Raw genomic sequence first — 114,875 nt, forward strand, 5'->3', positions numbered from 1 at the left:
TGGTGGCCCAGGAGCAGCGGGGGATGTCGCAGGGGCCAGATGCCTCAACCAGCCCAGAACCCAAGTGCCCTCTTCCCGAGGTGTTTTCTGGGGAGAGGAACAAGTTTTTTGTTTTCCGACAGGCGTGTCGCCTGTTTTTTCGGATGCGTCCCCGTTCTTCCGGGCCGGAGGCTTAGAGGGTCGGGCTGATAATGTCCCTGCTGCGGGGTGCTGCCCAGACCTGGGCTTTTTCCATCCCCGAGGGTTCCTCCTGCCTGCAGTCCGTGGACTCCTTTTTCCAGGAACTCGGGGGTATCTTCGACGAACCGGACCGAACAGGGTTGGCGGTTTCGCGGTTGTTGGCGCTGCGGCAGGGGTCGTCTTGTGTGGAGGATTATTGCTCCAACTTCAGACGCTATGCGGGGGATACGACATGGAACGATAGCGCTCTGAAAGACGTTTTTCTGCAGGGCCTCTCGGACGCAGTTAAAGACCTGTTAATTTCCCATCCCATTCCCGGGTCCTTAAGAGAGGCTATGGAGCTAGCAGTGAAGGCAGATAGGAAGCTCAGGTCTAGGAAGCAGGACAGGCAGACCCGTAGAGTCAGGGAGGTCGGTTGCCCTGGTCCCTCTTCCTCCTTACCAGTCTCTGTGCCCGAGCCGATGGAAGTGGATCCGCTGGACCCCAAAGAGCGACGCCGGATCCGTTTGTTGCATCATCTCTGCCTCTACTGCGGGAAAGCTGGACATCGGGTGATAACCTGCCCACTGAGGTCTCAACGCTCGCAGCCGGAACCGGCGGAAAACTCCAAGTCCTAGGCGATTGTAGGGAGGATCGCCTAGGACTTCAGGTACTTCCTAAACTTTTGGTACCGTGTCATGCTAGATTCTGAGATTTTTCCCGATCAGGGCAGGCGTTTATTGATTCCGGAGCAGCTGCTAACTTGATAAGTCTGTGTTTTGTCCGTTCTCTGATGGCGGAATTTGTGGCGCTGAAGACGCCAATTCATTTTACCAGTATTGATGCTACCCCTCTCTCTACAGGCCTGGTACAATGGAGGACCCCAAGATTACAGTTCACGGTGGGGATCCTCCACTCGGAAGAACTGTCTTTCCTGGTTATGGAAAAAATGTCGGTTGATGTGGTGCTTGGTATGCCCTGGTTGGTACTGCACAATCCCCAATTTGATTGGTCCACCCGGGAATTGACTCATTGGGGATCATCCTGTCATAATCACCTGTCTACCATAGCTGTGTGCTACGCAGATACGGTGCTCATTCCGAAGTATTTGTCAGACTTTCAGGATGTATTCTCCAAAAAACTGTCTAAGGCTCTGCCTCCTCATAGGGAGTGGGACTGTGGTATTGATCTGATTCCCGACAGTTCCATCCCTAAGGGAGCCATTTTCAATTTGTCAGGCCGTGAGCATGAAGCCCTCAAGTCCTATGTCTCGGAGGCTCTGGCCAACCGACATATCCGGCCGTCCAGGTCCCCTGCCGGGGCAGGTTTCTTCTTTGTAGAGAAGAAGGACGGGACACTAAGGCCTTGTGTGGATTATCGGGCCTTGAATAAAATCACTGTGAAGAACCAGTGCTCCTTGCCCTAATTTCTGACTTGTTGAATCAGGTGGTAGGGGCCCACTGGTTCTCCAAACTGGACTTGCGGGGGCCTTACAATTTAATTCGCATTAGAGAGGGAGATGAATGGAAGACGGCGTTCAACACCCCGTTAGGACATTTTGAATGTCTGGTCATGCCTTTTGGACTTTGTAACGCCCCCGCTGTGTTTCAGGGTTTTATGAATGCGGTCTTCCACGACTTCCTGGGGGTATTTCTGGTCATCTATCTTGACGACATTCTGGTGTACTCGCCTGACTGGGACTCACATGTGCAGCACCTGAGGTTGGTCCTGACCCGTTTGCGTGAGTATCAACTTTTTGTCAAGTTAGAGAAATGTACATTTGGTTCTAAACAAGTATCCTTCCTTGGTTATGTAATCTCATCCACGGAAATTCAGATGGAGTCTGATAAAGTAGCAGCAATCTCCCAATGGGTCAGACCAGACAACCTCAAGGCTCTCCAGCGGTTCTTAGGTTTTGATAATTTTTACCGCAAATTCATTAAGAATTACTCAGTTATTGCTCAACCTCTGACCGACCTGACTAAGAAGGGGGCCGACTTGGGTAAGTGGTCGCCTGCAGCCATTGAGGCCTTTAGCCGTCTAAAAAGGGCATTCACGACTGCCCCGGTGCTAATACAGCCGGACGCACGACTACCCTTTTTTATTGAGGTAGATGCGTCTGAAGTGGGGACAGGAGCAGTATTGTCGCAGGAAGTCAGTGGGAGGTCTGGGTATAGCCCATGTGCGTTCTTTTCGCGGAAGTTCAATTCAGCAGAGCGCAACTACGACGTGGGTAACCGTGAATTATTGGCTATCAAATGGGCTCTGGAAGAGTGGCGACACCATATTGAGGGTGCTAGACACCCAATTACCGTATATACTGATCACAAGAATCTGGTTTATCTCGCCAATGCGAAAAGACTCACAGTTCGTCAAGCCAGGTGGGCGTTGTTCTTCGCCAGGTTTAATTTCGTCGTGACATATATCCCAGGAGAGAAGAACGTGAAGGCAGACGCCCTGTCACGGAGTTTCGGGGTACCGGATAGTGAGACCATGACTCCCGAGAATATCTTAGCCCCTGGCGTGGTGGTGGCAGCTGTAGAGTCTAACTTCGTCCCTCAACTACAGGATGCTCAGCAGGACGCTCCTTCGGGGGTGCCGGAGAGCAAATGGTTTGTGCCAGAGACCCTACGCCCTAGAGTCATGGATGAGTCTCACTCATCGGTTCTCGCCGGGCATCCAAGGTTCCAGGGGACCCTGGAGCTTTGTTCCAGACACTTCTGGTGGCCAGGCATGTCTCACGAGATCCGCAACTTTGTGAGGGGTTGCTCGGTCTGTGCTCGCAATAAGAGTCGGCGGCGTCCTCCGGAGGGTCCTCTGAGACCGCTACCGGTTCCTTCCAGTCCATGGTCACACTTATCAGTAGATTTCATCACTGACCTACCAGAATCCCAGACGTCCACCGCTATCTTAGTGGTGGTCGACCGGTTCTCAAAGATGGCACATTTTGTGGCGTTAAAAAAGCTACCCTCGGCAAAAGAATTCGCCACTATTTTTGTAAAGAAAATAATTCGCCTACATGGGGTTCCCCAAAATATTGTATCTGATCGCGGGGTTCAGTTTGTGTTGCAGTTTTGGCGTGCCTTCTGCAGAAACCTGGGAACGTCGCTTTCCTTCTCTTCAGCGTTCCACCCGCAGACTAATGGTCAGACTGAGCGGAAGGACCAAGATTTAGTGCAATATTTACGGTTGTTTGCTAGCGAAAAGGCTCATCAGTGGGCAGAGTTTGCACTAAACAACCGCCTTTGTTCTTTCACTGGGGTGTCTCCATTTTTTTGTGTATACGGTCAGCATCCTCGCTTCCTTACAGCAATCCCTACTCTGTCGGTCTGTCCTGCAGCTGATGTCGCCACAGATACGCTTCGGGGAGTATGGAAAGAGGTACAGAGAAACTTGGAGGCAGCGGGGGCCCGTATGCAGTTGCGTAGTGGGAAGAGTCTGTCGGTGTCTGAACCTTACAGGGTGGGACAGAAGGTATACCTGTCTTCTAAAAATCTCAGATTGCGGGTCCCGTCCTTGAAGCTGGCGCCACGTTACGTGGGGCCGTTTGCCATCACACGTGTGGTGAACCCACTCGCCTACGAGCTGGGGTTGCCAGCCACATGGAGGGTTCACAGGGTATTCCATAAGTCCCTATTGGGACCTTTTGTCCCTTCGGTGATGCCCACCTCCGGTCCCCCTCCGCCCACCCTGGTCCGGGATGAAGTGGAATACGAGGTCCAGGAGATACTGGATTCTCATCGGTGTCGAGAAACCCTACAATATTTGGTGGCCTGGAAGGGGTTTCGACCAGAAGGTCATTCCTGGGTGGCCGCACGTGATGTTCACGCTCCCGTGTTGGTACGGGGGTTCCACCGTCGTTTTCCAGATAAGCCTGGTCGAGTTTCCGGGGGCCCGGAGGTCCCCCGTCAGAGGGGGGTAATGTTACCATGCAGGGCGGCGCTGGGTCCCGCGGCCGGCGCGCCGCTCCGATGTCGGCTCCGGCGTCCCGGAGCTCTGCTGTCGGGGCTCTCCCGGCAGCGTGGAGCAGCCAGGGTGCAGCGGCGTGGGCGTGTCCACCCGTAGGGTGCCGCCCGCTCTCCTCCACCTTCCATATGCAACAGTGGGAGAGTCGGCCCCTCCCACTCTCCACCCCTGGGCGGAGGCTTTAAGTTAAAAGGCTGGCAGTGACCTGAGCTCACTGCCAGTTATTGGTTCTGTTAGCCTCTAGTCAGGTCTGTCTCAGTCTGCTCTAGTTGCTAGTCAGTGTCCTTTCAGTTTGCCTGTAAGCTCCATCTCCAGCCTTACTCTGCTTTGTAAGTTCTGTTGGTCTGTTCCACCTGCCTCTTCTGTCGGCACTCTGTCCCCCGTTAGTAGTTCCATCTAGGTAGTCGACAGGTCCCTAGCCAAAGCAGGGACCGCCGCCCAGTTGTCCGCCTGGGGTTAGCCAGGACGGAGGCAAGTAGGCAGGGACAGTGGGGTGTGGGAAGTTCAGGGCACACCACCTGGCGCTCGGGGGGCAGAGTGCCGTAACATAATTATTTTCTTTTTGAAAACCAGCTTTTCCAGCAGATCGCCGGTACCACCATAAGGTGCAATGTGGCACCTACATTTGCCATTTTCTTTATGAATTAATTTGAGGAACAATTATAAATTATTTATAAAGGTAATATCACATTCGCTTCAAGTGTGCAATAACTATAAACCAAAACACCCACTGGGCAGTGTTTACATCACACTACCAGCAAACTGTATAGTAAAAGAGGAAAACACAAACAAAGGAGGGAAACTTTCCCTATGGGGAACTAGAGGGTGACAACCCCTGCCTACTAGTGGATGACCCGTCCGGCTAAAGACGCATCCAACCCTCATGCCAGTGCCACTCACTAACCATGATAAATGACAAAGGAGAAAACAAAACCTTCAAAGAATAAATCTCAGCAATAAATATCTCTACGCTGTTGTCTGAAATGTCGCTACCCTTAAAGATAAGATTTTTTTTTACGTACATCCTGATCTCAGGAGTCTGTGGTGTGATTGTTTGTTTTTTTTGAGAAAGTGGACAAATACCTAAGACTTTGAGACAAAGGAGAGTAGATAAGAGCAGCACTCAGGGGTTGATTCCAGAAAAACTTTATTGCCCACAACGTTTCAACTCAGAAGAGTCTTTGTCAACTCTTCTGAGTTGAAACGTTGTGGGCAATAAAGTTTTTCTGGAATCAACCCCTGAGTGCTGCTCTTATCTACTCTCCTTTGTTATTTGGAATACGGTCCAGGATCCAGGACTTTTGAGAGCGAGCACCGTCTGGAGTGGAATATCTTCCCTGGAGATTCACAGGGTTTACGTGTGCTGTGATCCAATCATTATTTAAGACTTTGAGACAGTAGGGGTCTACCATTGCACGCAGCATTTAACTTTGTCACAAGGCACTGGTGGAGCCTTCACCGTGTATCTGAGCCGTGTCTAACCCGGGTTCCACTTCCAGATTGCGGTCAGTATGCCTCAAAAATCTGTATATTCAAATATTAGGATGGCATCAGCCCAGGTTCTGCCAGTGACTTTTACTGAACCATCATAATCAAATTATTTGTGTACACCCATAATACCAATTTAAGCCATTTCACATACAATATTCTGACTCAGCACCTGGAAACTAAAGTTCAAGTGTAGTTATCATGACATTAGGGCATATGGACATCATAGAGATGATTTCTTTACTCAGGACACCCTTGACGTACCAGCCTGGAAAGCCACTCTGTCTTAAAATGAATTTGAATGATCGGGATGTAATGTTCTGTTTTTGCCACTGCAGCAAAGATGTATGGCTAGGCACAGCGATAGGAGCTGATCATGTGGGATTAGAGAAAGCGGGCCCAGAGAATCTGACTCCTTTTTTAAAAGAGGATTGTCTTCATGTGATAAGCCCAATATCGCAATTATATACTTCACACTCCCAGGGCCCTCACCCATCCATTGGTTCCAACACCTCCTTACAGTCTGGCCAGAACGGCCCAGATGGCGGGCAATTCATTGATACGACCATCCAGCTTCTCACATTCCAGTAATGTGCCCCTCTCAAACTCTGTTAACAGGGTAAGATCTCTTTGATTGCGTTGTAGAGGCGTCTAGTGGTCAACAAGCTCTAGGCAAGAGGAAAAAGAGGTCACTACACACAAGTAGTATCTGAGAGCCTTTTATAGGCCAACAGGGGAAGCACTTTTAGGGCCTCAGATTGCAAGACCGTTCATCTAATCACACCACAACTCTAATAATTTCCATATCTGCCTAAGATGTAACTACATGCCGAGTTTTGAGCAGGAGGACAACTTCTTTTAGGTACTTGGTTTTTTTTTTACAATGAGTATATATATTTTGACAATAGGGAAATAGTCACTTTGCAGGATTGCCATCTTTCTTCCACCTAGATGGAGTTGGTAGTCAGACTTAGGAAGTCCATTTATTATGGCAACATAAACAATAACAAAGGTAACAATCTTCACACTGTTGTAGTCACAGTACACACGTGATTTAAATTACAGAAATCCTAGTCATCTGGCTGCTAAGGGCTAATTCCCATGGACGGATTTCTGCCGCATTCCCCACTGCGTAAATCTGCGGTGGAATAACGCAGCTAGTAGGTTCTATTGAGCCTAATGGCTCAGTCCTCACATGCCTGGATTCTGACGCGTTTTTTCACGGCAGGGGGGTCTCCATTAATATAGTATTAATGGAGACCACGGAAAAACGTGCGTTTTTCAGTGGTCGCCAGTGGGGACTTTTTTGTTTACCCAGCGGGATTCCTGCGGTGTAAAACCGTGGGTTTATCCCGCTCTGTCCGTGGGCAGGAGGCCTAACTCACATAGACTTTTAGATCCATCTCTCACAGTGGTCTAACACCACAACACGACACAGCATGGTCCAGCAATGTATCCAACTAGGGTGTCAGTCTAGGGGCTTCCTTCCCTGTCAGACTCGTGGCTGTACCACTACTTGGTCTGCACCAGACCTTAGGGTTGCAACCCTCTCAGCTCCTTCTGAGCAATCTGTCATTACTTATTATATTATTCATTATGTCATTGTGACAGTAACACTTTTGATTATTTTTTTTTATTGCATACGCAGTCTCTCTGGTGCACTGGGTTTCCCCTCACCACTGTACCATGCGCAGTGAGGTAGAGACTAAGTGAGACTCGTCCAAGCACGTTGGTGCTCCATTCATTTTCAATTAAACTGCCAGAGATAGCTAAATGGCAAGCGCTGGGGTATTTCCATCAGGACCCCTTGAAATGAATGCAGCACCAACTGCGCTTGCCTGGCCAGTACTCCGTTCATTCTGATGATGTCACTGCGGGGGTTAGAAGCAACCCCACAGTGACAAGCAGAAGGGGGCACTGGATCTCTGTTCTCCAATCAGCAAGTTATTGTATGTCCTATGGATAGAGGATAACTTGTGATTCTGGTACAACTCCTCTAATAGTGCTGAACACTGTTAACTACTTCACTATTCAGAGTGACAGCAAACATACTGTATATACTGCAATTGTTTTTTTGCTGTCTACTTACAAAAGTTAAAGGGACACTGTTACTACAAAACTGCACAATAAACTAAGTTAAGGTCTCGTTTCGAGAGGTGTTAAGGAGCTGAGGAATGTGTCCTTTATACTCACCAGCTCCCTGGTTCCTGTGGTGTCCTCCCATGAAGTCTGTGCGCTGTCTGACCACTTTTCAGACCACTGTGTGCACACTCTCCCATAGAACTCTATACATTCTATAGATATCTTTGCAATTGTATTCAATTGAACACAATCTTGGATCACCACAATCAAGAACAGATGGATATTACAAATTGTATGGGGGCATTTGTAGAAGGTATTTATGAAGGTGTATGCATATGGCACTTAAGGTGGCATCTATGACAGGGGCCTTATTGGGGATTCTGTGACAGACACTTTAGGGGCACTGTCTCCTCTTAACTGTGCACTCTGGAAAGGAAATAGTTAAAATAACATATTAGTGAGGATTAACAAACTCAACAACAGTTCTACCAGTCTGCAGGATTTGCAATATTTAGGGCAGTGTTTCCCAACCCCAGTCCTCAAGGCACCCCAACAGGTCATGTTTTCAAGATTTCCTGAGTATTAGGCTGGATTCACACGAACGTATATCGGCTCGGTTTTCACGCCGAGCTGATATACGTCGTCCTCATCTGCAGAGGGGGGACGATGGAAGAGCCAGAAGCAGGAACTGAGCTCCCGCCCGCTCTCTGCCTCCTCTCCACCCCTCTGCACTATTTGCAATGAGGAGAGGCGGGGCAGGGCGGGGCTAAAGTCCACGAATTAGCCCCACCCACGTCCCGCCTCTCCTCATTGCAAATAGTGCAGAGGGGTGGAGAGGAGGCAGAGAGGGGGCGGGAGCTCAGTTCCTGCTCCTGGCTCTTCCAGGCTCCCCCCCCCCTGCAGAGAGAGACAACGTATATCGGCTCGGCGTGAAAACCGAGCCGATATACGTTCGTGTGAATGCACCCTTATACAGCTGATGCTATTATTGTTGGTGCCTCAGACATTGCCCAGGTGTTTTTACTATAGGTTATCCTGAAAACATGACCTGTTGGGGTGCCTTGAGGGCTGCAGTTCAGAAACACTGGTTTAGGGTATAGTCACACAGGACGTAAATGCTTTGGAAACTCACCATACAGCAGCATTTACAATACCAGCTACGTAACATAGTATGTAAGGCCGAAAAAAGACATATGTCCATCCAGTTCAGCCTATTAACTCCCAATGTATTTATAATAATCATTATTTGTATAGCGCCAACTTATTCCGTAGCGCTGGATCCAGAGGAAGACAAAAAACTCCAATGAGGTAGAAGCCAATTTTCCCCATTTAAAAAAAATAAATAAAATCCTTCCTGAATCCAATCTGGCAATTTTGAATAATCCCTGGATCAACAACCCTTTTGAAGTTATTAATGATTATGGCCGCCTGCAGACAGCCAGGTCGGATTCGGCAGCGAGAATCCTCTCCGCGGGACCCGACCCGAGCGCCTGCACAGAGCAGCGCGTACTCACCCGCGCCCCGCAGCTCCGGATCTTTCATGTGTCGGCTGAGTATTGTATTTTTTCTTATTTTATGCCATTCCTAGCTGTTACGTTTTTTTACGTAAACTCAGACTAAGGTTGAATGTCCACGGGCAGATCAGATTTGCGTAATCCGTGCGGAAGACCCACAAATCAAGCTGCCCATAGGGAAGCATGGGTGTCCACACATGAATTAAAGAATGCTGATTTGTTTTGTGGACCTTTTGGTCCGCAAAAAAAAAAAAACGCAGCATGCTCCATGTCAGTGCGGATCCCACATAGACGGCTTTCATTGATCCGTGGTCTATCCACAATGAATTCCGCAGGAAAGCTTCCGCACATACTCACAGTGAAGAAAATAAAAGACCCAGACAGGCACGCAGAAGACCCGGACGAATAAACAGTGTCCTCAGCTGTGGGCAGGGTCGGACTCCTGCATGTGGAATCCGATGCGATTTGTGCGTTTAAGGCCTCATGTCCACGGGGAAAATCCACTGCAGATTTGTAACGCGGATTTGGGCTGCGGATGCACTGTAATTGTCTTTTATTTTTCATGCAGGAGATCAATTGAGCTATGTGCTCTATGAGCTCCCGCCCGCATGATCCGCACTAAAATGGAGCATGTCCATTTTTTTTCATGCTCCAGAAATTTTTTTATTCACTTTTAAACACCATCCGCGGGTATTTATCTACCCGCGGGTGGTCAAAGCATTCCTATGAGGTGCGGATACGCATGCGGCAAAAACACTCCGGATTTTAATTCTTACTTTCCCCATGGACTTGAGGCCTCATTTGCATATGTAAAAAAGCCGTAGCCATGCTCCTATCCATTGAAATGGTCAATTAATTTAATTAGTTCAATGTGTTCTTTTCCTGTGCAAATGCTCAGGAAAAGAGCACGCAAATTTTTTGCGAGAACGAAATGCTTATACAAAATATGCTTATGTGAACAAACCCATTGAAATCAATGGGTTCTATTTCCTGCGTGTTCGCATAACACAGGTGGATCAGTGTTTATGAGGGTTCCTAAGGCTGCCACTTCTGGGGCATGTGGATGCAGTAATGAAGGATCCTGTGAGGAAGAAGCCATGTTTCAGGCAGCACTCTGCATACTTCTTTTTTGCTTTATTGCAACTAATGAATAGTTCAATGTGTGAAATGGATTACTGCAAATAGGTACTGTTAAGCCTCTGCAGCAAAGCACATTTGCAGGGACGGCATTGGAACACTACTACTACTTGGTACTACAATGTTACGACACTTGAGCGTAAAGCGTCACACCGTCCTCGCCGCCTCCTGTAGATTCAGTTATAGCCACGTGCTTTACGTCACCGACTCCCTACTTTCAGCCAATCAGGACTCTTGTTCTGAGCGTTCGCCGCATCAGTCCGAGAGCTGCACGCTGATTGGTGGAATCACTGTAACTGTTTCCAGCGGGCTTGCGGCCGGGCTGTGTGCCGTTACTATGGCGACGCTGTACTTCCGCTCCTTGGTATCCGGCCGTTACCTCGCCAGTAGAGCAGCTGACAGCGCCAACTTCAAAGGTGGGTGGCCGTGCTGTCAGTGGTGCAGCGCTGGTGCTCGGTTCTGTCGGTATATTCCTATAGAACAAGTACTGTCATGGGGCGCTGGGCTTGTGAAGTAGCCGCCTGCTTAGTGCTGTACCCGCGGGTTTCACCCGGCTCACATGCAGGGGTGGGAAAGAGATGTGCCACAGACATAGGGCAGGTCATGCACCAAGTATTGCAGTGTAGTCTGTGATGTTGCAAACTAATGGAAGGCTATCCGGTCACGTTCATGCCTCCCTGCTGTCCAGGATCCCGCAGGATAGTCCCAGATTTAGGATGCTGTCCCAGGCGGCATGTCCTGCATACCCTTCTAATGGCGGATTATGGTCGGGGCGGCCAAACTGCCCCATTAATAATCCGATGCTGCAATAAGGCCGGCTTCACGGGAGCGTGTTTGTGTGGCTTTGAAGTGGCCGAATTCTTCAATAAGTGCTCGATACGGTCTCTTCCTGCAATCTCAATATAGCATGCTCTCCCTTTTTCGTGTGTGTGATGCAACATTCGCCCTTGTCAACAAACCCATTGAAATCAAGGGGTTCTATTATTTGCATATTGTGCACACAAAAAACTCATGCGCAAATACACCCATGTAAATCTGGCCAAAAAACGGCTAAATTCGCCTACGTCGCTCCTCCCACCCCGGGCCTCTGCATTCTGTTCCGCTGGTCCTCAGCAGGGCTCCAGGTAGATCACATGACGAACATGTCACATGATCGCTACAGCTAGTCCCTGGCCTCACTAACGCTGAGCCGTAGCGGTCGTGTGATGATGTTTGTCATGTGATCTTTCTACTCGGAAGCCCGCTAAGGACCAGCGCCATGGAATGCAGAGGCCTGGAGTGGGAGGAGCGACGCAGGCGAATGTAGACATTTTTTTTTCTTGGATACAAAAGGGCATTTAATAAATTAAATGGGCTTGAGGGGCATTATTGTTAAACGGGCATTGTGGGATACAGTGGGTGTGGCCTGTCATAGAAGCTTGCTGCGGCGTGCCACTATAGTTGTCTCTCTTTTCCATGTTCGAAAGTTGGGAAGTATGGTCAGATTTGACGTGACCGCATTGACTTCTATTAGCTTGCAATGTCTCAGGGCTCCTCTGCAATCTTGGACTGCACGGCCCTCAAATCTGCACCACCAGCCGGTTTACACTACAAGTTTCTTCTTCTGCAGCCCTTGAATGAGATTTCTGGAAATCTCATCCAATTGGCAGATTCCTGGTGCAAAATGCTGGAAGATCTGATCAGGAGTGCGATGATGATGATGATTAGAGATGAGCGAGCGTACTCGGAAAAGCACTACTCGCTCGAGTAATGTGCTTTATCCGAGTATCGCTGTGCTCGGGTCTGAAGATTCGGGTGCCACTGCAGCTGGCAGGTGAGTCGCAGCGGGGAGCAGGGGAGAGCGAGAGGGAGAGAAAGATCTCCCCTCCGTTCCTCCCCGCTCTCCCCTGCAGCTCCCCGCTCCGTGCCGGCACCCGAATCTTCAGGGATGAGCACAGCGATACTCGGATAAAGCAAATTACTCGAGCGAGTAGTGCTTTTCCGAGTACGCTCGCTCATCTCTAATGATGATGATGATCATCGGTTACAATGAATTCGCAGTGATTGCTGCTAATATCGTCATATCGGTTTTCTAAATGGTTATGAATTCAAAAAAATAATTGTCTCTGATTTTTGACAATTTGTCCAGGAAAGAAGAATAAAGGTGGCAACTCTGCAGACGACACCTGTAGCATATGGCGCTGTCCCCTCTTGTCTTCTCTGCTGCTGCTATATGTGCCTGATTTTTCACTGTATTTATGCATAACCATATTTTTTTCCCATATCACTGATTTTAGGGAGCGCTGCTAATTTGGGGCGAGTTGTTTATTTACAGTTGGTTTTGCTTACTGATTATATGCACTGAATGGCCATTTTATTTTCACCCCCCATCTAGTAGCACATTGGATCTCCTTTTGGTTTTCAGTACCACGGCAATTCATTGGGACATAGAATCTACTAGGTGTTGAAATCGCCCTGCGGGAATATTGTCCCATGTGGACCGGAAGCTTCTGGTAGCCACCGCAATATAGTTGGAGATACTGACATGCTCCGACCAGCTGACAGGAAGGGTTCATCAGTTTATGCTGCTTGTGCCAAATTATGACCCTCCCATCAGCATGGTGCCACAGAAATCTGGATTCATCTAACCAGACGATGTTTTCCACTACTCAGTGATACAATTTTGCCCACTTGAGTCTTGCTTTTCTGTTTCTCTTAGGCAGCAATGGCGCTGGAACTGATTACCTGCTCTTATAGACCTTGTGCATTCGGACATGTTAGTTGGAGCACCAGTGTTACATTTAATTATAATGTGCTTGACTGTTCGGCAAAACAATTCTTGACATCCTCCGCTGACCCCTTTTGTCAACGAGTTCTTCAAGTCCACCGGGTATCCTTTTGCTGGATGTTTTTCCTTGATCACACCATTCTTTGTATATTCTCCACATCATTGCATGTGAAACCCCCACAGCTTTAGAAATACTGAGCCCGGCTAGTCTAGCCCTGATGACCAGGCCTCATCAGAAGGCGCTTCGCTCACTCTAGTTTCCCATCCTAATGAGGATTTACGCTGAAATTAGTCCATGGCAAACTTTTTCCCTTGATTTTCTGCTTCCCCCCCGGGGTCACATGTCTAACTTCCATACAGGGAAGCTGCATTGTGAAAGGGCTGGAGTCGTGAATAAAGTGGCCATTCAGTGTACAGTCACGTTGAAAGCTTGTGATCTCTCAACTGCGCCTCATTTAAGAGCCCCTCGCACATCCTCATCATCCGCATGCAGCACTTGCCTATGTCAGAATAGTGTTATGAGGTTTGATGTCTTGTGCAGATGTCTTCAGACGAGGAGTGCAGTAGAAGTCCTGTCATTCCCAAAGATTCCGATCATGGCAGCTCAGTGTCTTCAGATTTCCAGGTAACGCATAAGAAAATAGTAATTTCTCAAATCGGCTTTCCAATTTCCTGGACCAAAACGCTCTGGACTAAACTTATACAATAAACGTTTCCTAAAATACAGTATTAACACCCAAGATTGTAAGTTATGTCATAGCGGTGCGGGGTTTGTATGGAGCAGGATCAACAGCCCAATCTGCTCTCTTTGACAGCTGCAATGAGTGTGAAATGCCCTGATTAGTATTCTGAGGTCCCAAACCTTTCCCCCACGATGAGAATGTGATGTGCAGTGTGGATGCCATGGCAGCTTAAGGCTTTCTGAAGGCCCCTAGGCAATCAGCCATGGCAGCCCTATCAAACTGTGGCATGGATTGATAGACTACCTGTCAGAATGCGGTACAATGCAACTTCAAATCACCTATGGGACTTTAAAAAAAAGTTAAAATTAGTTAAAAGTTGTTTTTTTTTTTATCAATTATTAGATAAAAATAAGAGGGCAAAAGTTAAAAAAAACCCAACCTTTTCACATATTTATAATTTAAAAAAAAAATCAAAACAAAAACATTTGGTGTTTCTGGGTCCATAAAGATCTACCAAAGTAACTTATTTCGCAGAGTGAACTTTGTCAGAAAAAAAAAAACACAACACTAGAATATTGTGCTTTTTGGTCATGTTGTCCAATAATTAATTAAATAAAAAGCTGTAACGTCGTATATACTCTAAAATGGTACCAATAGAGACTACAGGACGTCCCACAGAAAGAGCCCTCACAAAACTGTGACAATGGGAAAAAAAGCTGTGGCTGTCAGAAGATGGCGGTAAAAAATATATGTATTTTTCTAAATATACCGTATATACTCGAGTATTAGCTGACCCAATTATAAGCCAATAAGCCACAAAAAACTCGTAAAACTTATTGACTCGAGTATAAGCCGAGCTATACTCGAGTATATACTAGGTAAAGAAAAAATGCAATATTCACCTCCCAGCCGGCACCTGTGTTCCCGGCACAATTATCTCCACGGTGGTGCAGTAAGCTGCTTCAGACTTCTCCCCACTGTCATCTCCCTGCTCGGCTTTAAATTCCCCTGCTGTCAGCACTGTGTAAGTAAGCGCTGTGATTGGACCGAGCGCCAGCCAATCATACCCAGCCCTCGATAAACCAATCGTAGCCATTCAGTGATGTCATCCACTGAATGGCTGTGAATCATCGAGAATCGGCTGTGATTGGCTGGCGCTCGATCCAATCATAGCGCTTCCCTACACAGCGCTGACGGCGGGGGATTTCAAAGCTGAGCGGGGAGAATACTCAAACAGCTTGCCACACCGCCGGGGAGACCATCGCGCCAGGGACACAGACGCCGGCTGTGAGGTGAGTATTGCGGGTTTTTTGTTATTGTTTTTTTTTTTTACCTCACTCGCGTATAAGCCGAGGGGGGGCTTATTCAACATTAACAAATGTGTTGAAAAACTAGGCTTATACTCGAGTATATATGGTATGTTATTTTTTTTAAAGGAGTGCAGCAAAAAAAATCCTAAATATATTTGGTATCATCATAATCACATTGACCATTAGAATAAAGTTATCGTGTCATTTTTGTGTTAGTGTGTATGCTGTAAAAGCAAGCACCACCTATTGGGTACCTACCAGTAGATGGCGCTGTGGAGACATTTATTCTATCACTAATTTACATAGCCTTTTCTCAGGGAGAATTGCATGGCCTATAGAACCCCTACACTGTCCTGCTGCTATCCGTTAGGAGAAACCTTAGCACCTCCGGACTTTAGGGTTCCATAAAGTCCAACGGTATCGATACGCATGCCGAGGCTGCTAGAGAATGTTACAGAGGAAAGATGTATAACCTACAGTGACACCCGGGAGGGGGGACACCGAGACCTCTCATGTTAGCACTTCTCTTACCAATGAGTTATGTGCCTTCTGTTGGTCATATAAAGGGATGCTTTTTTCCTCTTTAATCCTCAAGGAGCAAGCGTAGTAAATGTACAGCACTTGGTCCTGGGATTTAATTGGGTTTTCCAGTTAAAAATACTATTGATCACCTATCATCAGGATAGGTCATCAACAGTTGATCGTCCGGGGTCCGCCGCTCGGGACCCCGACCAACCAGCTGTGTGGGCGCAAGCTGTCAGCACCACAATAACAGAGGTCGGAGCGGGAGCTTTTGCGCTGACCTCCCATGTAGAGAGCTGTGCCTGCAGTTACAAGCACCGGCCACTACATGGGAGGTCAGCGTGTAGACTTCCACTCCAACCTCTGTTATTGCGGCGCTGACAGCTTGTGCCTACACGGCTAATTGGTCAGGGTCCCGAGCAGCGGACCCCGGCCGTTCAACAATTGATGACCTGATGATAGGTCATTAATGGTATTTTTGACCGGAAAACCCCTTTAATCCCTGCTTATAGAATATGTACGGTGCAGGATTAAAGCCTTTGCTTCTGCAATCAAGAAGGAGCAGGTCAGATCCTCAACTGTCAGACACAGCCGAGAACCTAGGAGAGAAGGCAGAAGTGGTTTTTAACTGCTTCTGCCTTCTGCTTTCTCAATGAGTGTTATGTACTTGAAAGTGGAAGCATGGCTTCCACTATGTGACCCGGCGATCACGTGACTGCTGGGTGCACCTTGTTAACAGCAGAGCTGCTGGGTCCTAGCAGACCCTGGTCATCTCTGTTAGTGTCTGATGTCACTACAGGGGATGGTTTCCCCTATAACTGGGGCTCCTATGGGTACCCGAGCTACAGTGTCAAATTACAAAAATAAATACAATGTGAATGACCCCCAGAGGTCTTATATGACATCATGGGGGTCATAGATAGTATTTAAAAAAATTACGAAAATAAGAAGAAAAAAAAACGAAAAATTACAGAATAGAATAAAAAGATATGCAGAACAAAGAAATTGACCCGTCCCTGTATGCACCCTGTAATCCCAAACTAGACAAATGATATATCAAAACATCCAAAACAAAATGAGGAGCCCATTCCCATACTTTAACTCACAGAAAAGGGAGCCAAAAATGCACCATCTGATAAACTACAGGGCAGGCTCAATCACCATTAGACCCTAGTAGAATGCAGAGAGCCAGACTGCAATATGAGCAAGCTAAATGTTTATTGCAGACTAGTATAGAGCCACCCAGCTCAGCCAGCCTCCATTGGGGAGGGGTGACTGCTAACAAACACAGTCTGCACATGTGAACTGATACCAAGGATGTCAGCCATAGATAAGTGCGCCACACCATACAGGAATACAACCCCCACTGGTAAAACAGTGGATTGCCCTGTATCACCACAGTGCGCCAAACTGCCATGACATCCTGGGCTCGCCCAGCATCTATAGCAAACTGCATGGAAAATAAAACGCACTAATAAATGTGGTTGTTAGTTTCCATTCCTATACTTTATTTTAGCGTAAATATACTAGTTAAAAAAATACAACTATAAATAAAGAGTTTTTTTTTTTAGCTTTTTACCTAATTTGAAAAGTTAAAAAATATATGAAAAAAAAAAGCTATATATTTCCCAGGAAAAAAAAAGGCAGCAAAAATAATTTTGGTAGCTGAAGGAAAACAAATTGGGCAGTAAAACCACCACATGGGTAAAATCCCTAAAAAGTGTCTGGTCTTTGAGGGCTTAACATGAGCATGTAATCGGTATTAGTGTATCTTGACGTCACCACAACGCTTGACAGGGGGTTGATGCCCCCTGTTCCTGATAGGCTATTCTTACTCACCCTCACAGCAGGTCCTGGAAGTCAGCATGCGTGCTGCGGGCCCCGCTGTGACAGTAGGCGGCAGCGGCCCCCACCCAGCACTGCTTCACCGGCGGCGGTGTTGTTTGACCCCCGCCGCTAGGCTCTTCCTCAGTCTTCCTAGCCGCACTGTACCCGGCGGTGCTTGTGGCCTCCCGACAGCAGCGCTGCATCGGCGGTGGCTTCTGCGTTATGTGAGTGTTCCCGGTGGTACTGCACCCGGTGGCATCTGCGTAAGCGGCCTAACGGTAGCAGCACTACAGTGACAGTGGCCAGCGCTGCTCCGGCGGCTTCTCCCTGTCAGTCTTGCCGATGTGACTGTCCCCGGCGGCGGCAAGGGCCTCCCGGCTGCACCGCTGCACTGACTCTGCCCTCCCCTTACCGGGCCCCGTATGACTGTCCCCGGCGGCTGAAGTTTTCACATTATGGCCTTGTAGCGTGCGGCAAGGAGGAAGCACTGTGCCGCTGCTGCGTACATGTAACCTGGGAACAGCATTAGTGGATGCAGGTATTAGTGTATGTTCTATGCGTAGCATGTACTACACACTGTGCTGCTAGGACTTTGGATAACTAACCAACCAGGAGCTAGGGGTGTGACAGGGGCTTGCCTGCATCCAAGTGCTGTCAAACCCCTAGCTTAGTGGTGGCGTCAAGATACACTAATACCCATGTAATCTCCCCCGGCACCTGAACATAGCAGTGACCAACTGTGACATGAATGATTATTGTTCCCTGAATCACTGATATTTTTGAGGTCTTCAGGTGTGATGATTTTTGTAAACATACACTACCGTTCAAAAGTTTGGGGTCCCCCAAACAATTTTGTGTTTTCCATGAAAAGTCACACTTATTCACCACCATGCGTTGTGAAATGAATAGAAAATAGAGTCAAGACATTGACAAGGTTAGAAATAATGATTTGTATTTGAAATAACATTGTTTTTACATCAAACTTTGCTTTCGTCAAAGAATCCTCCTTTTGCAGCAATTACAGCATTGCACACCTTTGACATTCTAGCTGTTAATTTGTTGAGGTAAGCTTGAGAAATTGCACCCCACGCTTCTAGAAGCATCTCCCACAAGTTGGATTGGTTGGATGGGCACTTCTGGCGTACCATACGGTCAAGCTGCTCCCACAACAGCTCAATGGGGTTCAGATCTGGTGACTGCGCTGGCCACTCCATTACCGATAGAATACCAGCTGCCTGCTTCTGCTGTAAATAGTTCTTGCACAATTTGGAGGTGTGTTTAGGGTCATTGTCCTGTTGTAGGATGAAATTGGTTCCAATCAAGCGCTGTCCACTGGGTATGGCATGGCGTTGCAAAATGGAGTGATAGCCTTCCTTATTCTGAATCCCTTTTACCCTGTACAAATCTCCCACCTTACCAGCACCAAAGCAACCCCAGACCATCACATTACCTCCACCATGCTTAACAGATGGCGTCAGGCATTCTTCCAGCATCTTTTCATTTGTTCTGCATCTCACAAACGTTCTTCTTTGTGATCCAAACACCTCAAACTTGGATTAATCCGTCCACAACACTTTTTTCCAGTCTTCCTCTGTCCAATGTCTGTGTTCTTTTGCCCATCTTAATCTTTTTCTTTTATTGGCCAGTCTCAGATATGACTTTTTCTTTGCCACTCTGCCCTGAAGCCCAAAATCCCGCAGCCGCCTCTTCACTGTAGATGTTGACACTGGTGTTTTGCGGGTACTATTTAATGAAGATGCCAGTTGGGTACCTGTGAGGCGTCTGTTTCTCAAACTAGAGACTCTAATGTGCTTATCTTCTTGCTTAGTTGTGCAACGCGGCCTCCCACTTCTTTTTCTACTCTGGTTAGAGCCTGTTTGTGCTGTCCTCTGAAGGGAGTAGTACACACCGTTGTAGGAAATCTTCAATTTCTTAGCAATTTCTCGCATGGAATAGCCTTCATTTCTAAGAACAAGAATAGACTGTCGAGTTTCAGATGAAAGTTCTCTTTTTCTGGCCATTTTGAGCGTTTAATTGACCCCACAAATGTGATGCTCCGGAAACTCAATCTGCTCACAGGAAGGTCAGTTTTGTAGCTTCTGTAACGAGCTAGACTGTTTTCAGATGTGTGAACATGATTGCACAAGGGTTTTCTAATCATTAATTAGCCTTCTGAGCCAATGAGCAAACACATTGTACCATTAGAACACTGGAGTGATAGTTGCTGGAAATGGGCCTCTATTCACCTTTGTAAATTTTGCACAAAAAACCAGGCATTTGCAGCTAGAATAGTCATTTACCACATTAGCAATGTATAGAGTGCATTTGTTTAAAGTTAGGACTAGTTTAAAGTTATCTTCATTGAAAAGTACAGTGCTTTTCCTTCAAAAATAAGGACATTTCAATGTGACCCCAAACTTTTGAACGGTAGTGTATGTGTATATAAGATCCGGATCCTGTAGCAACTACTCCCCATAGGACATGCAAAGAAAACGCTTTTCCCTGCCCATGAGTGGAAATCAACAGCGTTTTTGGGTTTTTTTCCTTTCCTTCCCTTCCCCGCTCGCAGTGGGAAAATCACAGCATGTCCTATTCTAGTGCGAGGCTCGCACGGACGGCTTCCATTGCAGTCAACGGAAGCTGTCAGTCCTGCTGCGAGTCGTTGCAGATCCGCATCATTGCCAGCACGGTTCTCTGCACTGTGAATGTGCAGTGGCGCAGCAGCCGGCACATCCGCAGCGTAGAAAGAAGACGCCGGACAGGTAAGCCGGGGTCACCACCAGGGCACAGGGCCTGATTCCGCTGCAAGATTTCGTAGTTGAAATCAGACCCAGCCGTGGGCATGAGGCACGAGCGATTATCTATGCACTTTGCACATCCTAATCTTTTATTTTTAAATGGTCTTGTCACATTCTGGTTTGGTCAGACTTTTAACAATAGACATGAATTTTTTTTATTTTTTTTGTGCGTGTGTTTCTTTACACAATGTTTCATTTTGTAGCAAAATTGCCTGAAGATGCAGTACAAGGTGCTGGTTCCAATATTTGCAGTATTTACTTTCAGATAATATATCGTTTTGTGGATATAATAGTAGTTTTTTTATTTTAGAATTCAAGTTTTATTTATGTCAAAAGTGTGAAAATTGAGTGAAAGGGTTAAATGTTCCCCCTTTTTAGAGGTTTTGTCTTGAGGAACCCTCTCGTTTCCAGTGAGGTGTGTGTTGGCTGTACTTATGTTTCCTAGCCCCAGCCTCCATCGCTACAGCAGCTTGTTAGAAGCCACTTTAGCGCACTTGTCTGCTGTTTGCTTTCAATGTGAACTTGTTCTTGAAGGAAGGGAGAATCCTCTCTCCTGCAGAACCTCCTGTCCTAGAAATGACATCCATCTCCTGGTTTCATTACACGGTTAAGCAGCTCCTATTATTCCAACTCTTTTGTGACAGGATGAATATGACGAGCTTCTTCGCTATGCTGTGGTAACTCCTAAGTTTGGGCCTCATTTCCTCAGGGAGCATCAACTGACTGCTGAGCAAACCACAAGTGACAGGTCTTCAGGTCCCGGGGAAGCTGCGCAAGAACAAATTCCAGGTACTATCAAGCTGGCGGACCCACGCGTACCGCTACATAAATACACTGCTGGAGATATTGCGTGTCCATTCTTATACAAATAAATATGATAGACGGCAACAGAATCGGTCGTCTATTTACTTCAAAATAATAATCTATTATGACTTCTCAAAACTCACAGAGCCTGAAAAATTTTCGTAAAGTATTGCCTCTGTCGTTACTGTTCGGCCGCCTGCACACGAGCGGATTTGCATTGCAGAGTCTGGAGCCGGCGGCCGCCTCCGGATTCTGCAGCGAATACTGCCCATAACATGCTATTGGAAAATGCTTTTTCCTCTACACGAGCGGACATCAATTGCAATTTTTAGCTTGCGGAGGAAAATTCGCAGCCTGTTCTATTTTTGCGCGGATTCCGCGCAGACGGCTTCCATTGAAGTCATGACATTGCGGTAAGGTCGCGGATTCCGGTTCGTGGGAAAAGCAGGAGTTCAAAAAAAATATTTAAAAACTGTACTGTGCATGTCTGACAGCGAGCCGTGTGAACCATCCTCAGTACAGAGGAAGAAAAGAGAAAGTTGGTACGTGCGGACACCGCTATTGCCAGGGCCGGATTCCGTATGCGGAATCTGACCTGCCCGTTTGCAGGCGGCCTTCCTCTAGGCTAGCCCCGTGAGAAAAATGTGTGACAGACTGGACAGGTCAGATGGGCCAATGACCTGGGTATCTTGATGCTTCACCAATGGTAGCTGTTGGGGAAAAGAGAGTTTGGGCAAGCAGAATATCAATGTGCCTAAAAAGTCATTGGCAGATATTTAATGTCAGCCACTTATTCTTCTCTACCCATTGTAAAAAAAAAACACACTTTGTACGCTCACCTGAGTCTAGCGTGCATATTTAGGCTCTGTTCGCACAGGAAAATTCCGTGTCCGAAAGCACATCCATTCATTTCAGTGGAAGTCCGCACCGTAATCTATATGGTGTAGGTTTTTTAAAAAGTGACGTGCCATTTCTTGATGCAGAATCGGCATTGGGTTTTCTACACGGAGAATACATTGAATGAGGCTAATCCATGTGAGGATCTAGAACTGCTAATAATGCAAATTTGCAGCAGAAATCTGGGCTCAAAATGCACTTATTTGTGCTGTGGATTTCCACATTTCCTATGTGAGCAGGGCTTTAGACTGGAGAAATCGCTGTCGCCTAAAGAAATCTTCACCTGAGAGTTATCTCCTCTATGGCCAACTGTAGTATCAGTCATTTTAACCAATCCAATTTCCCTGCTGCCCGCACGCTCCCCAGCTATTATTTACTATGGGTGGCAAAACGCGTGGTGGATTCCTTGGAATTACCCAACAGAAACACATAAAAATGATGTCCTGATTATTTTATTAGCTATTTTAGTTATGAGTGTTTCACATAGGGAAGACCATTTGTGATATTTTTAAAAATCTATACGTATATTGATGTAACACAAATTTATATAATAAGACTCTTCATTTCTAATCTCTCTAATGTTAAATAGATATCATTAGAGAAATAAGGAATAAATAGAGTATTTTACATTACGCTACATTTTTACATTACTGCATAGTGTAATATACATATGGTGAACAGCCTCCGACATCAGAGCTGCGCTGTCCTGCATAGTGTTAGAAACGTGTCGCACTTCGCCCGACATCAGAGTTATGCAGGTTAATCTGAATGTCGGTCTGGATTAGAAAGGGTTAAGGTTCTGGAAAATTCCAAATATGACTCCAGGCTTACAAAAATTTCTGCACAGATATCTGGATATAAGCTGCAATATTGTATAAAATCAGACAAAATGCTGAGACTGCTTTCACTCAAAATAAGCGTGATAGCGTCTCACCTGGTGGAAAATTGGCACCAGCATGCAAATCGCCAGAGCAAGCCTTGTGCATTAAGATGCCTTGTATTTCAGAAGATGAGGGCGGCATTCTAAATGTGCCTGTATATTTGCCACTATCCTTGCACGTGGGCTTATTGGCAGCAATGATGCTACTTTTCAGTGGTGCTGTCATTAACACAGTTGGTGCAAAACTATCTGAAGCCTTAAACGGGTTCTTCGGGACTTTAACTGTTCTGCTGACAGGTCATCAATAGTTAATCAGTGGGGTTCACCTTTTAGGATCCCCGCTGATTGCTGAGCCCGCTAGAAGCAGATAGTGCTGTCGTTATTGCAGCAGGCCAGGTTGGCACATGTGTGAGAGTGGCTTAAGGCCTCCTTCCCACGAACGGATTTCCGCCGCGTAATTCGCGGCGAAAATCCGCTGCTTTGCCCGCAGCTATTAGGTTCTATTGAACCTAATAGCACAATGCTCACGATGCGTAATTCCACCGCGGAATTACGCACCGCGATTTCTCCCGTCCTCACCCGCAGCATGCTCTATTTTCTGCGGGTGAGGACGGGCTGTACGCACTGACGGCTTCCATTGCAGTCAATGGAAGCCGTCCATTCACGCTATCTCCCGCTGTAACCAGCGGGAGATAGCGTGAAAAAACGCTTTCCCGCCCACCGCCGAGCGTCATATGACGCCAAATGACGCGGTCCGGCCGCGTCACGTGACACGGCCGGCCGTGCACGTGACACGGCTGGTGACGCGAGGGCGGTGGGCGGTGACGGGCGGTGACGCGCGGCGGTGGGCGGGGAAGCGATTTCACGCTATCTCCCGCAGGTAAGTATAGGGGCTCTGGGGGGCGCCGTGACGGGCTTCGCAGCGGAATATTACGCTGCGGAGCCCGTCACGCTCGTGGGAAGGAGGCCTAAGAGAAGCATGGCGCTCCCACTGATTTCAAAGGGAATGAAGCTGGTGCTCCCATTTCCTACCATGACTGCTGATGATGACATCTGGCCTGCTGCACGACAGTGTGCTGGACAATCAGCTGATGGATGGGGCCTGGAGCGATGGACCTCATTCATCAACTGCTGATGACCTATCCAGAAGAAAGGTCATCAGTTCAAAAAGTCCGAAATACTCCTTTTTAATCTCTGTGTCTCATTTTCACAATCGATGGGATTTAGAGTTCTTGCTTTTCAAGCACGTACTAATGTGTATTTCATTTCTTTTTAGAGAGACGAAAATCTTCATTAGAAGACGATCGAAGAAGCTCCGAAACTCCAAGAGGGTGTTCTCCAACTAATGTTGAAGAACACCATCCCCTTTCACAAAATAATATAGGTATTAGCATTAGAAATCTACAAAAAGTTGAGGAAATGGGTTACAGACATGTGCAAAACAAACCCTGTTTAAGAGGTTGTCCAACTCTAAATGATGAATCATGAATAGCTTATTGGCAGGGTCTGTCGTCAGAGACTCCCACCAATGAGCTGTTCATAAGGCCTCTATGTCACTGTTCAGAGCTGGAAACACACAGCTCCATACACACTGCAGTGGCCTGACATGGCATTGCAGTCACAGTTCTCATTGAAGTGAATGTGAGCTGTGTCTGAAATCCCATGAAAATGCTATGGCTCTCAGAATGCAGTGGTGTAAGAACTTAAAGGATACAGAGATTTTTTTTAATTTTTAGAGTTAAACTCGATTCACAGACTTCAATAGGCTTTTTCAATCTGCATATCTTACAAAAGTAGTGCATACTATCTTTTTTTTTAAACTTAAAACCCTCTACTGATGACTAAATTGCCCTTTCCTCTGTTAAAACATATTACAAAGACATGCATCAACAAAATGGCTGAAGAGGATCTTAAATGACATTCCAAGGGCTCATTCACACAACCGTGATTTTGGCACATGTTACGTCCACGATGTTCAGCTGCTTGACACGCGGTGAATGGAGTCAATGAAAGTAAATAGACTTTCATTGATCCGTTCACATTAGCGTGAAAACACTGCATGTTGATACGAACTAGAAATAAATCGCAGCATGCTTGGTTTTTTTTTCTTTCTGCGTGCCACGCAGCGAGAACCCTATACTTTTGTATGGGCCGTGTATGCAACACTGTCCGTACACAATACGTGTAGTATGGGTGGCGATTCATACGAAACCCCTCTATGAAACAGAGTGGGGAATTAAAAAAATAATAATAATACAGTTACATTGCACTTGACTGTGAGCGAGAGGTACGAGGTCATGCGCGGTTCACTTGCTGCCATATTGTCGCTATTAATACTTTTTATTTTTATTCGTATTTGAAGAACCTACGTTCCAGACAACCTTTGCATCGGGTATGGAGGTGTTTTCTCCTGTTCATTCGGATGAACTGTCTCTCCGTGGCTCATCCTCTTCTGACTCTGCTAGATCCCAGACAGAACGGATCCAAGTCACACAGCTGCCTGTCCCTTCTGAGAACATGCAGCAAGTTGAAGACTTACTTGATCTATGGAGCGGTCACCTAAAGGTAGGCAGATGTGGGGGTACTTTAGGTTTGCACAGAATCATTACCTTCTATATTCTCCTAAATAAGCTAAAGAAAATACACGAATTGTCATTTTCTTCTCTGTAAATGTGTGAGACTAGCAATAACTGTCTGCCCCCCATCTCCTTTGAAGAGCTTGTGTGGTACAGTCCATACAGTTTCTTCAAATGGGAAATGTGGTGACTGAAAAATTGTGTGCGAAAAGGACAAGAGAACCTGTTGATTTCAATGGGTTAATTCTCACTTCCTTTTTTGCGTGCACAAAAAACAGGACCTGCTCTATTTTCCTGTCTATTTGCACACCAAAGGGCCCCATAGAAGTCTATGAGAGGTGTGTAAATGCGCATACAATACGCACGGGGATGCATGAAAAACTCATTAGGCTAAATAGCCTTTTAAATTGGACAGGGGGTTGCCTGTGCATATGAACTGACCCTGCGTACAGAAAAAGTACAGGAGTGTGCGCAGACACATGCAAATGAACCTCATTCACTGCAAATACTTTGCACTTATGCAAGCGTATTTGCGCATACGCTCGTCTGCAGCTGCCTTAATACTGAGGGACTAGTTACATAGTAAATGAAAAAAGTTTGACAGGAGTGGCCTTTTAAGATTGACGATTTTTCTCAGACTATTGCATTTGTTGTTTTTTCATAATAAAGTGACCACCCAGACCATGAGAAATAAACATGGCCGAACCACTGCACTGATTACGCCCGCCTGCACACTGTCTAGCGTTTTCTTCCTGTGGTGCGGATGTGCCGGCCAGCACACATGCGCAGTACAGATGACACCGCACCGTAGCTATGGCGATAAAAGCGGCTCCTGCGACCACTCTGCAATGATGATTGCAGAATGGGCGTGGGACGGAATGGAAGCAGTCCATGCATAATAAGCACAAAGTTGCAGCATGGTGCAATTTCTCCCCTGCGAGCTGAAAATTGCAATCGATTTCCACTTGTGGGCAGGAAATCTCGTATTGTCATAGCATGCTATGGGCTGTATTTGCTGCGAAATCTGGAGGCGGATGCCTGCTGCAGATTTCACAATGCAAATCCGCTAATGTGCAGGCAGCCTACCCGATGCACACTATGCATAGTATGCATCGGCAATCAAAGACACTACCATGTTTCCCCGAAAATAGGTGTCGCCCCCCCTTCCCCCCAGATTTTTCTTTTTTTTTTTTCTTTCTTCCCATTGCATAAAAAAAATTACGTGTACATTAACCAGCAGGCTCAGTCCAGGTCCCTCCCGCTGCTCTCCAGGGCTCCGACACAGTTCCTGCAGTCCTTGGTTGCCCAAACAAGATCTCTTCCTAGTTATGAGATTCATAAATCCTGCCACCATGAAGCGATGGCTGCGATTGGTTCATTGAGCGCTGCATTGATTGGCTGAGCAGTGCTTAAAGAACCAATCACAGCAATCACATTGTGGAGGCGGGACTTATGAATTGGCAGAGCCACGGCTTAGCCAATTCATAAATCCTGCCTCCATGAAGTAATAGCTGTGATTGGCTGAGCAGCACTAGAAGAACCAATCAATGCAGCGCTCAATGAACCAATCGCAGCCATCATGTCGTAGAGATTGGATTTATGAATCGTGTAAACCTGAAAGGCCAAGGACTGCAGTAATCGTTTGTCTGAGATCAGACTTCACCAATATGATCTTTACATGCCATTAGCAGGAGATCATAACTAGATGTCATATGCATGTATGACAGCCATTGTTGCAGAATGATGTCTTCTATATTTATATCGTATATTATTAAACCTCTTTTTGGGCATGCTTATCCAGTAGGGGTGGATACCATCCTGTTATCTGCTAGAAGAGCGTTGTTTGGATACTGGGTCACGCTGAAATCCATTAAGGCAACTACTTACCTTTTATGTCTTTCTTAGACAAATGTGTTGGCTGAACTGAGTAAGTGGAAACTAACAATAATCGAGAAGCACCAACTGGAGATGAAAAAGCAGAATGAAAAGCATGCAGAGCACATTACTCACTTGAGCACCCAGATAGACCGTCTGCAAACTCTGATACAGACCTATGAAACGTCCATACACAGGAAAGATGAGGTAATGCCTTCTATGGCGGCCTATTATTTCTTCTTTAATGTGCGATTTGTGTTCAGCTAAGTGACTGCACTGTTGGATTTCCATAATTCCCATTCACACGTGCTTCAGACTCCATACTGTAACCTTGCAGCCAGCCCCAAGTGCAAAATCCTACTTTTAGTACTGTATACCAGTATTGAAACAGAAAGCTAAAAGAACAATTCCTTTAAAGGAATTTTACTATAACTGCCTTTTATATATTCTATATCCATAGGATATGTGATAAGTCTGGTGGGGGTCTCACTGCTGACACCACCAATCCTGACAATGGGGAACCTCTGTCGCCCCTCTTCTCATCACTGCAGATTTGCTATAGCTACTTGCAGTGACGTGGAGATGGAAATATGGACGTGCTGATGCCACTCCATTTATGCCAATGGGGCTGATGGAAATAGCCAAGCGCTTGTACTTGACTATCTACAGCAGTCCCATTGAAAGTAGTGCAACCGCTATTCCATCCATTCACCTCCTCATTGTAGGGACTGCAGGGGGCACAGCACCCCTTATTCTTGAAATTGGTGAGGGAGGTCTCAGTGATGTCTCCCACCTATCTTATGGCTGGATGATAAAATTCAATTGCGGTACAACCACTTTATTAAGCAATAGTGATGGTAAGTAATAAACTAACTATGCTGCAACAATTCAATGTTTAAGGTAAAAATGGGTGTATGTAGTGGTAATCGTAGTATATAAAGTCCAGATTAACCCAAATATGACCAAGCGCCATACATGTACATCACCTAGACATGCTGTAATAAATGTAGATTGCAGGATTAAAGTTGTAAAGTGTGCTGTTTTCCCTTAAGTACCTAAGTAAAATAATAAAATACGAATAAAACCGCACTGCCCACACAAACGGTCCCTAAAGCCACCCAATGTAACCAAGACTATACAAAAATACAACTATTTGTTGCCAATAGCAACCAATCACAGCTTTTAATTTCCCATAGCACTGTTAAAAAGGGAAGTTGTGCTGTGATTGGTTGCTAAGAGCAATAAAGACAGGTTTGTTTTTGTTTTTTTAATTTTTTTTAAATTTTAGACTGTTCTCTTAAATCTGACGCCAGTATGTATTATCAATGCTCAAAACAAACTAGGGAACCCACAGAATGAAAAACTAGAAGAAAAAACCTTTGTTTTATTAGCAGTAATGTATACAAAAAGAAAAGAAAAAAAATTCTACACAAAGGTATTTAAAATAACCCTGTGTGTCACAAAAAGAGCACCGTAAACATTATTTTGGCACCCTAAGAAATAGATGTTAGGGCTGATGTACAACAGTTTGCACAAAATATTTATTAAAAGAAAAAAAAAAGCTGGATTTATTTAGGACCAAAACACTATGGTCACTATTAGGTTAAATGGGTGTTCCCACTGAAGACCTCTCCTTACCGCAGGACCCCCTGGGACTCCAGCAATATGGAGAATGGACGACACCGAGCTCCACATGTGGATGGAGCGACGTTGTGCGTGTTCAACTGCTTCTCCCATTCACTTTGGTGGGACAGCAGGAGCTTGATCTGTGGATCGGCGATAACTGCCTGTGGTGGGAAACCCCCTTGAAATGACGATCTGAAGACTGCATTTTCTAACTTTCGATACTTTTACATCTTTACCAGGAAAACGTAAAAAAAATTTAGTATCTAGTATAATTTAGTCAGGATCTATTTCAAAATGTACTCCTGCTGCCAAATCACCATGAGATTTCTATGTGATAGTATTGGGTACATTTCCGACTTTTCTGTTACCATTCCATAGTTCTATACACACGTATATACATATCTAATGTAAAGCAATCTGTATTGACATTATTAGGCAGACATCTTTTTACACGAGTGGAACGAGGGTGATGTGGAGCCCGGTGTCTCATTTATCTTTGTCTTGACATGGCAGTGGTGATTAATGTGTTCACAGTGTGATCTGTCTCTGGATGAGTACATTTGCAGTCGGTGTCTAGAACATTTCATGTTCTCGTAGACACGTGGGGATGACACTTCCTTTGTGTTCAATAAATATCTGAAAAATAAAAATATGCTTGTAGATACCACATGACTCATGAAATCCTGCTTGGCGCGATCCCCTTGGCAGATGCAGGACACCTGCAATTGTTCATGCAATCTTATTTCAAGAAATCATCTATACCTTTTGCTTGAAGAGATTAACTGCTTCTGCAAAAATCAGTTCCTGAAATGATGATTCCACAGCTTTTACAATAAAAAAATATTTTTTGCAACAGGAGATTGAACCTTATTTTCTCCTTCGTCATTTGAAGCGGTCTGAAATTTACCACACGTTTTCTGCATTTGTTATGGGCTATATATATATAATGTCCTCCCCATGGACTTTCAAATCAATAATATAGGTGAATATAAGAAACTTTGTAATACATCCTTATTAGGGAAAAAAACGCTTTTCTCAACTTTTGAGCCATTCCAGCCGCCTCCAATGCTGATTATTCATTCTGAAATATCCGCCTTAAGAGAAATCGGTTCACTGAGGAACCTGGTTACGTGCTGCCCATAGATGTCTATGGGGAGAGGGGAGCAGCAGCTTCTGCAGAGAGAGGTAGAAGGAAAGGCTAGCACAGCCTTCATCTGCAGTGTCTGTCAGGATGTTCTCTTTTTTTTTTTTTTTTTTTTTCCTCACCCCAGTGCTGGATTCACAACTACGCTACATCTGTGACAGCCTATGAGACTCACTCAAGGATAGTTTGTGAGTCATCTGTAGTATTTCTGCCCACAGTGACTCCTCAATAGGACCAATATCTTCCTCCCACTTACTACTTGTTGCCATAGGGTATCGCAGGTTTATCTGGTCCTGTAGACAGGAATATATCCAGGAAATCTTCCCCTTTGTACTAGTTGAACCTCCTATAATTTCTGCCGGCAGAAGTTTTCCAAATTCTAGATTATTGAGGCTCCTCTCTATCTGGAAGGCATGCCGAGGCTGCAGATATTTAAAGAATTGCATGTGCGGCAAGCCATAATCATCTCTCAACCGCTCAAAGGATTTTATATTGGCTCCTGACTCTATCTGAGACAGTCCCTATCTTTCCACCCTTGAAAGCCCTCTAACTCATTTAACTCCAGATTGTACCAAATAAGGGTATAAACGTGTAAAACCTTTTGATCCCCATTATTTCTCTAACCTTCCACCAAACCCTTTGCATGAGGGCTAAAGTTGGGAAATTCTGGTGACTACAGCAGAATTTAAAGCTCTCTAGGGCCTCAAATAGATGTGCATTATTAAAATAAATCCCATCCCGCGTATCTTCCGACTCCCATCCCTTGAAATGTTGTGTTTGTGACACAAAAAAAAATGACATGGGATTAGGCAGCGCGAGTCCTCCCTCTCCTTTAGGATTACACAGTGTCTCTAATTTAATTCTAGGTCCTTTATCTTTCCAAATCAAGCCTCTAAATAGGTGGTTAATAGAGATGAGCGAACGTACTCGGTAAGGCTGATTTCGCAATCGAGCACCGCGATTTTCGAGTACTTCACTACTCGGGTGAAAAGATTCGGGGGTCGCCGGGGGGCGGGGCGTGGTGGAGCGGGGGATAGCAGCGCGGAACAGGTGGGAGCTCTCTCTCTCTCCCACTCCCCTCTGCAACCCCCCGCTCACCCACAGCGCCCCCGAGTACTTTTCACCCGAGTAATGAAGTACTCGAAAATCGTGGTGCTCGATTGTGAAATCGGCCTTACCGAGTACGTTTGCTCATCTCTAGTGGTTAACCCTGTAAAAGAGACCCTGCGTGATCCAGTGAGGCAAGTTATGGAGCAGGTACCCCAGTTGCGGCATCCATATCATCTTAATTAGGTTCACTCTTCTTATAATTGTGGGAGTTTACACCAGACATCATGTTTTTTGTCTTAAATTTCACCAGTAGGGGGTCTAGGTTCAATTTGACTAATGACTAATTTGCATTGCATAAGGGTTCTACTTTCCTCTACGGCAATATTGGGGTCATCTATTGGCAGTATATCAGATTTGCTCCAGTTTATGGTGAGGCCAGGGAATGAACCATGTCTGATCAAAGATATTGCCACATCCAGAGAGTCGCCAGCACCGCCCAAAGCAGTAGCAGATCATCTGCATATAATGCCACTTTCTCCTCTACCTGTCCTCTTTTAAACCCCACCACCTCTGGACAAGAACTTTAGACGCTAGTGAGAGGCTCAGTTACTAGCGCAAATAGCACATATAGAAGTTTTATGAGTCTCATGTAGGTCTAACCAAATCCCATCCTGCTCAGTACTTCCCACACAAAGGGCCACTCCACACTATCAATCGCTTTAGCAGCGTCTAGCGAGCATATTCTTCTCCGTCCCATATTATTCACTGGCAATTGAAAATTAGGACATAATCTCCGTATATTAATCGCTGTGGAGCGGGCTAGGATAAATCCACTCTGATCAGGATAGATAAGTCACAACCACCTGTGAGGGTCTATTAGATAGAACTTTCACTAGAAGCTTTACATGTACATTTAACAATGAAATAGGCCTATAAGAATCTGGCAATAGTGGATCTTTCCCTGGTTTTGGAATAATTGATATTATTGCAAAGAGCCTTCTTATAATCCAAGGGTGGTACCACTTTTAGAGCCTCTGGTGGCAACACTGTTCATCTAATCCAGGGTTTCCCAAACTGTGCTCTGTCGAGCCCTTGGGGCTCTGCAAGCAATTGTCAAGGGCTCCGACGGAGGGTCTAGGTTCCTGTTATACTCACTGCTGTAGTGGTGTCCCAACAGGCTGTACTGAGGAAAGTAACGTCCAGGCACTGGAGTCGGCATAACATCGCGGATCACATGAGTCGGCTCCTGTCATGTGATCTGCGTTGCTATGCCAACCACAGGTCCTGGACATTCATTTGCTTCAAACAGCCTGTCTGGACAACTGCTGCAACGGTGAGTAGCTCTGGGACCAGGGGGCTCCTTCACACTGGTGTGGGCGATATGGGCCTTGTTTCATGGCCCAAAATATCGCCCTCGCCATCCATGTGAAACCCATGGATGTGAGGTGTTTCCGCATAGAAACAGCCTTGCCTCACTACGGGGCTGATAGAATTAACCAATATAGGGAACGCTGTTACTTCTGTGGCCACCAATATAGGGGACGCTATTACTACTGTGGCCACCAATGTAGGGGGCCGCTATAACGACGGGGGCCACCAATGTATGGGGCCGCTAAGACGACTGGGGCCACCAATGTAGAGGGCCGCTAAGACGACTGGGGCCACCAATGTAGGGAGCCGCTAAGACGACTGGGGCCGCTAAGACGACTGGGGCCACCAATGTAGGGGGCCGCTAAGACGACTGGGGCCACCAATGTAGGGGGCCGCTAAGACGACTGGGGCCACCAATGTAGGGGGCCGCTAAGACGACTGGGGCCGCTAAGACGACTGGGGCCACCAATGTAGGGGGCCGCTAAGACGACTGGGGCCACCAATGTAGGGGGCCGCTAAGACGACTGGGGCCACCAATGTAGGGGGCCGCTAAGACGACTGGGGCCACCAGTGTAGGGGGCCGCTAGGCCGACTGGGGCCACCAGTGTAGGGGGCCGCTAGGCCGACTGGGGCCACCAGTGTAGGGGGCCGCTAGGCCGACTGGGGCCCACCAGTGTAGGGGGCCGCTAGGCCGACTGGGGCCCACCAGTGTAGGGGGCCGCTAGGCCGACTGGGGCCCACCAGTGTAGGGGGCCGCTAGGCCGACTGGGGCCCACCAGTGTAGGGGGCCGCTATGACTACACGGGGCGGATTTACAGTAGCTGTAGCAGCAAAGTCGATGAGATTTTGAACGTCTCATCCACACTCTGTGAAAAAAAATCTGCACAAAACCCGTGCAGATATTGCCGTGTGGAGCAGGATTTAATTCCGCAGTATGTTAGTTTTAAATATAATGTATATCAATATCCCATCCATTTTTAAAAATAACAATTGAGGTAAAAATATGTTGTGAGTAGCCACGCCCATAACCCCTCCCCTGACCACGCCTTTTGGCTCCACAAGAAACTTTTGCTTCAAAAAGGGCTCCATGGCTGAAAAAGTTTGGGAACCACTGCTCCAATCGCATCATACCTCATGATTTGCATATCTGCCTGAGATGTAACCGCATGCAGAGTTTTCCAGCAAAACAACTTCTTCTAGGTGCTACATTTTTTTTCTGAACAACAGAAAACCTGACTGCTGGTGTGAACCCAGCTGAACCTAAAAGGTGTCCATGGTGACCATGTCCACCATGCTTCCTGTCCTGTTTAGAGCTTCTGTTATATCCCATCTGCTCACACTGGTTTCCAGCAGTATCTGCTGCCAGACGATATGATGGAGAATGTTAAACACAAATGTAGTTATTTAAGTAGACAAGCTGATAATTATACGTTGCACTATAATAACTGTGTGTGCATTATTATTGAAAAAGTGACATTATAAGTAAAATGTTGAGCATTTAAGATCCATGAACTATCCATCCCAGGTTTACACATCATTATGCTACATGCCACACATTGAAGCTAGCTGTGCACAGTGCTTAGTTTCCATGTAGATGCAATCTCGCATGTCACTTGATTACTTGGTAGAGCGATGGTTTCATGCGCTTTGATATGGCTCCGGACATGCACACTAAATGATCTTATTTGCTCTATGTGAAGATAAATGCATTTGTGTGCCACTCCCGCTGGCTGCGTGGGAACACTAGCTATGTGCGCCGCGGCAGGAGGACTACGGAGGTGATTGATTAGCTGAGTCATGTCCCTGCAGCCTGTAATTATCTCTCCGTATAGTCATTTCACTGTATTTTGGCTCTTTTGTGTTCCCAATCAGTCGCTAATTATAATTACTCAATAACTGCAGTGTAACGCATCTGCTGGCTTACTCTAAAATGACCAGGAACACCCTGAACTTCAAGCATTGTGCGCCGCCACGCCAAAGACTGAATGTGGTTATTGCAGGCTTGAATATTCATTGCTGTTTGTGGTCTTGGGGGCAGGGCGGGGATGGTTAATGCGGTCCTGGTCACTTTTATTAAAGGGGTTGTACCCGAATTTCAAGATAGGGAATAACTTGCTGATTAGTGGGGTTCTCACTGCTGAGAGCCCTGCCGATCTCAAGAAAGGGTGGGGGCCTATCCTCAATTTTCCTCACTTCACCCTCCACCGTGAGGAACAGAATGAATGAAGCACTGGTCGTGCTAGCACTCCATTCACTTTCAATGGGACTGCTGAGATACTCGAGCAGCACCCACTCAGGTATTTGTCTGCCCCATTGAAATAAATGGAGCTCTGACCACGCACGTATGGCCGGTGCTCCATTCACAGTGACTTAACTATGTGGGGGGAAGCGACCTTTCCCCCCGCTGTGACAGGGGAGCAGGACAAGAGTCCCATTCTTGGATAGGATATAACTTGAAATTGGGATACAACCCCTGTAACTTGAAGGCTAGATTTGTTTTTTATGTAATGAAACATTTTGCAGTTTACCAACCTTTCTGTATTTATTCCTTAGTCTTTTTAAGATCTGTTTGCTGTCCTTTAACCCCTTATTGACCGGCCTATTTTGAATCTCAACAGTTCTTGGGGATATGTGATGTACATGATTATCACATGTACATCACATGTGATAAACATGTACTTGCTGGAGTATGGAGCAGGCTCAGGAACAAAGTCAGCAGGTGAAGGCTCTATTACACACCTTTAACCACTTAGATGCCACAGTCAAGTGACTAAAGCATTTAAACATTAGACAGAGAGCGGGGATTTCTTGATCCACCCAATCGGACAAACGAACACCCCATGCACGCGCTTGTGTAATCCAATCACAGGATGTCGAGGGGTTATCATGGTAGCTTGGAACCTAACAATCGCCTACAGTCCTGCCATGTAAAGACATAGGCTAACATTACAGTTATGATCCATCACAGAAGTACTGCAATGTATTACACCAGCGATCAGGACATCAGAGGGGACTTGAATAAAATATATACAGTATGTAGTAAAGGCCTCAAGTGGCAATACCGTTTATGTAATCCCACCACAACTCTAATCCTTTGCATATCAGCCCGAGTTGTAACTGCATGCTGAGTCTTGCAGCAAAACAACAACTCCTTTTAGGTGCTTGTTTTTGGGATTTTTTTTTTTTTGACAGTGTACATACCATAAGAAAAAAAAAATTGTATGGATGTTGTTGCAAATCAGCGTCAAGAAGTGACATGTCAGTTTTTTTGGTTTTTTTTCTTCTGTGACACGCATTTCAGATCCACGGCGAAAAAATCCACATCGTGAAGACAGCGATGTGGATTTCCCCATTCAAATAAATGGGACATGCATTGTAAATTAATATTGGTACAGATTCTGCACCAAAATCCGTCATGTGGTGCCATTAAAAAAAAATACAACTCCTCCCCAGAAAACAAGCCCTCATACGACTATCAACAAAAAACTAAAAAAAAGTAATAGCTCTTGGAAGGAGGCCACAAAAAAGCACAGTGAAAAATGCCATTGGAGGAAATAGGTTAACAGTCAACATAATATCTGACTGGTATACTAATTATTACAGACATTCATTGTTCAAGCCAATAATAAATCTTTTTTGTCTAGATGATGACATACTAACATATGATTCATTTACTGTATATACCAATCTTATGTCTGAATAGAAGCTCTGACATCACTAAATATGATGATCTTACCCCTAGGTGATTTCTAACCTGACCCATGCACTAGAAAAGCAGAGAGAGAAGACTGAACTGATGCGAACGTTTTCCCACTGGCGACTTCAGCAAATAGAAGCCAGACAAGAGGTGAAGAGCAGCACCTGTGAATCATTCCCTGGGTTCCTTGTGAATCATTCTTATATTATTGTTATGCTTAAAACACTGTTACTAAGAAATGGCCTTTTCTTAGGGAAGGTTTAGTAGATATTTTATTGCCCATTTGTAGAGCATGCTTAATAAATAAAGGAACTAAATGTGTAAACTGATAGAACTTTTCCACATAACTTAAAAGGGTATTCCGGTTCCATCAAGTTACTCCCTATCCACGGGGTAGAGGATAACTAGCTGATCGGTGGAGGGCTGACCACTAGGACCCCACTCATCACAAGACTAGGGGCCCGGTCCGTCAGAGAATGAAAAAAAAAAAACCGCAGGTTGGGCAGGCACATTTGGCTCCATTCATTTCAGTGAGAGATCCAAAGATTCCCTAGTCAAGCACTCAGGAGTCTTCGTCATTCTCATTGAAGTGAATGGAGTACAGTGCGCCTGCCTGACCTGCGATTTCTGCACTGTCAGACCTGTGCTGCCTTCATTCGGGGACTGACCAGGCCCCCGCTCTCGTGATCAGTTAGGGTCTTAGCGGTCGGACCCCCACGATCAGCCAGTAAAGTATCCTGTGGATAGGGAATTACTTATTGAAAACTGAATGTCCATTTAAAGTGGCCATAGACATTTAAATAAGTGTCAGCAGGATCTTCCAACCATATCTAATGTGTATGGTGGTGTCCTGACTCTCCTCTGACTTCCAGATACTTCTATTTTCAAGGGAGATAAGCCACTGCCGGAGGTATCTGGCAGTGGTTCCCCTCCTTAGCCCAACTATGAATGGTAGGTCCGGAGGAATACCTTTCAGTCAAACGAGCATTTGGGCAGTAGCTAGTCGAAGTGTGGCATGATCCATATTTGTAAATAGAAGGTGTCACTTAGAACTGAACATATAATAGTTACATAATCTCTGAATTAGGGCTGGGCTATATGGCCTAAAATGAAAATCTTTTTTTTTTTTTTCCACCCAAAATTAATTTGATTTTAATCTTGACTTTTTTATTTATTTGCTAAACAAGCTAAGGGAATACCCAGATGTATTTTTGTTTTTTCTTTTCTTTTTTACATAAGGGAATTGCAGGCACTGCAATTCCTTAATATATACTGATGATCAGAATTGTCCCATACAATTCTGATTATCCGTACATTTTAAAGTGATCCTATAAGCACCTTTGGGGCCACTAAACCACAAGCATGCCATTTATACAGCTGGTTTTCACTTTCTAACGATACCTCTGGGACAAGTGGTTGTTGCAGCATTATCAAAAATCAGAGGTTATAATTTACTGGAGATAAGTCCAAGAAACTGCTTCAGTGGCATCGTCATGCACAATGAAGCAAGCTGTATTGTCGTCAGCATCATATGTGCCTGCATCCGATGCTGGTGGAGCAGAGTCCTGGACTTATCTCTGTAAGTTCTAACCTTCTTTTCTGCATAATGCTGCGAAGGCCGCTTGTCACAGGGGCATCTTTAGAAAGTTTAACCCAGCTGTATAATAGGAGGTTGGCACTGATGGTGCTGAGCCTGTGATGTAACCCTCAGGTGGAATTCCACAGCTTGGTGAAAAACACTGGAAACGCTCCGTTAGGGTGGCTTCACACAAGCGTGTTTTTGTGCCTGCATACGCGCACACAAAAAAGCGCTTTTATTAGAATCCATGCATTCCCTATGGTGTGTTCACATGTCAGTGTTTTACAGGTGCATGCGTGCACAATAGGGAATGACCGCATTGTCCTCAATTGAGCCGCGGCTGCTGCCGGCGGCTCCATTGAACACCATGATCTGCCGGCACCCCTGAATTATTTTTCAGGGAAGGGCTTTACTTCATCCCCGCGAGGAAAAAGAATTCCCTGCTGCACCTGCCACATCTGTGACAGATGCAGCAAAGGAATTCTTCATCCCTGCGGGGAATAAAGAATTCCCTACCACAGCTGTCACAGATGACAGCTGTGGTAGGGGATCCAGCTGCCAGCATCCTGTAATTGTTTTTCAGGGAAGGGCTTTGAATATAAGCCCTTCCCTGAAAAACATGAAAAAAAAGGTGATAAAAAGAAAAAACATACTCCCCTTTCTTCAGCTGCCGGGGCTCAGCCACATCCAGCTGGCTCTTCTCCTGCACTGCTCTGAGGAGTATTCAGCAGGTGGGGGGGTTAAAATCCCCACCTGCTGAATGGGCTGCCTCTGATTGGCTGAGCACTGTGACCAATTAGAGGCAACTCTCAGCTATTGAATGCCTCTAATTGGTCCCTCCGCTCAGCCAAGCCAATCAGAGGCAGCACTCACTCACCCATTTATGAATTCACGGCAGCGGCGGACAGGTAAGTATTTTTTCCTTTTTTCTTTTTTTTTTTTTTTTACACTAAAATTTTTGTTTTTCAGGGAAGAGCTTATATGGAAAACAATTCAGGGGTGCCGGCAGACCATTGCCTTCAATGGAGCCGCCCATCGTCCTTTACCACTTTGCTTCACCAGCCCTGCACTGATGAGCCTGGACACAGTGCTATAAACAAGTATAGCACTAATTGCTAATGTCCCAGCCGTTCAGCGACATGGCTCATCAGTGTACTACACTTATTCAGACTTCACCCAGCTACTATTTATCCTCCTACCATATCCTGATTCTAATGTTTATTTCATGATTCAGGAAAATAAAATTGAATCGGGCGGCCTTAAAGCGACAAATTAATTTATTAGCCCAGCTCTACTCTAAATGCCCAGAGAAGATGATTCCAAATTGTGCTTGCAATCCTAGGCTGAGAGTCCCACTATACTTGTCATTTGCAGCTTTTTAAGCTGATCACAGGTCAGATAAGCCACCATAAAGCTGCAGATGACTAGAGTTTAACCCTTTCCAATCCAATTTGTATCCCGATTTTCCTAGGGGGCTTACTCTTTTCTGCCGTTATACAATGGCTCTATATGCTGGCTAAAGCCAGTACTGCATGAGGTGACACGTTGGATAGGCTTCAACAGCAGAGAGGCTGGCAATATACAGTAAGAGAACCTCGACGGACGTCTTCCAACATCGGAGCTGTACAGCCTTAAATCATAATGTCTTTAGACGTCACACAGTGGATTGGAAAGGGTTAACTTTTCCCTGCCAACAGCTGCTGTAAGCATAATCTGCATTACTCCACACCAGAGAAATTACATGGTTTTTATACAGTCTGTCCTTTTTGTGTGTTTTTGGGCCATCGTTTTTGCCCTGTCTGAGGCATAGTAAGATTTTTTTTCTTTAATCTATAGACCCATCTTGCAGTGCCAGAAAACCAGGTCTAGATGTAGGGTTAAAGGTGTTTTGTGGGCTGTCAGTGAAGCTGGCCGGATGTAGTCATTACTGGTCAGAGGAGAAAGTGGCAGCACTGGCTTCACTCCCATTGAAATCAATGGGATCCCGGTGCTCCTGTTACACTTCCTGCTTCTCTTAATGGACAGGACCATTAGTTAAAAGAAGCCCAGACAACCATTTTTAGTGTTGCGCTACACAGCAAACACTTAAAGCACTCTGCACTCTCTCTCCATCCTCAGTAATTTTTAGTGTTTCTGTATTAAACAGCCCCTCTACTTAACCAAATTATCCCCAAGACTATGAGCATACGCCAAGCTGCTAGTTAAAAGCATTGTATGAGCGCAGTGTGAGTATCCCGTAAAGTCATGCAGTGTATCCCCTGGGTACACATACCTCAGTTTGAGAACCTCGGCTCCATACAATATGTAGGTTAAGTCTAAATTGTATAATGCTTGGGATTTGTTGCCTCATTCAATTAGATACTCTTTTAGGAATATGTATGCAGTCTGGCTGACCAACATTACAGAAGAATATTATTGAAGAACATGTGGAGAACGTGGCGCTCTGCTCTGGAGTCCAGTTGGAAGGACAAAGTGGAACAGGCATGCCGGGCCAGAGCGGAAGAAGTTTGCATTGAGCTGTCTAGTGATTATGAATCCAAAGTTGCGCAGGTATTTAAACCTTAAGCACTAATTCACGTACTGATAAACCTTACAAAATGCAAGTTTAGCGGCAGTCATGGAAAGTAATATGTATCCGTGACGTCCCCAGCCATGGTCAGTCAGATCTATTATTGATGTCTGTGGTCAAAACAGAGTTCCATGAGATCTCACTAATAGTATATGAACAGTGGACTTCAGCCTTCCCTTTACCAATGTTTGTAAAGATTAACACAAGTTTGTTAAAGAGGTTGTCCAGGATTTTTACTATTGATGGTCTGTCCCCAGGACAGTTCTGTAGTTGATCAGCAGGAGTCTGCCGCTCGAGATTCCTGCCGAACGACTGCCAGTCGGGCCATAGTTTTACATCATACCGCGATCTGACATGCAGTCTATCAAGCCCCCCATAGGCACGACTTGGTAGGCAATCTGGAATAGCAGCCCTGGGGGGCTTTCGGAAGGCCCCTGGTTGCCATGGCACCATGGCATTCCACAATCTTATCACCGGGCGACTGTTTGGGACCCCTGAACTCCGATCAGGGCATTTAAATGCTGCTGTCAGAATTGACCACAACATTTAATGGGCTAATGGCTGCAATCAGCGGGAGCGCTGATCGCAGCTGTAAGAAACAGCCGGCACCTGCATTGTATAGAGTGTGATCAACCCCGATTTCCCTCCATACAAACCCTGAACCTTCATGACGTAACTGTACATCATTCAGCGTTAAGGGGTTAATGTGAAGAGTTGCAGAACTGTCTCTCTCGCTGCAGTCCTTGTGAATCCTTTGGTCTCTCTCCCAGTTCATGACACCGCGGTCGTACAAGCAGTTTCAATCAACACTCAGTCACAGGATGACGCTGTTCACACGCGTCTGTCCCTCTGTACAGCACTGCTGTATTCCCTTACCATTCTGCTGTGCCATAGCTTCTCACTGCCACCACCCACAGGCCTTATAGACACACATCATCTTCCTTCCTTTCTCCAGGCCACCCCTGGACCACATGTCCACACTAGCCAATAACTGGCTTTCTTTGATAAAGGAGAGGTGAGTAGTTATGTAACAATGCTACCACTGGAGGTCACTATCAAGCAAAATATACATAGATTGATACAATGGTAATAGTAATAGCTAATTTAACCCTCTTTCAGCAGTGCAGGGACACCATTGAGGTGTTGGTTTAACATTACCGCACCCCAGTTCAACAAAACCAAATCAATCAGTACTCTGTGAGAGTTTTTTACCGCTTTGTTCCAGGCTGCTACGTGTATGGGTACACTCAGTAGGGCAGGATATGATTCTGGTCAGCAGCAATGTGCTGGTCTTGGCCAATTTAAATATATAGGGATATAACTGCATTTTGTTCATATTTACCCATGTTTTTAAAAGCAAAAGATCACGAGTATATTCTGTAAGTCACCGCATTTACCGATGTCTTCATGCCGTTTGTAGCTGAGAGGTGCACTGGAAGAAGCTAGAGCAGAAGTTTCAAGACTTCATGCAGAGAGGGGGCAGTTCGAGGGGTCTATGAAGAAGGCATTCATGCGTGGGGTCTGTGCATTAAATATGGAGGCCATGTCCATGTTTCAAGGGAGAGAAGTTCGAGCAGAGCATGGTAGGTAACTTAAAGACACAGTTAGGCAAGTCTCCCTCTTGCATATGATCGATCTCCTGTAAATGTGTGTTTGTGGAATGTAAATGACTATTTCTGTATAGGGAATGGTTTTATTTGCGTTAACAGTCATCTATAATGGCAGCCTAATGAGAGAAAATGCGTCTCTACAGGACAGGGAGCCAATCATATGTGAGACTGGTTGGCTTCTGTATGAGGCGGTCTATAGTGTTACATATGGGCAGTCCTGTAGAAAATCCATCTATATAGCTGCTGAATGCAGGTACATTTTGTAAAATTGTGGTGCGTGCTACAATCGGTGTGAAAGGGTGCTACAGGGGGGAATTGGATTTTTCTGCCGTAAAGTATGTTGTGAATATGCATAGTGACGTCCCTCTCACTGGAGTCCGGGAAAAATCGTCTGACTACAAGACTAATGGATACGTTTTAATCATATTCGGTCAAAACAAACCTTAATGGGAATCGGGAACCCCTCCTAACGTGTTAGAAGTGCCTTATGTTTGTGGCTCTGTATTGTATTGCAGAAGGTTCTGTTAAGCATGTGCATTGTCACTGCAGCAATTTCTTGTGCTATGTTCCTTTTCAACTCCTAGATAGTTTATAGCTTATCCCAGCAAACTTTCCATCTTCAGGAGACCCCACAAGAAAAAGTCCTGTAGGGTCAAATCCGTCGAATGAAGTTCCTTACAGATGGTTGGACCCCTAAATATGCTCTTGGCAAAGCTGCATTTGAGATGTGGCATGTGTCCCCCGTCCCCCCCCCCTGTTGAAAGTAGCTGGTGCTAATTTCCTGTCTGTAAAATTAATTTACATACGTGATAAATTTCCACATACACCAAACTGGTCAGAGACAGTATATTGCCTCAAATTTTATTTAGAACTAGTCACCGGTGAAGAACTTTATTACAACTTACTAACTTTTAATAAAGAACCTTAAAATTAAAAACTGGACAGACCAAACCATATATGACGAGAAATGGAGACTTGGGGTTTTGATTTAGATGAAGATCAAGTGTCCCCTAGCTCCAAGAAAAACCCGTTATTCTGTGGCCGTACCACCCGACTGGTTCCAAACATCCAACCACTTTATCAATGTTTATATGGTCTATGGGATGGTACCTTCCAACCGCTAATTAGGTACTGTCAACAGATCGGGAAGGCAAAGCCTTTCTGTACCTCTCTAAAAGCCCCCCTCGTCAAGGAACTTTGAGATGGACATTATTTTATTCAGAAAGTAAAGATAATGCGCTGTATGTACTTATTGGGAACAATTACACTTCCCTTGTGCTCTAATAATTTGTCCCCTATTCATAATCAGAAATGGGGGATCGGGTATATAGTGTTAGCCTTTTGAATTTCATTACAAACAAGTCATAGAATCCAGGGTGTCTTAGATATGCAGATAGACCCCCCTGGTTGATCGCTTATGTTTTGGTCTGTTCAGTTTGTAATTTTAAGGTTCTTTAATAAAGTTAGTAAGTTTTAATAAGTTTCTTCACCGGTGACTAACACTGATCACAGTGCTGCCAAAAAAGATGGGACCACTGATGCGTCACTGTTATGAGGGGTTCCTGATTTTCATTGAGTAACGTATGTTTTGACCAAATTTCTTTAAAATGCATTCATTAGTTGTCGCACATTTTTCCACGTCTAGAGCTAGCGAGACATCCTGTACTATTTGTACTAATAGGCATTTACTGCATGTAAGAGAATAGACTTACTGGCAGTAGAAGTGTGATACCAAGCTGAACACAAGGTGACACTGTAACACCGAATACTCATTTATTTCCTGCTGAAACAAGACCTCCTACATATCCAGTATGTTGGATGAGCATGCAGGTGTATAGTGGCAGGGGAATAGGTAGGGAACACCTGTCCGGGAATAATTATCAATATTTCTCTTAAACCCTTTCTCCTGTCTCCTGCAACTCTAATTGTAATAAATAATTGACTTTCTCCATCAGTTTTGTTATGTAGGGTATTGTGCTATGATGAAAATGCTAGTAATTGTATCTCCGCAGCAGATCAGCCCCCTAGGAGAGAAGACCCGGGCTGCAGTCCATCAGTAACCTTTCAGCAGATGCCAACCACTTCTGTTCCTATGAGCTCTTCGCAGCACGATCTCCCCTCATCCATCCACACTTCTGCCGAGCAAAATGTATGTATATTAGGGTGGTAGAAATCACAGGAATTTAGACTAGCGCTGTTGCCTGACTCTTCCCTTCATTTACTACATATCACCAACGATATGATTCTTGTTTGTTATTGGAAATGCCACTCCATAAAAAGTATATTGGGCACAATGGCTGCTCTTAGGCCGGTCTCACAATTGCAGATTCCGCGATCATCATCCATGCAGACGATGCGCAGTAATACGCGGGCATTGAAAGACTTGGAGCTTTGAATTTTCCTTCACATTTGTGGGTATGAATTGTGGATACCATGAGCAGCAGAAAACTGCAGCATGCTGTATTTTACTGGGGAATCTGCGACCATAAAGCCCATTGTGCTCTATGGTCACAGATATACCCGCAGCCCTTACTCGATTACATCGTGTATGGACTGTGGGTACCCGTGTCATCACTAAGCGACGGTGCGGGAAGTGCAAAAAAAAAGCTGTATTGCGCATGAGTGCCTGCGTGCCTCCATGGTCATATGCAATACAGTTACTTGCCATATGTAGGGTCACTAGCCCGGCTCACAGCATGCGGAATCCGACCCGGTCATGTAAGCCCGGCCTTAGGCTTAGTTAACAGCACGTTGAGCCTACATTAGTGGTATAGGTTAGAAGCATCTCCTGGCATAAAGCTCCAAAGGATGACTGTGATGCATCCCACTATATAGGCCTGTGATGAGATACATCGCTAATAGCCTGCCATTGTAAAAAAGAAAAAAAAAAGCCGTATACCACGCGGTCTTTATATCTTTTTTTTTACTTTATGCCTTTGCATGGAGTAGCATAGTTTGTTACACTATTTCATACCTCAGAGAAAAGCTATATATACTGGTCCTGATATAGAGGCTAGTAGGACATTTTCAGCAAATACTCCAGTAGCATACCCCAAATATTATGTGAATAAAGCTTTATAACAGCTTTCACTAGAGGTCATTTTTTTTTTTTACCTTTTATATTTTAGGCTACATTCACACGAGCGTGAAACTCATGCGAATACAAACTCTATTCTTTTGAATGGAGTCATACACATGAACGATGTTTTCCTTTTACAGTGATGCTGTGAGGGAAAAAAGACCGCTGCACTCCCTATTTTTTTCGTGTTTCATGGAACGCATTGCCAATTGATTTTAATGGGACTTTAAATATATTGCATGGCAATCGCATGCTGTGTAATGCGAGTTTTCCCATTGAAATCGGTGGGAAACACTTCTGTTCCTCTATTGCGGATGAAACCTGTGCAAGAGGTGATGCTAGACGTTTTTGCCTTAAAAATGCCTCACATCCGCAGGTAAAACACACGTTGACAAGCACGATATCGCGCTCGGCCATGTGAAATCAGCCTTACGGTTCTCTAAAAATTTGTATGTTGCTTCAGTCTTTTCAAATACCATGACCTCTGTATACATCTCTTTACTCCGCACAAATGTGTTGCATTAGGACTGTGTATGTCCAGCATTGTATTAACTCCTTCCACACCACATAATGTAAATATACATCATGCAGTCGTGATGGGTGTATGGAGCAGGCTTGAGAACAGTCTGCTCCCTAGCCAGCTGTTTTTGACTGAAGTTACCTGTGAGGTGAGGGGGTGTTTTATTCTCTATTGGGGTGATTTTGATGGGCTTTGCCTCATTTTGGTAACTTCCTATCCCTTCTTTGGGCCCAGCGAACACTCAGATTGCTTATGGTCATCGCAACTGTATCAAACTTCAGTGGAACAGTGTCTGCCTCCAGTGCCCGCACTACTCTTATCACTTCCCTTTCCAGCTTGCCCACCCTAGTCAGGTTACCTTCCCTTATGCCCTGGTTGCACGCTCTTTCAGTCGCCTCGCCAGTTTCTCAGGCTGGGAGGTCATTCTAGGCAGCCTGACAGTGCAGGGACAATGGTCTAACTGAGAATCATCCCTCCACATCAACATACTGGAACTCCGAGCCATCCCCTGTGCCTGACTTATTGTTTGCAGATTCCAACCGGTCATCCAATTCGTGTCCAAACTGACAACGCAACAGCCGTCGCACACATAAACCCCCAGGTCAGTACAGAATCCTTTCCTTACTCCAATCAGGCATGGAAATGGGATTGAGCCTCAACTCGTTAAAGGGTCAAGTCTCCGCCCTTTTGATCCATTTCCAGTGCCTCCCGGCTTCCATGTCCGCAGTGCATACTTTCCTTCAGGGAGAGCGCAGATGCTGTTCCCCCTGACCATCTTCCATCAGCACCTTGGGACCTCAATGCGGTCTTAGATACTTTACATTGTTCCACTTGCTAATGTGGAATATTTCCCTCTGCCTGCTTTCTTAGGATTGCTTACTGGTAGTCATTACTTCCATTCACCGCGTTTCTGAGACCACCACTCAAAAGAACATAAAATCCTGCTTTGGTCTTTAGCCGGTTACATTATAAGTTTAGGCTGCTCTCACACTACCATTGATTTCATTTCCGTTGTTTTGCTCCATCATAAAAGCCAAACAACTAAAACATGGAAGAGCCATTTGGTACATAACGGGTACAAACACCACCTCACAGTGGATCCCATTGACTATAATGGAGGACGCCAGGTTTCTGTCATGCCCTGCAGCATTTTACAGGACAAAATCCCGCAGCATGCTGTGCTGTCACTTGTGAGCTTTTGTGCCAGATCTCCATTAGAGCCTCCAACACAAAAGTGAACACAGCCTAATGGGTTGTTAAAGGCTGGTGCCAAGATTTGAATGTTGGATCAGGAACAGTAAAAGTCAAATGTTGTACTATGTGCAGCTAACAAGTAGCTGAAAGTCATGCATATACAAGCTAGTTTAAAATGTCATATTAGCTATAGTTTAACATTATTTATCTTTGCCTGCCTTTCTGTGTCACTTCCAGTCAATTCTTCTTTTGCCCTTTAGTTTCGACCGCACTTTGTTCCCTCAAGTGTTTCCGAGTCCAAAGATGATCTAAACACTCAGGTGGTAATATCAGCTACTACATCAGGATCAAGCATGTTATCAACACAGAAACTGGTAATTGCACGCATTGACTTATGTCTATATCTACTTTTTCACTTCAGTGACCAAAGCTGCTACCAGACAATCTTGATGTTAGGCCATCAGACTCTTCTCTTGCGTGCTTTACAGTGAGCTTGTCACCTCCTGTGAGCACCATGGTGTTTATAGGCTAGGTCTCGCTGAGTCCAGGGGTGTAACTTTTATACTTAGTGGGTTCTTGTGCTGTCACCCCAGTAAGTCTACACACAGTCAGACTCACTCCATCCAGCTGTGCAGGCGCAGTCCCATAGAGAGCAGTGGGGGGCGCACAAACTGACCATGTGCCGACTTTCCAGGGTGACCAAAAATTTCAACTCCAGACTCGGCACGACCTATCCTAAACTTTTATTTTTTTTTTTTTTTATATATCTATTTTTTAAAAGTCACAAAAATGTAATGAAAACTTTATAAATGTGGTATCACCATAATTGTACTGACCCTCAGAATAAAGTTAACATGTCATTTTTACTGCACCGTGAACACTGTAAAACAAGACCGAGTCAAAGATGGCATAGTTCCTTTTTTTTCCCCTTCAGTTTCATCCCACTTAGAAATTCTTTAGTTTTTCAGTGCATTAAATTGTACCTCAAATGATACCATAAATAAAAATCTAAGTTCTCATATGGCTCTGTTAACCCCTTAATGACGCGGCCCTTGTTCTTTTTCCATTTTCGTTTTTTCCTCCCCCCTTTAAAAAAATCGTAACTCCTTTATTTATCCATTAAAGTCGCTGTATGAGGGCTTGTTTTTTGCAGGACGAGTTGTATTTTTCAATGGTGCTATTTAAAGTACCATATAATGGTACTTTACCAATACTGAAAAACTTTAAAAATTCTAAGTGAAGTAAAATGAAAAAAAAAAACGACATTCCGCCATCTTTTAGTGCGTCTTGTTTCTACGGCGCACAAACGGCAACAAAAGCGACTTTGTTCTATGGGTCGGTACGATTGCTACAATACCAAACTTGTATATTTTTTTTTTTTTTACTATACTCCTCTTTTTTTTTTTTTTTTTTTTAAAGAATTTAATTTTTCTGCTGTCATTTTGTGCGCGCAATAACTTTTTTATTTTTCCGTGGGATGTTCTGTAGTTTCTGGTAGTACCAATTTGGAATATATATGACTTTTTTGATCGCTTTTTATTGCGTTTTTTCTGGGAGACGACGTTCACCGTGCGGGAAAAATAATGTGCTTCTTTGATATATCGGACTTTTACGGACGCGGCGATACCAAATACATATTTTTTATTTATTACTTAGATTTTTTAATAATAGATATGGCAAAAGGGGAGCGATTTAAACTTTTACAACTCTTTATTTTTTCAATTAAAAAAACTTTATTGATTTTTTTTTTTTTTTTTTTTTTTTTTTTACATTACTTTGAAGTCCCCCTGATCGCTCCTGCAGTATGACATAATGCTATAGCATTACGTCATACTGCTTTTTGACAGGCAGTCTATCAAGCCACCCCACGGGGATGGCTTGATAGGCAGTCTGTTACGGCAGCCCTGGGGCCTTTCATTAGGCCCCCGGCTGCCATGACACCTGCACGGCTTCCCCGATCTCACCTCGGGGGGCCGTGCGGGACACCCGAACATCGTTCGGGGGATTTAAATGCCGCTGTCAGAATTGACAGCGGCATTTAAATGGCTAATTGCCGTGCGCGGCCGCTCGCAGCTATTGCCCACGGCTGTCAGCTGTTATAAACAGCTGACGCCCGCACTGTATGAAGAGAGGTTGCCACGCAACCTCTCTTCATATATACCCCGCCGCTTCATGACGTACCGGTAAGTCATTGGTCATGAAGGGGTTAACAGAAAAGTAAAAAAAGAAAGTTTTATGAATTTTTTTTTTATTTTTTTTATTTTTTTTTTGGAAGTTGGGATGAAAAACCAAAAAGTGTCTGGTCTGGGTTAAGACATTCAAAAGCTATTGAAAGGGAAAATAAACTGTGGCACAGACCGTTTTCTTAGTCTAGTTAAAGGAGATTTCCAGCAGCTGCTTCCAACCCCGATGTATTCCAACGGTTGCTGCCTAGAAGACCCCTTTAAATTTTTGCCAGATCTGTAACTTGGTATTAAACATATTTTGCAGTAACACATCGACTCTGAGCCTTTGTTTGAACTGTACTAACCCTTTAAGCTCCTCAGAAACAAAGAAATGCTATTTCTCTATAATGAAGATTTCTACAGGTTTCTAGTATACTTTCTATATCCCTTTTCAAGATGTCTGACTTCAAAAGAAATTTAATTGTTTACTCCCAGGGGATAAAAGTCTCTCCTGGTCGTGTAATGGACTCGGCTTATTACATGACATGGCTTTCATAACTGTACTGTAAGAATGTGTCACCTATGTGATCATCACATAACCCAAACAGATGTAGATCTAGTGGCAGTAAACCATGGATATGCCTATAGAATGACAGCAAGCAGGTTTCATAAACCATTACACAGAAAATGCGCTAAAAACTTTGTATAGACTTTCATTATATAAAGAATTTCCTTTTAAAGTAACTGATGTGGTACTGTGCAGTCATATACATCACAACTACAATGTGGTAAACCTAAAGGAGGTATCTAGTATGGATGTTAGCTGTTTACTGCTCTTGCTTAATGTACATATGGAAAGCATTCTTTTACACTAAGGCCTCCCTCACACAGGGCATTTTATACAGCGTTTAGCGCTGCCTTTTCAGCCCAGCGCTAAACGCTGTACAACATTCCCATTCATTTCAATGGGGCTGCTCACACAGGGCTGAAAACGCAGCGCCTCCCAACGCTGCGCTTTGACAGCGATGCAAGTTCTATTTTGGGGCGTTTTTAGCCCTGCGTCGCCCATTGAAATGAATGGGCAGCAGTTTTAGCACTGCTGAAAACGCGGCAACACTTGGTGCCGCGTTTTTGGCAGCGTTAATCGCTCGCCGATTTTCGGGGTGAGGGCTTGCAATAGAAGCCCTACCCCAAAAATCAGTCCCAGTTAGACAAAAAAAAAAGTAATGCTCGCCTAACCGCTGCAGTCCGGGTCGCGGCTGCTGGTCTCTGCCGCTGATCCGGGCTTCCCCTGCATTCACAGGTCTATTGCCTTAGGCCAGGTTTGAGAACCCCCGGCTCCGGCAATAGAGTGCTGTGATTGGTTGTCGGCACGCTCAATGCCCAATCACAGCCCTTCATTGACTGTCTCAGCCAATCAGCGCCGGCAAGCTCTGATTGGCTGAGACAGTCAATGAAGGGCTGTGATTGGTTGTCGGTGCTTGCTCATTGCCCAATCACAGCACTATTGCCGGAGGCGGGGTTCTCAAACCTGGCCTCCGGCAATAGACTTGGGAGTGCAGAGGAAGCCCGAATGAGCGGCAGAGACCAGCGGCCGCGACCCGGACTGCAGCGGCTAGGTGAGTATTGCTTTCTTTTTTTCTTATCAGCATTCTTGGCTGCGTTTTCAGCCGAGCTGAAAACGCAGCCAAAACGCTGGCATAAAGTATGCCAGCGCTGCTGAAACGGGGCGGAATCTGCAGTAACGCAGCGTTGAAAAACGCTGCGTTTCTGCAAACGCCCTGTGTGAGGGAGGCCTTAGGCTAAAAGCACACAAGTGTATTTTCAGCCTATGTGCTATCCAAATCCACAACTGACTAGACTCGGACAACACACTGAACCATAGTAGTCGATGTGTGAAAGATTGCGTTGTTTTTATCTCTTACACAGACACAAAGATTGTGTTTAAAAAAACATGTCATGGTGCATGGTCGCCCATTTAAGTTAGTGGGGCTGCAAGAATAAAAAAAACGGCACTCTGATACTGTCCATATTTATGAATCCAATGCCAAGAAATGCAGTAAAAAGAATTGGGCCTGTTTTCAGTTTTTTGCGGATGCGAAAACCTTATCACCTACCGAAGTTAAAAACTGGGTGCACAGACTACATACACAACTGCACACGTATGATAAAACCTCTGTTAGTTTACAGATGCAGCACGTTTTATACGCTCATGTGCTTTTGGCCAGGAAAAGCTACATGATTGTCCACAGCATACTGTCAGCTTACTGTCTTGTTAATTAAATCACATTTCTGTTTTTTTATGTGTATTAATAGCCCGTGACAAGAGTTATAACATCAGGTCAGCAAAAGGCCGGAAAGACTATAACAGCCCGTGTTACAGCTCGTTCAGATCTAGTACAGAAGGCCACCAAGACTGGAGGAAGTACCACTTCTATGGGGGTTTCACCACCAATGAGCTCTGTAGTGGTTGAAAAGCATCATCCAGTTACTCAGGTAACTTCCTGTATTACATCGGGGAATATTTTCATATTACCTATAAACCAGCAAGTCTTCAGGTATAGGCTAAGAATGTGTGACCTGCGGGGATCACGTCTTTGGGACTGATCTGCCGAATAAAGGGGCCACATTGCTGTGGCTCGCACATTTCATTAATAGTGATACAAGTTTTACTGAAAGGAGAGGAAGTACAATGGAGGGGCCCCATTTGGATTGAGACATTAAAGGGGTAGGCTAGAGACTTAATATTTTTTTTTCTCCCTCAAGTATTTACTCATACACTGGATAGTTGAAACCTTATAAATCAGTGGGTGTCCCACCAATTCCGAGAATAGAGGCCTGGTTGGCATCCAAGGAACGCAGTAGAGATCATGGAGGTGCATCGCTACTCCATTCATTTCAATGAAGGCATTGGAGAATAGGCATTTGAACTTGGCAATCTCTGGTGCTTTCATTGAAATTAATGGAGCGGCGGTGCACCTGTGTGACCTTCACTCTGCGTTTTTAGGATCGGTGGGTGTCCGAGTAGTCGTACACCCACCGATCAGTTTTTATCTATCCACTGGATAGGTGAAAACAAGAAAATATTAAGTCTCTGGAATACCCTTTAACAACTCAGGATGTGCAGATATTTGCCGTGTGTTTAGGATTTGTACGGAGGGGGATTAGGAGCCGGTCCTGCTCTATATGATACAGATGACAGCTGTTACTTACAGCTGACACCCGCCAGCACGAGCCGTGATCAGAGTCAATGTGGCTGTTAAACTTTTTAAATGCCTCTGTCAGTTCTGACAGCGACATTTAAATTTCTCAATCGAAGTTCGGGGATCCCAAACGCCCCCCACCCCCTCCCGATGCAAACGCAAGGTGCTGTTCGGTTTGGCAGCCTAGGCCTTCTCTTGTAATAACCCGACAAGTCCTCTGTCATCTTGCTTCTGTTGCATGGCAGTGTTTCTTTTTGGCACAGTGTGGCAGGAGAGGTGATGATCATTATGCAAGGTTACTTGATTTGCATGCTAAACAGCCTGATTAGCATAGTAATGACCTAACCTTAGTGTATCCCTACAGGAGAAAGACTCCACTGTTTAGCAGAACACATATCACAGAGACATTGTTCTACCTTCTAACAGACCTTTACAGTATCCTTCTTTGTGTAAACTGGCCAGTGTATGTATTTGCATTTAAACATTTATTTTAATTTTTAAAGCAAACTATTTCTCAAGCCATCGCTGCGAAATACCCTCGATCAACATTACACAGTGCCAGCTCCGTCAGTGGCAGGGGTACGGGACAGAGTGCCAGGACATCTCACATCCACTCCGGGGTTCATTCAATCAAAGTTGTTGACTGACCCGCAGGTCTTATTTCTTCAAAATCTATGAGGAAGTCCACAAGAAGAAAACACAATAAAGCTACTGTAAGGCTATTCTGCAGTGATATGATGTCTTAATTCTGGATGGGACACATCTACCTCTGAATCACTTTTATGTGCTATACGTGTTTTTAGATCTAATGGAGTCCTCTGCCATCCAATAGAGGGTGCAGTGAATGGAGTGCCTTATGTGTGATATGGGCTGTATAGAAGTTATCAAGTCTAATTTTATTTTCTTAAAGTCTGTTTCTTTTGAATACTTTTCTTTGGTGCAAAATACGTGTTTTTTATGGACCATATTGACATGATTTCACATAAATGACGACTGTGGCTGCATTTTATCTACAGCTGCTGTATTTTTGTAATTTGTTACTATCTTGTAATAAAGGAAATTTTTATTTATACGACCTCTTAAGTATTAAAATTACACAGAGCGTATGGGCTGTGTATGTGTAAAACACCACTGGAGACTCTCAGCATTTTACACATATGCCCGTGGGCATGAGTCCTAAATTGGTGTGCTGCAGATTTAAAATCGGCACCGTAGGTCAATGTGTAGACAAGGTTTTTTGAACCCATTTCCACTTTGTCAGTTAAAGGCAGCAGCAAAAGCCAGCTCAATATGGAATATATTTGTAAAGAATTAATGGAATAAGTTTAGAACCAAGGGTGAAATTGTTCAAGAGGATTCATGCGTGAATGGGAAGTATGAGACATCTATAGCATAGATAACACTCTGGCCTGATGACCGCCTAACACTACTTCAGGGACCATAAAACCTTCACACCTTTATCAGTGGAGTTTTTAAGTATTTCTCTACTAATTCTGCAGTGGTATTCTTTTAAGTGCAAATTAATCACATCCATGTCTGTGCCTTGTTATAAGTGTGTGTATGTAATATATATATATTATGCATGCATCTTAGGATCTATTTCAGTATGCTTGTGGAAGAATCCCAAATGGTTTGGAAGCTCGCATTAGCATCATGTATTTTTTTAGCCATTAAAAGGTCTCATATCTACAAGATTACTTGGTTTCTCTTGCTGGGAACAATCACACTTTGCTCTACTGGCTAACACCGTACCAAACTTTCTTCATTATAACTTTAGAACTGTCATTGCAAGTTCACAAGCAAAGAAAATTGCTAAGCTTGTATGTGAACCATTATTTCAGATCTGTGAATTGTGCCCTTCTCTGATGACTAAGGCATTATGCGGAACATTATGAATTGAAAAGATGCTTTCATGAAAGATGCTGATATAATTAACTGTTAGTGCTGATCAGAGGGTTTTGATATTTATGGTTTTTTTCAGGATATTAAAAAAAAACTATTAAAGGGGTTGTCTCGCGAAAGCAAGTGGGTCTATACACTTCTGTATGGCCATATTAATGCACTTTGTAATATACATCGTGCATTAAATATGAGCCATACAGAAGTTATTCACTTACCTGCTCCGTTGCTAGCGTCCCCGTTGCCATGGTTCCGTCTAACTTCGGTGTCTTCTTGCTTTTTTAGACGCGCTTGCGCAGATGGATCTTCTCCCTTCGGCTGGTCTTGGAAGCATCGCCGTTTTGGCTCCGCCCCCTTTTCGCGTCATCGTGTAGCTCCGCCCCCGTCATGTGCCGATTCCAGCCAATCAGGAGGCTGGAACCGGCACACGTCATGGGGCGGAGCTACGCGATGACGCGAAAAGGGGGCGGAGCCAAAACGGCGATGCTTCCAAGACCAGCCGAAGGGAGAAGATGCATCTGCGCAAGCGCGTCTAAAAAAGCAAGAAGACACCGAAGTTAGACGGAACCATGGCAACGGGGACGCTAGCAACGGAGCAGGTAAGTGAATAACTTCTGTATGGCTCATATTTAATGCACGATGTATATTACAAAGTGCATTAATATGGCCATACAGAAGTGTATAGACCCACTTGCTGCCGCGAGACAACCCCTTTAAGGGTTAAAATGAGGAGAAATTTAATACTTCCCTATCCCGGTGGCTCCCTGTCCAGTGCTGCAGCCCTGATGCCTACCGCATGGAACCCGTGAAAAGTGGTGGGCCGTCACGTGTCGTTTATTATGCATGTGACCACTCAGCCACTCACGAACTTCAGCAGCCATAGAAGAATCACCGCTAAAGCCTGCGAGGGGCTAAGCGGTCACACACAATGAACAGCATATGACCGCCCGTCGCTTCTTAGTGGTTTCATGCGGCAGGCCCTGGGACCACAGCACTGGAGGGGGAGATGCTGGGATAGGGAGATATTCAAATTCATTGTAACCCTTTTTACCTATTTTCTTGCAACCTGCCTTTGTTTTCCACATCTTTACAAAATCATTCAATCTGTATTGCCCCATATAGTGATAATAGCACTTGTGATGTCCACACAGTAATCGTATTCCCTTTTCTGTGCTCCCACTCAGTAATAATGCCCCCTTTTATGGCTCTCTAATTCCTCCATTCAGTAATAGTGCTCACTCTGCATCAGTCCCCTACTCCCTTCTGGGTAGTGCTATGACATGTCCAACGCATGCAATTTCCAGCCTCCCCAATGCTAATGCCAGGAACTAGCCACTGAGATTTCATGTGCTCGTCACATGATTGAACTGCCGGGAAACTGGTGTAGTACAGACTGCAGTGGCTGGGGAACAACACAGGTGAGTATAGCCTGCTTTTTATTTTACTGAATTCCCTTCCATGATGGAGTAAAAAAGCAAAAACTCAGGGAGACCTGACCGCATAGGCCCCTTGTGCAACCGAACCGAGTGTACAGGCGGTAAGTCTGCCCCTGCTCTTATGGCAGTGGCCTCCTTCAGCATAGTGCAAAAATTGTTCAGAAAAGCTTTGAGGAGCTTCAGAGTTCAGGGTGATGACTTGGCCGCCAACTTCCTTAGATCTCAATCTGATCAAACATTGAGATGTCCTGGAAAAACATCCAGTTCTTGAACGCCACATCTCACAGCTTGCAGGACTCAAAGGCTTTTAACATTACGGCTGATCCTTGTAGATGCCAGGACCAATCTCTGATAACACTTGACATTGGTTTGGGTTAGTCTTTATTTTGTACCGTTTTTCCATTTCATCCAGTATTAGGAAATTGTGCACTTCTTGGGCTGCACACCGTCACTGCTCTGTACTCTGAAGTTTTCTGTGAAGAAAGGAAGACCAAATGTTAGTTAGCCCACTGTTGGTTATTACACCAAATACATAATTGGGGGAATTTATTAAGAGCGGCATTTGAGACACCGGTCCCAATAGGATTCCAACAGGCACAAGATGCGCCTTATGTTTGATAAGGCACTTGCCTCTTCATACAATAGGTAAATCTCGGACCGACCATGTGCCTAAAGGAAATCTATCCCAGCTGCCATGTATTAGACTTAAATCTGTCGGGCTGGGATGGCCACCACCCTGCCAACAAGCCATGCTTACATTTTTTAAAACTGGCATAAATTCAAAAAGTCCACAAATTTTTTTGCAGCTTTTGTACACCATTTTTAATAGATTCCCCCTATTTTGTCTTTAGCCAGCCCCAATTTAAGCTATTATAATCTTCACTGGTGAGCAATGTTGTCCTATGCTTGCTTATATCCATAGTGGACACTATTTGTCTGACCACCAGGTATCTATGGGCATTGGACACCTAGTAGCCAAAGGCATATCACTTGCACTCTCGTGACAGCTGCACTTAATAAAAACCTCTTCAGAATACTTTCCTTACAACCAAAGCTATTATTGTTGCCTATTGATTGTTATCTTGACTAGTGTTAAGGTGCATTTAGACTGAAAGATGATCACTCAAAAATTAGTCAAACTACCATTTGAGTGACCGTTTTGAGCGATCATCTTTGCATAACTCTTAAGTAGCTAATTAGCTACTTAAAGAGTTATGCAGGCGGAGCAGGACACCACTGTTAACTCTGAGAACAAAGCAGCTGTTTTGTATATGCAAACAGCTGCTTTGATCTCTCGGTGTCCTGCTGAGCTGATCTCTCCAAGAAACAGCAGGAGCGCTGACAGCTCCTTTGTTCTCCAAACTTTCAGCTGGTATCCTGCTGGGAAGTGCCAGCAGGATACCAGCTGAAAGAACTATCAGTGCCACCCGCTAGGAAAATCAGTGTGTGGCACTGATAAGTCATCAGTGATTTATAGCTTGCTAGAAATGAGCGATGAATGAATAGTGCAGGATAGCAACGCGTTTAGACACCTCAATTATTGTTCAAAAGATTGCTTTTGAGCAATATTCATCTAAATGGGCCTTTACTCACTAGTGATCAGTCTTTCTCTCATTTCTGAGCAGGAAGCACTGGTTAAAAATTACAAGCAAGGCTGCCAAGCAGACACCTGTTAGGTGATGTATTATGTTTTTTTTTGTTTTTTTGTTTTTTTTAACTGCAGCCAGGGCTTATTTTCATGGTAGGGCTTATATTTCAAGCCCCCACCCCCAGAAAATCCCGACAAAAGACCGCTGCAATCCTCAATGTCTGCATTTTTAAGCATCATAGGATCTGATACTGTTAGTACAGGTCATTAGTCTCATGATCAGGCCTCATGGGATTAAGACATAGATGGTATTTCCGTGTGATAGGTGAGAAAACCTGTTTAATATTTATGCTTTATAAATCTGATAGGCCATAAATGTCTGCTTGATGAAGGTCTAACTCTGTACACTACATTGTTTTAGGTCTATGAGAGTTCAACTTTCCTCTACAAACATGGGCCCTGGCATCCTCACGGGTGGGGGCCTGACTGCAGGGTCTCCTCTGATCCTGACATTTAGCCTAGGGTCACACGGGGCGGATTGCCGTCGGAAATCTCGCGGTTTGGCCGCAGCAAAAACCGCGAGATCTCCGCCGGCAGAGCTGCCGCGGTTTAAGCCGCGGCGGCTTTGAAGCGGTCCGGCCGCTTGCTCTTCCGTTGCGGCCGGCGCTCCCATAGAGGAGAGCGCGGCCGCAGCGGAATGCAAAAAAGAATGAGCATGCTGCTTCTTTTGAAACCGCGGCTGCGGCCGCCGCAGCCGCGGTTTCAACCGGATTTACCGCAGCGGATTAGCCGTCCCGTGTGGACGAGATTTCTGAGAAACCTCGTCCACATGGCTGGCTAATCCCGGGCTTAGCGGCCGTGGGCGGTTTTGCCGCGGGCGGATCTGCTGCGGCAAGACCGCGGCAAATCCGCCCTGTGTGACCCCAGCCTTAGACATTTGTAGCAAATCAGATTTTTATACAAGAATTATTCAAAGTCCTATAAGAGAAACCCATTGAATGTTGTAGATTAAACACTGATTCATTTTTCAGTCATTGTGAACAGCATCCAACAGATTAGCACTGATTCATTTGTAGTAAAGAGGAAACAAGTAAAAGTCGTGTTCTTTACATATCTGTCTCATGCTGGGAGGAACAATTAACAGGAATGCAGAATAAATATTTTTCCACCTCTAGAATATATCAGCCGCCTCATCTATTACGCTGATGGCTCATGCTGAGTTTCATGTTGTTCTGCAAGGTGCACACCTTCCTACTACAAGCTTTCCTTAATCTTGTTTTATCAGACCATTTTTAATGATTTGTCTGCATCATTAAAGGGGTCTTCTGGTCTGTAAATAAAGCTCTTGCTATTTTCACAGCTAGCGGCATTTCGGGACGGAGCCTTGCCAAAATTTTGTGTTGTGGATCCACGCTATTTCGTACAGATTTTGATGCAGATCCTCAGCAGATTTCACCATTTTAATTGAAGGGGTGAAGTCTGTTGCAGATTCACCTCAAAATCTGCAGATTTTCCACTATGAAAAATCTGCTCCAATTCCACTACATATAAATATCTGAAGAAAATCACCAATGTATGAACGCACCATTAGGGTGACACCCACTACAAATTTTTTTCACTGCGAAATTCTCAGCGGTTTTTTTTCCCGCAGGGGTCTATGGGACTTGTAATGTTAAAATCGCGATCGCGCAAAATCATGATTTCGCGGTAAATTGAGATTTTGCACGATCGCGATTTTAACATTAGAAGTCCCATAGACCCCTGCGGGGAAAACGCTGCGAATTTCGCAGTGAAAAAAAACTGTAGTGTGTAGGCACCCTAAGGGCTCCTTTCCACTAGAGATAGCGATATCGCTGCGAGAAAATCGCAATGTTAAAATCGCAACGCTGCAAAATCACAAGCTTTTGCGTTGCAATGCTAGAATCTGTTTTGCCATTACACTCTATGGGCGACAGAAAAATGCAAAACGCTGAAACAATCCTCCTGCTGCGGTTTTTAATCCTCGCATCGCAGCTTGCCCTTAAACATCACTAGTGGAAAGGTTCTCATAGAACAACATGTGTGGGACTTTCTTGCGAGAGCTCGCACTCTCGAATCGCACTGAAAACGTGTGATTACCTCGCCAGTGGAAAGGAGCCCTTATGGTACATTCACACATAGCCTTAGGCCCCATGTCCACGGGGAAAATCTATTTAGCAAATCCGCGCGGGGCTCCGCATGTGTGATCCGCATACAAAATTGCCCATGGGATATAATTGACTACCTGCGGTTAATTAAAGAAACGCGGATGGTATTTTAAGTGATTTTCAAATTTCATGTGCGGGGAAAAAATGTGGCATGCTCCATTTTAACATGGGTCACGCATGCGGGAGCTCTATCTCAATTGATCTCCTTCATGAAAACAAAAAGACAATTATGGTGCATCCGCAGCAGAAATCTCCCACGGCCCCCTGCTGGCCACTCTGTCAGAGAGCCAGCGATACTCGCTCCTGTGTGACAGCACGAGAGCGAGTATGTGCGGGGACAAGTGTTGAGCATCATTTGCCCGACATTCGTCCAGTGTAAATGGGCCTTTAGTATTTTGTTAATAGCAAGACAAGTGTGCATATGTAATTACCAGCCAGCTTTAGATGCCCTATGTCCACCAAATCCTCATATAAAGACTTAATCGGATTTTGTTTTTGCAGTAAGATACCGTGTAGCCATATGAGTAACATCCGATGGCCATGCTCCTTGTAGCTGAAGTTATCTGGTAATAACAGAAAATGGAACACATCAATTTAGGGAACCGTTGCAATGTTCTCCACATCTCCTCAACCTAGGGTCTCACTTAACCATCCCATTTCCCTGTGTGTTATCAGTGGCCCTGTGCACTGCAGATTGACATTGCAACCCTGGAAACCACATTGAAATAGGTTCTGCCATATTTTAAACGTCTTACCTATCCACAGGGTAGAGGATAAGTATTTGATCGCTGTGGTAGTCCAACCACTAGGACCCCCAACAATCACATGGTTTGAATGGAGTAGCGGCTACACAAGTTCACTGCCAGTACAGTCAAACAAGGAGACATAGGAATGCTATTCTCGTGATCCAGCGGTTAAGGATAAATTATACTTATCCTGTGGACAGGGGACAAGTTTAAAAATGTGGCACAATCTCTTTAAGGCTGCCTGTCCACGGGAGCCGTCGCAGAGGAGCATGCTACTGCGATTTTCCTATGATCAGATAGGTTTATTGCGGCATGCCGTGATTTTTATACGCGAGCGGAAAATCGCGTCGATTTTCCACTCGTGTACATCAGGCTGCACTTTCCATAGTTATCCTATGGAAAGCGTTCATTGTGCTACCTGCGTGCGGATTATCGCCCGTGGACAGCCGGCCTATCAGTGTGAGATTCCATTTGAATGTTGTATAACTGAACAGTGCTGTGTTTCTGCTTTTGTATTGTATTCAATGTTCTCTAGAGTTATTTAGAAAATCTGATTAAAGAGGTTGCCTCATCAACAAAACCCCATTCCATATGGCCTACTAGGGAATATGGACTACATGCATGGGAACTTCCTTCTACAGGTAGATGAGGACTTCCCCCTATGAACTAGAAAGTCACAGATTAAGTCTTGGGGGGCCTAGCCTGTCCATGTGGTCAGCCATTAATTTGCATGATCAGCCTGTAATAATACACTTCCCCAAAAAGTATACATCCCTTTGGACAAGATACCTGCTAACCAGGTGTTCTAGGAACCAAACCGGCAGCTGTCATCATAGGGCTAGGGCAGCTCTTGGAGAGGGATATCTTTTCCTCAGCTGCATTGAAAAGTACAGTTGACTAGACCATTAATATGTCTGGGGGTGTCCCACTAGGCAGGAGTATTAGGAGATGGAGCACATGAGGCAGTTAACAACAGTCTTTACTTAGCAGCTGAAATGTTGCCACGGTCACTTTTACTTCTGTCAGTGGTGCATTCACTTTAACTTGCACATGGGAATCAATGCTACAGGCACTTTTATTAGCATATGAGAATCCAAGTTGTAACAATTTTAGAATACTGCATAGCAGTTTTAATACTTTGACAATGCTGATTTTACACGTTGGCAACACTGTCTCAGCCTGCCTGCCCTAACAGGAAACCCTTCCTCTCTCCAGCTACACAGTATGCTTTTCGTGTTTTACTACTCGAGACACTTGCTCAACTTTACTGCGCTTGCGGAATATAAAAAATAAATAGTTATTTGTATAGTGCCAACTTATTCTGCAACACTTTCAACTAATTTATTACCCCCCACCAAGCTGGGTACTCATTTTACCAACCTCAGAAGGATGGAAGGCTGAGTCATCCTTCAGCCAGCTATCTAAACCATGCGGGGATTGAACTTGCAACCTTCAGGTCGTGAGCAAGAGCTTAGGACTGTATTTCTGCTGCCTTAGCATTCCACGGCACACGAGGCTCTATAGACTGTGACTTTATTACTGTATGTCTACAGCTCACACATTCCAGCTGCTCCAAGCCTCTTCACAGAGGCTTCCAGGGCTCCACTCGTGGCTCATGACTAGACCAAACCCAAACCAATCTTGCACTGCTTTTATGTACTTCCTACACACTCCACCATCGTGGCATCACAACAACGTGTGTACCACTGCTTGCCTTCTATGGGAAAGAAAGACTTTATGGGCCCCTAATGCTGTATGGCCTGGAGGCGACTGCAACTTCTATAGCCATTATAGTTGCACCCCTGGCTTTTGGCCTTTGCTTATTTTCCTGTAGCGATACCGAGCCATACACCCATGTGACCACTGCAGCCAATCACTGTTTAAACAGCGATGCTAGCATGTACAGCACATAATCACTAAGGCCAGTGATTGACTGCAGCAATCAGGTGGATGTACGAGATGTCATCACTGCAGCAAAATAAACAAAGACCGGTGAGAAACACCAGATGAGTAATGGTGGTGTATTTTATAACTTTTCCCATGGTTAGTTTAATTGCTTAAACTCCCAGGCAACTTCTTCAATCTCTGTTCCACTGTCAAACATGTGACCTAACAATGTAATGTAGCTTTACGTGCGAAGAGAGAAGGAATAAATATTATGGGAGTATTACCCTAATGCATGGTAGTTCTTTACCTGTCCACTGCATCTCTATTGCTTTAATCTGATCTTCGGAGAAATTCCATAACTGAGCTAATCTCTTCCATTCATCGGGTTTCAGCTGCTGGTACGCTAAATTCCAGAGAGCTGAGCGGATTCGACTGGTCTGTGGAGAGTGATCTTGTTTGAATGTCACAGGTTCCTCGTCGTAATCATCTTCTTTATGAGTCTAACCAATGGAGAAAAATCAGCAAGACAAGATATTCCGAACAACAGAAATAAAACAAACTTTTGCAGGTAGAATTTTCTGGCCCGAGTTGTCGGCTTGGTCATATGTCTTTAGAAAAGCTGGGACACAACATGAAAGTCATTACGATTCCCATGTGGTTGCCACCCAGCTTTCTCGGACTTATAAATGGTAGATCTAAATCATTATGCAGCGATAAACCCTCTGATACTGCACAACTAGTCAAATTTGTCATCCAAGATTCTGTGAAAGCAGGTTGACAACAACTATGGGGGGTTTATTGGTGGCCATATTGGTTGTTACTCAGGGTGCACCAGAAATATAACTGAGAGATGACCTATTACATGGCCTGAAGTGCTGGGGAAAGTCTTGTAGCTCTGGTGACTTTGCGCCATGCAACACCCCTCAGGACCTGCATTGGGCATGACACAGTATGTAAGAGGGTTGGAAACGGTCATTGGCTGTTAGTGAACTCAACAGGCCATCACTGTATCCTTGCATTGTGAATAGTTGGCTTGGTACATTTTAAACTGTTGTGTGTTGCACTGATATATACTGCTGATAGTGAGCTTGCTACCTTAATATGCACTTTATCCCAGTTAACAATATCCATTTCTATACCTCTGAATAATATTGATGATTGTACGCTGAACCTTTAAAGCCCCATTTACACGCAATGATTATCACTCAAAATTTTCTCAAACGATATCTTTTGATCGATAATCGTTGCGTGTAAATGCTACCATTGTTTGCTTTTTGTCCAAATGATGATTTTTAGTTGAGTTTAAAATCTATTGTTGGTCCAGAGAGCTGATAGCAGGGACCGCACGCTGTGATTCTCCACAGAAGCGCTGATAACGTATTCAGCTGCAGTCCCATGGCAGAACAAAGGGGGTGTATGCAGAGAACAGACCACCTGCTGTTCTCCGCATACAGCTCAGGGAGTCTCATTTACATGCAAATGAAGGTAATAAGCTGTTGATGGGCATTAGTGCCTATTAGCAGCTTATGCAGAATGATCGCTCAAACTGTCGATCATCCTATCTTTTGAACGAATTTTGAGCGACCATCTTTGTGTGTAAATGGGGCCTAAAGAGTTAGGCAAGTATTCTGGCTCACTAATTAGTCACACATGCAGACACACTTACTAAGATTGCAACACACAACCCTGGTAAAATGAAATTCACAGAGCAGGGCTTGCCATGAAGGCGCACCCCCTCGGGGGAAAATTAGCACATGAACAAGTTCTGCACCACCATAAAAAGGCTACAGTGAGCTAGGAGAAGAGCTCCAGGACTGTAGGATAGTTCGGCACCCTGGAGACTGCAACTGGTGAGAGACCAAGTCTTGGGAAAGAGAGCAAATAAGCCACACCAAGAAGGGATCCTGAATCTGGTAACGGACCACTGCCCAGAGAGTTTTTGGGTGGTCTCCTAAAAACTCTTTGTAAGGCCGGGCTTACACGAACGTGTCACATTCCGCTTGCAAGAGGCCTGCAGCGGATTCCGGCTGTGAGCTCGGCTGGTGACCCTGCGTACGGCACCTTACTGTATTCCGTATGACCTTGGCGGGTCGCAGGCAGTCATTTGCAGTACAGTTTGTTTGTATTTCATGTGCCATCACTTAGCAAAGACGTGGGTACCCGCAACCCATATGCAATGTTAATTGAGTATGGGCTGCGGGTCGAACGCCTCCATTGACATCAACGGAGGCATTCCGCGCAGATTCCATGGTAAAATAGAGCATGCTGCAATTTTTCCTACCCTCGCTGAATACACTATTTGTATCTGTCAGTGTAGAGGAAAATTCAAAAACGCATGCCTTTGAAAAGTCTGCGCAAATGCCAATCGTGGTATCTTCGATTCAAATCCGTTTATTTGCCACCATGAGAATGTCTATGGAGTTAAGCCGCACAGAAAAAGCGTGTACTGATAGCTGTGCCCTGAGTCCGCCTGGTGCGTGATGAGCCGTAATAAAGACCAAAGGTGAAAGCGAACCCTGCTAAGTGGAACAGCACCTGATACTGAGAGACTGTGCACTGAGGCAAGACCGTGCTGGTATGCAAAAGGCTATGTAATATCAACTTGTTGTCGCTCCCAGTACCCACCAGTTGGAGTAAAGTGTTCAGTGAATGTGTTGCAGCAAGCTACCAGGTTATTGCAGTGTAAAGATGTGTAATCACGAAGTCTGTCGCCCTCATTAAGAGACTGTAACTGTTTCATAGAGCGTAAACTCCTGTCCTGGTTACCCTGCTGTGTTCATCTCACTTTCTGCACCAGCGTGGTCTGGGTTACACACTCCGGAATAAATCTAGAAGGACTGACCCCCTTACTGGAACAGTATATCTGCTTTTCCTGGTCATTGTATTAGGTGTCATACCTTAATGTGGCTACGTAAACTAATAGCTTGTATTGTGTTACATGGAAAATCTACCCCCATTCAGTGTTAGATGAGCCTGAAGAGTGACTATACAGTAACTTACCTCTATCCACATATAGTATCTTTCAGCTTTGATGATCATATCTACGATGAGGGTGTGATTGCTTCTTGCTGCTGTATCAAGCTGCGTTTTACCTTGCTGAAAACCCAAATGTAAAGTTTAGTAAAAATATCATAGAAGAAAAAAAAAACCTAAATGAAATAATTAAAAATGAAAAAGTTTATGTTGTAAATATGGGTCTCATGAGCTTTTTGAAAACGGATCCATAGGGCCACGGAGAAGGAAAGCTGATGACTGAATGAAGTCACTACCACGAGCTCAGTACATACAACCTCATCTCTTTATACTTCTTCTAAACCTCTCACTTGATGCTATGAACGGCAGGCATTCTTACATGCAGTTTAGAAGTTGCATTAATGCCTGATAAGTGCTATTTAGGAGACTGTAGCCTCATAGAGTTTACACAAGAGGAGCAACCAATCGCACTCCAATCGCCACTTAACACTCTTAATTTGTCAGGTCAGTGTAATGCATATTGGGGGTTACTTAGTTGCCCTTATTCCTAAGAGTTTAGAAGGGCATGGATGCCTTTCTTGAGAGATACAATGTTACATGTTATATTCCGGGGGTGCGGCTTGTGTATGATATGGGTGCTGATTGGCAGTATTTATGAGCTATGTAGCATTATTATTTATGAACTGTACGGGGTTGTTGGATCACGTCATGCTGGATGTCAAAGGCCACATGAGCTTTATTAGAATCTGACTAATGACACAATGATTACAATCCTGTGTTTCATAGTTTAAAAAAATTATGCATGATTTTACCTTATCAGCAATCCTGAGGTCACAGCCAGCTTTAAGAAGCTTTTCCACCAAATCGGTGTTTTTGAGTTCAGAAGCTAAATGCAAAGGAGTCTGCTGCCTCTGTAAAAAACAAAGACAGAATTACCTCATGTAACAGTCAATTTCACCTAAACTGCAGCATTATTACTTGAATATCACATGCCTGGTTTACCCATGTCCATGCAGTGCCGGCCTTTGGGTGGATGGCACCCTATGCACAATTTAATTTATTGGCAAAATGCCCCCCTATCCCTATCATAAGAAAAAAACAGTATACACTCATTGTCAAAAAAAATCAAGCACCCAGAAGGAGTTGTTGGAATCGAATGAAACTTACTATTTGTGAAGGGAGGCTCTATAGCCCTGTTGGGCGCCTCTAGCTTGGATCCCAGATGTGATATGGGCGGATATGGAAGCATACAGGTTCTGTATGGTATCTTGCGGCATATCGGTCTACATTTGCTGAAACAGAGCCCCTAGATTGTGCAAGGTCGTGTGCTGTCAAAGTTGGTGTCCCAGATGATCCCATACATGTTATATTGGTGCTAAATCTGGAGACCGGGCAGCCACGGAAGTGTGACAATGTTGTGGGGACATTCCTGTGACCCCCTTGTGTGTGCGGCCGAGCATTATCCTGCTGGAAAATGCCTCTTGTAAGTCCTGCCATGAGAGGAACACATGTGGCTGCAGGATGGCCTGAACATATCACTGAGCTGTCATTGTCCCTCGTATTACTACTAGGGGTGATCAACTGTCATATGCGATGCCCCCCAGACCATCACACCAGCAGTGTGGGCAGTGTGCCGCTTCACAGCAAAGGCAGGATTACTGCACTCACTCCTAGGTCTCCGAACATGAACAGGGTCATCATCAGTGTCCAAGCTAAACCTGGATTAGTCGCTGAAGACAACCCGGTTCCACTCCTTAGTAGTCCAGTTTCGTCATTCAAGGCACCACTGCAAACGGAGGTGACGGTGGGTGTCAAAGACAATACACATAATGGGCACTGTGAAACCAAGTGTCCTTCAGCCAAACACCAGGAAATGTTTCAAACAAACACAAAGGCCTGTAAAGATGGTGCCACCTGTCTCTGGATGGTGGACAACGAAAAAGTTGTTGCTGCTTGTGCTTGTCGGGCAATTAGATGATCCTTTCTACTTGTTACATCATTCATACTCACGAACTGGCAGAACTCTGAAACAGCGGACATAACTAAGAAACAGACATAACTCATGACTAACAAGCGCTCAAAACACTCACCTGCATTCCTGCACACATACCCAGATGGAATAACTATAGAATGTATGAGGTATTAGTTCGTATTTTGTCATGTAGACCTGCAATGATGGTGCCACCTGTCTCTGAATTGCAGATAGCGAAACAGTTAGAACTGCACATGTCTGTCAAACAATCCAGATTCTTGCATTTCAATAATTCACCCTCTCTCAGACTCTGGTAACGGGGTGAAATCTCTTCTCTCTGTTGTAGAGGCGTCTAGTGGTCAACAAGCTCTACACAAGCGGAAGAAGAGGTCACTACACACAAGGAGCCTCTGAGAGCCTTTTTATAGGCTATGGGGGGAACCACTTTTGGGGCCTCAGGTGACCAGACCGTTCATCTAATCACACAACTCTCATCATTTACATATCTGCCTGAGATGTAACTGCATGCCGAGTTTTGCAGCGAACAACAACTCCTTTCTAGGGGCTTGATTTTTTTTTTACAGAGTGTATATTGCACTGACAGGCAGTCTTCCTATAGTCTGCTTGTGCACAAAGCAGCAAGATAGCAGCAAACCCACATCAGAACAGCTCAGTGAATAAATATTGGGCTTCATTTATCACAGTTGTCTAATAGAAAAACTGTCTTTGTTGCCCATAACAACCAATAAGAACCAAACTTTCACTTTTGAATCTACTCTGATAAAAATGAAAACTGTGCTGTGACTGGTTGCTATGGGCAACAATGATTATTTTTCTTTTGGACAGTTTTTATCAATAAGGCCTACTGAACCAGAACTAAACTCATCAAATAAATACAGCAACAGAACCAAGCTCATAACATAAATACAGAAGCAGAACAATGCAACTGTTTTGGGCTAGTGCCGACGGGCTGACAGTGGTACCTCAGAACATCAGAGGGAGGAGGATAGTTCATTTAGCTCCACAAGATACTGCTGCATGAAGAAAGAATATCATCTGGCCTGGTAGACCTAAGGGAAAAGATTGTCCCTAGTCTACATCCACTTGGTGCATTCCCTATAAGCTGGTGGCCTACCTACCTCATGCATTGGCTGTGCATGTGTGCCAATAATCAAAGAAGCACTATTTCTTAAAGAGGTCGACCAATATATTTAGTTCATTAGAGGATTTGAACCAGAAATATTGCAAGAGCCATTGCCTCTTTATCTGGCTATGCTGTGTCCAATGCATGAGGAGAGTGCAGGCAGCATTCATACTCAAATGTAGCTGCATTGTTTACATAGTGCCATGGCGGGTCGGGGGAAAAGATCACATTTCTGACAAGATTTGAACAATTTCTAATGCAAATAAAATAAAAATGTAATTCTGCATTAACATGGCTGCTAACACTAGAAACCTTGCAAAGCCCTAGATTGAAACCAAACCAACTTTGTGCACTTTTGAAACCAATCTTTGTTTTGCCCCAAGGCAAAAAACCCAAAACATCTTGTGTGACTCGATGGCTACCGACTACAAACAAGCCCGATCTTTAGTCTGCTCCTGCACTTAGAGTTAGGAGAATAGGGTGCTGATAGAAGGGTATATCACCTCAGGATCACTTCAGGATCTGAAGTCTAAACTCAGGGATTGTTTGAAGTGTGCAACCATGGAGAATCATAAGCCTTCATAGGAGCTACATACACAAACTGGTAGTAATTTCTTAATCAAGACTGTTGGCACAGTTGCTTCATTTTTCATCATAGATTCATTGGAGCAATAAAGAATTAGTTAGCGAAGTGCACATAAGGTTGCTCATTATTATTCGTCAAGGTACAAAACTATACTAAATTAGTTTTTATCTATTGACTGTAATTTAGAAAGCAATTTGTTTTTGATTATAAATGGAGATGAGCGAGCATACTCGCTAATGGCAATTACTCGATTGAGCATTGCCCATAGCGAGTACCTGCCCACTCGGAAGAAAAAAGGTTCGGCTGCCGGCGGCGGGCGGGGAGCGGCTGGGGAGAGCGGGGAGGAACGAAGGGGAGATCTCTCTCTCCCTCTCCCTCTCTCCCCTCCGCTCCCCCTTGCTCACTGCCGCAACTCACCTCTCACCCGCGCCGGCAGCCGAACCTTTTCTTCCGAGCGGGCAGGTACTCGCTAAGGACAATGCTCGATCGAGTAATTGTCCTTAGCGAGTATGCTCGCTCATCTCTACTTATAAACCTGAACAACCAGTTATTCTTGTATAGCGTAATCTATCCAAATTATTTAAAGGGGTTTCCTTGGACTAAGATATTAGTGACCTATCCTCAGAAACAACATTGTACATTATATAGTGGCTGTTCCTAGTATAGCAGCTCAGTCCTATTCATGTGGATGGAACTGAGCTGCTCTCAGGCCAAGCCTGAGAAGAGGCCATTGTGCTCACTTGAGCACTGCTGTCATTTCAATCATCTGCTTGGTGGGTATCCCAAGCAGTGAACCCATACTGACGATAGATCATCAATATTGGAGACCGGAAAAACCTCTTTAATGAATTAGTTGGATGATACATTACTTACTACATTGATGGCATTAATCTCATATCCAGCCTCTATGAGTGCATCCACTATATCCATATGATTATTGAGGATAGCTAAATGGATGGGGGTATTCTTATCCTGAAAGTGAAAATGAAGCAAAAATAGATTTAATCAGTGAAACATCTCCAAAGATCACTTTTTTTTAGAAGAGCACTCTAATCTACAGCTAGTTTTAACTGTAATAGATTTTTTATTTAATCCTGTACAGTATATATTGTCCCATGTTATTAAGAGGACCGACATATGGACCACCACTTTGCAGTCTCATGCCATATACAGCTGAGGCCTTTGGTTCACTGCAATGGAAATATATGTTTACTAGCTGATATACTCAGCTTCACCAGAGTTAATTTGATACAGGTGTTTACATGTTGTTCGCACAGAAAATTTTATGAAGTCATGGTTACTTTAGAGGAACTGAGGAATAAAATATGTTAGATTCTCCTCAGGCTGCATGTGCCAATGTCCCTCTGCAGAATGTGCCACCCCTCCCACTCTCCTCACTTGGGACCTAAAGAATGCTCGCACCAAATTTCACACTTGTACAACACCGGAAAGTTACATTACATAGGGGTGCACTTACTTTTGCAATTAGCATTGAATAATCGATTTGTGACCCGTTACTTTTCTTATTTACGACCTAAGGAATGCTTGTGCCAAATTTCACGCTTGCACAACACCGGGAAGTTACATTACATAGGGGTGTACTTACTTTTGCAGTTAGCATTGAATAATCGAGTTGTGACCCCTTTACATTTTTTATTTAGAACCTAAAGAATGCTTGTGCCAAATTTCATGTTTGTATGACACCGGGAAGTAAAATAATTAGATTAGGTACATTACATAGGGGTGTATTTACTTTTGCAATTAGCATTGAATAATCAAGTTGTAACCCTTTACTTTTCCTATTTAGGACCTAAAGAATGGTCATGCCAAATTTCAGGTTTATTTGACAACGGGAAGTTAGAGAATTAGATTAAGTACATTACACAGTGGTGCCAATCTTCCTGTCCAGCCGCTACTTGGACACCTCTGCCCTGCGCCAGTCACTGCAATGGCTGCCTGTCAAATGTAGAATTCAATTTAAACTCACTACCTTCATCCATAAAGCTCTCCATAGCACTGCACTGCCCTACATCGCCTCCCTCATCTCAATCCACCACGAGCCCTGGCCCTCAGCTCCACTAACGAAATCAGACTGAGTGCCACTTTAATTTAAATCTCTCATTCCCGCCTCCAAGACTTCTCCAGAGCAGCACCAGTCCTCTGGAACGCATTACCCAAAACTATCCGAGCAATTCACAAAACTTCAGGCGTACTCTAAAAACGTACCTGTTAAGGGAGGCATACCATATCTCCTAAACCAACCCCCTCTGTACTCCGCCTGGTAACGTACTCCCTGTCCTAGTAACTGCAACCTCTGCTAGCTGCCATCAACCTCCCCCGGCAGTCACACCGATTCAGCCACCACACGGCTTAATGTCTGACCATTGTCTATGTGTATAGCATCCCTCACTCTCCACCTCACCATACCGCGCACATCTCCAGCCCCTTTACCTTCTGTATCACCCCATTACTTGTAGTATGTAAGCTCGTTGGAGCAGGACCCTCACCTCTACTGTTTCCATCAACTGATTTCTATGTAACTGTGGTTTTTGTATTTTTGTACTTATGTTTTCTGTAGCCTCCTGTCTTTGTAAGCGCTGTGGAACATGTTTGGCACTATATAAATAAAGATTATTATTATATCTATGCATGGCTGCTCACCTGTAGTTTCCATGTCAGTATTAAAAGGAATGGCAAATAGCAGGGAAACAGGAATGGACAAGTACTAAGAGTGCACTCTGGTAGCCCTGTCTGGGACCCCTATGTATTAAGTCTCTTGACCCGTTTGACACTCCAGAAATGAGTATATGAGTTAGAGGCATCGTATATGCACACAGCTCTCTCCATTGTAGTTTACAGGACTTGTGAAATGCCAGGCCGTTACCTTGACATTCATCATCTACAATGGAGAGAGCCACATGCATTGGAGTGCTGATTGGGGGGAAGGTGACCCCCATTCTCCCAATAGATGGGGATCCTGGGAGTGGAACTAACTTTGATTTATTATGGCATGTACTTAGAATACACCATAAATGCCTCAGATGGGAATACCCTTGCAGCCCTTGGAAGTAGTTCAGTATGGCAATGGAGCCTTCGGACCGGAAAAAGTTGTGCACCCCTGCTTTAGTTTCACAAAGTACTGCATCTCTGTTCAACACTTAACTTAGGGTGCATTGTGTGGCTGCAATATCTGGACCACCATAGAACCAAATTAGATCAAAATAGCGTTCTGTCTATAATACATTTAAAGATTGCTAGATTCAATAAACAATGATTTAATATAAAAGATTCATATATCCCTTCACATTTTGGGCAAGTTCAGAGCTACACTGGAGAGTGGGAAAAGAAGCCAGACGGACCCCATTATAGTCGGTGGGTTTCTGGATAGCGCCATTCAGGTCTGGCATGCGTCAGTTCTTCCCCTTGTTTGGCTCTCGTGACAAAACCAAATAACGGAAGATGAAGTGCAGGCAAGACTAAACCAGATCCTCTCTGCTAAGTTTTTTTTTTTTTGCATCAAATGTTGATTAGCTTTATTTTTCAGAAATTAAATACTGAAAAAGAACTCTAAAAGAAAAAATAAAATGATTACGTTACATAGTTCCAATTCACTGGATACTTACATTAGCGTTTGGAGTAAAATCAAAGTTGTTCCTAAGGAGGAGGTTGACCAGGGATAAGTAACCTTTCTCTGCTGCAACATGTAATGCCGTGTATCCTTCCTGCATATGGAGTATATTGTAAGATACAGGTATTTATTATTCAAGAGCTAATTTTCTATTAGACAGTTTTATCAAAGGAGATAATGAAGACATGGAATAAATTAAATTCAATTGGTATCAAAATTATTTGTATGGTTTATAGAATATAAACTAATTACTGGCAGTAATAATCAAATCCAATATTATATGCTGGCTCTACACGTATCTATCTATTTATAGGTCTATCTATCGGTCTATCTATCTCATATCTATCTATCTATCTGTCTATCTGTCTATCTATCTGTCTATCTCATATCTATCGGTCTATCTATCAGTCTATCTATCGGTCTATTTATCGGTCTATTTATCGGTCTATCTATCGGTCTATCTATCGGTCTATCTATCGGTCTATCTCATATTTATCTCTCTATATCTATCTCATATCTATCTATCTCATATCTATCTCATATCTATCTATCCATATCTATCTCTATATCTATCTCATAGCTATCTATCTATCTCATATCTATCTATCTCATATCTATCTATCGGTCTATCTATCTATCGGTCTATCGATCTCATATCTATCTATCGGTCTATCTATCTATCTATCGGTCTATCTATCTCATATCTATCTATCTGTCTATCTATCTCATATCTATCTATCGGTCTATCTATCTCATATCTATCTGTCTATCTATCTGTCTATCTATCTATCTATCTATCTATCTATCTATCTATCTATCTGTCTGTCTATCTATCTATCTGTCTATCTGTCTATCTGTCTATCTGTATCTATCTCATATCTATCTCATATCTATCTATCTATCTCTCTATCTCTCTATCTATATCTGTCTATCTCATATCTATCTCATATCTATCTATCTATCTCTCTATCTCTCTATCTATATCTATCTCTCTCATATCTATCTCATATCTATCTCATATCTATCTATCTATCTCTCTATCTCTCTATCTATATCTGTCTATCTCATATCTATCTCATATCTATCTATCTGTCTATCTCATATCTATCTTATATCTATCTCTATATCTATCTCTATATCTCTCTCTATCTCTCTCTCTATATCTCTCTCTATATCTCTCTCTCTCTCTCTCTCTCTCTCTCTCTGATCACCTCTGTGCAGAAAGAGGTCACAAGGTCACAATGTCCAAATATCTGAGACACATAAAATTTGTCTAGACGACATAATCACCGAAAATTGATGATTTGTTATTTGTTAGTGCCGACACATATTTTTAAGAGACTACCTAATGGCAGTTGGCCAGAAATTTTGCTAGCACTTCTGACTTAGGGCCTTTTACACAGACTGACAAATTGTTCAGATTCTCGCGCGCAAATGCATGCACAGACTGAATGATATTCAACTGCTACTTCACTAACCATAAAGGCGCGCTTTCTCTTCTGTTATGGAATCGCTATGGCATCTTTTCCATCTCTAAAGTTGTGTCTTGTATATATATTGTGTATATCTGTGATTGGCCTTTTTATATGCCTGTAGTCTGAAACAGATCTCAGAAGAGGAGTATCTGTATGTGAGGAGGTGACCGAAATAGTCTTGTTCATTTAGTTTGTATTGTTGTTTCCAACGTCTCATATTTTTGTACCCTCGGGACCTTAATGGGCAGGAGACTGAGTGCCGCTGGTCCAAATCAGACACTAGTTTTGCTAGGAGACACTTCAAGATAAATGGGTGGTTCACGCTCTGGATTGCTCAGAGGCGAGGCTCTGTGGTGAGAAGCAAGTTTGCAAATGGTTATGGCCTTGATAGAGAAAAGTCTGCAGGTCCTCTACAAGGAAAATCAGTGTGACACTTGGTGTGGGTAGCCTATATTGGAACGGGGAGTAAAGACCAACTTTCAAGTGTAATAAAGTTGCCTTGTTCGAGCATGCATAAACCCTTCTTTGATGCGACACAGCCATGCCGGGGCTTGATCAAAGCATGAGATCAACAGTTCAAGCAAAGATTTTCAATAGCTGTAAACGCTATGCCAGCTCCACATGCCTGCACCAACCCAGCAACTCCAGTGGGGCATGTTGTTGACATCAAGGATGCCCTCCTTGTCCCCAGGCCATAAAATAGCCCCACCGGACCCACAGCTCCCCAACCCTGCTCCTCCCCAGTCTACACCCAAAGCCACCCACACACACATGTATATCAATGTTTTAAATGACCAACATATAACATATTGAGCCATGCTTCAGATCAGCCCTAGCACCTTTGCAAAGCCTTGGCTCAATAAATCCCAGTTAGACTTGCCTGCTGTTACCTTTCTTTCATGTTTTCACTACTATTATCATTTCTCAAGACTTACAATAGAATATAAAATACATACATGGTTCATAGTGTTGATATCACTTCCCTCTTGCAATAATAGATCAGCACAAGCCTCATGTCCTCCTTCAACAGCCAAATAAAATGGTGTGGCCCCTATCTGGTGAACAATCCAAGAAGAGACTATTAAAGAAGGAAGAACTGGGTAGTCAGGCATTATCCTGCAGTACATCATCATAGGGCTTGTTGACATTTTTGAAATGCTCCCAGCGTCCTACAAGTTTTACACCAACGTTTTGGGGGATTTTAGATATGGCGATCGGGTTATATGCCTTATCCAAACTCAAAATCATTAGTGCACACACACATGGAACCATACTCTGTTGTATGTAATGTATATATGCTGATCAGGCATAACATTAAAACCACTGTCAGAAGAAGTGAATAAGATTACAATGCCTCCTGTAAAGGGTTGGGGTATATTACACAGCAAGTGAATATTTCTTATCTTGAAGTTGATGTGTTGGAAGCAGGAAAAATGGGCAAGTGTAAATGCCCATTTAGACCCAATGATTCTCGCTTAAAATTCGCTCAAAGCAGTGTTTTGAGCGAGAATTGTTGGGTCTAAATGCACGGACATCGTGCAGTTTTCGTGCACGATTCGTTCCTCGCTCAATTCTAGTTTTCTTGAATTAAGCGATGAACTCTTATCAGCAGTGCAGACTGGCATAACAGTCAGCAGTGCTGAGAAGATTCCTACAGCCCGTGAATATGAGCTGTAATCGCGGAGAACAAAACAGTTGTTTACTTATGCAGAACAGCTGTATTGTTCGCCGACCAATAGCGGCAGTGTCCTGCTCTACCTGCATAGCACTTAAGTAGCTACTTAGCTACTATAGACTATGCAAAGATGATTGCTCAAAACTGTCATTCAAACTGTCGTTTGAGCGATTTTTAAGTGATCATCTGTCAGTGTAAATGGGGTCTAAGGATCTGAGCAACTTTGACAAGGACCTAATTGTGATGGCTAGAAAACTGGGTCAGAGAATCTCTAAAACAGTAGCTCTTTTAGGGTTTTCATACTATACAGTGGTTAGTAGTTACCAAAAAGTAATCCAAAGATGGACAACCGGTCAACCGGTAACAGGGTCATGGGTGCCTAATGCTCATTGATGTGTGTGGGGAAACAGGCTAGTCTATCACGTCCGATCCCTCAGATGAGTTACAGTAGTATAAATTGCTTGAAAAGCTCATGCTGGCAATGACAGAAAGGCAGCAAAGAAAGGATTAAATTTGCACATGATGAATAAACTATTCAAGGCTTTATTATATCTTCATTAAAAGGATAAAGGGACACACAGACCCCAGCCCCGCTTCATTATGTGAATCATAAGAAACAGCCAATCGGCTCAAAATGTATAAGTGGAACCCAACTTGGGTCTGTGTATCTCTTTATCCTTTTAATGAAGATTTAATAAAGCCTTGGAATTTTTATTCAGCTTGTGTGAATTCGATCCTTTCTTTGGTAGTTGCTTCACTGTCTGAGCCAGCGGTTTCTCCAGCCGTGCTCTGATTTGGATTGTGAGTTGTCTATAATGAAAAGCCCCTGATTATATGGTGACCTTGCACAGTCTCCTTCTGTCTGATAGAAAGGTGTCAGGACACACAGGGGATCATACCTGAAAGGAAACCTGTCATCACCTATGAGCACCAGAAACTTAAGTTATGGTGGACATAGGAGAGGTCCCGAGGAGTCCAGGGATGTGCTTTGTATACTTACTTGCCCCTCTATTCCGCGCTGTCAGCCATGGAGGTCACTGTTGGAAAAAACTGTACTGCACATGTCCAACGGCGAGCTGTGAAGACCACCGCAGTACAGCGAACCCGGAAGTGGAGGGATCAGCGCTGATGCCGCTGCCGGAGAAATGCAGATAAGCAGGGCTGACTGGCTGCGGCAGTGCTGGATTCTATGCGGGATTCCCTGAACTGAATCCGCGCGTGCGGTCGACATGAGGCCTAATTGTATTATTTTTTTCAAATAAGCTGATCTAACTGAAATTTAGAGAGTAGCCGAACTTTTATGAAAAAGGGTAGTATATATAAGATAGACAGCGCAGGACTGGTACATCAAAATTTAGGAGATATAAACTTTTGCTTAGTTGGCCTATGTGTTGAAATCTGATATGTGGAGGTAGAACATATAAATGTACATTACTCGAAGATCACCTGGTTAATAACGGACGAAAAGTGAGAAACCACTTAAAACAGGGATTTCCGTTTCACCTATTTTGCATGGCCATTATAGATGGCCTGATATTAATGTCATCCTTCTAGATATCTGTGATGGTCATATATACCTTATTTGGACTATCCTTTTCTTGAAATTGATCCAGCAGAACCCTCACAACTGAATCATGACCATTAGCTGCAGCGAGATGTAATGCCGTGTTACCACCCTGTGACAGAGACAACAAAGAACATGAAGAGACTTAATCAAACATTTGATCTATTTACCAGCTATGATCCTGCCAATAATAGAATATTGTATGTAACACCCAGCATGTTACTCCTCTTCCCCATATGTAGTTAGAAGCTTCCCACAAGGCTGGTTGAGCACAGAACATGATAAATAAGATTAATTGTACCAGACGTAATGGGCACCAACATACTACAGATTAGTTCTCAATTAATGGATCTCAGCAGAGGTTTGTAAAATGTCTGCAGATGTTTATAAATACTAGATTGACCCGATGTTCGCTAAGCGAAAATAAAATGTTTCAGAAGTGGTAGTTGTGAACTTCTAAATCTGCTTGGTTCGGTGATTATTTAGAGCGTCACTTTGTATTTGGAGCAGATATCTAATATAAAAAAAGCCTACAGGTCTCTCTCTGTTTGTCTGTCTTTCTCTCTTACTGTCTCCCTCTGTCTGCCTCTTTTTCTCTCTGTCCGATCTCTCTTTCTGTCTCGGTTTCGCTCTGTCTCTCTATCTGTCTCTTTTGCTCTCTTTCTGTCTCTCAATTTTTAAATCACTATTTCTGTCTCTATTGCTCTCTCTGTGTGTCTCTATCACTTTCTCTGGGTCTTTCTATCTCTCTCGTTCTGTCTATCACTCTCATTCTGTCTCTCTATCGTGCTCTCTCTCTCTCTGTTTTTATTGCTCTTTCTCTGTCTGTTTCTCTCTATCTCTCTATTGCTATATTTTTCTATTTGTCTCTCTGTCGCTCTCTCTGTCTATCTATTGCTCTCTGTCTTTCTACACTCTCCATCTCTGTTTCTCTGTCTCTCTATTGCTGTATCTCTATTTCCTTCTGTCTCTCTATCGTTTTCTCTTTCGGCCTGTATTTCTCTTGCTCTCTCTCTCTCTCTCTCTCTCTCTGTTTCTCTATCACTCTCCCTCTGTCTGTTTCTCTGTCGCTCTTTCTCTCTCTGTTTTCTATTGCTCTCTTTCTGTCTGTCTATTGCTCTCTCTGTCTCTCTATTGCTCTCTCTTTCTATCGCTCTCTGTCTCTTTATTGATTTCTCTCTGTGTTTCTATCACTCTTTCTCTCACTGTTTCTCCATTGCTCTCTCACTCTGTCTCTCTATTGCTCTCTCTGTGTCTGTCTCTCTATCATTCTCTCTCTATCGCTGTCTCTCTATCGCTCACTCTGTCTCTCTATTGTTGTCCCTCTCTGTCTCTCTATCGCTCTTTCTCTCACTGTCTCTGTCTCTATCGCTCTTTCACTCTGACTCTCTATTGCTCTCTCTCTGTCTGTCTCTCTATCGCTCTTGGTTGGGCAGTGTATGGTGCAGCTTAGCAGTGTATGTTGTGTTGCTTAGCAACGCTTCACTCATTCCAGCGCATGCCTGAAGCACAGCAGCGCCGCCCATAGACTTAACATTGTAACTTTCAACCCGCCTGACAGTCCCTGAATGTATGAAACTCCCATTTGATGATTTTACGGCACTGGTGAGCGTGTGTGTCATCTAATGACACCAACATCATACACCAAAGTTACAGCAAAGGAGTAATATTAGATGCTATTAAGGCTGGGTTCTCACAGGGCGGATTCTCGGCGGAAATCTCGGTTTGGCCGCAGCTTTGAAGCGGCCCAGCTGCTCGCTCTTCCGCTGCGGCCAGCGCTCCCATAGAGGAGAGCGCGGCCGCAGCGGGAAAAAAAATGAACATGCTGCGGTCAGCAAATCCGCGCCGCAGCAGCGGCTTCTGCTGGCTTAGCCACAGCGGATTTGCCGTCCCGTGTGGACGAGATTTCTGAGAAATTTTGTCCACATGGCTGGCTCATCCCGGGATTAGCGGCCTCATGTGGATTTGCCGCAGCGAAATTCCGCACGGAATTTCTGCATCAAATCCGCCCCGTGTGAACTCAGCCTTATACTCACTATAAAAACACAAGCGTTATTCTCACCTGTCTACAACAAAGCAGAGAGAGATGGCTGATGGAAGTTGATGTTGTTGTCGCCATCATTTAAAGCAGGATTAAGTAACACAATTCAAGTACTGCGTCCCATAGCTTAAAGGGGTTGTATATACCGTATATATACTCAAGTATTAGCCGACCCGAGTACAAGCCAAGTCAATAAGTTTTACCACAAAAAATGGTAAAACTTAATGACTCGAGTATATACTAAGTAAAAGAAAAAACGCAATACTCATCTCCCAGCCGGCGTCTATGTCCCCGATGCAATGGTCTCCCCGGCGGTGCAGCAAGCTGCTTGAGAATTCTCCCCGCTGTGATCTTCCTGCTCAGCTTTGAATTTCCCCACCATCAGCGCCGGCGCTCTATAAACCAATCACAGCCATTTAGTGATGTTATTAACTGAATGGCAATGAATGATCGAGCGCCAGCTGTGATTGGGTGGCGCTCGATCCAATCACAGCGCTGACAGTGGGGGAATTGAAAGCCGAGCAGGGAGATGACAGTAGGGAGAATTCTTGCCACACCGCTGGGAAGACCACCGTGCCGGGGACACAGATGCCGCCTGTGAGATGAGTATTGCGTTTTTTTTGATGGGGGGTTACCTCACTTGAGTATAAGCCAAGGGGGGCTTTTTCAGCATAAAAAAATGTGCTGAAAAACTCGGCTTACAGTCGAGTATATACAGCAATTAGAAAAACTTGGCTAATTTCTTTCTAAAACAGTGTCACCTGTCCACAGGTATTGAATTTGATGGGAGCTGCGCCTGCAATACCAATCCAGGCCACTGCAATGTTAACAGAGCTGTCTACACTGACAGCGGATCCAGAGATCAGCTTATCATGGGGATCCATTCCAATTACCTATTGATAACCTATCCAGCAGAATACTTATGAGAAGCCCTGTTGAAAAACCACTAAAAGTGATCCTAAACTTTGAAAGTTGTGTATAAACTCAAGAATATATATTTAACAGCTGTTTATAAGAACTGAACACACAGCTACAGGACTAGAAGTTACAAAAGAACCTGAAAAACATGTTAGATGATTTCCAAGAATGTTTCAAGCAATCTCTTAAAGCCCCCGTTACGCATTGTCCTGTCATCATGACATAGGTGATTCACTCTTTATGGCATAAACAGAAAAGGCGACATCATACCTTTTCTTCTGCAGATGTGAATAGTCCCAGAGAGAGCAGATTATTGACCATATTAATATGTCCATTCTCAGCCGCTAGATGAAATGGTTCTCTGCCGTTCTGAAAAGACAATAAAGAAACATTGCTGTTCAATAAAAGAATAAAATCTTTAACATGACCTCCAGCTACAACGTCACATCTAATTGCTATCTCTGCACCGCTATACCTGCACCCTTAACTTCAGTTGTGAATGTTACTAACCATTTTGATTTACATTTAGATTGACCAGTGAATTCCTTACAATACCTACCGGTATGTCTCTGGAATTATTTCCTTTATGAGAAGTAGAATACCAAAGAAGGGAAATTAGAACTGTAAGATCAAATATTGGCTGTGTTAAAGGGCTCGTCCGGGACTTTTACTATTGATGACTAGAGATGAGCGAGCCTACTCGCTAAGGCAAACTACTCGAACAAGTAGTGCCTTATGCGAGTACCTGCCCGCTCGTCTCTAAAGATTCGAGTGCCAGCAGGGGAGAGCAGTGAGTTGCAGGAGTGAGCAGGGAGGAGCGGGGGGGGGGGGGGGGGAGAGTGAGAGAGAGATCTCCTCCCCCGTTCCTCCCCGCTCCCCCGCCGCTCCCCGCATCTTTTGAGACGAGAGGGCAGGTACTCCCATAAGGCACTACTCGCTCGAGTAGTTTGCCTTAGCGAGTATGCTTGCTCATCTCTATTGATGACGGATCGTCAGGATAGCTCATCAGTAGTTGATCATCAAGGGTCCGCTCCTTGGGATCCCCACTGGATTTGTTCACTAGCCCTGCTGTCAGTGCAGACAGCGCTGGAAGTGGATAGCGCTGTCCATATTGCAGCAGCCAGGGTTGGTACGGCAGGCACGGCTCCCAGTGCATTAAATGAGAATTCAACAGAAGATGTATCTGCAGTATCAACCTGAGCAGTTGCAATGTGGACTGAGCTAACGGTTTCCACCACTGTCCACACTGACAGCGGGCCTGGCAAACAACTGATCAGTGAGGATCTCGAGCAGCAACACCCCACTTCTCACACACACACACACACACCTGTGTTCCTGCATGTACTCTACACAGCACAGATGCTAGGGGAAGGAGTCAGGGCCTTCTGTGAATATAGTAATGGTATCTGGACCAGTGGCAGAGGCGGAGCTTGACTGAGTGCAAGTACTTGTGGGTCACCTGGAGGTTCACTATATTACTATTGGAGCCATTAATTAAGACATTACTATTGGAGCCACTGAGAATGGCCCCTACTGCTATTAGGGTCACTACTACTGTTAAGGCCACTGAGGAGGCACTATTGTTGTTGCGGCTACTCAGATGGGACATTATTGCTATTAGGGCCACAACTACTTTTAGGACCATAAGGAGGCATTTATTACTTATGAAGCCACTGAGGGGAGGTGCTATTACTACTGGGGCTTTAAGAGGGGCACTATTTGTAAGTGGAGGCACAAAGGAGGTACTATTACGTTGCGTGGACACCAAGAGGAAGGGACACTATTATTTTATGTGGGCACTGAGAGGAGGGTTTAGTGGCAGGTTGGAGTAAGCAGGCAGAGATAAGTCGTGGCTGGAGGACGTCTTTATGGTGGTCTTGGCCCAAAGAAAAATAAAAGTCACCAATCAGAGGCAATGTCTCTTGTGAAAACTGGAGGTTACTACACTGTAATCACTATCACTGTGTATAACTTGTATTGGAGTATTATTTATTTGGTGCCTGCATTATTTAAATGTATACTAGAGCTGAGTCTCTGTATCTAAGCCCGACCCCATGTTGTTTTCTTAGAATGTAAGACCTACTGTAGTCACCCACATGGATTATGTGCGGAATAAGCCACAAATTCTTTTAATGGATCTTATTACCTGTAGATATGTCATACAGGAGCCAGACACACCTCACAGAGCAAATATTGGAAATCTTTACACTCAGCTGACTAAATTCTAACTAACCCAATGTGTTTACAAGAAGGGTGGTTGAGATATAACAGTCCAAACACTACAATGAATTAACTGCTCCCAGATCAGCGGGAACAGTCCAAGTGTTGATGTTGTAATGCAAGCGCAGATATTATGAAGCAATATGGCATCTAATGGTGCGCACTATGAAGTTCTTCTGCAAGAGTTTGACCGCAAAATACTTTGTATGTCTTCATATCAAATCAAAAGAAAATCCCTAGTTACCTCCTGTATTATATCCAGAGCTGTATTCACAATTCTGCAGACTCCAGAACCAAAAAATTAAAAGAGGTTGTCCAGGATTATAAAACATGGCTGCTTTCTTTAAGAAATAGTGCTACACCGTTCCACAGGTTGTGTTTGGCATTTGCAGCTTCACTTCTATTGAAGTGAATGGGGCTGAACTGCCATACCAGATACATTGCAATATGTTAATACATATGGTGCACATAATACATAGATTTGTCAGAAGATTCAATGCTACTAATTCTAGAATACAGGTTATAAAATGGGACACTTACCGCATCCTTGATAACTAAGTCTTTCAGCTGCAGATCCTTCAGCAAATAATCCACTATGTCATTCTTATCATTCTGAGCAGCAAAATGCAGAACATTCATTCCATCCTGCAAAAAATAATCACATTTTACTTTATACTGTATATTACATTTTCATCTGGATGTTCTAGAGTGAAAAATCTCTTGAGTGAAGGTTGTCAGATGTGACTAATGCAAAGCTTAGATACATTCTATAAAATGCCTGTCTAAGTAAATATACCGCAATGTTTCTATGGCTTTTCATATTTTACCATTACTGAAAAAAAATGCAAATACAGTCAAAACCAACAAAAACATTGTGTTTTTGAAAACAAGACTATATGTGAAACCAACTGAGGGGTTAACCACACTGTCTTATGTTGGCACCGTTTTACCTACGGAATTCGGAAGCATGTCCTGGCCTGACCGTCGGTCTCCTGACACAAACTCCGAGCAGTATATATGTGTATGATGCTTAGAGTTCAGGTAATGGGACCTGCGGTCAGGCCGGGACATACTTCCAAATTTGGTACGTAATACGGAGGAAACATAAGACAGTGTGGTTAGCCCTGTAATACGGTATGTTTTCTAAGTGACGTTTCTTTTAATGTCTTATCAAGATAATATTTAATGATCTGCCACCTGACTGGTTATCAGATTATTATCTTACCACAGGGAAATACATATACAGTACTGTGCAAAAGTTTTAGGCGGGTGTAGAAAAAACTGCAGAGTAAGAACACTTTCAAAAATAGAAGAAGCGTTAATAGTTTATTTTTGTCAATTAGAATACTAAGGGAATGAATGAAAATGAAATCTAAATCAATATTTGGTGTGACCGACCTTTGCCTTCAAAACAGCATCAGTTCTTCTAGGTACACTTGCACAGAGTCAGTGATCTTGTAGGATTATAGTCAGGTGTGTGATTATCCAATTATACCAAACAGCATCATTTCCATATGTAGATTGAAACACAGACATTAACTAAAACAGATACAGCTGTGTAGGAGGCTTAAAACTGGATGAGGAACAACCAAACTTTGCTACAAAGGTAAAGTTGTGGAAGACAGTTTCCTGCCACAGGTCATACACCATGGCAAGACTGAGCACAGCTACAGCTCTTTTGATGAAGCACAAAGAATCGGGCAACGTTGAGGACTGTAGATGTAGTGGTCAACCACGGAAACTTATGCAGTAGATGAAAGACACATATTAGTTTCCTTCAAAATCAGAAGATGTGCAGCAGCGCTATCAGAACTGGCAAAAACCAGAGGGACCCAGGTACGCCCATCTACTGTTTGGAGAAGTCTGGCCAGAAGTGGTCTTCATGGAAAAGATGTGGCCAAAAAGCCAAACCTTTGAAGTAGAAACCGAGTGACTCAACAATGTACAAAAACATTGGCATTGGGGTACAGAAAAATGGCAGCAGGTGCTCTGGGCGCATGAGTTAAAATCTGAAATACTTGGCTATAACAGAAGTCAGTTTGTTCATCAAAGCAATGAAGAGCGGTACAATAATGAGTGTCTGCAGGCAACAGTGAAGCATGGTGGAGGGTCTTTGTAAGTTTGGAATTGCATTTCAGCAAATGGAGTTGGGGATTTGTTGAGTACTAATGGGGTCCTCAATGCTGAGAAATACCAGCAGATATAATTATTCATCATGCAAAACCATCAGGAGGCATCTGATTGGTTCCAAATTTGTTCTGTAGCAGAACGACGCCAAACATACAGCCAATGTCATTAAGAACTACCTTTGCGTAAAGAAGAATAAGTCCCGGAATTGATGATATGACACCCACAGGGCCCTGATCTCAGCATCATCAAGTCTGTCTGGGATTGCATGAGGAGACAGAAGGATTTGAGCAAGCTTACATCCACAGAAGATCTGGGGTTAGTTCTGCAAGATGTTTGAAACAACCTCCCTGGTGAGTTCCTTTAGAAGAATTGATACTGTTTGAAAGGCAAAAGGCGGTCACACCAAATATTGATTTGATTTAGATTTCTCTTTTATGCATTTCCCTTGCATTTTGTTAATTTACAAAAACAAACTATTTCAGGGTTTTCTAGGCAAAAACTATTGATGACCTATTATCTGGATAGATCAACAATAGTTAATCACTGGGGACTTGCTGCACACCTGATTGTCCAAGCTCACTGTCAATGCAGCAGGCCAGACGTGTGTCATAGCAGACAGCAATGGAAGTGACCTAGCTGGCTTCAATTCCATTAAAATCAATGGGAGCTCAAGTGGCTATTACACTTCCAACACTTCTGCCTCTGACACTGGAACCAGACGCGGAAGTGTAACAGCCGCTTCAGCTGCCATTGATTTCAATGGGAGTGAAACCAGCTAGGGCACTTCCACTCTTACCTCCTATGAAGAAAGACCGACCCACTGAACTGACCACCATGGCGGGTCCCCGACAATTAACTATTAATGACCTATTTTGAGGATACATCATCAATAGTTTTTGCCCGGAGGAGAACCCTTTTTTTCTTGCCTTAAATGCATGGTGTTTCTACGGAGAAATGGGATATCTACATTATCTATCTTATATACAGTATGTGATCTGTGTAATAACGTATACACACCTGATTTGTGGCTTTCTGATTTACTCCTGCTCTGATGAGCATCTGCACAACTGTTAGGTCAGCCGACCATGCAGCCAGGTGAAGGACAGTGAGGCCATGCTGAGAGGAGAACAGGTTAGTTATAGAGGGTTATATTAAATTGCAGCTCATATTAATCAAGCATACACCATATTAGTGAAAAGGCTGAGTTATTCCCTGTGTAGCATGTGGCCCTCTGTATTACTCGGCATGGTCTTTTCACCAAACCACCACTTATATGGACAAAAACCCACCAAAGGCTGGAACGCATGTTGCTTTGGATTTTTACCAGCTTTACAACCTCCAATGGTAAATTTCCGGTCTGGGGAGCTATTTCATATTCACCAGGTGCCCCGTTCCTGTGCTGCGTCCCCACAAAGTTGGTGCATGCACACAGTGTGACTCTCCCATAGAGATGAATATGAGAGCAGGCACACAGAGCTGTCCAAAAATCTGTGGTGTGCGCCAACGTCGTGGAGACACCCTGCAGGGTGTACAAACCATGTGCAGTAGGCATATACACTTGCATGTAGCCGATATTGAGAGGTGGCACCTAATCCTAGTTAGTCCCAGCAATTTTATTATCACTTGGTGGGCATCTGTGCTTGTAGCCTCATAGGATTTGTTAGTTGGGTACTTTATATACTAAATGAAGTTATGCTGTCTCTTGGATATTAGTAAACAGACAGTTTGGTAATTTTTAAAATCTCTGCCTGTAATCTGACCAAAAGAAGAATAGGAATCAGTAATGTATGGGATAGTACCAAGTGCTTCAGAGGATCGTAAGCAAAATTACCCACAAATTAAGGACGGTTTCAGATGAGCGTATTGTTATACGTCCGTAATACAGATCTGTAATATGGACACGTTACTTTGCTGTCATTTGCTTTATTTTCTACAGAAAATAATACCAATGTATGCAAAAAAGCACAAAAATAGGTCATGGTGTTTTTAAAATATGGCCATGATAAATATGTTCATTTAAATCGATACATAAATTTACATTAGCTGCATATTATGGTACACAAAACAAGGACCAAATATGGAGATAAAACACACTTGTCTGAAAATAGCCTAAGGCCTCATGTCCACAGGGACAGATCCGCAGCGGGTCAGCCGCACTCGTGATCCGCGCCCCATAGGGATGCATTGGACACCCACAGGTATTTAAATACCTGCGGATGTCATTTTCCCTTGAGGCGCGGATTGCGTCTGCGGGAAAACACCCGCAGCATGCTCCATTTTAGTGCTGTAATCCCGCGGGGACGGCTCCCGCAGGCTTCTATTGAAGCCTATGGAAGCTGTCCGGATCCGCGGCAAACCCGCAGCTGAATTCCTGCTCTCCGGCGCTGGAATCGGGAGAGCAGGAGTTCAAAAAAAAGAGTGCACGGCACACATATGGGGCCAAAGAAAGAAGATCCGGCCGTGACAAAGGGCAGATCCGCAGCATCCAGACAGGTAAGTAGCTCTTCTTTTTAGGCCTTATGTCCGTATGAAGAATCCGCGCTGGGCCTGATTTTTTCCGTGGACATGAGGCCTAAGGCCCCCTTCAGACGGGTATATTTGTGCATGATGATTTTTTTACATGCGCAATACACAGAGAAAAGAACCGATTGATTCCAATGGGTTCATTCTCACGCATTTTGGTCGCTCATCAAAAAAACGCAGCATACTCTATTTTTCGGCACATTTGCGCACCCAGAGTTCCCATAGAAGTCAACAGGGATGCGCAATATGCTAGTACAGGCATAAAGCACTGTGTAATTGCACAGGATAAAGAAGGTTTCTAGAACTCATTAGACTAATTAACTATTTTAAACGGTGCGTTCCTATTTGCCACGGGCAAACGAACATGTCTTGGGGATGCAAAAAGTGTAGGAAAATACACTGATACGCGTGCACAAAGCATTGTTCATATTGCGAATATGCAGCGCTCAGGCGCATGCGCATGTATGAAGGGGCCGAAGGGTTCATTTGTACCAAAAGATTTTTCATTTGAATGAGCAAACAATATCAGAGTCTGTTCGTTTGCTCGTGTAGCCCGTTTATACAGACAGACACATCGTTGGCTCGTTCAACCAATAAATCATTCAGTCGCTCACATTGGCTGTACAAGGGACTGAGAACGACTGAACAGTCGCTATTTAAACCGAACGATAAGTGAACGAGCCAACAATGATTTTTATGCCTGCATAAAATGAGTGACAAACAAAAAGCGAACGATTTATCATTCATTGTTTGATCATTGGCTGCCTTTACACAGAACCATTCATTCACTTTTGGTCATTTGAATGATTTTTTGAACACCAATTGTTCCGCACAAAAAGGGCCCTAAATGTGTAAAATACTACATAAGCCTTAAACAAAACCACCACATGACAGAACAATTGTATTCAGAATTCTGTAATGTCATTAAAGGGGTTGTATAAAAGGTTAGAAGCAAAGAAGTCTGTATTTTTGTTTTCTTTTTTTGTTTTCAGAAACAGCGCCACTCTTGTGAATGGTCTGATTGGGTACTGCAGCTAAGCCCCATTCTCTTGAATGTAGTTAAACCGCAATATCAAACACAGCCCAGGAACACAACCAGTGCTGTTTCTGTGGGGTGCAGATCTGTTCTTTGTTTTGCTAACCTCATACAATTCTTGTAAATTGGAATCAAGCAGCATGAACTATATTGTAGTCATCCGCTTACCCTGTCCACAGTATCAACGCGAGCTTTATGACTGAGAAGAAAGGACACGGCTTGGTAATGGTTTCCTGCTACCGCAAAGTGCAGAGCGGTGCGATCAAGCTAGGAAAAGAACAACGAACAGATTAGATTTCACTTCCATTGTTAAATTGCTGCAGAGACTCGCAGTGTTATAGGAAATGTTACATTGTGTCATTTACAATTCATGCAGCTTTACTAAAGTGCTTGGAATTGGCCAACATCGGAAAATCTGCTATTATACAGTAAACATGAAATGTACCGCACAACCAGCATTCCGTGCTACGGGTATGGCGTAGTTGGCAGCTGTAGACGAGATCAGCCAGTAAGAAAAGAGATGAAGGAGGAAAATGCAATGTGCTTTGTATGATGTTACCGTACTTTCTAGAAATGTAATTGCGCACGGTGATAGGGAAGTTTCAGAGTTTCTTTGGAAAACAGCCACTTCAGCCAGAAGTGCATTAAACAGGAAGGAGAAGTGGAAGACTTTCCATTATATATTTCCAATTCCTCTTCATTCCACTTCTGGTTTTGGTTCAAAACTTACAACTTTTTTCTAAAAAAAAAAAAAATGCTATATGTGAAAGCATCCTAAGGATACATTCACACAAATGGAAAGGATTTTCTGCTGCAGAAACTCCGCACCACAAACCACATGATTTCTGCATCAAAATCTGCACCAATTTTGGTGCAGATCTGCAGCTGATTTTACCCAATTAAGAAAAGGAGGGAAGTCTTCTGCAGATCCACTCCAATTGTGGTGTGGAATTTTTTTTATGGTTTGAGGTTTTTTTCATACGGGTATAAATGCAACTCTGCTCGCAGCTACTGAGCGTAGTTGCACATGTACAAGCGCGAGTTTGAAAAAAAAAAGCGGAAAGATAGGTGATGCACTGTCTTCTCGCACGTAGTATTGACGCCCGAGAATACTGCTAGCGAAAACAAAACCATTCAAATCAATGATTTTCACGGCAGCATAAGGGGACAAAATCACGCCCATCTGTTTAACAGTCATGTGACTGCTGGGCCCAGAAGTGAGTGGAGGACAGAGAGAAGCCAGAGGGTGGAGTGCAGCGTCCAGGATTAATTGAGTATATCTTTTAACTCATTTTAGGTTCAAGAACTTTGGGGAGGGGGCAAGGCGAGGTGCAGAGGGGGTGGGGATATAGTGGTAAAGCCTTGACAATATTGCAGCTAATTCCCTATCATTTGTTCAATACTTGATACGGCCCATGGGCTATAATGGCAATTTTCCTTGATTTAAAAGAAAAAAAAAAACGGACCCTTTTTTTTTCTTATTCTGGACAACCTTTTTACATAACAAGTTCAGTTTTGGACATAATATAACTTTTTTTTTTAAATAAAAGATAAGACCAAACTAAAAATTTGATTTTTTTAGATGTACCATCATATGTCAGGGCGGAGCATAGTATATCCTCTATGCAGTGCTTCGTAAACTGTATTACGGGGTTCATTGCAGAGGTGCCCTTGAGTTGTTGATGAGATGTGAGATACTATTTGGTAACAAAAATATATCTTAATAGCAGTGCAAAAAGAATACCTGGCACTATATTTGGGTAGTATGACTGAGCTCAATAATATGAAAGAGATTTTGAATCCAGGCACAGAACAGGAGGAAAGCTGTGTGGTTGCTGGCATGGAGCTACCTCCACTTTAAGGGTGCCCACCCACTAGCGTTTTTTTACTGCGAAATTCGCAGCGTTTTTTTTTTCTGCAGGGGTCTTTGGGCTATGGGACATGCAAAGCTAAAATCGCGATCGCGCAAAATCGCGATATCGCGGTAAATCGTGATTTTGCGCGATCGCGATTTTTACATTACAAGTCCCATAGACCCCCTGCAGAAAAAAAAAACTGCGAATTTCGCAGTGAAAAAAAACGCCAGTGGGTGGGCGCCCTAAAGGGGTTTTCCAGGACTTGGAAAAAAGATTTTATGGTATAAAATAATGAAAAAAATGTACACTTACTTTCTGCAGCAGCTCCCACCTGCTTGGAGCCCGGAACAAAGTCAATGGGAGGTCATTGTTGTACATTGAGCAGAATCACTGCTGAAGACTGTCACACAATGAATAGCCTGTGGCCTACAGCTGCCTTCTTCTTTTGGGTTCCATTTAAGCCCATAATTTTTTTTTAAGTCCTGAAAACCACTTTAAAAAGCTCCAACCACTATCAACCAGCTATTATCACAGGCGGATGCTGCATTAGGCCAGACATTTCCCCTGCCCTGGCCATTGTAGCATTCATTACATGGTAGCCATTCAAATTAAACACTTTTGCAGTCCTGGTTCATAGAAGGTCCTAGTGAGGGACTCCCAGTATAAGGTCTATATGTCCTTATAGGGTATATAGACAGGGGTTGTCTTCATGAGACAACCCATATAATTAGTTTGGTGCTCATATAGTACAGTATATTCTGGGTTAAGAAGGTAAATGAAAGATACATTGATAACTATGGTATTGGTGCATCTTGTCTCCACCAGAACAATTGGTGGAGACGTGGGTTTGTTGGGCTGGAGTTATAGGGAACGCCCACAGCTGGCAATTGGCTACCTGGACAGAGGCTGAAGAAAGCGTCTGACAGCCCGGCGGGAGACGGGGAGAGAGAGAGCGGGGGCAGCGGCGGCATGACAGATTGCAGTGCTGATGGGAGTCTGGTGGCTAGAATGACAGCGCGGGATGGAACCAGCCTTGAGCCTACGCTTACCTACATGCATTTGATGGCACCTCTATCCACCCAGCCAGGTGACAGCGTGGCCGCCTTCAGCGGTGGAGTACGGCAGCAGGCAGTACAGTGGATATTGGAGGCCTTGGGAGTGACTGACAGCGCCAGAGCTGGGATGGGAGAGTGGCGGTGAGAGTGACAGGAGGCAGGAGGGGAGATGATGGTAGAGCAGCGCCAAATGTAACAGCGGGCTCCAGAGCCAAGATGGCAGGGCTGTGAGGACAGACTGACAGCGGGGCAAGGAGCAGATATGACAGCCTGGCAGAACCACACTGACAGCACCACTAAAAATACGCTAACAGCTACAAAAAGCAGCCCAGCGGGGAGCTCACATGGAAGAAGGGTGACATGCCACAACGCCAGGTACTGTTGTCAGCTTGTGTCTTGGGAGGAACGTCCGGTAGCCAATTGGCAGCTGTGGGCATTTCCTATAACTCCACCAGGACAATCCCAGGTCTCCACCCATAGTTCCGTTGGAGACAAGATGCATTAGTACCGATAACTACCTTAAATGTTGGAATGGAAAGGCCACAGAAGAAAGTTTGATAGGTCCTGCCCCATACTGTGAGAGATGCTTCTTCCTGAGCTCATTGTTGCTCTCTGCTCAGTAATACATTTTGAAGAACCTTCCAAGAAGAAAGTAATTTCTTCTGAAGGTATTTCTGGCTCAAAAGGGGTTTTGACTTTTCAGACCTATTAAGCCATTGCTATACAAGCACTTTTATAAAACTCCAACTTACCACATTTTTAGCATTGATGTTCACCTTCTTTTCTTGGAGTAAGGTCATCTTCGCCACATTATTTTTCTTTGCGGCTTCATGAAACTCCATCTCATTTTTTAACACTGGAACAACATAATATCAAAATAAATAGACACATATGATTTAGTAATGATGTTGGGTTCATTTCTACATGTGAAAACCCTCCAAAAGCACCAGGCTGCAACACAACCCCTACGGAAAAGAAAAGCAAGTTCGGTTAGGCTTTCACCTTATTTTTGCATCCTGTTAAAAAAAATATATTTTTTGTTCAAGACCCTTAAAGCAGGATGACTATCTATTCCTGTTACCATTTACCTCTCTAACATAGTATCTGCCTGGATTCAGTTACCAGGACATTAAAAAAAAGGAGCCGGCATATTTTTATGTGTCCTGTTCACCTGTTTCAATAGTGAAACTTCCCCCCAGAATAACACTATCTTTTAGCCAGATGCAAAAACTTGGTGTGAACAGAGTCAAACCTAACTTAGGCTTCGTGCACACTGCAATGTAGTAGGTATAAGTGAGTAAGTATCCCTGATGTATATCTCAGATGGAAGTCAACCAGTATGTATAGGCATACAGTGACATAGACTGCCCAGTGACCCCCATTATAAAATACTGTATACGTATAGGCTATTTAATGCAAAGGTATACTGACACATGCCTCTCAACAGTATGCCAAAAGGGCACTCTTTTGGCGTACATCGGGTCAATGGCCATTGTATATAAAACGCAAAGCGGAAAGTGTTTTTGTTTTTCTCATTAACCTTATAGAAAGAGAAATCCATGACAGCAAAACAAAAGGGTCCAGTCCAGAGCATGAATCCATAACAGAGGATGCAAGGCGAGCGACCCCCCTCCAGTAGGCTTGTGCCACCTGGCAGGACCATTAAATATGATAATCTAATCCTGGGGCATGAATAAACGAGCCAGAGCAGCAGTATTTTGCACCATCTTCTGCTGCCCTGGCTTCTTTATTCCTGCTACTTTCTTGGATTTGGATCTGATCCTCTGTGGGAGTGCAGGAGATACCACCTCTCCATAATTGGATTCTTGGGTGAGTGCTGCTGAATCCTGATGAAGTGCTGACAATGTAATCCTGGGGCATCATAGCCACTGAAGCATAAATTAGATACTTCTGGGGTAATGGCACGTATTCTCATAGGGACTAAATAAGTCCTGTGTAAAACCTTTAATGAAGTCTCGGTCAGGGTTCACTATATTTTTAAAGAAACATGTTCAACATAATTAGTTAACACAACCAAACATTAAATCACAAGGCGGTAATTGTTTGTTTTTTTTTAACGCTCCCCCTCTTGCGCATTTACAAGGACGGTCACGTTCTGCACAAACTGGAAAGACCAGAATATAACAGGCAGACGACTGATGTAGACGCTTATGTTCTAGGTGCTCCAAAAGGAGAAACTATACCCTCCCGACCCACTTATGTTCATGCATATACTATTTATTGTCTTTCCTTTCAAATATCTTAGTAGTTGTTTTTTTGCAATGTAAACAAACCACAAGGAGTGGGAATAGAAAAACAGAAGTATGAATACGATAACTGCACAATTGTAAAGCAGCAACACATTTTCAGAGTTGCAGTATATTGTTATAGTGCAGAAATACAATAAACCTCAGGATTATTCACATGGTTTGCAGAGCAGTTTCACATTTGATTTTAAAGGGTCTGTTGACCTGAGCAACACAGCAGCAGCTCTAACATGTCTGCTAAAGCCTATATGTTAACTTATAACAGGTTATTAGATCTTTCAGGTATGCAGCAATTACAGCAAGTTTCATCCGTCCACACCAGAAGCCAAGAATTCGGTGAAAATTTTGAATTAGGATCAAGACTCAGGACCCCCAAAATTCTCAAGAGTACTGATTTGGTTGTCGTATGATGGAGGCAATGGCCAAGTATATTGAATTATTAAAATAGTGTAAGATAAGCACAACACATGTCAAAGGTTGTAATGTTCAGTACTTGTATTCATTAGCATTGGTGGAACTTTCTGATGCAGTTACCATAGGTGAGGGGTTAACCACATTGTTGTAATCTGTCTCTGCCTTACGCACAGAACACGGAAGCATGTCCTGGGCCTGACAGGGAGTCTCCTGATGTGAACAGATAGGAACATATGATGCTTAGAGTTTGAGTCACGAGATCCATAGTCAGGCTGGGGCATATTTCCGTCTTCTATACATAAAAAACGAGGCAAAATATGACTTTGTGGTTAGTCCCTTAAAAAGTTTTTTGGGGCCTGAAAAAAATCTTCAATGGAAGGGAATAGTATAAAATAAAGAAATAAGCCATACTCATGTCCTTAGGTGGCCCCGTCTAGCGTAAGACCTTGTTCCCCACAACTCTGATCCCAGAAGAAGTTGGGGTGGTCACTTGCCATTCATTCTGAAATGACCGCTGATGCCTGTGATCGCTTGTGCACTTACGCGCGTAATGCTCGACACATGACCTCTGTGGTTTCTTCCGAAATCGGAGCCATGAGGAACAAGGTTTGTACGCTAGATGGGGGCCACTTAAAAGGGTGAGAATTCCTTATTCTTTTTTTTCCTGCCCCCCCAATATTTTTTTTTAGCCCCAGAAAGCCCCTTTATAAATATCTAGAATACTCTTCATGTTTATTCACTCTGGGTGGATGTACTCTGGATTTTCCATCTGGACTTTGCAATGTATTACAGTGTCAGCAAAGTGAATGAGATTTTCATTTTCCCATCCACAGATATGTGAGGAAAAAAAATCCATACAAAAATTAACACACAGTGTAGATTGTAAATCGATAGCATGTAAATTTATGTTTTCACCATGGATTTCACCCTTTGCAATGCATAGGACAAAATCAATTGCAAATGGATGAGAAAATCAATTGCAAATGCATGATAAACTATAGCCCTATAAATATGCCCTCAGGATATCAGCTAAGCATGAATTATTACTTCATCTGTTCTGAACACTGAAAGAGTTCTGAAAGAGTATTTGCTGTGACTTACTTATCTCATGATTTTCACTCATCCCCTGAGGAGTATTTTTATTCCGTGCGGTCTGCACCAGTCCATTGACGGAACCAATCATCTTCTGGGCTTGACTTCTCCCCAATTCAACCAGCGTTGCTTTCCCATCTTCTTTTTTCATTTTGTTTTCCTGATCCCTCATACCCGTGGTCCAGTATTTTCTCTTCTTCACTATAATATCCCCTTACACTTGTAAGAACAAACACAAAGTTCACAGTAGACATCAACATAGGATTCCCTCCATGGGTGAACTCCGTGTGATCTGATGTATTTCTGGTCTCTGAATAGATCAGGTGAGAGACTAGCTTAGGCTGGGAATCAGGTCTCTCCTCTATGTCACTCAGTGACGAAGGTCCTCTGCAGGTTTTGTATACCCAGCGTAGAGTGACTCATACCTGAAAGGCACTCATGACATAGAAAAGTTATTAAGTTCACTCCAAACAATCATTTGGGTAAGAAGTAAGTTGGAAGTAAGATCACACAGGAGGAGAGAACACTGCACTTTATACCAATACTCTAAATACTTGCTTATCTAAAGAGATGTGTACATTGCGTAAGAAAGTAAGCACTTGTAATGAATGTAAAATGGTTGATAAGTAGCAGTAGTGGTTTCATTTTTTTCCAAGACATCCCAAAGTGGGGGCATAACTTCTGGATCTCAGCAAAGGAAGAACCAGACCTTCCCTATTTCCGTATATGACAAACCCTTTCTGGCCAGTAGCTATGGGTGTTTCTTTCTGTACAGGCCCTTGTTAGTTACTGTGGCTATCTAACAGAAATCGCCACTTCTACCACATTAACAACCGAGACCAATCACTAATCCCTCCCACCCATAGTAACGTGGCGTCAGCAGCATCTGTACTCCTCAACCTTACACTATACTATTTCAAACAATATGGTGTACAAGTGGTTTCTCCCCTCCATCATTTTGCTACTAATCACATATAGTTCCAGTATTACATATACTCAATATATTCAATCCATTTATAAGGAGATAAATAAGTTACTCATAATGCAATAATAAATCACGCCTGATGTTAAGACCCTTGCCCCGCTTCCACCTTACAGATACAGTGGCTTACAGCTGCTCTAGCATGTGGCCAATGAGTGCAGTGTTAGGCCCTGCCCTTTCCCTGCCAGACCAGCAGCAGGGAAGGAGTTAATGAAAAGAGTGATGCTGGGAGGAGATTCTGCACCCTCTATGATGTGGGCAGTGATAGGTTTGTCATGTCACTGCCCAGACGAAGCCCATTGGCAGCGCTGGTGTGTGAGGGAGGTTCTGTCTTCGCCCCTGTGAGATTGACCAGAAGGATCTGGAAGGTTCTGGTGCTGAGAGTGGAGGTTAAGTCCCACCCCTATGTGAGGTCACAACAGCCATTCTGAAGAGCAGCAGCAATGACTAGTGAATATGTCCACTGCAACCTGAAATGGATCGCGGTAATGGCCTTCGCGAATGGAGTGCACGGGGAAACTTCACGGAGAATTAAGGACTGTATCTGGACTGCCTGATAGGACACCGGAGTCCAGCGAGATTATGGAACTGTGGAATATTGTAAAGGATCAGGATTAGAGATGAGCGAACGTACTCGTCCGAGCTTGATACTCGTTCGAGTATTAGCGTGTTCGAGATGCTCGTTACTCGTGACGAGTACCACGCGATGTTCAGGTTACTTTCACTTTCATCTCTGAGACGTTAGCGTGCTTTTCTGGCCAATAGAAAGACAGGGAAGGCATTACAACTTCCCCCTGCGACGTTCAAGCCCTATACCACCCCCCTGCAGTGAGTGGCTGGCGAGATCAGGTGTCACCCGAGTATAAAAATCGTCCCCTCCCGCGGCTCGCCACAGATGCGTTCTGACATAGAGGAGGGAAAGTGCTATCTTGGTGGAGCTGCTATAGGGAGAGTGTTAGGAGTATTTTAGGCTTCAAGAACCCCAACGGTCCTTCTTAGGGCCACATCTAACCGTGTGCAGTACTGTGGAGGCTGCTTTTTGCAGTGTTGCACATTTTTTTTTTTGGTATATCGGCCGTGCAGAGCATTGCGCCCTGCAGTAATACTCCAGGGCCAGAAGTGGTGGTTAGGCAGGGACAGAAGACATATTGATTGAATATAGGCAGTGGGCCTTTGCAAAAACATTTGGGGAAAAAAATCTATTTGGGCTGCCTGTCACTGTCCTCAGTGTTCTGGGTCTCTGCTGGGTGTAGTAGTCCTCAAAATTCATACGCAGCCAGCTAAGTGTTACAGAAGGCTTGCGCAAAATTATTTCCTGGCTCTGTCTGGGCTGTTAAATCACCGCTGTATTGCAGTCCACAGTGCAACACTCTGCAGTTCTTTGACATACTCCAGGGCCAGAAGCGGTTAGGCAGGGACAGAAGACATATTGATTGAATATAGGCAGTGGGCCTTTGCAAAAACATTTGGGGAAAAAAATCTATTTGGGCTGCCTGTGACTGTCCTCAGTGTTCTGGGTCTCTGCTGGGTGTAGTAGTCCTCCAAATTCATACGCAGCCAGCTAATTGTTACAGCAGGCTTGCGCAAAATTATTTCCTGGCGTTCCGTAAGCGAAGTCAGCCTCCAACCACAGGCCAATAAGTGGCACATTTAATTACAGCGTTCTGTTTCTGCATTACTGGTAATACAGCATGCTGAGGGGTAGGGGTAGGCCTAGAGGACGTGGACGCGGGTGAGGACGCGGAGGCCCAAGTCAGGGTGTGGGCACAGGCCGAGCTCCTGATCCAGGTGTATCGCAGCCGACTGCTGCGGGATTAGGAGAGAGGCACGTTTCTGGCGTCCCCACATTCATCGCACATTTAATGGGTCCACGCGGTAGACCTTTATTAGAAAATGAGCAGTGTGAGCAGGTCCTGTCGTGGATGGCAGAAAGTGCATCCAGCAATCTATCGTCCACCCACAGTTCTGCACCGTCCACTGCTGCAACTCAGAATCCTCTGGCTGCTGCTCCTCCTTCCTCCCAGCCTCCTCACTCCATTACAATGACACATTCTGAGGAGTGGGCAGACTCCCAGGAACTCTTCTCGGGCCCCTGCTCAGATTGGGCAGCAGTGGTTCCTCTTCCACCAGAGGAGTTTATCGTGACTGATGCCCAACCATTGGAAAGTTCCCGGGGTCCGGGGGATGAGGCTGGGGACTTCCAGCAACTGTCTCAAGACCTTTCAGTGGGTGAGGAGGACGATGACGATGAGACACAGTTGTCTATCAGTGGGGTAGTAGTAAGGGCAGTAAGTCCGAGGGAGGAGCGCACAGAGGATTCGGAGGAAGAGCAGCAGGACAATGAGGTGACTGACCCCACCTGGTTTGCTACGCTTACTGAGGACAGGTCTTCAGAGGGGGAGGCAAGGGCAGCAGCAGGGCAGGTTGCAAGAGGCAGTGCGGTGTCCAGGGGTAGAGGCAGGGCCAGACCGAATAATCCACCAACTGTTTCTCAAAGCGCCCCCTCGCGCCATGCCACCCTGCAGAGGCCGAGGTGCTCAAAGGTCTGGCAGTTTTTCACTGAGATTGCAGACGACCGACGAACAGTGGTGTGCAACCTTTGTCGCGCCAAGATCAGCCGGGGAGCCACCACCACCAGCCTCACCACCACCAGCATGCGCAGACATATGATGGCCAAGCACCCCACAAGGTGGGACGAAGGCCGTTCACCACCTCCGGTTTGCACCGCTGCCTCTCCCCCTGTGCCCCAACCTGCCACTGAGATCCAACCCCCCTCTCAGGGTACAGGCACTACCGTCTCCTGGCCTGCACCCACACCCTCACCTCCGCTGTCCTCAGCCCCATCCACCAGTGTCTGTCAGCACACCGTCCAGCCGTCGCTAGCGCAAGTGTTTGAGCGCAAGCGCAAGTACGCCGCCACGCACCCGCTCGCTCAAGCGTTAAACGTGCACATAGCCAAATTTATCAGCCTGGAGATGCTGCCGTATAGGGTTGTGGAAACGGAGTCTTTCAAAAGTATGATGGCGGCGGCGGCCCCGCGCTACTCAGTTCCCAGTCGCCACTACTTTTCCCGATGTGCTGTCCCAGCCCTGCACGACCACGTCTCCCGCAACATTGTACGCGCCCTCACCAACGCGGTTACTGCCAAGGTCCACTTAACAACGGACACGTGGACAAGCACAGGCGGGCAGGGCCACTATATCTCCCTGATAGCACATTGGGTGAATTTAGTGGAGGCTGGGACAGAGTCAGAGCCTGGGACCGCTCACATCCTACCCACCCCCAGAATTGCGGGCCCCAGCTCGGTGCTGGTATCTGCGGCGGTGTATGCTTCCTCCACTAAACCACCCTCCTCCTCCTCCAACGCAACCTCTGTCTTGCAATCAAGATGTATATAGTAAGAAAGACGTCAGGCAGCAGGTTTGGTGCGATTGTATTTTATGCATTCATGAGAATACACAGATAATAATGCCTCCTCAACACACAAGATGGCCATCTTGTGTGTTGAGGAGGCATTATTATCTGTGTATTCTCATGAATGCATAAAATACAATCGCACCAAACCTGCTGCCTGACGTCTTTCTTACTAAATGCATATCTTTGGGAATTTGGACTCGTTCCCGGTCTGGGCGTGCAGACAAGGCTGAAGGATACAGCTTAGGATTTTTTTTCCCCCCCGAACTGGTAGTGGTGAGTGCTGCTGTTCAACTTTATTTACTTCAAATTGCAATCAAGATGTGTCAGCAGCAGCAGCACGTCGCCAGCAGTCAGTGTCGCGCGGCGTGGCAGCACAGCGGTGGGCAAGCGTCAGCAGGCCGTGCTGAAACTACTCAGCTTAGGAGAGAAGAGGCACACGGCCCACGAACTGCTGCAGGGTCTGACAGAGCAGACCGACCGCTGGCTTGCGCCGCTGAGCCTCCAACCGGGCATGGTCGTGTGTGACAACGGCCGTAACCTGGTGGCGGCTCTGCAGCTCGGCAGCCTCACGCACGTGCCATGCATGGCCCACGTCTTTAATTTGGTGGTTCAGCGCTTTCTGAAAAGCTACCCACGCTTGCCATACCTGCTCGGAAAGGTGCGCCGGCTTTGCGCACATTTCCGCAAGTCCCACACGGACACTGCCACTCTGCGCACCCTGCAACATCGGTTTAATCTGCCTGTGCACCGACTGCTGTACGACGTGCCTACACGGTGGAACTCTACGCTCCACATGTTGGCCAGACTCTATGAGCAGCGTAGAGCTATAGTGGAATACCAACTCCAACTTGCGCGGCGCAGTGGGAGTCAGCCTCCTCAATTATTTACAGAAGAGTGGGCCTGGTTGGCAGCCATCTGCCAGGTCCTTGGAAAGTTTGAGGAGTCTACCCAGATGGTGAGCGGCGATGCTGCAATCATTAGCATCACCATTCCTCTGCTATGCCTCTTGAGAAGTTCCCTGCAATGCATAAAGGCAGACGCTTTGCGCTCGGAAACAGAGTCGGGGGAAGACAGTATGTCGATGGATAGTCAGAGCACCCTTCTGTCTATATCTCAGCGCGTTGAAGAGGAGGAGGAGCATGAGGAGGATGAGGAGGAGGGGGAAGAGACAGCTTGGCCCACTGCTGAGGGTACACATGCTGCTTGCCTGTCATCCTTTCAGCCTGTATGGCCTGAGGAGGAGGAGGAGGAGGAGGATCCTGAAAGTGATCTTCCTAGTGAGGACAGCCATGTGTTGCGTACAGGTACCCTGGCACACATGGCTGACTTCATGTTAGGATGCCTTTCTCGTGACCCTTGCGTTACACGCATTCTGGCCACTACGGATTACTGGGTGTACACACTGCTTGACCCACGGTATAAGGAGAACCTTTCCACTCTCATACCCGAAGAGGAAAGGGGTTCGAGAGTGATGCTATACCACAGGACCCTGGCGGACAAACTGATGGTAAAATTCCCATCCGACAGCGCTAGTGGCCGAAGGCGCAGTTCTGAGGGCCAGGTAGCAGGGGAGGTGCGGAGATCAGGCAGCATGTACAGCACAGGCAGGGGAACACTCTCTAAGGCCCTTGACAGCTTTATGGCTCCCCAGCAAGACTGTGTCACCGCTCCCCAGTCAAGGCTGAGTCGGCGGGAGCACTGTAAAAGGATGGTGAGGGAGTACGTAGCCGATCGCACGACCGTCCTCCATGACGCCTCTGCCCCCTACAACTACTGGGTGTCGAAGCTGGACACGTAGCCTGAACTCGCACTGTATGCCCTGGAGGTGCTTGCTTGTCCTGCGGCTAGCGTCTTGTCAGAGAGGGTGTTTAGTGCGGCTGGGGGAATCATCACAGATAAGCGTACCCGCCTGTCAACCGACAGTGCCGACAGGCTTACACTCATAAAGATGAACAAAGCCTAGATTTCCCCAGACTTCTCTTCTCCACCTGCGGACAGCAGCAATACCTAAGCAATACGTAGGCTGCACCCGCGGATGGAAGCATCGTTCTCTATCCCCATCAAAAACGGGGACCTTTTTGCTTCATCAATCTGTGTATAATATTCCTCCTCCTCCTCCTCCTGAAACCTCACATAATCACGCCGAACGGGCAATTTTTCTTAGGCCCACAAGGCTCAGTCATATAATTTTTGTAAACAATTTTTATACGTTTCAATGCTCATTAAAGCGTTGAAACTTTCACCTCAACCAATTTTTATTTTAACTGGGCTGCCTCCAGGCCTAGTTACCAATTAAGCCACATTAACCAAAGCGATTAATGGATTTCACCTGCCCTCTTGGTTGGGCATGGGCAATTTTTCTCAGGTACATTAGTACTCAAATTAATTTTTAGCCCACCTGCATTACAGCTGACGTTACATCAGCTGTGTGGGGCACTGCAATGGGATACATTTATGTACCGCCGGTGGGTTCCAGGGAGCCACCCATGCTGTGGGTGCACACAGAATTCCCATTGCGGAGTTGTACCTGCTTGTGACTATTTATAAAAAACCGCGGTCTGACTGGGGCATGCAGACACCTTGACAGAATGAATAGTGTGTGGCACATAGGTTCCCCATTGCTATGCCCACGTGTGCAGCTCCAGATGGAGGTGGCACAGGATTGGATTTCTCATTGCTTCTGTACAGCATTGTGGACTATCGCCCCGCCCCTTTTAAAGAGGGTTGCTGCCTAGCCGTGCCAACCCTCTGCAGTGTGTGCCTGCTTTTCCTCTGGCAGACGCACTTATAAATAACATGAGGGTGGCGTGGCATGAGGGCAGCTGAAGGCTGGGCAGGGACAGTTTGGTGTGCGCTGTGGACACTGGGTCGTGGGGGGGGGGGGTTGGGCAGCATGTAACCCAGGAGAAGTGGCAGCAGAGTGTCATGCAGGCAGTGATTGTGCTTTGTTTGAGGTAGTGTGGTGCTTAGCTAAGGTATGCATTGCTAATGAGGGCTTTTCAGAAGTAAAAGTTGTTGGGAGGGGGGGTGCCCACTCTTGCCGCTATTGTGGCTTAATAGTGGGACCTGGGAACTTGAGATGCAGCCCAACATGTAGCCCCTCACCTGCCCTATCCGTTGCTGTGTCGTTCCCATCACTTTCTTGAATTGCCCCGATTTTCACAAATGAAAACCTTAGCGAGCATCGGCGATATACAAAAATGCTCGGGTCGCCCATTGACTTCAATGGGGTTCGTTACTCGAAACGAACCCTCGAGCATCGCGATAATTTCGTCCCGAGTAACAAGCACCCGAGCATTTTGGTGCTCGCTCATCTCTAATCAGGATGCAGAATTTCAGGAGCATCAGACCAGGAGTAGGGTGGCATAAACCAAAACCAATCAGAGTACACCATGTGAGAGAGTGATGATTAGTAAGCAGGCCTGCTAGCAGCTTAGGAGGGACAAGGGCTCCATGTGCATAGAGATTGAGAATTGCGGAGAAGAGTTTGGACTGAGTAATTAATTAATAAGTTCTGGATTTATGATGCAATGTGAAGGTTTAATTGTGTGATGGCTACTATGCTATGCAATGCTATTTGTTAGGGCGCAATGAGTCACTGGCGACAGTAAGCATATTATGCAAATGTGATAAAGCCTGGAAGAGACCTGTGAGAATTGTAATAGTTGACCTTTACGATGGCTGGTGCTGCAGTAGTGGAGACATGTCCCCTACGGGGCTAAAGGAAAACGGTCTAGGCAAAAGTTAGCAGTATCAGTAACTGCTAGCGGCCGGCACATGTTCTCCAGGTGACTTGTTGTGGCCCGATCCGAGACAATTGTTCTGTTATGCAAGGTCAACATTCTATTAAGCAACGTCCAAGTATTATGTACCTCCAATGGAAACCCTATTTCATGTAGTTTAATCCCTTAACTCTACTGGACATAAGTTTATGTGCTGGCTGTGGGGTACTTAACACAATAGGACATAACCTTGCATCCTGTGTATGGAACGGGATTAGAAGCTGAGCCCGTGCCATCCTGTTATGGTAGCTGGTTGTTACTGATAGCCAGCCTCCCACTGTAACAGCAAGGATAGATAAGAACACCTATCCCCGCTGATAACCCCCTACATGCTGCGATCTATATAGATCACAGAGGGAGCACACTCCCTGGGCTTCGGGTTTGCCTATGATCACTACTGAAAGCAATAAGGCATTGCAGAACATGAGTCCTGCAATGCATTATCATAGCTGTTATGGTTCAAGTAGCCTACAGAAATATTAAAAAAATGTAAAAATAAAATAAAAATAGTGTAAAAAATAACCAACAACAAAAAAAACCCACCTTTTTTGTGCACCTTCCTCTATTTGTATTTTAAAAAATGGTAAAATCCTACCTTTAGTATCATCATATCCATAATTACTTGTACAATAAATTGAACACATTATTCATCCTGCACAGCAAAAACTGTAAAAAAAGAAATCTAAAAAAATCAACATACTTATTTTGTTCATTTTGCCTCACAAAATGATGCAATAAAAGTGATCAAAAGACGTTTGTACCCCAGAATTGTACCATTAAAAACTACAGCTCGTCATGCAAAAAACAAGCCCTCACAGAGCTTCAGCCATGGAAAAATAAAAAAAAGTTATGGGACTTTAAATGTAGAAAAAATAATAATTTACAGAAAAGGGTTTTATTGTGCAAAAGTGGAAAAACCTAAAACAATTATAATAATTTTGGTATCCTCATAATTGCACCAGCCCGCAGAAATAATGTATCATGTCATTTATGCTGCATGATTAACGGCTTATTCCCAGGAGCGTATATTGACCGCCGTTTTCATGGCCGGCCATTATACGCTACCATCTGAGCGGTCTATCCCCTTCCCTCCCCCTCTCTCCTCCCCTCCGGCTGTTTGCAATGGGAGGGCGCGGGGAGGGGAGCTAAGCTCCTGCTTCCCCACACCTTGTCCGCCTTAGCTCCGCCCCCTCCTATTGCAAACAGCCAGAGGGGAGAAGAGAGGCAGAGAGCCAGTGAGGGGGAGAGAAGGGAGAAGACAGCTCAGATGGTAGTGTATGTCGGCTGGCCGTGAAAACGGCGGCCGATATACGCTCCTGTGAATAAGCCCTGAATCGTGCAGCATAAATGCACAATGTCTAAATCAAAAGGAGCATTAAACTTCACCTTTTTTTTTCTTTTATGTGACCATTTTGGCGACAGGCGTGTGCGCAGAAGCTCGAGTAAGGTCCATGGATACATCCGGAGGCCTTAGGTATGTTATTTCATCTTCCTTCATGGATATGATCCGTGAGTGGAGATGAAACATTAACTTTTTTTTCTTATTTTTTTGACCAATAAGAGGCAGCGCTCAGCCATTCAATGAATGACAGCTGAGCACTGCCTCTGATTGGTTATAGTGCTCAGATAATCAGAGGCAGCGCTTTCAGGAGGCGAGGAGTTTTAAATCCCCAGTCAGAAGAAATGCTACAGAAGAGTGTCGCAAAGCCAGAGAGAAGACACGCCGGAGCCCCGACAGTGCTGCTAGGTGATGTATATATTTTTTTATTTTTTACAGCAGCTAAGGCTTATTTTCAAGGAAGGGCTTATTTTTCAAGTCCTTCCCCGAAAATTCCTGCGGGGCTTGCCTTCATCCCATTGCTTTCTACAGGGCGGCGGCAGCACCAGCACTATTGAAAGCAATGGGAGGTCATCCCGGTCTGCTGCCACAGCTGTGACAGGGGATTTTTTTGTCATCGCGGGGAGTCCCATCATCACTGAACACTGTGACAGTGCTGACAGTGTTCAGTGATGAGGAGAGTCCCCCTGCTTTATGTTTCAACGGTTTTTATTGAATTATAAATGTAGTGTTGGCAACACTCTGCCGCATTTACCCCTCGCAGGGGGATAGGGTTTAAACATTTGGTTGTAGAACAGAGTTATTGAAATTTTTAACACTTTATTAACATAGCAACAATGTAACATGATAGAACAAAACACAACAGGGTATATACCGATTTTGCGTATTGCAGGGTTGTTTCAAATTATTATAGATTATTATAATAGTAAATCTCACGTAATTTTTGGGGGAGGTGGGGGGGATAGGGGATGGACCAGATCTCAATGTTTTCCTTGCCCGAACTCGTACCGTTATTGTGGTGTGGGTTGATCTATCGTAGTCTAGCTTTAAAGTTATGGTGGTTTTGGGCACTGTGCTTCAGTCTTCCACTTATGTTCTCGTATGGTTGAACAGGTTGGGGATGTTTATATATTCAATCCAGGGGTTCCATACCTTTTCAAATTGGATTATTGTATCTTGTCGTATGGCGATGAGTTTTTCATTAACGAAGATTCTATTAATGCGAGTTATACAATAGTCAAAGGGCAGTGTGGGCTTCAGCCATTGTTGAGCTATTACAATGCAAGCTGCCATAGTGATGTACTGGAGTAGTTTGAAGGTTGGATTGCGTATCCCAGAGGGTTTATTTCCCAGTAGGAATATGAGTGGATCTAACCCAAGACCTAACCTCGTTACCAAGGTTATGAGGTGGGATATCTTTCTCCAGAAGGCTTGTGCCACCGGGCATGTCCACCATATATGGCTGTGTGAGCCAGTATCGCTACATCCTCGGAAACATTGGTTGGAGACTTCTGGATAGATGACATTCAATCTCTCCGGTACCAGGTATGCTCTATGTAACACCTTTAATGCAGTTTCGGTTAATGAGACTTGCCAGCTGTTTTTGCTTAAAGTCTCGCAGCAGTGGTGCCAGCGGCTTAATGATAGAGTGGTGTTGAAGTCAGCTTCCCACCGTAACATGTATGGTAATTTGGTATCCGCCATTGCACCGTTCAACATAGCATAAAAGTGGGAGAGAGTGCCTGGGCGTGTTGGGCAAAATTTGCACATGGCTTCCATGCAACTTAATTCAATCTTTATCGATGGAGGTAGCATTGAGGACCAAAAGTGGAAGACTTGTAGTTTTCTCCATTCTTCTAGTGGTGGTGGGTTATGGCGGTTGATAAATGTAGGCATCGACATGAGTTTACCATGTATCAAGAAATCATAGAGTGAAGTCAATTTATTTGCTTTCCACCATGTGAATTGGGACTCTACCAGCCCAGGTGGGAAATCAGGGTTATAAAGTAAGGGTGTCAGTGGTGATGGAGTGGGGAGCGGGTTTAACTTAAATTGAGTTTGTCTCCAGCGCAGGATGGAGTGAAATGAGAATGGTGAGATGGTTTTTAAGTTAGTTGGTAAGGGAGCCCTTGTCCATAGGAGTGTCGGCCAGGTGAGTGGTGTGAGTTTGGTTTCTTCAATAGCGGTCCACAGTGGAGCTCGGGGGCCTGCATATATCGGGGGTATTTGGGCTAGCCTGGCAGCTTTATAGTATTTTATAATGCAAGGTACTGAGAGTCCCCCAAATTTCTTATGTAGGCACATCAAAGATTTGGAGATTCTAGGACGTTTATTTGCCCATATAAATATAAATAGTTTCTTTTGGAATGCTCGTAATTTCGAGACTGGGACTGGGATAGGGAGAGTTCTGAATAAATATAGTAATTTTGGAAGTAGGGTCATTTTGATGCTGTGTATGCGTCCGATCCATGAGAGGGTTGGAGTTTCCCATCTTGCTAGATCCGCGGTCAATTGTCTGAATAATGGTTCATAGTTCCATTTGTACAGTGTTTCTGGTGAGTTGGTGAGTAGAGATGAGCGAACGTACTCGTCCGAGCTTGATGCTCGGGCGAATATTAGGGTGTTCGGGATGTTCGTTATTCGTAACGAACACCACACGATGTTCGGATGTTCGGGTTACTTTAACTTTCTTCCCTGAGAAATCTTTTCTATATGCGCTCAATGGGGCCGGCGGCAGCAGCGCCAACCCCATTGAGAACATATAGAAGACAAATCCTTCTTCTCTGCCACAGCTGTAACAGCTGTGACAGAGAAGAACGATGTTTGCCCATTGAATTCAATGGAACCGGCAATACAGCCGACTCCACTGAATGCAATGGGCTGCCGGCGATCGTGGGATGAATTGTCGGAAAGGGGTTAAATATATAAGCCCTTTCCTGCAATTCATCCAGAAATGTGTAAAAATAAAAAATATATATATACTCACCTGGTGCCGGCAGAAGGAATGAATGGGTGTGAGTGAGGGCTGGCCTCTGATTGGTCAGGCTGTGACCAATCAGAGGCATCTTATTCAGCAGGCGGGGATTTTAAATCCCCGGCTGCTGAATACTACTCACAGCTGTTCAGAGCAGTTCAGGAGAACTGCAGCCTGCCGCGCTGAACTCCTTCTGCCGGCACCAGGTGAGTATATATATATTTTTTATTTTTACACATTTCTGGATGAATTGCAGGAAAGGGCTTATATATTTAACCCCTTTCCGACAATTCATCCCGCGACCGCCGGCAGCCCATTGCATTCAGTGGAGTCGGCTGTATTGACGGCTCCATTGAATTCAATGGGCTAACATCGTTCTTCTCTGCCACAGCTGTTACAGCTGTGGCAGAGGAGAACTTGCTGTGTCGTTCCCATCATTTTCTTTAATTGCCAAGATTTTCACACATGAAAACCTTAGCGAGCATCGGCGAAATACAAAAATGTTCCGGTCGCCCATTGACTTCAATGGGGTTCGTTATTCGAAACGAACACCCGAACATCGCGGGAAGTTCGTTTCGAATAACGCGAACCCGAACATTTTGGTGTTCGCTCATCTTTATTGGTGAGTTTAGTCCCTAGATAGGATATGTAATGCTTTTGTGTTTTAAATTGGAAGTTTATATCGATTAGTTTTTGAGTGTTTGAAGGGGTATTGCAGTGTAGTATTTCTGATTTTGACTGATTTATGCTGAGGCCTGATATGTGGCTAAATTTGTCTAGTGTTGCCATTAAGTTGGGAAGTGAGGTCAGTGGATTAGTTAGGGTTAGGAGTAGGTCATCCGCGAAAAGGCTTAATTTGTTGTCAGTGTTACCGATTTGTACTCCTGTAATATTGCTGTTTTCTCGTATAGCTATTGCTAGTGGTTCTATCGCCAGGGCGAATAGAGCTGGTGAGAGTGGGCAGCCTTGTCGCGTTCCTCTTTGGATTTGTATTGGGGTGGGATGGGTTGAGGGGATTTTGAGATATGCTGCGGGTTTGGAATAGAGTGCAAGTAGAACATTCAGGAACGGTCCCGTGAGCCCCATTTTCTGAAGGGCTATTCGAAGGTAGGTCCAGGATAGGGAGTCAAAGGCTTTCTCGATATCCAGTGCCAGTAGTGACATGGGGGTTTTATTTATGTTTGCGTGGTTTATCAGATTAAGGATTTTTCTCACATTATCTGGTGCTTGTCTGCCTGGAATAAAACCTACTTGGTCTCGGTGTATTATTGTAGGGAGTAAGTTATTTACTTTATTTGCTATGATAGATGTAAATAATTTTAGATCTACATTCAGAAGTGAGATTGGTCTATAGTTGGGTGGGAGGGTTTGATCTTTTCCTGGTTTGGGTATGGTTGTGATAAGGGCTTGTAGGAAATCTGGGTGTATGTGGCCATTTTGGAGAATGTGATTGAATAGGTTTACTAAGTGTGGCTTTAGGGTGTGGGCAAATTTTTTATAGTATAAAGCTGTGAAGCCATCTGGGCCTGGGGCTTTTCCTCGTTTGAGGCGTTTAATCGCCCAATCTACATCTCTTCAGTAATCGTAGTGTTAAGTTTTTGAAGACCCGATTCAGAGAAGCGTGGTAGTTTAAGCTGATCTAGAAATTCTGAAATTTGTGCTTCGGGGGCGGTTTGTTTATTGTTATATAGTTTTTGGTAATACTGGTGGAATGTTTCGTAAATTTTGTCGGGATTAGATGTTAGTTGTCCACGTTTTGTTTGGATTTTGTGGATTACGTTGATTGTTTGTTTTTCCCTAAGTCTTCTTGCTAGTAGTTTGTCTGGTTTATTGGCCAGTTGATAGTAAGTAGCTTGCGTCCAAGCTAGTGCTTTTTCCATTTTGTGGGTTAAGAGTGTGTTTAGTTCCAGTCGGGTGTCTTGGATGGCTTTTCTTAAGTAGTGTGAGGGATGTTGTGTGTAAGCTATTTCAAGTTTTCGGATCTTGTGTTCTAATGAAGTCTGGGCTCTGGTTTTTTCCCTTTTTCTTTGTGATGCTATGGAAATTAGGGCTCCCCTTATTACTGGTTTGTGTGCTAACCATCTTATATCTACCTCTGTGTTCTCCGGGCCGTTATGTTGAAAGTAGTCATCTAATTTTTGCTGGATACTGGTGACCAGGGTAGGGTTGGTGAGAAGGGCTTCGTTTAGTCTCCATGTATATGGAATTCGAGTTTGGGGGGAAAATAGGAATTCGGATAGGACCGCATCGTGGTCCGACCATGCCATTACCAGGTGGCGTGAGAAGGACATCAGTGGTAGAGTCAGTGAGTTTGTGAGAATCCAGTCTAGTCTATAATGCTGTTTGTGGGTTGGTGAGAAGTAAGTGTAGCCTCTTCTGTGTTGGTTAAATTCTCTCCATGTATCAGATAGGGATAGTGTCTGGAAAGCTTCCTTGAGCTTGCGTCTTAATCTTTTTTTCTCTTAGGGGAGGTGTTTGGGATGTAGAATCGATTTTAGGGTCTAACGTGAAATTGAAGTCTCCACTCCATATTAATCTAGTATATTCCAGGGGGATGAGAATATCACATATTGTTAGGAAAAAATCAATTGGGTTTTCGTTCGGTGCGTAGGTGTTAATGATACATAGTTTATCGTTATAAAGTTCGCCTATGAGGATTAGATACCTTCCTTGGTCATCTATTATGGAGTTTTTTAATTTAAATGGGAGGGAGTTGCGGATAAAAATAGAGACTCCTCTGCTTTTGGTGGTATATTTTGCGTGGTAATGGGATTGGTAACGGGGGTTGAAAAAGTTTGGGCTAGAAGAGGTTGAGAAGTGGGATTCTTGAATGCATATTATATCTGGTTTATGTCGTTCGTAATCTGTAAACGCTTTTCTGCGTTTATTTGGGGAGTTGAGTCCTCGGACGTTATGACTTAGTATCCTACACATGGTTATTTGTTGGGGAAAGTAAGCTGACGTAGGCGCGTGGATTGTGAGGTCTGTTTTTTAGGGGTAAGGTGTGTTTTGGGATTTTTGTGAGATTAGAGACATTGGTTTGAGAGTCGGTAGTAGTATCCTGTGACGAGTCCCCCTGCTTTACACGCAGCATCGACCTTACCGGCGCGCATTATAGGCACGCAAATCCTTTTTTTGCAGGTGCGAGTATTTTGCGCCTTTAAAAGACGGACATGTGAATACATCATAGGGAACTAATGGTTCCAATAGGCACGCACACAAAAACCCACTCATCTGACTGAGCCCTAAAAATAATACACTGAAATTGAGTACCTAATGTAAGTGTGTAACATGTTTGAAGATAACTGAACCTCCTTTCTCAAGCACGTCCTCCGAAACATGTTGCACACTTCCATTAGCTACCCATTTCCAGTTTATTATATTTAGATTAATTATATTAATATTGTTCAGTGTACATGTCACTCCACTAATAAACCCTGGACCTCTATAGAAGTAACTCGATTTTCTTTACTTCTATCTTCTACAAGAATATAATCATAGCCCCTGGAGCACTGGGGACTTGATTTTTTTTTTTTTTTATTTAATTTGTTTAATTGAGAATGAAAGAACATATTAAATCATAGTCCATGACAAACCTGAGTGTGACGTGGTTCAAGTCTACAAATCAGTTACAATTACTTAAAACAATCTACACTGTATAACATAGCATATTTGAAAAGGTAGCTTTCGTAGATTTCAGGATATTATCATCATACCTGTGAAGAGCTAAATGGCACCTGGATGGGTCGAAAACCTCATTTGGTCCACCAATTGCTGAAATGCGTTTTGCATGTGGGTTGTGGTTGATGAGCCGCACCAAAGTTCTCAGATTTTATAGAATTTATCTGGGCACTTTCTATTTTTGTATACAATTTTATCATAAGGGAGAATAGAATTGACTAGATTACATCATTTGGGGAGCGTCGAGAGTCTCCTATCCGTCCAGCGCAATGCTACAGCCTTACAGGCCAGAAACAGCACCGCACCAAGAAAAATGCAGATATGGAATTGCCACTGCTCTTTATCCAGTATACCTAGAAGACATTCAGTGGGGTTTGGTGAAAGTGGTACCGCCAATAATGGTCCCAGGAAATCTGTAAACTCCATCCAAAAGCAGTATATCATTGGACAACTCCACAGCAGATAGTTAAAGTTAGTGTTGGGTGTCTGACAGCGATGACATTGTGTGTTAGCAGTTCTGTTCATCTTAAAGAGTCTGCTCCTTGTCACGTAACATTGATGTATTATGTGCCATTGAATCATCTTGTTCGTAGCTGCTGGTGAGACTGAAGTGTAGGAAGACATTGCGGTACGTCACTCCTCTTCAGAGAGCGAGGGGATTATTTCCTGCCATTTGTCAAAGACACCCAGCGCTATGTATGAAATTTTAGCTTGAATGGTGTGCATATATCTCTGCGAGAATAACCCCCTAGGTCCAATTCCAGTAGAATCCAGAGGGAAGTCTCAGATAAGCGCATCAAATGATGTTCCAAGTTCGGGAGATCTGAGTCAGAAAGCCAGTGACGAATGCTTCTAATTTGGCTCGCCAGGCAGTACAGTTTAAAGTCGGGCAGTGCCGTGCCTGCCATATCTTTTGGGCGCCGTAAGGTTTCAAAACGGAGTTTCGGTCTGGCCCTTTCCCAGATAATAGAGCTTAAAAGCGTTAAAGGGGTTGTCTCGCGCCGAAACGTTTTTGTTTTTTTTCCATAGGCCCCCCCCCCCCCCCCCCCCGTTCGGCGCAAGACAACCCCAAGGGATGTGTTAAAAAACAAAACATATTACTTACCCGAATCCCCGCTCTGTGACGTCTTCCTTCTGATTCCTTCACCAAGATGGCCGCCGGGATCTTCACCCACGATGCACCGCGGGTCCTTTCCCATGGTGCACCGTGGGCTCTGTGCGGTCTATTGCCGATTCCAGCCTCCTGATTGGCTGGAATCGGCACACGTGACGGGGTGGAGCTACGATGACGCGTAGAAGGGGGCGGAGCCAGAACGCCGCTCGTGCCGGACAGAGCAAAAGAAGAGAATACCGCCCAGCGCAAGCGCGTCTAAAAAAGCAAGAAGACATCAGAATTAGATGGATCCATGAAGACGGGGACGCCAGCAACGGAGCAGGTAAGTGAATAACTTCTGTATGGCTTATATTTAATGCACGATGTACATTACAAACTGCATTAATATGGCCATACGGAAGTGTATAACCCCACTTGCTTTCGCGAGACAACCCCTTTAAGTTTTATTAAAAACCTTTTGTGGTACTATTGAATCTTCGTGTTTCAAGCAGTACAGGAATTTTGTGAGGATTATCATCTTGATAAGATTGATTGAGCCTGCTACCAATAGGGGCAATGAACTCCAAGTCTTAAATTTATTCTGAAGAAAAGGGAAAAGAGAGGCCACATTCATATTGAAACTGCAAGCAAAGTCTCTATGTATGTGAATTCCCAGATATTTAAAACCTGGAGAGATTTGGTGGTTACATATCTTATTCCCCATGGACCAGTCTCTTGTTTGCAGCAGCATTAACGTGGACTTTCGACAATTTATGTATAGTCCTGAAACCTATTAATCAGGCAGATAGCATGTGGCAGAGTTTTCTTAGGGTTTCCCCATTTGACATATTAGAACCCAGCATCTCTGTTGACTAAGGGCACAAGGTCCTCCTTCAACCTTGGGAAGGTAGAATTTGTCCTCTGGCTGAGGACGTGGTGATGACAAATTTGATAAGCATTTGAGGGGCCTGGACACCTTTCTAGAGCGTTATAATATTACTTTTTATAGTCCCTAATTCAGAAGGGTAGGTGAGTTGGGGATTATTCTGATTACCAGATTGCAGTTGGGAAGAAATGCGTTTCCCTTTGGCTTTTACCACCTCATGGTGTTTTTGTCTTCCTCTGGATCAACACTGGCGTGAGGTGGGGTAATAGGTTGAACTGGATGGACACGTCTTTTTTTCAGCCTTAAATAATATGTTACAATTACACAGTCCTCTTACATTAGTTTGTGTTGCCATGTGCTGTGATGGCACTGTGTTTTATCAGTTTTGTGATATCCCATTCGAGATGTTAACTGCACAGAGATTTTTAAAAATTCTATGCTCATATACTTCTTACCATAGTTTAACATACCCCAGCAGGTGTGTTTGAGGGCAGCCCAAGTGCAGGGCTAAAACCTACTGTTGGAGAAAACAAAGTATCAGCCTGTTGGAATTTAATATGGCCAATCCATTGTTCAACCTGGAGATTAGTGTCTAAGGGCCCTTTTACAAGAATCAATTACCATTCAGATCATTCACTGAGCAATGATCGCTTCTCCGCCTGACAATCATTCCATGTAAAAGGGCCCTACCTGGAACTGGCAGATTCTTATCATTATCCCCTTAAGGCAATGGAAATGCACATTCGACTAACAGATTTCTTCTAGTTAGCAATGTAGTTAGATCAAATACACCATGTGTGGAGAATTCTAGCATAAGTAGCAAAAGCTGAATATAAAGCTTATGTACAACATATTAAAAATTTTCAATGTTTGTTTGCACCTTTTTATTCCCTTTAACATCGCATATATTGCTTGAAAACGTGATATTTTGCATAGCGGCTGTGCAAGGTACAGCAGCATTGTCCCATCCATTCAATAGAATAGAAGAATACCTTGCACCACCATTATGGTACGAACCAGCCTGAAACCGATGCCAATATTGAAGACCCAGCAGTGTTCAAACCAGTGCTGCGGCCACTTCACACAGCAAAGCTGGCAAGAGTCGGACCTCCACCAATCACATATTGGCATGATCTAAGAGAAAGACCTGGAATATGGCGCAACATTTTACATATAAAAAGAATGAAGAGTTAAAGATTACTTTTACTTAAAAACAAGAAAAGTCATGTTGAATCCTCAACTCAGTAGTTCTTTTACATGCAAAAGGTTGTGCCATAACAAAGGTTCTTTCAGCCTCCTTGACATATAGCACACATTCGCTTTTGAGGCGTCTCTCTGGGCCAAAAGCACCATTGCTACCTGTACCTGTCCAAACACTCATGCATTTGCTTACAAAGCATAGATCTATTGGATCTCACTGCAAAATAACCCTTGTAGAGGTGTTCAACCCATTTTTCAAAGCTTTGGCCATCAAATGTAGTCTGGATAATCCCTTTAAATATTGCTTGCAGTCTGCTGTAGGTCGGTGGTAGAACATGTGATTTCTCTGCAGACCTATGATTATTGGAATCGCTTCTGCTTTTAAAGAAAACAATTGAATAAAAACATTACATTACAATTCTTTGATACAATATCAAGCTTCTTGCTCATATAAAAATGGTTCATATTTTGAGAATTCTTCGACCCTCCACTTGGATTATGATGTTATTCTTTCTTTGATCGGTATAATATGGGAGTGAACTCACTTTATAAGGTTCCAAACATAATATTTATTACATTAGAGAATGTTCATAGTCCTCCTGCAGTCAAGGCATTTCCTGACAAAAGTCACGTCGAGCTCGTTCATGGTCTCTCAATATTGCATTTTAACTTCCACCTCATACGTTTTACTGCTGAGAGTTTGCTTGCATACAGTCTATTCAATCCTGTGTGCAAATATCACAAATCTCTCCACTATCCTCATGGTATACATACACACAAACTTAAATCTAATCCAAAACCTTTCTTGGGTTGGCTCGTTATTGTTGGTGGAGCTCACATGACCGATGTTAATTTGTACTATTTATGAGACATTTGTATATACCTGTATGCTTGATGAAGACCTTCTGGTCACAATGTTGCTGTTATTTGGTCTATGGAGGAATAAAGATTTTCTTCTACTTTTCACCTTGTATGCTGTCACATTTTTCTTCTATTTTGTCTTAAGTTTGGATCCATGGATTCTGGCTCCTAGTGACTTTGCATTGATTGCCCAACTTTGCAAGTGCTCAGGATAGTACTGGGGCACCATGTTTATTTCTACTAGTATTTACATCATA

The 114,875-nt window shown here is 44.4% G+C and overlaps 2 protein-coding genes across 8 annotated transcripts; one reads left to right on the forward strand and one right to left on the reverse strand.

The window, feature by feature from the left end:
* Positions 1-10,634: 10,634 nt before the first annotated feature.
* POC5 (POC5 centriolar protein) lies at positions 10,635-53,162 on the forward strand. 5 transcript variants are annotated; one of them, XM_066602874.1, is made up of 13 exons: positions 10,635-10,762; positions 13,655-13,738; positions 20,898-21,042; positions 24,111-24,218; positions 25,197-25,399; positions 27,316-27,492; positions 36,219-36,323; positions 40,123-40,302; positions 41,742-41,904; positions 43,944-44,080; positions 46,985-47,098; positions 51,206-51,385; positions 52,596-53,162. In XM_066602874.1, exons 2-13 carry the CDS (start codon positions 13,655-13,657, stop codon positions 52,737-52,739), a joined length of 1,740 nt encoding a protein of 579 aa, XP_066458971.1. In that variant the 5' UTR covers positions 10,635-10,762; the 3' UTR covers positions 52,740-53,162. The 5 variants fall into 5 exon arrangements, with proteins under 5 accessions (XP_066458971.1, XP_066458973.1, XP_066458969.1 ...); XM_066602876.1 differs by having other exon boundaries at positions 20,963-21,042; XM_066602872.1 differs by lacking the exon at positions 10,635-10,762 and adding an exon at positions 11,593-11,648.
* A 2,248-nt stretch (positions 53,163-55,410) lies between these two features.
* On the reverse strand, positions 55,411-94,750 carry ANKDD1B (ankyrin repeat and death domain containing 1B). 3 transcript variants are annotated; one of them, XM_066602877.1, is made up of 15 exons: positions 94,413-94,750; positions 91,383-91,486; positions 87,888-87,986; positions 85,178-85,276; positions 82,571-82,675; positions 80,081-80,179; positions 76,865-76,963; positions 74,569-74,667; positions 72,133-72,231; positions 69,383-69,481; positions 65,620-65,718; positions 64,835-64,930; positions 62,142-62,334; positions 59,633-59,764; positions 55,411-55,900 (listed from the first exon to the last, which is right to left on the reverse strand). In XM_066602877.1, exons 1-15 carry the CDS (start codon positions 94,573-94,575, stop codon positions 55,842-55,844), a joined length of 1,644 nt encoding a protein of 547 aa, XP_066458974.1. In that variant the 5' UTR covers positions 94,576-94,750; the 3' UTR covers positions 55,411-55,841. The 3 variants fall into 3 exon arrangements, with proteins under 3 accessions (XP_066458974.1, XP_066458975.1, XP_066458976.1); XM_066602878.1 differs by lacking the exon at positions 74,569-74,667; XM_066602879.1 differs by lacking the exon at positions 59,633-59,764.
* Between the last annotated feature and the right edge of the window lie 20,125 nt (positions 94,751-114,875).

This window comes from Eleutherodactylus coqui, chromosome 5 (genome assembly GCF_035609145.1).
Source record: "Eleutherodactylus coqui strain aEleCoq1 chromosome 5, aEleCoq1.hap1, whole genome shotgun sequence".
In the NCBI taxonomy this organism is placed as follows: Eukaryota; Metazoa; Chordata; class Amphibia; order Anura; family Eleutherodactylidae; genus Eleutherodactylus; species Eleutherodactylus coqui.

What these genes read in the sequence shown, in the direction of transcription:
- ANKDD1B (XM_066602877.1), bottom strand. Translation starts at nt 94,575, where the DNA reads ATGAGGGATCAGGAAAACAAAATGAAAAAAGAAGATGGGAAAGCAACG. An exon ending in GAGTGAAAATCATGAGATAA is followed by an intron (nt 91,487 to 94,412) that starts GTAAGTCACAGC and finishes ATGTTGTTCCAG; the next exon opens with TGTTAAAAAATGAGATGGAG. An exon ending in AGATTAATGCCATCAATGTA is followed by an intron (nt 65,719 to 69,382) that starts GTAAGTAATGTA and finishes TGTTTTTTACAG; the next exon opens with AGGCAGCAGACTCCTTTGCA.
- POC5 (XM_066602872.1), top strand. Translation starts at nt 11,610, where the DNA reads ATGCAGAGGCCTGGAGTGGGAGGAGCGACGCAGGCGAAT. An exon ending in CCTTTCACAAAATAATATAG is followed by an intron (nt 24,219 to 25,196) that starts GTATTAGCATTA and finishes TCGTATTTGAAG; the next exon opens with AACCTACGTTCCAGACAACC. An exon ending in TATGGAGCGGTCACCTAAAG is followed by an intron (nt 25,400 to 27,315) that starts GTAGGCAGATGT and finishes TGTCTTTCTTAG; the next exon opens with ACAAATGTGTTGGCTGAACT.